The sequence below is a fragment of the Oryza sativa genome, chromosome 2 (assembly GCF_034140825.1).
Source record: "Oryza sativa Japonica Group chromosome 2, ASM3414082v1".
Lineage (NCBI taxonomy): Eukaryota > Viridiplantae > Streptophyta > Magnoliopsida > Poales > Poaceae > Oryza > Oryza sativa.
The window spans coordinates 25,967,466-26,089,678 of NC_089036.1; the positions used below are offsets into that span (position 1 = coordinate 25,967,466).

General features: G+C 43.9%; 19 protein-coding genes, 1 long non-coding RNA gene and 4 other non-coding genes across 30 annotated transcripts; 8 read left to right on the plus strand and 16 right to left on the minus strand.

The window, feature by feature from the left end:
• The first annotated feature begins 6,966 nt into the window (after window positions 1-6,966).
• LOC4330078 (receptor kinase-like protein Xa21) lies at window positions 6,967-10,615 on the plus strand. Of its 3 annotated transcripts, none has more exons than XR_001542845.3 (3): window positions 6,967-9,571; window positions 9,690-9,785; window positions 9,950-10,535. XR_001542845.3 is itself a non-coding variant. In XM_015767642.3 (3 exons), exons 1-3 carry the CDS (start codon window positions 7,034-7,036, stop codon window positions 10,309-10,311), a joined length of 3,000 nt encoding a protein of 999 aa, XP_015623128.1. In that variant the 5' UTR covers window positions 6,967-7,033; the 3' UTR covers window positions 10,312-10,615. The 3 variants fall into 3 exon arrangements, 2 of the variants coding, with proteins under 2 accessions (XP_015623128.1, XP_015623127.1); XM_015767642.3 differs by having other exon boundaries at window positions 6,967-9,575; window positions 9,950-10,615; XM_015767641.3 differs by having other exon boundaries at window positions 6,967-9,785; window positions 9,950-10,615.
• Window positions 10,616-10,836: 221 nt separating this feature from the next.
• On the plus strand, window positions 10,837-12,784 carry LOC4330079 (uncharacterized). Of its 2 annotated transcripts, XM_066307489.1 has the most exons (4): window positions 10,837-10,979; window positions 11,165-11,330; window positions 12,422-12,561; window positions 12,704-12,784. In XM_066307489.1, the coding sequence occupies exons 1-4, from the start codon at window positions 10,898-10,900 to the stop codon at window positions 12,709-12,711; spliced, it is 396 nt and encodes a 131-aa protein (XP_066163586.1). In that variant the 5' UTR covers window positions 10,837-10,897; the 3' UTR covers window positions 12,712-12,784. The 2 variants fall into 2 exon arrangements, with proteins under 2 accessions (XP_066163586.1, XP_015623687.1); XM_015768201.3 differs by having other exon boundaries at window positions 12,422-12,784.
• A 3,422-nt stretch (window positions 12,785-16,206) lies between these two features.
• Window positions 16,207-17,273, plus strand: LOC4330080 (transcription factor TCP7). The gene has a single exon (XM_015769452.3). It carries the CDS (start codon window positions 16,288-16,290, stop codon window positions 16,921-16,923), a length of 636 nt encoding a protein of 211 aa, XP_015624938.1. The 5' UTR covers window positions 16,207-16,287; the 3' UTR covers window positions 16,924-17,273.
• Window positions 17,274-23,525: 6,252 nt separating this feature from the next.
• On the minus strand, window positions 23,526-24,791 carry LOC136355280 (uncharacterized). Its single transcript, XM_066307667.1, has one exon. It carries the CDS (start codon window positions 24,789-24,791, stop codon window positions 23,526-23,528), a length of 1,266 nt encoding a protein of 421 aa, XP_066163764.1.
• A 409-nt stretch (window positions 24,792-25,200) lies between these two features.
• Window positions 25,201-25,273, plus strand: TRNAF-GAA (transfer RNA phenylalanine (anticodon GAA)). Its single transcript has one exon. It is a non-coding gene; the product is annotated as a tRNA-Phe (tRNA).
• Window positions 25,274-27,281: 2,008 nt separating this feature from the next.
• LOC112937916 (protein BOLA1, chloroplastic-like) lies at window positions 27,282-27,971 on the plus strand. The gene is given in 4 exon segments (XM_026023095.1): window positions 27,282-27,297; window positions 27,465-27,736; window positions 27,739-27,800; window positions 27,941-27,971. Coding segments are annotated over 4 exon segments (381 nt in total).
• Window positions 27,972-29,352: 1,381 nt separating this feature from the next.
• TRNAT-UGU (transfer RNA threonine (anticodon UGU)) lies at window positions 29,353-29,424 on the minus strand. The gene has a single exon. It is a non-coding gene; the product is annotated as a tRNA-Thr (tRNA).
• A 316-nt stretch (window positions 29,425-29,740) lies between these two features.
• LOC4330083 (DEAD-box ATP-dependent RNA helicase 47A-like) lies at window positions 29,741-32,466 on the minus strand. 2 transcript variants are annotated; one of them, XM_066307031.1, is made up of 2 exons: window positions 32,338-32,466; window positions 29,741-32,136 (listed from the first exon to the last, which is right to left on the minus strand). In XM_066307031.1, the coding sequence occupies exon 2, from the start codon at window positions 31,735-31,737 to the stop codon at window positions 30,016-30,018; it is 1,722 nt and encodes a 573-aa protein (XP_066163128.1). In that variant the 5' UTR covers window positions 31,738-32,136; window positions 32,338-32,466; the 3' UTR covers window positions 29,741-30,015. The 2 variants fall into 2 exon arrangements, with proteins under 2 accessions (XP_066163128.1, NP_001403690.1); NM_001416761.1 differs by having other exon boundaries at window positions 29,752-31,826.
• Window positions 32,467-33,444: 978 nt separating this feature from the next.
• LOC4330084 (uncharacterized) lies at window positions 33,445-36,190 on the minus strand. The gene is made up of 2 exons (XM_015767499.3): window positions 35,771-36,190; window positions 33,445-34,645 (listed from the first exon to the last, which is right to left on the minus strand). Exons 1-2 carry the CDS (start codon window positions 36,120-36,122, stop codon window positions 33,741-33,743), a joined length of 1,257 nt encoding a protein of 418 aa, XP_015622985.1. The 5' UTR covers window positions 36,123-36,190; the 3' UTR covers window positions 33,445-33,740.
• A 5,853-nt stretch (window positions 36,191-42,043) lies between these two features.
• LOC4330085 (GEM-like protein 4) lies at window positions 42,044-43,390 on the minus strand. The gene is made up of 3 exons (XM_015769258.3): window positions 43,091-43,390; window positions 42,914-42,982; window positions 42,044-42,796 (listed from the first exon to the last, which is right to left on the minus strand). The coding sequence occupies exons 1-3, from the start codon at window positions 43,257-43,259 to the stop codon at window positions 42,345-42,347; spliced, it is 690 nt and encodes a 229-aa protein (XP_015624744.1). The 5' UTR covers window positions 43,260-43,390; the 3' UTR covers window positions 42,044-42,344.
• Window positions 43,391-46,461: 3,071 nt separating this feature from the next.
• LOC4330086 (putative GEM-like protein 8) lies at window positions 46,462-47,932 on the minus strand. Its single transcript, XM_015767559.3, has 3 exons — window positions 47,680-47,932; window positions 47,490-47,585; window positions 46,462-47,385 (listed from the first exon to the last, which is right to left on the minus strand). The coding sequence occupies exons 1-3, from the start codon at window positions 47,825-47,827 to the stop codon at window positions 46,931-46,933; spliced, it is 699 nt and encodes a 232-aa protein (XP_015623045.1). The 5' UTR covers window positions 47,828-47,932; the 3' UTR covers window positions 46,462-46,930.
• A 9,448-nt stretch (window positions 47,933-57,380) lies between these two features.
• On the plus strand, window positions 57,381-57,453 carry TRNAA-UGC (transfer RNA alanine (anticodon UGC)). The gene has a single exon. It is a non-coding gene; the product is annotated as a tRNA-Ala (tRNA).
• An 883-nt stretch (window positions 57,454-58,336) lies between these two features.
• LOC4330088 (putative ripening-related protein 2) lies at window positions 58,337-59,305 on the plus strand. The gene has a single exon (NM_001416762.1). It carries the CDS (start codon window positions 58,361-58,363, stop codon window positions 58,937-58,939), a length of 579 nt encoding a protein of 192 aa, NP_001403691.1. The 5' UTR covers window positions 58,337-58,360; the 3' UTR covers window positions 58,940-59,305.
• A 162-nt stretch (window positions 59,306-59,467) lies between these two features.
• LOC136355354 (uncharacterized) lies at window positions 59,468-61,890 on the minus strand. The gene is made up of 2 exons (XR_010739566.1): window positions 61,522-61,890; window positions 59,468-60,055 (listed from the first exon to the last, which is right to left on the minus strand). It is a non-coding gene; the product is annotated as an uncharacterized lncRNA (long non-coding RNA).
• Window positions 61,891-69,177: 7,287 nt separating this feature from the next.
• LOC4330089 (uncharacterized) lies at window positions 69,178-69,828 on the minus strand. The gene has a single exon (XM_015769289.3). It carries the CDS (start codon window positions 69,695-69,697, stop codon window positions 69,452-69,454), a length of 246 nt encoding a protein of 81 aa, XP_015624775.1. The 5' UTR covers window positions 69,698-69,828; the 3' UTR covers window positions 69,178-69,451.
• Window positions 69,829-84,741: 14,913 nt separating this feature from the next.
• On the minus strand, window positions 84,742-87,765 carry LOC4330090 (alcohol dehydrogenase-like 6). Its single transcript, XM_015770993.3, has 10 exons — window positions 87,636-87,765; window positions 87,400-87,536; window positions 87,268-87,314; window positions 86,842-87,164; window positions 86,581-86,663; window positions 86,421-86,496; window positions 86,280-86,341; window positions 85,782-85,877; window positions 85,537-85,698; window positions 84,742-85,192 (listed from the first exon to the last, which is right to left on the minus strand). Exons 1-10 carry the CDS (start codon window positions 87,676-87,678, stop codon window positions 85,076-85,078), a joined length of 1,146 nt encoding a protein of 381 aa, XP_015626479.1. The 5' UTR covers window positions 87,679-87,765; the 3' UTR covers window positions 84,742-85,075.
• A 408-nt stretch (window positions 87,766-88,173) lies between these two features.
• On the minus strand, window positions 88,174-93,673 carry LOC4330091 (uncharacterized). 2 transcript variants are annotated; one of them, XM_015770992.3, is made up of 10 exons: window positions 93,383-93,673; window positions 91,631-91,871; window positions 91,360-91,446; window positions 91,099-91,268; window positions 90,540-90,682; window positions 90,274-90,451; window positions 89,567-90,164; window positions 89,255-89,367; window positions 88,929-89,172; window positions 88,174-88,637 (listed from the first exon to the last, which is right to left on the minus strand). In XM_015770992.3, exons 1-10 carry the CDS (start codon window positions 93,583-93,585, stop codon window positions 88,410-88,412), a joined length of 2,205 nt encoding a protein of 734 aa, XP_015626478.1. In that variant the 5' UTR covers window positions 93,586-93,673; the 3' UTR covers window positions 88,174-88,409. The 2 variants fall into 2 exon arrangements, with proteins under 2 accessions (XP_015626478.1, XP_025878512.1); XM_026022727.2 differs by having other exon boundaries at window positions 91,631-92,187.
• A 1,977-nt stretch (window positions 93,674-95,650) lies between these two features.
• LOC4330092 (uncharacterized) lies at window positions 95,651-98,053 on the plus strand. 2 transcript variants are annotated; one of them, XM_015772016.3, is made up of 6 exons: window positions 95,651-95,808; window positions 95,912-95,982; window positions 96,880-96,965; window positions 97,047-97,153; window positions 97,405-97,484; window positions 97,561-98,053. In XM_015772016.3, the coding sequence occupies exons 3-6, from the start codon at window positions 96,917-96,919 to the stop codon at window positions 97,850-97,852; spliced, it is 528 nt and encodes a 175-aa protein (XP_015627502.1). In that variant the 5' UTR covers window positions 95,651-95,808; window positions 95,912-95,982; window positions 96,880-96,916; the 3' UTR covers window positions 97,853-98,053. The 2 variants fall into 2 exon arrangements, with proteins under 2 accessions (XP_015627502.1, XP_015627501.1); XM_015772015.2 differs by having other exon boundaries at window positions 96,917-96,965.
• Window positions 98,054-98,261: 208 nt separating this feature from the next.
• On the minus strand, window positions 98,262-100,971 carry LOC4330093 (uncharacterized). The gene is made up of 6 exons (XM_015772012.3): window positions 100,825-100,971; window positions 100,562-100,718; window positions 99,836-100,139; window positions 99,497-99,655; window positions 99,206-99,387; window positions 98,262-98,669 (listed from the first exon to the last, which is right to left on the minus strand). Exons 1-6 carry the CDS (start codon window positions 100,868-100,870, stop codon window positions 98,576-98,578), a joined length of 942 nt encoding a protein of 313 aa, XP_015627498.1. The 5' UTR covers window positions 100,871-100,971; the 3' UTR covers window positions 98,262-98,575.
• Window positions 100,972-101,940: 969 nt separating this feature from the next.
• TRNAT-AGU (transfer RNA threonine (anticodon AGU)) lies at window positions 101,941-102,014 on the minus strand. Its single transcript has one exon. It is a non-coding gene; the product is annotated as a tRNA-Thr (tRNA).
• Window positions 102,015-102,415: 401 nt separating this feature from the next.
• On the minus strand, window positions 102,416-104,624 carry LOC4330095 (uncharacterized protein At1g65710). Its single transcript, XM_015768626.3, has 2 exons — window positions 103,659-104,624; window positions 102,416-103,568 (listed from the first exon to the last, which is right to left on the minus strand). The coding sequence occupies exons 1-2, from the start codon at window positions 104,574-104,576 to the stop codon at window positions 102,654-102,656; spliced, it is 1,833 nt and encodes a 610-aa protein (XP_015624112.1). The 5' UTR covers window positions 104,577-104,624; the 3' UTR covers window positions 102,416-102,653.
• Window positions 104,625-108,804: 4,180 nt separating this feature from the next.
• LOC4330096 (ferredoxin-thioredoxin reductase, variable chain) lies at window positions 108,805-109,657 on the minus strand. Its single transcript, XM_015767986.3, has one exon. It carries the CDS (start codon window positions 109,522-109,524, stop codon window positions 109,075-109,077), a length of 450 nt encoding a protein of 149 aa, XP_015623472.1. The 5' UTR covers window positions 109,525-109,657; the 3' UTR covers window positions 108,805-109,074.
• A 1,203-nt stretch (window positions 109,658-110,860) lies between these two features.
• Window positions 110,861-114,024, minus strand: LOC4330097 (vacuolar-sorting protein BRO1). Its single transcript, XM_015772134.3, has 2 exons — window positions 113,337-114,024; window positions 110,861-111,626 (listed from the first exon to the last, which is right to left on the minus strand). The coding sequence occupies exons 1-2, from the start codon at window positions 113,952-113,954 to the stop codon at window positions 111,183-111,185; spliced, it is 1,062 nt and encodes a 353-aa protein (XP_015627620.1). The 5' UTR covers window positions 113,955-114,024; the 3' UTR covers window positions 110,861-111,182.
• Window positions 114,025-114,250: 226 nt separating this feature from the next.
• On the minus strand, window positions 114,251-116,480 carry LOC9268771 (ethylene-responsive transcription factor ERF054). Its single transcript, XM_015772133.3, has one exon. The coding sequence runs from the start codon at window positions 116,254-116,256 to the stop codon at window positions 114,835-114,837; it is 1,422 nt and encodes a 473-aa protein (XP_015627619.1). The 5' UTR covers window positions 116,257-116,480; the 3' UTR covers window positions 114,251-114,834.
• Window positions 116,481-122,213: the final 5,733 nt, after the last annotated feature.

Below are 122,213 nucleotides of genomic sequence, written 5' to 3' on the forward strand. Positions count from 1 at the left end.
ATCGCAACCAGAACTCCGCCGCCCGGGTCCTGCCGTCGCTGCTCCTTCTCGTCGCAAGCCTCCGCCGCCCCTCCCCGCCAAATTCACCTGCCGTAGCCCAAGCTCCGTCACCAAATCTGCCCCTCGCAGCCCGAGCTTCGCCACCGAGGCCCCCGTCGCCGCCACTCTTCCGTTGCGTGGCTGGTTCTGCACCGTGGGGAAAGCTATGGAAAGAAAGAGGGGAGATCAAGAGGATAAGGAATGAGGGTAGGGTTAATGTGTTTACTCAGGGTTATTTTGGTCCATTAGGACTCATAAATACATTTTTTTTTCTTTTTCTAAATGAAACTCTAACGGCGTAGTTGAAACAGGGTCAGACGGCTACTCTAATTTTGAAAAACATAGTCAAATAAGCAAACTTGAAAAAAATAGGGTCAAATTGTTAATTAGGCTTCAAAACATAGTCAAATAATCAATTCTCCCTTTATAATATGGTAGTAATTTTAAAATAGGGATTAGCTAAAAAAAATGTCGAGTGATTTTTGAGGGGAAAACTTTCAAATCTAACTATAGTATATAATTTCACTAGAACTATACTATAATAATAATAACTTGTACATATGTATTAAAATAATATATGCAACTTTATATCTAACTAGCTGGGTGGTCCGCGCAATTGCGCGGCTAGCACCCACAAAATTATCTAATTTTTCACATGATTCTACTTAAAATTTATTAAATATCTATCTCGTTGTTTTAGGACTTTCAAAGATCAAACATTATCATCCCCAGGTTTATAATTTTATAATTTTTAAAAGTCACACCTGTTGCTACCCTTACTCCTTTGTCACCCATTTATTTGTTGCGCGGCTAGCACCCATCCAGAATTATATATTTTTAAGCATGGTTTTATTTAAATTTGTTAAATAGCCATCTAGCCGATCTTGAAAGATTGAATCTTATTATCATCGGGTTAGTTTTTAAAAGTCAATAAGTCGTCACCCCTTACATTTTTACCACTCATTTATTTGATTGCCCAACCTTTCACAACTTTTATTCATCCTCTTTGAAACTTTCATATTTAGATCTTATAGTTTTTTAGTTCATTGTCTTGTCAATTGACATATTTATATTTTTAGAAGTTACATCAAATGTCGTCATTGTACTGTTCTACAATCCACCCGATGTCTCCTTTTAGTTGTCATTGGAATTTAAAAAGTCAAATATGATATTATGATTATTGTTGTTTTTTTTTCTTTTTAGAAGTCCAGTCAAACGTCACGACTGCGCTCCTTGACGGCTTGCCCGCTGCTGTTTCTCTTAATCGTCATTGAGATTTTTAAAATTGAATCTAATCGTCATTTATTTTTTTATTGTTTTAAAATGTCCCATCAACCGCTACACCCTATTTATCCCTCCCTCTTTATTGATATTTACCATTGTTGTGTTACGGGTTGTTCTTTTAATATTTCTTTTTTTTATTTTGAACTTTTGTTATTCATAAATCGTATTCTTTCTTAAACTTTTGTTTTTATTTTTCTAATTTCATAATTTATTTTTTAAATTTTAATTAATCACATGTTGTGTTGTAGATGGTTTTTTCTTTTCATAGTCTTTATTATTATTATTTCAAATTTAGTTACTTATAAATCATCTGAATTGCTGGATGTATATTTGGTGATTAAAAAGGATCGAATAGAGACAGTCGCTTCATTTTTACTAGCAACAAATATATCAAAGTATGTTCTAAATAGTTTTGAAGTGATTAGACTGAAAAAATAATACTTACATGTGCACACGTATATACACGGCTTTCTGCCTACCTAGTTCCTGTTTTGCTTTTTTTTTCCACTGGAATCAAATAGGTTTAGATAACAGTTTTAGAATTGGATCTCGATTATTCCATCGAGCAGGGCGCTTTGTACTCCTATATTAGCACTACAACTCTAATTCCTATATTTATATATAGGTGTTATATCTCAACCGTTAAATTATGAACGTTAAATTGTGAATCCACTATAATCTAAACGTTTATCTGACTGTCAGTTTATAGCGGCTTGCACTAATTCATCTCCTGTGAAAAATATACACTAATTACAATATGTCGATATCATGTGTACTTTCATGAATATCAAAGAAACTTTTGGTGTTTGATGCATTGCCGGCTGCAAGTATTGATCTGTTTGTTGTAATGTCTATGTAAATATCATGTCTTTTTACTATGGTCGGCTCCCGCTATCATTGGGTTCTGCCGCTCCAGCCCAATCGTTGCTGCTTGAAATCTACAGAATATATAGGTGCAGCAGTGCAAGCTTTGTTTATTTGGCAGCACAACTCTTGCCCGTATAGGTTTGTAATTGAATTAGATTATACGTGTACTGTGTACACCGCCAAAGAAACAGAAAAGGACAAAGACTCCTAGTATGTAACGTACACAGTTCTATAGACTTATCTTTTCTACTGTAAACAGTTAAAATCTAGAATTGCCAAAGGTTTTAATTGATCTTGTATTGGGTTCTTATATGGACTCCTATTTCAGTATTGCTTATTTTTAATTCCGAATTTCAGTTATTTTTTAGTTTGTATTTCTACTTGGACTCTTCTTTTCTTTTTCTTCGATTATTGTGGGAATTTCTAGCCTCCACAGCGAATGTGGTGGCTTCTTTTCGAGCTGTCTTAATAATATAATAGATTTATATAGAGATAACAATGTAGTTATTAGTGTAGTTACAATGTAACTAGCATGTACTTAGAATATAACTTAGATGTAACTTAAACAAATCTGCCATAAACATGCGATGATGAGACTAGCTTGTGAAAAATAGGGTTTAGATCCGATAGCAAAATATCTCAGCACAAATCTTAGCGCGGAATCGACGGCCAAAAAATTCAATAGTTTTCACTCAGGAAAGCTGTCGACAGTTAGCTAGTAGAACCGTTTACAATATTACAACATCTATGGTTTATGTTTCGCCCATAGTTTAGAGTTCCACTAATCTCTCGATCAAATCTCTAATTTAAGGACATAGCTGAAGAATAGGTAATTTTGTGATTTACATAGTGTAAGCGAATTTTTATGACCATATTATATAGTCATGTTAATATAAATATGTGAGCTTGCAATTTAATTTATCCAATATCTTTATCTTTACCTACTTAAAATATTTATAGTGCTTATACCGTCCCACCTCTCTATCTCTACGATTATAAAATTTAAAGGTGTTTCTATAGTTCCACCTCTATATCTCTACTATTATAAAAATTAAAAGTGTTTTTGTTAGGGGCTTGGTACGTCATCCATCTTTCATACGTATCCATCGTTCGTCTTTCACACTAGTCCTATCATATATATCGCATATATGGGTTAGCAGATAGGATGGGATTCGGGAAGGCCCGATTGGTACATCGCGAGTCCATCCATGACTCCTCTTTGTCCATATAAGTGGCTCCGTCGAGCATTGTTCTCCATCACTAATTATATACGTTGGCATACTATCAAAGAGTTCGATTAAATTACATTTCCGTTTGTCATCTAATTTTTGGTTTCATCTATGGCCGGCCACCATCACCATGAGTACCTGCATAATATATATGCATACGAGTTGTAAGTTGAGTCTCCAATTGAAAATAATATACATATACGATGTTGCTATCCAACTTCAGCATACAATCAAAGCAGCGATGAAAGTCTCACACACGATAGATGATTCAGGCCGTAATGAATATTGCTGTGCGCCTGTTAGTTGTGCCCACGCCGTAACACGGCCGGACAGCAATCGGATGATAGCAATGTACGTATTGTAGGTTTGTTTCAAATATATTTGATCACGAGGTGAAACCTTTACAATTGTTTTTTAAATCGACCTCCTGCGAAGGGATAAGTCCTACGTTCCACCGGCCCAGGCAATTGTATCGTTCAGAAAAGCTAACGCGCGCGTGCGCGTTGGCGGCGAGCGTTTCCGATAGTTTAGCCTAATTAATTAAGTGATTAGTAGATAATGACGGTAATTAAGATATGATTTCCTTTTTTCCGGAAGATTTTTTCTGCTAACCGATTGAAAACTTTCAAGTTAGATATCAAAACTTTTGAAGTTAAATTTTAAAAACTTTTAAAACTTAATTTGAAAATTTTCAACTCGAAATTTAAATGTGTAAGACAAATTTTGAAAACTTTCAACTCGAGATTTGAAAACTTTCAAGTATAGATTTGAAAATTTTTTAAGTTAAGATTTGAAAAAAATATGAGAACTTTCGACTCAGATTTAAAAACTTTCAACTTGAGATTTGAAAACTCTTGACTCCGATCCAAAAACTTTCGACTCAGATTCGAAAACTTTCGACTCAGATTCGAAAACTTTCGACTCGAGATTCGAAAACTTTCCACTCAAATTTGAAAACTTTCAACTCAAGATTTGAATACTTTCAAATCAGATTTAAAAATTTTCAACTCAAAACATTTTGAAAAAAATAAGTGTGCTAAAGATTAAAAAAAGTAATCAGAAAAAACGAAAAAAAAACACAAAAGAAAAAATAAAGAAGAAATCGCGAAAAAAAAAGAAAAAAATGGCTGATGGGCTGGGAGGCCCGGGAGTAGCTGGCGCGCGCGCCAACTAGCAATCCCCTGTATTGTCTACGTCGGCGTCGTTCAAGGCTGCATCAGTACATTCAACCTCTTGGATTGCTCTGGTTTGGATGATATATTTGCCTGCCTATTTATCATATGTCTTAGTTAATCTAGTCTTAGTAACTCAATTTAGCTCTATCGGTTGTCTCTCGCTTTAGGGTTTCTGCCAGTATCGGCTAAATTGTTTTACTAGATTAGATTAGCTAAGGCATCTACCACTCTAAAAATCCGTCAAGGGCATGATCGTCTAGATATTATGTTTCTTTTCATACTTAGTGTTGTATTAGTTAAGTTTGATCTACTAAGTTGTGCTTAGAACCATAATCCCTAGCCTACTTGTTGACTGCCAATAAGGGTTTTATCGGGGTTTCAACCGATGAGTTATCTGGATGTTGCATCGGCTTATAAGGACTGCATATATAAGTTGGATTTAGCCGATGATAACAAATATTTCATTGATTTATCTAATGTTGTGGATTTTATGACATCGAACCTCCAGCCGATGTATCATTTAACCTTCAGATCAATACTTGTTCTATCATATCATTGTTAGTCGAATGGTTTCTATTGGATTACATTGTTGCTTTCTTACATTATCATCAGTCGATTGCCTTTATATTGTTATTTACATCAAGCGTCAGAATCTACATCAGAATCATAGCCGATAGCTCAAAACCCTATTGCTATCGGCTAGTATCGGCATCAGCTGGAATTAATCTATCGGCTTGCCAGCCGATCGGCTCATTGATCTGCTATTTGTATATCTTGTCAGTTACAGAATCAAACTGAATGGCACTCCCGCATCTCATCAACATCTTGAACCTGCACTAGAGTTAAGCAGATCTCCCAGGCCAGTGTGTGTTTTTCGCATCAACAGGCCCACAAGCCGAGCAGCAGAGCGCGGCCCACATATGCGGGGACGGTCCGATGCACTTCCGCAACCCATTGGGCGCAGCGTAACCAGCAGCGGTGGTGGCCCAACACTGGGCGAATCTGAGCCGTCCGATCTAATGGATGGATCTCCGATCTAATGGATGGCTCCGATCGTCCCCGTGCCGGATGAAGCGCCGACCAGGAGAGAGGGGCAAAACCCTAGCTCCCAAATCCCTCTCCCAATCCCATTTCTCTCCGGCGACGAGCAAGCGGAACGACAACAAAGGCGGCAATGGCGGTCCGGCGAGCTGGTGCGCGCGTGTGGTGATGACCGCCGAGCAGCTCCTGCTTTGCCGGCTGGGGGCCGCACCCGAGGGCGGCACAAAGCCATGCCACAGTGTCGGCGGTCCGGCTAGGCAGGCGCGCAAATGGCGACGAGCGCCGAGCGGCCTGGACCTCATCGGTGGGAGGGGTGACGCCAAGCCGACGCTTCCCGTCTTCGGCAAGGGACGGTGGAAGGGTGCTCCAGGACAGCGCGCGCACGGGGAACCCGACGCAACTGCGAGGAGGTGAAGGTGCGGCGGTGCCGCTTCCTAGAAAGCTCCGGTGAGCTTAGGGGCTTCAAGTCCGGTAAGTAACCCGAACCCTTAGATTAATTGGTTTGGATTTTGACTCTTAGGGTTCTTACCAGAAATTAGGGTTCTTCGAATTTGGGGAATTTTGTCGGGAAATTTCAATCTATTTTATTCCCTCTTTTTGAGTTACGGGAGTTTCAATATCGTTTATCCTCTTTTAATTTTGGGAACTTCAATCTAGTTTATCCCTTTGCTCAATTTCAGTTTCTTTTTCTTTTGCTTTGGCCGGCGTTTCATCGCGCGGGCGGGGACGGAGTGCGCCGCTCGGTCCCCTCGGAAAGATTGAGATTAAGATAAAATAAGATTTTCACAGACGATTAAAGTAAATTGAATCAGACTTTCTTTTTTTGTTTTAATGTTTTTTCACCCTTTTTCGTTATTACGGACGACAGAAATGTTTTTTATTTTTTAAGTAGAGATAGAGATATATAGTACCGTGTCACGAATAAGAGAATTCAATTTTTTTTACTGCGTCACATAATTTTTTTTTGAATCGGACATATTCTTTTTTTTATTTTTTTCGCCTTTTTTTATCGCGTCGACGGAATCGGATTCTTTTTTTTTCTTTTTTTCACCCAATTTTTTTTCGCCACATTCCTTTTTTTTCAATCGGACAGATTCTTTTTTATTTTTTTTTGCCCGTTTTTTTCGCACGGATGATAGATGATAGGAACATCTCTTATTTTTAAATAGTAGAAATAGAGATATGGTCCGTATAACTCCATTTCCATTTTAGAAAAACAGTTATGGAAATAGTTGAGATTGTTTTCTACTGTTTCCAACCCTTTTCGTCGCTACTCCTACATGCGCTTCTATCTCTATTTATACTGTGAATTCCAAGCAATTTTTCTGCCCGTATACCAATCACCCTTGAGCTCCCACTCACCTTCAGTTCCATTGGCGCTGAAAAACATAAACAGGCATGAATGCTCTAGTGATCTTGCTATGCTCCACGTTGCTTTTGTATTCCCCTGCGGCGGTATGCACGGTAGGGAGCAGCAGCAGCAGCACAAACGCCACCGACAAGCAGGCAGCCGCGCTGCTCTCCTTCAGGTCCATGGTGTCCGACCCATCCGGCGCGCTCACCTGGTGGAACGCCTCCAACCACCCGTGCAGGTGGCGTGGCGTCGCGTGCGGCCGCGGCCGGCACGCGGGCAGCGTCGTCGCGCTAAGCCTCGGCTCCTCGTCGTTGTCCGGGCTCATCTCGCCGTTCTTGGGTAACCTCTCGTTCCTGCGTGTGCTAGACCTTGGGGCGAACCAGCTGGTTGGCCAGATTCCTCCCGAGCTGGGGCGTCTCGGTAGGCTCCGAGAGCTTAACCTTTCTGGCAACTCGCTAGAAGGGGGCATCCCACCGGCGTTGGCGATAGGATGTAGCAAGCTCGAGAGCCTTAGCCTGGACTCCAACCACCTCCGTGGTGAGATCCCGGGTGAGATCGCCGCGTTGAGGAATCTAGCGTACTTGAATCTTCGTGCAAATAATCTGTCGGGAGAGATCCCGCCATCCCTGGGTAACTTGTCATCACTTTACTTCTTGAATCTAGGGTTCAACATGCTATTTGGTGAGATTCCAGCTTCCTTGGGCAATCTTTCCCAGCTCAATGCTCTTGGTATTCAACATAACCAATTATCTGGTGGCATACCTTCTTCTCTTGGTCACTTGAACAACCTTACCAGTCTTCTCCTACAAGCTAACGGTCTGATAGGGTCCATTCCTCCTAATATTTGTAACATATCATTCCTAAAACATTTTTCTGTAGAAAACAATGAGCTCAGTGGGATGCTACCACCGAACGTGTTCAACACACTTCCTATGCTCGAGACTTTCGATGCGGGGGAGAATATGTTTGATGGCCATATCCCATCATCACTGGTTAATGCCTCCAAACTCTCTAGATTTCAGATCGCGGAAAACCACTTCAGTGGTGTAATTCCTCCAGAGTTAGGAGGGTTACAGGGTCTCAAGTGGTTTATTCTCACTGAAAATGATCTTGAAGCCAAAGAATCTAACGACTGGAAGTTTATGAAAGCATTAACAAATTGCTCCCAATTAGAAGTTTTGGAATTGGAAGCCAATAAGTTTAGTGGAACTCTTCCATCCGTAATTTCCAACTTATCCGCATCACTAACAATCCTCACTCTAGCTAGCAACAAAATTGTAGGGAACATGCCTAGAGAAATTGGCAAACTAATCAATTTAGGTGCACTTGTCGCACATAACAATTTTCTGACTGGAAGTCCACCGTCATCATTAGGTATGCTTCAAAACCTAAGAATTTTGTGGCTAGATAACAATTACTTTAGTGGGCCATTCCCTCGTGTTATATGCAATTTAACTCATATGGACTCTTTAGACCTTGGAAGGAATAATTTTAGTGGTAGCATCCCAATAACAGTGGGAAACATGGTTTCACTGTCGAGTCTACGTTTCTCGTTTAATAACTTTATAGGTACCATCCCAACTAGTTTATTCAACATCACAACACTCTCAATATATTTGGATATCTCCTACAATCACTTAGACGGGTCAATACCACCTGAAGTTGGGAATCTACCGAATCTTGTATACCTTGATGCCCGGTATAATCAATTATCAGGGGAAATTCCTATTACTTTCGAAAAATGCCAGCTTCTCCAGATTTTGTATCTGCAAAACAATTCATTTATTGGTAATATCCCATCATCCTTTAGTGAGATGAAGGGTTTAGAAATTCTCGACCTCTCTAGTAACAATTTTTCAGGCCAAATACCAAAGTTCTTTGGACACTTCCTCACACTCTATGATTTAAACCTCTCTTACAATAACTTTGACGGTGAAGTGCCAGTGTTTGGTGTTTTTGCAAATGCTACTGGCATTTCGGTCCAAGGGAACAACAAGCTTTGTGGGGGCATTCCAGATCTTCACTTGCCTACATGTTCTCTTAAGATTTCCAAGAGAAGGCATAGAGTTCCAGGGTTGGCGATTGTTGTTCCCCTTGTTGCTACAACAATATGTATCCTTTCATTGCTCCTTTTCTTCCATGCTTGGTATAAGAACAGATTAACAAAAAGTCCTTCAACAATGTCCATGCGAGCCCATCAACTTGTCTCCTACCAGCAGTTGGTACATGCAACAGATGGCTTCTCGACGACCAATTTGTTGGGTACTGGGAGCTATGGATCAGTCTATAGAGGTAAATTGTTCGATGAAACTGGTGAGAATGAAAATCTTATCGCTGTAAAAGTATTGAAACTTCAGACACCTGGGGCTCTTAAGAGTTTCACGGCGGAATGTGAAGCGATGAAGAACTTAAGACACCGGAACCTTGTTAAGATAGTTACAGCATGCTCAAGCATGGACTTCAATGGAAACGACTTCAAAGCAATTGTGTTCGACTTCATGCCCAATGGTTGCCTAGAAGAGTGGCTCCATCCTCAGATAGATAACCAATTGGAAGAGAGGCACTTGAATCTTGTCCACAGAGTAGGTATACTCTTTGATGTGGCTTGTGCATTGGATTATCTTCATTTCCATGGCACTACACCTGTTGTGCACTGCGATCTTAAACCAAGTAATGTGCTTCTTGATGCTGATATGGTAGCACATGTTGGAGATTTTGGGCTAGCCAAGATACTGTCTTCTCAACCCTCAACGAGCTCGATGGGATTTAGAGGGACAATTGGTTATGCTCCACCTGGTTAGTTTATCATTCTTTTTATTTGCATCTATCGATTTATTTAACACAAGAAATTTACTTGAAAACATTACGACCTTTCAATCGTCAAATCTCTTTCACCATAGACATAGCATTATCATTTACCCAGTTTACTTACTCTCATCATCACTGTTCAATTCAAACAGAATATGGTGCTGGAAATATGGTTTCAACTCACGGAGACATCTATAGCTATGGAATTCTTGTTCTTGAAATGATTACTGGAAGGCGGCCTACAGATAACACATGTGAGCAAGGATTTAGCCTTCGCAAGTGCGTTGAGATGGCCCTGAATAATCGAGCGATGGACATTCTCGATGTAGAGCTGGTAACAGAGCTTGAAAACGCGCCGCCTGCAACATCCATGGATGGTCCGTCAGAAAGGGTGAACTCCCTGATTTCGCTACTTAAACTCGGGCTGCTCTGCTCTGGGGAAATGCCATTGAGTAGAATGTCAACCAAAGATATCATCAAGGAGCTGCTTGTAATCAAAAGGGCACTCGCTTAAGAAAGCTTTTTTTTAAGAGGAAGGTCACAACTTAAGAAGGCTTTTGAGAAGCAAAACATGCCAAATTATGTGCTCTTTTTTATTATTCCTGATGTATGTGCGATTCTCTTTAATTTCTAAGACAAACTCATGAATGCATGGGTTTCAAAGAACAAAAGAATTGTACTGGTGTAATATGCGATATAGATTTTCTGGATCACGGTGAAAAGATGTTGCCGCTGATACTCTCTTTTTCCTGATTGAATATTTGTAAAGCTACAGTACCTGTTTGAGTAAACAAGCTGAACTTCACATGTATCGAAAATGCGGCCTTAATTTTCCTTTTTTTAGATGGTTGATTTTTTTTTCACCATTTTTTACTTCTATATAATACATGGACAAAAAATCGTATCTAATCTAATATTCTGATCTGACAAAAAAAAACAAAAAAAAAAGGGGAAGAACTCAAGTCGGTTTCTCCAATTAGGCCGACACCAAGCTGTCGGTTCGGCCCAAAACCTCGCAGCCACAGGAGAGAGAAGAATCGCGAAGGAAGAAGGCCGGAGAAGCGGAAGCGAGAGCGCACGGCGGAGGCGAGGAGGGTTTCATGGAGCCCGAGAAATCCAAAGAGGCGGCGAGCCAGCCGATGGAAGCGGACGCCGGCGGCCCCGTCGATCCCCGAGAACTAGGTAGCTCTCCCAATCCCCCCCTTGCTTTAGATGGCTAAAATCTTTCATGCGAACCCCTTTTGCTTCCTCCTCCAAGAACCGGAAGTATATATAAATCGTGCAGGAAATGGGAGATGCCTGACGTGTCCTGACTGATGCACCTGATTTCCCCTCTTTTGGTTTTGTGTTACCTCTGAATTTGTTAGTGTCCAGCGACGATGAGATAGATTACTCCGTGGAGCCCGAGTTCTACGATCCCGACCTGGATGATGTCGATGAGCGGTGGGTGAGCAAGCAGAGGAAAGGGAGGACTTCTGACGCCGTGCTCAGCTGCCCCGCGTGCTTCACTACCTTGTGCCTGGATTGCCAGAGGTTGTCTTTCCTTACTGCTTCGAACTCTGTGAGGAGGCTTCTGGATTCCAATATGCATGTTTATTAAGCAGTCACTAGTTCTTTTTAGATTAGTCGATTTACTATTTTTAGTTCTTGGATTGGCACGATGCTTTTCCTGATGATGAAGAAACTATCAGGATTGTGGTGCTGCTGCCTGTATAGGGTAGATGCTATCAATAATTTTGTTTGGAGAAGTTGGTGTATGTTAGACCATGAGGAGTATATCTATACATGTGAGCAAATCTTTTGCATACAATCGACATCCATGCTCACAATGATCAAATTGGTTGATTTAAGTGGCTGGAAGAAATAATGGAACTTCTTAATAAATGGTTTATGCTAGGATTAGTTGTTCCTGAATTTTTAGTTTGATTTTGCTTGTATGGGAGAAACGCTCCTGCAAGTGGAAGACATAGCTATTTGTAAACAAGTCAGGGGTGTTTAATTGCTTATCTCTATGATGAAATGGCGACTCTAGGAATACATTAGTGGTATATCGGAGATTTTTGGTTGGCCCATGGGGACATGCCACAATTATTTGTATTAGAGGTTGGACTTACTTTTCAGAAACTTGCAATACATTAATGAACCATTTCAAAAATTTCTGAAGACACCTGAACCACTGCGACAATCTTGCAACATGCTGGAACATTCATGATGACTTATTTGTAACCTGCTTTGTAAATTGAATTATCCACCTTGAAAGTCTGAAATCTTCATGAAACTTACTTTGGTTTGAAACTAAAATAAAACCTGCTTGGAACTTGTGTTGGTAACCATATATTGTGCTTGATCATTTTCCTCTCCAGAATATGCAATTATATCACTTGATTGTACTGAGCATGTCCAATTTTTTAATACAAAATTGAGAAATCTAGATTTGTGGGAAAAAAAATCTGGAGGCAAGTTTATGTGACCTATTTGCAATTCTTTCAGTAATCATTTTATATCGTGAAACATTATGCTGTTGTTTTCATTTGCACAATGTTCAGAAACTCCTGAAGTTCTTACTTTGAATGCTTCAAATCTTCAGACAATTATTAACTGTAGTGGCTTTCTTTGATGTTCAGGCATGAGACGTATGTAAATCAGTACCGTGCAATGTTCGTTCGCAACTGCAAGGTCAAGACTGATCAGATTCTACGGGAGGGGAAAGGCAAACGGAAAAACCGCAAGGGAAAGGCTGCTGATTCTTCTACTACATCAGAAGGTGAAAAGAAGGGTGCAGTTTATCACCCTGTTTGTTGTGAGGTTTGCTCAACTGAGGTTGGAGTGTTTGATGAAGATGAAGTTTACCACTTCTTTAATGTCATTCCTAGCAACTCCTGAAACTTGTTCTTCTGAATGTGTAGTTTGTTGATCCGTAGCCACTGATGAGATCTGTACTTGCTTTGGCGTTCTACTGTTAAATCAATCTACATTCAATTCAGTCAGGTGCATTTGCCATACTTTTTTTTTTCATTTCTGTTGCTAGGAGTTCTTCAGTCTAAAATTATAATTTATAGCTGTATTCTGGTATGGGGCCTGATGAATTTCACCAAGAATGTTGGCAAGTTCCTGGAATATTGGAATTGCAACATTAATTACTTCAATGTGTGTTTTTTTGTGCTGTGCAGAATTGCTGAATAAATTAATGATTCGTGAGAATTATTCGAGGGTACAAATGAACGAATGAATTATTATAAAGATAAAAATGGATTTAAGACAGTATTATAAGAAATCATAGCATTTAGGAATTCGGGAAAGTGTGCCCATTTATCCATTCATTCGTTAAGCAGAGATGTCCTAGTATGGTAGTGGACCAGAACGACAATGGGTTGTGAATAGCTACAGTCCTGTTTGGACCAGAACACAGGAAATTTTGCTGGGGGTAGAATCGAATTGTTTCTCGTGAAATTCACAGCTCATATCCTGTGCAAGAACATCAAAACTGAGAGGAGCAGAAGAGGTTGTAGCTTCAGTGTAAAGATACGAACAGTGCACAGTGTTTCACTTCCGCGGTGAGAATAGAGAGAGAGAAAAGATTGCGTTAAAATCAGGTGGCGGGAGAGGTCGCCGACATGCTCTTTTTGAGCCAACGAAGCCATGAAGCCTTTGCCGGGTGGGGCTCCAATTATACGCTGAAAGCGAGTAGGCGACCAACGCCATATGCATATCCAAAACTAGGAAGGCTGGTAGCCGGTCCATTCGCCTTCCCTTTCAACACAGGTCATCATCATCGCTTCATCGCCCCTGTACCCCCCCTCGCTTCTCTGCCCTCTCCTCCCTCTCTCGACGTCTTTCTCCAGTCATCTTTTGTTGAAAAAAACGCTCTCACAACCTCCCGCAAAGTCAACTAATCAACGCAGTTTTTGGCATCTTCATGTGCGTATTGCGATTGCTACTTGGTTGTACGGGCTAACTATAGTATTAAAAATCACGGATGGCTAAGTGGTGCTGGTGTGTACCTAGTTCATCAGAGTTCAAGTTTTAGATTTAGTTTAGCTGTCCAATGTTTTTAGGAGTGCTTATGCATGTATGCTAGGTTAATACGTGGTGTCCTCGCTACAGGGGGTGGGTGTTTGATGCCTCCAACATTAACTTAAAACATGTGTACAGGACTTACAAATGTTTGTGCGTGCAAGTGGTGGTATGCAAACACACAACCCAAATTATTGGGAAGTGGCAAATCCTCTAAAGAAAAAAAATAAAAACATGAATAAAATGATTTACTCTTATTGTGGTGGGATTAGCTCATCGGAATTCAAGTTTCTAGACTTACCGCAGATGCTCGTATTTACGATTAATTATTCTTAGTGGTATATGACATCCGTTGACAGCGAGATGTTTATAGTTACGTCGTTAATCTCAATATATGTCATCCAGTTTTTGAAGGTGTTTATTATAGAGTTAATGCGTGCACATGTGAGCGCGTTATAGGGATGATTGTGTACGTGTGTTTTGTGCCTGTTTTTGTAAGGTGTCTTTCAAAAAATGATATTATACTACTTTTTTTTCGAGGAAACGATATTAGGCTCTTGTCTCGTACAACATCCAGTGGAACACATGGTTTTGCATGATCTCACAACAATAATCAGTTCAATCTCCATAGATATCCTCGAAAATTCCTGCTTTTGCAAACAACCAACCCTAAACGCCAAGCCATGGATCGCATCCCCCTCATCCATCTCATTCTCACCGTACGTTTCCTTCGTCCCGGGTGATGATCGATCGATCGATCCAGCTGCCGCCGTCCATCCAAGCTTTGGGCCCCCAGAGCAGCAGCACCCACGCCCCCACAGCTCATGGCTGCAAAAACTGTACGCTACAGCGTTGTACAATGTACATGTCCACGTCCATACAGTCGCAGCTTGGACGACGGAAACCTGTACACAGTCTCGTGCATGACCACATGATAACGATTTTTTAGTAGGCCAAAGACCAAAGTTTTTTTTTTCTTTTTCCTGCACATCCCCAGCAGTAGCCCCCATCATCCAGTGTCCACCGAATCGTCACCGAGCTTTTGGTTCGAAAACGATCGATTTCCTCGCGCGAAACCCCCACGAATCCGTCCGTTTTTGTTGCTGCTGCTGCTGCCGCCGCCGCGAAATTCCGAGATCTCCCTGTCTCGGCAGCCAGCGTCTCTCAGGTCGCTGTGCCTGCACAGTTTGGGTTCTTTCACACGTCCAGTTCAGCACCCACGGGGATAAGATATTGTAATGAGCTCGAGCCGTCGACTATTAAACTAATCCTCGCCGTGATGTGATACGGTGGTAGATTAGGCTTAAGCTATGTAGCGTTTGCTGCTGCTACTATTTGTAAAAGACCCTGCAGATTCCAGCAAAGTGTGAGAGCTACTGGACCCAGATTCCCATGTGCCCTGCCCCCCCTATGGTGGTACAGTACTACTGCTGCGACCACACTGCCTCTTGCCCTCTTCTGCTCCTCCCATTTCTCCTCCTCTCCTTCCCTCCTGATCAAGGTCAGGTCTCTCTGGTGACCCAGATAATTAGCGCTCGCATTTACTACGTTGCACACACGAGTAAAATACCTTGAATAGTATATTCCGTATTGCCATTTCGCTACGAACATGTAGCGTGTAGTGCATGGCTGCATGCATTAGAATCCAGACAAAAATGTGCTGGTATTGTTGTATAGTAGTAATAATGTTGATTACTGTTTCCTCAATCATGAAATAAGTTTATTTAAGCCATCATTTGCATTAGAGGCTGTGAAAATATAAGATAAATACATTAACAATAGATAAAGAGGGAGATAATAATTGCATTAGGATTTGATCAAGTATTGGATATTCTAGTTTTTTCGATTGTATTGGTATATGAAATGAATTACAATTAATTTATTTTGAGACGAAAGTAGCAACATGTACTACTACTAGTACTTCATGAGAAGAAATTTTGTAGAAAAAAGTAAGTGGGGGGGGGGAAGTGAAGTACTATGGTAAAATACGCAGAAAAAGGCCCTGTATAGATGGGACTAAAACTTTTAAGTCCCTATCACATCGGATGTTTGAAAATTAATTATAAATATTAAATATAGACTATTAATAAAACCCATCCATAATCTTGGACTAATTTGCAAGACGAATCTAATGAGCCTAATTAATCCATGATTAGCCTATGTGATGCTACAGTAAACATTCTCTAATTATAGATTAATTAGGCTTAAAAAATTTGTCTCGTGAATTAGCTTTTATTTATGTAATTAGTTTTGTAAGTAGTCTATATTTAATACTCTAAATTAGTGTCTAAAGACAGGGACTAAAGTTAAGTCCCTGGATCTAAACACCACCTAAAGACGAGCAAGTCTACATCAAGTCCATTATAAATCTATCCGGCGTGTCCCTCTCCCCATCACCTCAAAACCTCTCAAACCCCACAGGCACCGGACCACCACCACCATTGGCACCACCTCGCATCACACTCTCTCGCTCGCCATGAGCTCCCGCGACGCCGCCGCCACGTTCCATGTCTACCAGCCCGTGCAGATCCCGACGGCCACGGTGGCGCCCGCTGCGGCAGTGTCGGCGGCGCCGGCAGAGGCCGTCGCCCAGCTGGTCCCGGCGCCGAGCAAGAAGGCGGCCGGCGCGGCGGGTGGGAAGGACCGGCACAGCAAGGTGAACGGGCGCGGGCGGCGCGTGCGGATGCCGATCGTGTGCGCGGCGCGGGTGTTCCAGCTCACGCGGGAGCTGGGGCTCAAGTCCGACGGCCAGACCATCGAGTGGCTGCTCCGCCAGGCCGAGCCGTCCATCCTCGCCGCCACGGGGACCGGCACCACCCCGGCCGCCTTCGTCTCCTCCTCCGCGCCGTCCACCTCCTCCTCGCACCAGCACACCCTCCTCGGCAAGCGCCAGCGCCAGGAGTCCGCCGCCGCCGACGCCGTCTCCGTCGCCGGCGCCGCGTCCGCGTTCTGGGCGGCGCTGCCCGCACCAGGCCGGCCCGACGCCTGGGGCTTCTCCCCGCTGGACGCGCAGCCGACGTACGTGCCGATGGCGCAGGCGCACCACCACCACCTCAACCTCCTCGCCGCGCTCTCCGGCGCCGCCAGGCGCGCCGAGGAGGAGTCCCGGTGAATCACGCACAGCAGCATGCATCTTCCGAGCTCTGACACGTCTTTCGCTCAATTCACCGACGCGTACTGCACTGGCGTCCGTACGCCTTGTTCTTGGGACAGTTCTTGATTGGAGTGTGCTTCTTCTCTCTACCCCGTGGATCGATCGTTTTGCCTTCTTCCTGTGCGGTTCATCAATTGCTCAAGATGAAATTAATTGTTGCTGTGGTGTTTAAGCTCAAAACTGTAAATACGAGTCCTTAGATCTCATCTTACTCCTACAAATTCCAGCGCCGCATGTGTTTGTGTGTTTGCCACTTGTTTCCAGCTCTTGTGCTATGATTCCATGGAACTTGTTTCAGTTTAGCTTCATCTACATCGTTGTCAGACCAAATCATTTGACAGTTACAGAAACATGTTGCATTGAGCTGCTATTCCTTGTGTGCATTTCCTATCTCAGCAGTCTATCCAGGATTATAGCGTGCACATCAATCACAATCTTCCATTGCTTCTTTTTTGAAAAAGAGGAAAAAACAATGTTTCATTCTTTTTTTGTTAAACGAATCGGCGCTTATAGCGTGCTAACTTTATTGAATATAGCAGGAGAAAAACAATCTTTGATTGCTCATGGAAATGTTCTTGAGCTCATTTCGATCGTAAGTAGGAGGAGGGATGTAAAACAAAGCAATTGTTGTTCAACTAGGCGTAGGAGAAGGCATTCGAGCAAGTCTGAGAATTTCCTCGGTTACCCCATCCATGGCTGCAGATTACACCAATGATAACGCTGGCTGGGAAGATGCCCGTTCTCCTGTATACTCCTCTGGTTTCTTTTCTCTCAAAAAATTCGCCTTTTTTTCCCCTGCTCTTCTTCTGCAAGTGCAAGCTATAGCTCCGAGCGGGGGGAAGGAAAAGGAGGAAAGGCTGCGGCGCTGCAGCGGCATGCAGTGCTGCACAGTGCGCGCTGCTGCTGCGGCCGCTGCCGCTGCCTGAAGCTTTTGCCCATGGTGAAAGGTTGAGGCCGTTGTGCATGTATAGGGCTCGTCGTTGCGTGTCAAAGCTGGACGCAACCTCTCGGCCTCTGAACTGTAAAGATGCCCTACCTTTCGTACAACGTCCTGCATGCTGCCATGTCCCGTGCTAGCTACTACTCTCTCTTGCAATTGCAACACAGCGGACTACTCCTACCGGCTAGAGGTTGACTTGGCATGGCAGGCCGGTTACTCTCTTGTTGCACTGTACATATATTGCACATTGCTATATATACTGCCCCTCTAGGGAATGTAATTAAGGAGGCATGGTTGAACGTATCAGGTAAAACAAATGGAGGGTCACAGGGCATGTTACTACATGATACTCCTAGTACTTGACAATCTTATTTTTGGATGATCTATAGTTTGACTGTGTTAGTATAGTGTGAGAACAAGAATTTCCTGCTAGCAGTACTCTACGCAGTATTAGAAGCGCCGGGCGGAAGGATGCAAATTTGGGGTCGCTGTAAATTCCTGGTCAAAATGGTCAGGAGATCCCAATAAGAGAGACGCTAGTACAATGTCGGTTGGTAGTCTGACCTGTCACCACGTACTCCGCCATGCAGCGTGTCAGTAGTATAAACTTGGACAAGGTAGTAGGAGTAGTACGTGCGTGCGTACCATAGCTATCCCAGTACGTACGCGCGTACTAGTACCACACATCCCTACTGCTTTGCTTTTGCAGCGATGCAATACTGGTGTTCCGAGTTCTCTTTGCTCTCAACATTTTGGACCGCTCATTCAGTGATTCAGACTTTCACTGTAGCTAGATAGGAGTATACTAGTAGTACTAATGATCTTGTTATGCATGTAAGCGAACAAAAGTGTGTGTCAAGGCCGGCTTGACCGAGAAAAATTGTCCGTCCAAGCCGTCCTGGCTCATGGCTGTTCGCATGCACGGATCTCTCAGAGGCACGGGGAGCCTGATGTTTCTGATCGGCCGCAGACTGGGACGGTCCGTCCCTTTGCCGCCTGGTTTTGGTTGGTGGCGGCCAGCTGCTGCTGCTGCCGCTGCCGCTGCTGCAGCTCTGCATATTCCTCCTTTGCGATTGGCCGGTACAAAGCACATGTCGCGGCCCGCGGGCGTGGCTGCGCGCGACTGTGTTCGTGACAGTGTGACTACGTACTGTGTCGTAGTCGTCGTCGTCTACTCTGCCGCGCGCTACGTACTCTTACTCCGAGAGGCGAGAGAGTGAGGAGAGGTGTGGTCGCCGACGGCGAGACACTGGCATGCACCACCGAGGCCGGTGGAAGCTCCCCGGCAGATTTGGCTGAAAATGTGACACCATACCTATGACCGGATGATACATCTTGTTTCTATGAATTTCTATCTAGATTTATCTTATCCAGTCTTACACTCTTCATCAAAAAGAAAAAGCTAAAATCCTAATTGCACATTTTCATATTCATAATCAGGATTTAATTTTCTTTTAAAATATATAAAAATATGTTGCTACATTGTGAGATGGAGAGACTACTTTTAAGCAATACCGTACCTGTGGTCCTGACTCTTTGTCCTCTTTGTCTTGCCTCAAGAGCAACACGTAGAGAGGTGGCAGCAGGTAATACTGATAGAGTACTTGTAAGGGCATCAGCAATCAAAGATACTCTATGGGTGTCCTCACTAACCGAAGCTACTCTATGGGACACCCATCTCACAATGGAGGATACTCGTAGCTGGATTCTTTAAAATCTTAGGCAACTTTATAGGGCTACTGCAGCCCACAACGGGTGTCCCGACTCAAAGTAGCCCAGTAAGAAATGAGGATTTTTACGGTACTCTATACTGCAAGTATATACTTATAGTATAAACAATCCAACGGTGTAGATTTATCTGATCTTCCTCTAAATTAATTTGCAGTATAAATTTAAAAGGGTATATTTGTCTTTCCATCTTTTTTACGTGGGGATATTTTTGTATTTTCGCGTTTTCTTTTTGTCCGATCTGGCTCGAGAGAAATCCACTCCAGAGAATTATGTTTGCTTTCCTTCGTCCCATGCTCTATCGACGCCGCCGACAACCAAAACTCTGCAAGCGCCTGAGCCAAACTCGGTGCCATCGGCGACGGCGCGCCCCAGCCTCTCGTTCGCCCAGTCACCAGCCCTAGCACCATTGAGAAATTGCACTGATAGCCAATCGTTGTTTTCATTTTGCATAACTGTCTCCTGGTGCCGCCTCCATGCAGGGATTGATAGATCTGGCAAATCATCCCGTCATAAACTAATTGAACAAGAAATATACTGAGAACTTGATATGTCTGGCAAAAAAAAAAATGAACTAGTCATCTATCAATTTCATGGATCATGCATGGCTATGCATGTCAAAACTTAACAGTGCTGATATATATTTTTAGATGCAAGTGCAACCAAAAAAGTGTCTACTACCGATGGAAAATTACTCCCGATGACAAATCTCAATTTCAAATGACTAAACAGCCATTTTTAGATTTTTTAACAAATACCAAACCTACCCTTCTATATACTGTAAGTATATACTTGCAGTAGAATGTACCGTAAAAATCCTCTAAAAAATTCCACCCATACCCCTCCCACCAGCCCAGTAAACCGTCTAAACTTCTCATCTCTTCCTCTCCTTTCTCGTCTCCTCTGCTCGCGCCCTTCTTTCTTCTCGCCTCCGCCACCTCCCTACGCCGCCACTAGATCTGGTGGCCACCACCAGCTCCTCCACCACCTCTCCGAGTCCGATTCCTCCCCAACGCCGGCCAAGGGTGAAAGGGGAAATTTCTGGTGGGGGAACCGTGTCCACAAGAGACGACATCGTCCAACGCGAAACCTCAAGCGAGTGGCTCAGGAAAAAGGGAGTTGAGGAGGCTGGGGGTGCGTTCCCCTCGTGGGGGTCGCACCTCCCTGTTGAGACACGGCTCATGGACGGGGGGCGAACGGCGTGAGCGAGGCTACGGTCCAGGGGCACCCATTGCTGATGCTCTAAGAGCAGGTATAATAGCTGGCTATAAGCCAGCTATAAAGATGTTTTAAAGAGATAAAGGAAGAGAGAGAAGAGCAGCGGGCTATAGATCTGTAGCCAGCTGCAGTACGGACTCCAAGACGTAATATGTGTATGACATGTCGGATCAGATATTAATGGTATAGTAAGCAATTATTGTATGAATTGACTATTATATTGGCTATAAATGATTTAGTACGTTGGATATATAATATTAAACTTGCTCTAATAAGGTGGTTGCTGGGTCAAAACTTGACTTCGATCGGCGCACGAACGCTTTGAACGGCCCCCGTGCTTCGCTTCGTGAGCGGCCAGTGCGCATATACAGCGGGGTTTCGGGGCTTCTGGCTGGCGCTGATCAACTAGCTCCTTTCTGGCGCGCCGTGCCGTGTGGCCGGCGCATCGCCGCCTGCGCCTGCGCGGCCCTGCGTGCAGCAGTGGATAAGTCTTGGCCATTCCGTGAGGTTCTCTCCGTGTGACAAAACAGGTCGCCCCCGAGAAACACAACGGCACACGTACGGCAAATAACTGTGATCCATACTGTGTAGTACACCTGTAGAGCCTGAATTTTATCTTGTCTGACGAATGGCCGAGTTGCTGCAATTTTATCGTCTGGCAGGACGTGATTTTCTTGTAATCTGTGGAACGGGTTTTGCTTCGGGCACTCCCAGACTCCCAGTAGTAGTAGGAGAGATCCGAGTCTTGCATGGGATCCAGCTTCAACGCGAAACCTAACCAGAAAGACTCCACCGTTTAAAAATAAATTTACTCCCTCCATCTAAAAATATTTGACGCGGTTGACTTTTTAAAAAATGTTTGACCGTTCGTCTTATTCAAAAAATTTAAGTAATTATTAATTCTTTTTCTATCATTTGATTTATTGTTAAATATACTTTTATGTATATATATAGTTTTACACATTTTACAAAATTTTTTGTATAAGACGAACGGTCAAACATATTTAAAAAAAATCAACGGTGTCAAACATTTAGAAAAGGAGGGAGTATATCCTTACCTTCTATCTTCAACTTAACCAATCATACCATCCTTCATTTAATTTTTAACCTACTTTCTCTTCCTAACTACTCCCTTTAGCTTGATAATTCTCGTTGTTTTGGACAAGATAATGGACAAACTTCAAAGGCTTTGATTATAAATAACATCTAAAATAATTATCTTACAAATATGAAAACCATGTGTATAGATAAGTCTTGAAAAGTACTTTAATAAAATCATATATTTAATAATATTTATATACATATTATAATAAAAAAAATAGTGAACAAAGTTGTTTTTTTAAAGACTGTCCTTATTCAAAATAACAAGTATTATCAATATAGAGGGAGTACTTTTTAACGCTCATGCTCAACTAAGGAATCCTTACGTTTTAGGACGGAGAGAGTACCATTTAAGTATTCATATAGTTTCTTAACATTAATTGATTAAAATGGGATTTAGGTAAAATAATTTGAAATTGATTAGATAGATCCAAACACAAACACTGGGCATTTGGTTCTTTCTAGGTGTTTTAGTTGGATATAATATGAACCACTTAGTTCACTTACTATAATACTCCCTCCGTCCCATAATATAAGGGATTTTAAGTTTTTGTTTGCACTGTTTGACCACTCGTCTTATTAAAAAAAATTTAGAATTATTTTTTTTTGACTTACTTTATTATCCAAAGTACTTTAAGCACAACTTTTCGTTTTTTATATTTGCATAAATTTTCTAAATAAGACGATTGGTCAAATAATGCAAATAAAAACTCAAAATCCCTTATATTATGGGACGGAGGACGGAGGGAGTAGTATCTACTTCACTGTCCCAAAATAAATCAATTCCTAAAGTTTAAACTTTATCCTAAAATAAATCAATTTCGACTTTCTTATCTTTTATCGATCCAAGAATTGAAAAGTTTTTTTCCCTTCAATACCCTTACTGATCCACCTATCAATACTACATTCTATTGATGAGGGACAATGTAGTCTTTTTTTTCCTTAGTACTAATTTTGTCTGGGAATGCGAGGGTGCAATTTGGCTTATTTTGAAACGAATGGAGTACTTCAAGTATCTAAAATTAGAATAGGCACGGGAAATGGAGTATTATTTAATTAATGGCATTCTCTTATCCAATGTTTGCAATTTTGGTTCGAAATTCCTAAAATCATTTCACTTGAAAATTCCCATATCATTTTTTAATTTAGCAAAAAAAATTCAAGTCGGTCAAAACTGTTCAAATTAAATTACAAGAAAAAAAATCATGCCGAATATCCTAAATGCGCAGAACGTAATTACCAACCCTGCTCTACCTCGGTCAGCAAAAAGAAATAATGGGATTCATGTACTAATTAAAAAAACACTGTACAACAAGCTGAATAAGGAAAACGAACCACACGAACGTGCACTTGAGCGCTGATCTGTGACTGATCATGGCAGATCGATCAATCGTCGGCATGAATGAATGAATAACCGAAGCTCCTCCGATCGGCACGGCGCACGCAGCAGCGGGTGATCGTATTCGATCGTACGTACGTGCACGGTGCACCCACGTCGGAATAACTTCGAACAATCAACTGAGCAAGTTGCCACATACTCCTACAATTTTTGTTCATGCGCGTACTCTGCCCATCAAGCTTCACGCCATTTTGCACGGACGCCGCGCGTACTACGGTTCGCGGCGCGGTCGCCGGCCGGCGACCTCTCACCCTGCCTGGCACCGTAGCGGGTTCTATCACGCCGGCTTCTTGCCAACTGCACGGCTACGTCCTCCTCCGCCCTCAGACGCAGCAGGATCGCGGCCAACGTGACGTCGACGTGGCCGTCGCCGTCCTCGACCACCGCCGCCCGCATCGTCCTCCAGCCGCCGCCGTACAGCTCGCCGAGGATCTCGTGGCACTCGCGGCCAGGGAAGAGGTCCTCGAGGGCGCCGCGAGGGTGCCGCGTTCTCGCGAGCTCCTCCGCGCGCTTGATCGTGGCGACCAGATTCGAGTACCTGGCGTGGAACTCCAAGATCTTCCTGAACGTGACGGCGGCGGCGTGGGGGTTCCGCTCCGTGACGAGCCAGCACGGGTCGCCCCCCGCCTCGCCGTCGTCGTCGTCGTCGGCGGCGGCGGCGGCGGCGGCGACGGCGGCTTGGCCGATCTGGATGCCTGCGTTGCGGGGCCTCTTGGGCCTACTCGGCTTGACGCCCTTGTCCTTGTCGACGTCGTGGGCGGGCTGGCTGATCTGGAGGAGGTCGGCGGCGCGTGGCTTTACGGTCCTGATCGGCTTGACGGCGTCGGCTGCGAACGTGTTAGCGGCGGCGGCGGCGGCGCGTTTGCGCTTCCACGACGACGGGCCGGGACCTGCACCCGGGTCCTCCGCAAACTCCGGCGGCGGGCCCTTCGGGAGGAACTCGGCGGAGCAGCGGAGCAGGTCTCGGCGTGCCGGACCAAACACTTTCTCGAGCTGTGCGTACACCTGATGAGCGTCCATCCATCTCTTCTTGTGCAAGTCGGAAAGCTTGACGACGACCCTGTCGTAAAGCTTCTCGTCCTCCGCCTTCACCCGCTCCAAGAATCGCTTGGCCTCGAGCGGCGACACGTCTCCCTTGCCTTGGGGCTTTGCCGTTGCCGCAGCGGGAAGGTGATCGGCGGGGAGCTCGATCTTGTACTCCGGACGGACGAAGGTGTTGAACTCCGCGATGAGGTCGGGGTGGTCGCCGAGGAGCACCGCCGCGCCGTCCACCACCAGGGAGGTGGACGCGTTCGCGTACTTGCCGTACTCGGTGAGGATGGTCTCGAGCCCCTTGTAGACGCACGGCTTCAACCAGAAGCGGCTTCTCACCTTCCTCAGGAAGGCGAGAGCCGCGCGGGTCAGCTCTTCTCGGTTCGCCGGCGCCGGCGGCGACGCCATGGCCGGCTTTCTCGGAACAGAGAAGCTAGGCGCGCGGTCGATCTGTCTGCGATTCTGCTGCTTCGCGTGTGTGTGCTCGGTGGATGAGGGTAATTAACTCCCGTGGTTCTGTATTTTTGTGCCGCGGCGGATCGAGGTAAACTCGAGTTTGTTTCGGACGCGGCAATTGGAGATCGTATCGGTCTACTAGACGATCAAGGTCAGTTGAAATCGAGCCATTTTCATGCTCCCGTGCGCGTTCCTGGTTCTTTATTTTTGTCTCTTGGACTCTTGGTGGATGAGGTAACTCGAAGTTGTTTCGGACGCGGCAATCATCATGTGTAACAGTGTAAGTATGTTGAAATTCTGTAACCACCCAGTTGAGAGAGAAATTGGCGAGGGATGAAATATTAAATTTTGTAATATCCAAGCGGGGATAGCTCAGTTGGGAGAGCGTCAGACTGAAGATCTGAAGGTCGCGTGTTCGATCCACGCTCACCGCATGTTTTCATTTTTAATGTATACGAGTTATTTTTTTTTTTGCTCATCGCATGTTTTCATTTTTACTATATATACGAGTTATTTTTCTCCTCACTAGCATATTTTCATTTTTAATATACTAGTTATTTTTCTCCTTACTCGCATATTTTCATTTTTAATATACTACAAAAATGCATGATTTGACAAAAAAAAACTATGTCAATTTAAATGATAAAAAACAAAATAAAGGTCAAAAATCATATATAGCATTGAACCTGGTTACACGAGTTATTTTTCTCCTTACTCGCATATTTTCATTTTTAATAAACTAGAATTTGATTAAAAAAACAATGTCAATTTAAACGACAAAATTAATAACAAAAAAAGTAAAAAAAAACATATATAGCATTTAACCTGATTACACACGTGACGCCGAGTAGAGATGCATGGAATGGTGTTGGTTGTCTGGGTTGGGCTGGGTTGGGATAGGGAGGGGTTGCGTTGGTATAATCGGATAGAAGTGTATGATACTCCCTCCGTCCCATAATATAAAAGATTTTGAGTTTTTGCTTGTAACATTTGACCACTCGTCTTATTCAAAATATTTTAAAATTATTATTTATTTTATTTGTGACTTACTTTATTATCTATGGTACTTTAAGCACAACTTTTCGTTTTTTATATTTGCAAAAAAAATTTAAATAAGACGAGTGGTCAAACGTTGCAAGCAAAAACTCAAAATTCCTTATATTATGGGACGGAGGGAGTAGTTATTAGTCATGTTGAATTGGATACAGACAACATATAACAAACTTAAACATAAATAACGTATCAAAATTCTGGTTGAAACATCTTCAATTTTTATAATAGTGATACGAGTTATTTTTTTTCTCATTTTATTATTTTTACAATTTTAGTATATGAGAGATTTCTTGGTTGCTTTCCTTCTCTTCAGGTTTTTCTCCGCCCCTAGAGCGAGTACAATAGCAGGCTACAAGTCAACTGTATGCACGCATGTTGAGAAGAGAAGAGAAGAGAGAGAAGAAAAGCGGGCTACAGATTTATAGCCAACTGCAGCACAGACTCCCATACGTTGTTTGTGTATGAGAGATGGAACCATATATTAATGGTGTAGTATATATTATAGATAACTATTATATGAATGAGTTATAAGATTGACTATAGATGAATTAGAGCTAGCAGTTAGCTACACTATTAAACTTGCTCTTGGCCGCCGCCGCTCTATAACGTTAAGGTACATACGTACACCGGCGAAAACGTTAAGGTACATACGTACATGTTTTCCCTGTTCACAATCGCATTCCGTTTAGATACACCAGCGAAAACGTTAAGATACAACGGCGCGTGAGAGGAGCTAAGTTTATGGCAGCCGCAGAACTTCCCCTTCCCTTTTTCCGCACTTGTAACTTTGTAAGCTTCTGGTCAGAATGTCAGATCCTCTTGGTTAAGATATTTGAATCGAGCCTTTTCCAGATTTACTTGCGCCTTCTGTAACCTATAAAGCTATCTAATTTCACCATCTTTGCAATCAAATTCTCGATTTTGTCACTGGCGCCTCGCCTACAAGGGTTCGGGATGGTCCCTTGCAAGATATTTATTTTAGAGGAATAGGGGAGGAACCCCCTAACATGGTATAATAATTGATGACCAGAAATGAAAATAGATCAAAGGTTTCCACGCTCCTTCAAAGCGATATTTGGGCTTGTAAAGTCTGAACTCGGTTGTGCTTGCTTATGAAGGTAAGAAAGATGACGCTTGCTTGACCAAACAGGGCATCCGCTGACATAATCACATTGCATTTCATGCTGCTTTCAACTAATTCCATATGGATGTGGATTTCCTAGGTCAATAAAAGATAGCTGCATTTGTTTTCTCAGTAACTCATGAATTGAATCCATAGTTTCATACTAGTTCAGATATTAGAATTTGCACAACATCATGTTTTATGGACCACTAAAGTTTTAGGTATAGTTAAGGCCACTTCACTATTTTCTTTTATGTTATGCAATCATGGCCTTTGGTGTTGGTTCATGATCCCACAGGAAGTGCTTTCAGTATACTTTCTGAGATGCCTGACCTTCTCAGATTAATCTTTAGCAGCATGCAAATTCTGTAAAGGTCCATTGAACTATTTGTCTTGAATATGTGTGCATTACCACTGATCTTGTAATAGTGATTATCTTGCATAACCAGTAAACTTTGCTGCCAGGTATAGTTGCTGTGAGGCAGACTATATCGATGATGGCTCACGAGCCACTGGCGCTGTGCTTTCAAGAGCTGCTCGGATGAGGCAAAAGCTGCAGTCTTCTTTGGAGGCCAGTGCGATCGACATTGAAGATGTTCCTTACAAGCATGCTGGGCATACAGCTGTCAAGGACAATGCGAATGAGACGCATTTTAACATCAGGGTAATTTCGCCCAAGTTTGAGGGCCAGAGCCTTGTGAAGCGTCACAGGATGGTATATTTTTTTAGATAAATGACCTCTTGACTGATGAGTTGAACTCAGGACTTCATGCTATCTCAATTGTTTAAATCTCCCAAAGAGTCCGAATTTCAGATTAGGTTATTTGAGGGGCTAAGTTCCCGATTTAAAAGGCTGCATATATTCGGTTGGATGTAGAGGCTGAGTAAAAAATACCCTTCTCTAAAAAAAATACTATCTCAATTGTTGCAAAACTCCCAAAGAGTCAGGATCCTGAATGTAAAATGCCCACGATTTGTTTTGAAATAAGTTGATTGCAGCAATATCATGTGACCATGAGTCAATGTTCAAAACAATGATATGAAAATTGAAGCCTTATGTTTCACTGAATTGTGCACTACTTTTGTTCTCAATGAATGCCTGTGGCCATGAAAATTTGTGGAAATTATAGTGAGTATCGAATTCACATACCTGTTCAATATTCATCGTCAGGTGAGATTTTCCTATGTGGTACTTTTGTAAGCATATATGGATCTTTTGTGTTGGTGATAGTCTGTTAGGTGTATTTCCTTCTTTTGCCAATTGGTATATTATTTACCAATCATGATATCACTGATAAACAACAATGTTACTAGTTCTGGCAGTTGATTTTGCTCTGATATAATCTCTGGTGAAAACTAGCATAGCTGAATAATATCTATCAATTTGTGTTTGTAGCTAAGATTACTAAAGCTTGCCCAGCTGCATTTTTCTTTGTCATTTTGTGGATACAACATGTTTCTGCTTCCACAGAATCCTCTTGTAGTTCAAAGTAGTGATCTATTTACCATCTAACTTACCATCCTCTGCAATTTTCCAAGAAACATGTGAATATGGTCGAACTCAAAATTTCAGGCCTCATTTGAAACACAGGGATTTGGCCTTGAAAGCAAATATAATTAGCAATTACTTTATTGTGTGGTGCACAATGTTTCACTTGAGGGTATATTTAGCCAGGCTTTGGCAAGGCTGCAAGACTATAGTAAACAGTGTTTTGGTTGCTACGTGCTGGAGAATCCATGAGCATGAGCAGATCTGCTGGTGCTGTTACCGCTGTCTTTGTAACAGTTATTGTCAAGCCTTTTTTATCCACTGTCTACGTGCTGAAATGTCACAGGCTGCAGAGCAAGTTGCACATGCACTAAATGTATGACATGCGACTTCCCTGTGGCATTGGAATATCTGTAACTACTCAAATTGACGAATTGGTGAAGAATTGGTGGACAGTGGAGTCAATCTTTGAGTGTGTTAGTTCACGCTAAAATTGGAAATTTGGTTGAAATTGAAACGATATGATGGAAAGTTGGAAGTTTATGTATGTAGAAAAGTTTTGATGTGATGGAAAAGTTGGAATTTTGAAGAAAAAGTTTGGAACTAAACAAGGCCTTTGTTGTATATTCAACCAACTTTGACAAATTTTGTTAAGTAGAAGAGTAATGCAATGCTGGGACCTCCGGTGGTAAGAGCAATACAGAAACTTGTTCTTTTGTCGAGAGCCTTTCTGTTTTCGTTTGAAGCCAAGACAGTTCCCCTCCACTAGCAAGTAGCTTTTGAAGTTGGACTTGAGCAGGGACTGCCAGACGGATAGAGTGACAAAAATTCTGTAAAAATGTAAAATTTGCCCCCATGCAGGATCGAACTACAGACCTTCAGTTTACAAGACTGACGCTCTACCACTGAGCTATAGGGGCCGCTTATGATCTCATAAGTTAAACTGATTTTTACTGCTAACCATTTACTCCTCCAGAACAATGCAGCTCTTTTTTCTATTATTATTTTTTATTGTTTTGAAGGGGCTGCAAGCCTGCAACACAGCTCTTGAGTGACAGAATATAGAATAGCTCAAGTTACATCCAGAAAATCAACCGTTCATGATGCCAGGCTGCCAGCTACTTATAGTGAAACATACCTCATTTGTTCCATCGATTTTTTTCAGGTGTAAGTCTAGCTGAGCTTTTCAAATACGCGTGCAGCTTGTTTTTTACAATTAAAAAAAATCCTACAGAATAAAGAAAGATGCCAGTATTGTGAAATGCTAGCATATACTGTAATTTCTTGGAGTCATTTTACACATTACAGTACATCTCCATAGGAAGGTGACAACAGAAATATATAATAGATCCGAGGAGTACCAACTCCCCGTGAGGAAAAAGTTTCCAGGATAACAACCATTCCTTCTATCTGAATCTTTGCATCGACCAAAAAACATTAATTGACAACATTTAAAGAAAATACAATCTATGAAAATGCCATTCGATGAATTCATTTGAACAATGCATAGTTTACTCTACATCTTCCTCCTTATGAACAAGAAGCTTCCCTTCGGTGAATTCACATGGCTTGATGGGTACAGCTAATTGCTTGCGCATTTTCCTTACAACAAATGTTTCGGTTTCTTCACATATTGTGACCACAGTTCCTTTCCGCCCTAGACGGCCAGTTCGGCCAGCTCTGTGGGCATAGTGTGTTGAGTCTGTTGGAAGATCCAGATTAATCACAAGGTCACATTCTGGCACATCCAGTCCTCTGGCAGACAACTCATTTGTAACTAGAACTCTGAATTCACCATCCTTGAACTTTTTCAAGACAGTTGACCTTGCAAGCTTTCCAAGATCTCCATGTAGTTCAGTAGCTTTCATCCCACGGGCCTCCAACTTAAATACAACATCCTTCAATGGCTTGGTGTTGTTCATAAATGCAATTACTGTCTGAGCCTCCAGAGCATGGATACATCTCCTTAAAGTGTCCACTTTGTGTTGAGCCTTGGATGTACAATAGTAATGTTCCAAAGATGGTGGTAAGCTGTCAACTGCAGCTTGATTCACTGAATTTGATGGAGAGTTGGAGTTGGCATCTGGCTGGGACAGCACAGGTCTTGGAACAGTAATTGACTCAAGTGGAACAACACTCATAGCTCTAACAAGGACTGGATCGTGACCCCAACTCCTGGCTGCTCGTATAACTGAAAATGGTATCGTTGCGGAAACCAAGATAGTCTGGCGCTCAGACCGCCTTGCAAGAGGGCCAAGAATATCTCTAGATGAAGTACCCGATTTCCTTCCTACATGTTCAAGTATTCTATGCATATCTTCACGATAATTGAAAGACAAAAGCTGGTCAACTTCATCCAGTACAAGAAAGCGGCAACTGTGGGTGTGTAGCTTGCCGGCTGCTGAAATTTCAGAAATACGACCAGGTGTCCCAACAACAATAATTGGCTTGTTCTTCTTCAATGCTTCTTCTTGCCTCGAACGATTAGCACCACCAACAAGTTGTTGGACAAGTCTCTTATCATTAGGGCCCAATATCTTCTCCACTTCTCGCACTATTTGCATTCCTAATTCTCTAGAAGGAGCAACAATAACTGCCTCTACACCTGATCTCTTATCAGAACTGTCTTGTTCTGTAGGCCTCTTCAGAGGGCCTATTTCAGAAAGAATAGGGAGAAGATAAGCAAGTGTCTTCCCTGAGCCAGTATATGATTGGATAACTGCATCGTGCTTTTGTGAAATGATAGGAATAGCAGCAGACTGGACCTCAGTTGGAGCAGTAAGACCTTCCTTGTTCAACCTATCTATAAGCAAAGGTGGCAAACCGAGTTCTTCAAATGATTTTGCAGAAAAAAGAGATTCATCTATCTTCAGAGTCTTCTTCAGTACTGCTGATTTCGGCAAGGCACTCTTTACTGGTTTGGCATTGAATGAAGAAACTTTTGGTTTCATATTAAGAGCTGAAGCCCTTGAAGATGGCTTTATGCCTCCAGTACGTGTTGCTCTTTCTTTCTTAACATATTCAACTTTGTTTTGCACTTCAAGACTAGCTAGAGTTAGCGGACCACTCTTATCTTCCACAGTTTGAATATCATGCCAAGCGGTTTGGTGAAATCTTACCACTCGTGGAAGTGAAAGCATTCTGAATGGAAGGTGATCACCAAGGACGAAGCATGACCGAGAAGATGCCAATGCAAGTACATGTCGATGCACTTGGCCAACAGTTAGCCGCATCTGTGCTCTATTTATCAATACCAGTTTTACCACAGCCAAATATCCTTCCTTCCAACTAATATCACAAATTCCCGAGGGGATGCTCTTGGCTGTGCAAAGAATCAAACAACTGGATCATATAAACTGTAGAATTTCCAACATGCATAGTTAAACAAAGAAAGACACAAGAAGTCTGTCTGTGGTCGCATGGCATCAATCGAGTTGACTCACTTCTAGTTCTAGAGTACACTCTAGTTTGTGGTGGTAACAGATTAACCCAAATAACGAGTTCTACATTCAGTAGTTGCTGGCTTGGTTTAGGCTTCAAATACCTCCAAATTTCCTATATAATACAGCCCAAATAATGAACAGTAACTAAAATTTCCATGTATCAACCCACAAATTCATATGGAGCTTGACCTGGATGGACATCATGGATAGGGATAACAGAAAAAAGAACCAAATCAGTTCAAGAAGTTTGGAATTCACCACCAACAAAAAGAAATCAATCCAGGTCCGTTGGATCTCCGGTCCAAACCAGACAACCAGTGGGAACTGGAAGCATAGAGGACGTAACCGATCAGCAAAGGAGAAGAAGAGAGAGAGAGAGGGAGGCCTCACCTCCGAGCCCCAGCCGGCGAGCTGCACCTGCGCGCGGGGCGGACGGATACTCCGCGCCGGAGACTCGGAGAGGGGGGAGACGCGGGTTTAGGGCTTAGCCTGAAGCCGGCGGCTAGCTGACGTTCGTCTATCCGGTTGAGGAGAAGAGCTCGTAGTCGTATGGTCAGTGTGTCAGGCACACGGGCTTCGCCGAGGACTCAGAGGCCGGCCCGGCCCAGCCCATTAACTGGTGCCGCTAGCCCAGATTGTGGAAGCGGGCAGCAGCAGCACGGAGGTGGCCACGGCCCACGGAGAGAATATCAGGTGCTACGGAACCGTGATGTGTACTGTGCTACCAACATAAAAACAATAAATCTATGACGGAATGTGACATATCCTAATATATTGAATCATATAGTCTATTTAAATTCGTTGTAATAGAATATAAAAGTTCTAAATTTGTTTTTCTGAGTGCAACACCATAACATGTACCTTCGAAAAAAATCATCTCAAAATACGATGTTGTAATATCAGAATATTTTACATTTGTTTACGACTTTTTGATGTACTTCCCGAGGTTTCAAACCTCAAATACGACGTTGCATCTCAAAACTAACTTTTTTCACATTTGTTTACGTGGTTGGTAGCATATTGTTCTGTTCCTTAGCAGCTGAAATTCTTCTCGGTGGCCACGGCACAGGCGGAAACGGGGAACCGAAGCGGACTGTGTGGCGGCGGTGGAGCAGCGCCGGCGACAAAGCACGGAGGAGAGGCGGCGCCGGTCGTCGGAGCGCGTCGATGGCGACCGTCAGGCGTCAGCCTTGCAAGAAGACGATAAAGGCTGAAAAAAAAAACCTCGATGGTTCTCCGTTTTTTTGCAAATTTACTCTGATCTAACAGAGTGTTGACAGCCGAAAAAGCCATGGCACCACAAATCCACAATGTGTACGAATAAATAAATCAGAGTATATATCAACCTCAAGCAGCATTTCCCTATAACGTGCATGTACAGCGCACAACTTATAGGTCTAGTTTGAGAAGCTTCTGCAGTTTCTCATGGAATATTCGGCTCACCCAAAGAAATCCAGATTGTCGCCTAAATTCTAAGAAAATGTAGTTGTAGAATCATGAACTAGAAGCCAGTTTCTCTATATTCTCAAAAGCTAACTACTAAGTACTAACCAACAGATTCCAAGAATCTGTAGTGTGCTACTTTCTACATAGTACAGGACTACAGGTACAGCACATGAGAATTGAACAGTGCACACCTGCACATTTTTTCATCCACGGCATCATCCAGTTCTACCTCAAATTGTGCAACACACGCCCAAAACCAACCACAATATCAGGTACATTTTGACATGATGAGTTCTCAAGTTCTTCGGCGAAATCTAGAAAAGAATTATGGGACGCTATTGATCGTCCTAAAAGAATATAGCAACAGATGGATCAGACTCAGATAAGCTGCCTTCAAAGTTTACCTTGCAGCTACCAGGAAATTGCAGCCCAGCTTGCTCACAGCTCTGCCTTGTGACCTGAGGGCATGACCGAACATCTAGGTGCTCAAGGGCCATACAGGATTCGATCACATTCCTGACTCCTGCAACTGTGATCCTAACACAGCTGCTGATCTTCAGAAGTCTCAGTGCAGATTGAAATCCATTTGCATCCATATCCTGAAATGCTGCATCTGTAATTTGGTCACAGCACCCCACATCAATAGCCACAAGAAGTTTACAGTTAGACAATAGACTTCTCAGTGAGGAGTCTGTTATCTTCAAGCACCAATCCATTCTTAAGCACTTTAGTCTGCTATAGCAGGCAAAAGCCAGTGCTTCTATGGACGCATCAGTAACATCACGACATCCACCAATGACGAGTGTCTCCAGGTTATGGCAGAACTTAGCTAGTGCATGTATGGACTTATCACCCACTTTGTTGCAATCCAACAGTTTTAATGATACCAATGACGATGAAGAGACCTCAGCAAATTTACAGACTCCAGGATCCCCGACTTTATTGCATTTGCTCATGTCTAGTGACTTCATCTTGTGACAACCATCAGCTAGACCTGAGATCCCTGCATCTGTTATGTTGTTACATCCTGCAGCCACAAGATCTTCCAAATGTATGCAACTTTTTGATAGAGCAATCAACAAATTATCAGTTATTAATCTGCAACCAGCAATGACCAGCTGCCTCAAGTTTTGACACCCCAGTAAAACTGCCTTTAGACCTTTGTCACTAAGCTTTCTGCAGTGGGAAACATCTATGGATTGCAGAGAGGGCAGTCTATCTCCTATTTTTGCCATTCCAACATCAGTTACACCTACGAGACACAAGAGCGGTCCAAATATCAGTGGATTTATCATCATATCAAGGGATAATAAAAACAGTAGTTTCAGACCTAAGCAGAGTTTGCTTGTTTTTAATTGGAGTACAAAACAAAGCCACTGGTATGACTAATAGATGGGTAATTTATCAAACATAGTACCAAAATCTCAAATCTTAACTATGCATTACATGTAATTTCGAACATCCATCTAGATTCGAGAAAAGATAAACACCAAAGGCTTCAGTCCATTCTCTAAATTATATGCCTAAAGCCAAAAGAACATTGAGAAGATGTTGATTTCGCTTCTGAGTATCATTGCATTATGCATCAAAACCTAGGACAGCAGCTTCATGCAGCAATCGTACATTCAAGTCATAGAAAACTAGCATATATTAAGTACTATCTCAGCCTCTCAGGGAACATTAGAAAGGATCACATTCTTAGATGAATAATATTGTTATACAAAAACACACCTAGTGGGGAATTATATAGCTCTCAGCTTTCCCTAGTCTCTATTCAAATAGAATGAAAACTAGCAAAACTAGAGATGATCATCAGTGCTGCTTTTAACCTTTTTCAAAAGTTCAGGCTATTTTTTTCCAGAAATGAACCAACGGAGGCTGTAAGGTAGTTAAAGGTGGCGTTCCTCTTCACAATGGGCGGCATGTTCTTCGGCGAACAAAACCAAGGATCATTAGTTCATTACTATCTACATCTGGTCCGGGAGCGAACCATATGCAGCTATGCATCAGATGTGGTTTACAACGTTGCAGAGTTTTTTTTCCCATGTATGCAAACAGTTCTGAATTCACAAAACTGAAATGATACAAGCAAGACATCAGCACAATGCCATGTTGGAAAAGAATGAAAAGCATGAAGGTTGAGAAGAAAGAAGAACAGTCGATCTCGATTCCAACAAGCTTAGCAGAGACAAGAAAAAAAAGGAACAAAAAAAAGTTTTACCTTTCTGCCATCTAGCAGATGGAAAGAACCGGTAAGCCATAAATCCTACTATTCAGTACCCTTTTTCTGATCCGAATTCCCAATTGCTGTTTGTTAATCGAGACGGACAAGCAGCGTTGACAGACGGCTACAGTCGTACAGAGATTAAGGTCGCACCTTTGCAATTCTGCAGAGCGAGGACGCGCAGATTGCGGAAGCCCCCGGCGACGACGTCCAGGTCGTCGTCGATGACGCCGGGGTAGAACGAGCGGGACGGCGACTGGGAGAGGTCCAGCTCGAGGATCCCGGGGAAGCGCGCAGCGAGGCGGCGCAGCATGGCCGGGCCGGCGCGCGCGCGCAGGCGCCGCCGATCGGAGCTCTGGATCCGGAGCCAGCGGCGGCACACGAGCCCGAACGCGTCCCGCTCCGCCTCGGGCACCAGCCGCGCCAGCACCGCGCGGAGCACGTCGTCGGTGAGCACGTCGTTGATGAGGGCGCCGCCGGCGCCGCTCGACGATGCCGCCGACATGGGCAGTGCTAGGAGTAGAGAGCCTCCCTCTCCTCTGCCCCTCCCCTCTTCTCTCTCTCTCCTCCTCCGATTTTTCTCTTTTCGTGAGCAGAAGCAGGATGAGGCCGCGTGACTGAGGAAGTGTGAGGAGTGGATTTTTTTTTTCGGGGAAAAGGCATATATTACTTAGACACGGCGTCTTCACAGACCAACCGTGAAATGAAATTACAGCCATTCCCAGTCCACAGACCGGACAAAGAATCACACCGGACTTTATTCGCTAAACTATGGCCAACCCGGTTTTGGCTACGCAGAGCCTTACAGATCTTGACTTTCTATTACTGCCAAGAAGCTCTTTCACCTCTCTTATAAGATACGCTAATTCAGAGATATCCTTCTCCTTGGACTGGATCATTTGTATTGCCACCAAACAATCCGTTTCGAGCACAAACGGCAGGAAAGTCCATTGTAACGCAAGGACAGCTCCTTCTTTGCAAGCAAGGAGTTCCGCCTCAAGTGCGTTCCGGCAACTGGCCAGCTGCTTACAGGAAGCAGCAATCACATTTCCTTCCGAGTAGGGATGGCAATTGTGCCCGTTTGCCCATTTACCCGCGGGTAAAAACCCTATTAGGGTTGGGTTTGTTCTCTATTTTATACCCATGGATATCTTATTGGGTCAAAAGCTATGCCCGATGGGTAATGGGCATGGGTATGGGTAATCACTACACATGCCCGCTTTGCCCGTTTACCCGCGAAATCTAACTTACATGTAGGCTAGGAGCAAAATCCACTAGAATACATAAGCCACGTTCTTTGTTTTCTACGGTTTCCCTTTTATTTCCCTTATTATTTCTCTCCTCTTACTCTATCGCCGCCAGAGGAGAGACACGACACCGAGGCGGAGAATATTTGATGTTTTAAGTTCGATTCGAACTTAGTAGCTTGTAGACTTTTTGTTCCACTGCTTTTGTTGTGGCGGGTAAACGGGCACGCCCGCGGGCATAAGGCGCCCGCGGGCAATGGGCATGGGCAACCATTCTTACCCGTCATGTAGTAATGGGTATACCCACGGGCACAAATAATCTCACGGGCATGGGTATGGGTAGGCACTACCCGTGCCCGTCGCGCCCGATTGCCATCCCTACTTCCGAGTCCCTAAGCACCACTTCGATACCTCCAGTCCCCGTTTGTGCATCATATGACCCATCAACATTAACCTTCATCCAACCTTGCTGCGGCTTCTCCCAGTCGGTAGTGCTTCCATTGTACAGTCTTTGCTGACTATCCTTCTTCAAACCCCAGTAATTGATCACATGTTTGCCCTTCATCTGATTAACCTGGGGATGCTGTTTGATTTCCAAGAGTATTGACATAACTCAGCAGGAAATTCTTAGACGCTTCAATCGTGGGTGCAGACTTCCCATGCATGATTTCATTACGACTAAACCAGTTCCGCCACAGCACCATCAGGAGCAGAGAACGCCCTGAATCCGCCAGGTTCTCCAGGCAATCAAACAACCAATGGCCATAATCAGTAGGAGCTAAATTGTCGGAAATGAAACAGTGATCCTCCTACAAAGCCTGCAAAAGAGCACGAGCAAGTGGGCACCTGGTGAGCGCATGTCTTGTATCCTCCTTCTCCCTGCCACATATAACACAGATATCTGAAGATTACATCTTCCTTTTCTTTTTATTCTCCATAGTTGCTAAACAGTTAGTAGCTGCCTTCCATGCAAAGATTTTAACCTTCTGAGGGATATTACATTTCCAAATTAGGTTACAAGGGATAGTTGTGGATGCAGCACTTGAACTAGCTCTCTCCTCCATTTGCTCCAACGACTGTGCTAACTTGTATGCGCTTCTAACAGAAAACCTTCCGAATTTATCAGAATGCCAAGCAATGAAATCCTCCTCATCTCTAGAAGAAATCAGCATCTGTAAGATTACCTCAGCATCAATGGGGAGGAAATTTTGGTTCACCTTTATAGCATCCCAAGCGCCATTTTCTGTCAAAAGTTCAGAAACCCACTTAATTCTGCAATTACGTTTCCCAGTGATTGGCCTTCTGGTAAAATTGCGAGGCACCCATGGGTCTCTCCAGACACGGATAGATCGACCATTTCCAATTCTCCAAATAATTCCTTTCTTCAACAATTTAAGGCCATATTCAATTCCCCTCCATCCGGGGGAGGCACTGCTCGCAAAACATGTATCCACCAAAGAGCCATTTGGATAATATTTCGCTTTTAGCACCCGTGCACACAAACTCTCCGGTGACTGAATTAAACGCCAGGCTTGTCTAGCTAAGAGGGCTTGATTGAACAACCGATAGTCTCTGAAACCCAGGCCACCACAAAGTTTAGGTCGGGTTAGATGATCCCAAGCTTTCCAATGGGTCTTTCTTTCTCCTTTCCCAGCTCCCCACCAGAAATTGCGGGTAAGATTTGTCAAGTCGTCGCAGACAGAGTCGGGAAGCTTAAACAAACCCATCACGTAAATAGGAATAGCTTGAATGACCGCTTTAATAAGAATTTCCTTACCTCCCACCGACAAATAATTCTCCCCCCATTGGATTAGTCTCTTCCACAATTTGTCATGCAACGGCTGGAATTTACCTTTATTCATTCGACCTTCCGGAGTTGGGAAACCCAGATATCTGTCCTCAAAAGCATTACTACCGATTTGCAGGATATTCCTGATGTCATCCTTGATCTCTGTCGGAGAGACATCTCCAAACATGATCGAACATTTTGCCGGATTAATCAACTGTCCAGTGGCTGCAGCATAATCACCCAAAATGCCGTGAATCACCCGGGCTTGTAATCTGTTTGCTTTGAAGAAAAGCAATGTATCATCTGCAAACAGCAAATGCGAAATACAAGGAGCTCGGCGGCACACATACACCGGTGATAGCTCACCCTGAGCAACTTTCTCCTCTAGAAGTAGGGACATGCCATCCGCAACAAACAAGAATAGGAACGGTGAAAGCGGGTCGCCCTGACGCAAACCACGCGACTGAGCAAATGTATTCAAAAGGGATCCATTAAATTTGACCGAGTATCTCACCGAGGTTATGCAAGTCATAATCCAACTAACCCATCGGTGAGCAAATCCCAATTTATACATAGCCTGCTCCAAAAATCGCCAGTCCACGCGGTCGTAAGCCTTCGACAAATCCAGTTTGTAAGCACAGGCAGCCTTTCCCTGATTCTTGTTCTTCTGAATAAAGTGGAAGCATTCAAAAGCTAATAAAGCATTATCGGTAATCAGGCGTCCTGGGACAAAAGCACTCTGATTACCAGACACCAGCTCATCTAGAAAGGGTCTCAATCTATTTACCAAGCATTTTGATACCACTTTATAGATTACATTACACAGACCTCGTCTCGGAGCTCCATCGGCTGATCAATCTTTGGTATAAGCACAATAGTTGTATCATTCACACCAGTTGGCATTATGCCTGACCTGAAGAGTGGATTGTACTTGGCCGCTGCTGCCTTTAACTCCTTTTGATTGCTTTCAAATGTTTGTTGTTGGATTTGAAAAGATGAATTTGCTTGCCAAAATTTAAAATATATTAATATATTTTTTTCACAGCCAAAAGCATTGACATACTTGTATATATTTTTCATGATTAGTAATTGAAATTAGAACTTCTAAAGATATTATTCATTGGGAGAATAGCTAATATGGTCCCTAAAGTTTCGCTCATGGGTCATTCTAGTCAGTAATCTTTTATATTGTCCAAACAAGTCCTTTAAATTTGTCATGTGGGCTAATATAGTCCTTGGTCCCACCAAAATGCCACATGGACATGCCATGTCACCTTCCTATGCAAAATCTATATGATTTGTCCAATTTACCCTTACGCACAGAAAAATAAAAAACAAAAGGAAAAAGTTTAAAAAATATATGGTATTTGTAAGAGCAAAAATATACCTCAAAAGGGTGAAAAAAAGAAGTATTTTTTTCCTATGGTTATGTCTAATTCACCCTTATATTTATTTTTCTATGATATACGTAAGGGTAAATTGGACAATTCATCATAGATTTTGCATGAATGATGACATGGCATATCCATATGATGATTTTGGTGGACCCAAGGACTATTCTAGGCCTTATGACAAAGGTTAAGGATTTTTTTGGACCATTTAAAAGGTTAGGGACTAAACTGATCCTATAGAGAAACTTTAGGGACTAAAGTAGCTATTCTCCCTTATTCATTGATAGAATAACAGCTTAAGAGTCACAAAGTTTCAACATTTCGCACATCAAAAGAAATAACAGCTTAAGATTGATCCATCACAAATAGATTATATGGCGCACATTATATAAACTACAAGTACATGCTAGAATATAACATAAGCATAAGCACTTGCATAAATCATGTGTATTCCTTGACGATTTGAACTGCTAATGGCTCGTCCGTTGCCACTAGGAATTTATTATCCCCGAAGACCTGAAACCCTAGATATTTGCAAGGCTTCCCATGGGTAATGCACGTCAATAGCTTGTACGTCATATTGTCATCATCACTGTACCTCTCAATGCGGAACACTTTAGCCGATGATGGGTAGTTAGGCTCTATATTTGTGTTGGCCACGACATATTGCAACTTAGATGTTGACGATGATGGTGGCATTGGTAACAATTTCAGTTGGAAATTAGAGATGTACCATGTCGAGGGGCGGTTGCACAACCAGATGATGTCCACAAAGTCAATCTGGACATCGGTCGACAAGCGGACTGCATCACTGACTGTTGAATTGTGCAATGATGTGAATCTCACTTTTGCGCCCTAGAGAGCCTCATCGGTCCTATGGAACACAAAATGCTCACAATGTGTATTGCCAGCATAGATGATGGAGAGGGCACCCCCACCAGACCTATTATTTACCAGGAAGATGTAGTATTTGTGTTCGCTACTTAGCTCCTCGCCTCCAGCATCATACACCAGTTGGGGTGCATCGCAAGCGATGCATGGGAGGAAGATCATGATAAGCGGCAGAAGGAGGAGGAAAAGATGTTTCATGGCTAGACCCATGGATCAAACGATATGTTTTCGAAGGAGTTGTTGCAAAGGCCTCAATGGCATGGGTTTATATGGACAATGATATAGTTGCTAACATTTATTATGTGTTCTCCACATAAATGCAATGGAACCTTATTCTTGCATGTAGGAACATTTAAAAGGCATATATGTTTGTGGTACATAAATGAAAAATCCATTTGGCGCATAATAAATGAGAAAAACTTTTTGACATGTAATAAATGAAAAAACTTAAGAACAAACAATTAATATGAAATCGATATGTCCACTTATGAGGGTTAACATAATATAATTTTTTTAAGTAATGTACCCTATAATTAATGCAGCAACATCATTCATCATGACCATTCACCCCTCCCCCGGCCCCTCCTCGCACACACATGGTCAGATGCTCCCTCGAATCGCATCGGATTCACGTCCCCAAAAATCGTGTTATGTTCCCACGATCTCCTCTCCCCCTCTAGCATCGTCCTCCAGCTAGAGCCACACCCGAACACACTCGCCCCGACGAACTCTCTCTATTATCTGCCATGCGATCCCTTCCACCCAGTACTCCTCCTTCCGTGACCATAGCTCACACATGAAATGCACTAATGATATTTAAGGAATGCAGGGTATGACGACTGATACAAATGTATACATGAACACCAAATAAGAGAACATAAGAAAGCGATTTTATAATAGTTCGGACCTTAAGGTTGGTAATAGTCGTACTCCAGCTTATATGTTTGATCTAGGGTTCTCTCACATCGAGTATAAATGGGGAGCAAGCTAGCTATTCTAGCTAGCCTATATCAACTAATCTCGATGAGCAAGACAGTGACTTGAATTAGGTAAGTTATTTTTCAAGGCCGAAAATGCAATGTTTCAATTCGTTGTCGATGCTCGTCGAGAGAAGAATTAAGATATTTTTCATTCAGTAAAACCAAGTTCCTTGGTTCATCAATGTTACAAACATAGAGTACTTGTACTTGCAAAGGCCACACGTCGATCTGCCAAATCGCAAGAGGAAGGAACGCGCTCTCATCAAAAATTGGTAGAGCAGTTCAGGTCTACGTACGTACGTTCCAACAAGAGGTTGCCGTGCAGTAGCCCATACACTTTGCTTTTAGTACTATATAGTGCCACCCACAAGGTAGGAGGCCGGCCAGCCAAATACCACATGCGTGCACCGTACTACATATATAAGCATATTACAGCTCTGAGATCACCTGCTGCATGTACTTGCAGCATCTCTGGTAGCTCACGAATCCCATGAACCAGAACTCGAACCCGTCGACGGTGGCCACGTGTATGTACTTCTGCTCCGGCTTGTCGGCGTTCTCGCTCGGCCGCACCCTCTTGATCCTCCTCAGGGGCACCACCACCTTGTAGGGCACCCGGGCGACGACGTCGCCAGCCGGGGAGGTGACGGCGAGTGACCGGTCGCTGCGGAAGGCGATCTTGCGGTTGGAGACGAAGAGCATCCCGGCGATGGGGCCGCCGGTGGTGTAGAGGTAGCACTGGAGGGCCTTCACCAGCCGCTCTCCCTTCTCCGCCGAGAAGGCCTGCCGGAACACGCGCTCCACGCCGCCGGCCTGCAGGATCCTCGCGCCCAGGCTCAGCTTCCCCCTCACCGTCTCCGACAGCTTCGGCCCCAAGGTCACTGCACACACGCATGGCGAAACAGAGCATAGGTTAGCAACGTGCTCACGCACATGTTTTTGATCGCTCAAAGCCTGAAATTTAAACATTCAGGTTGCATGCATGCATGATAACTCACCATGATCCCTGAAACCCTGAGCCCGTCTGCCCAGCTTGTTCACCCAGTGGATCACCTGGAGCTTACTGCCTGCGAAACACAAAATTTGAAACCCGATCGTTAGCAAACATATAGTACATACGTGCAGTCATGACGGTAAACTATAATCTTGAGAGATCAAAGGAGGTAATAACGTACTGTGCTTGTAGCCGAAAGACGTGTACGGGCTCGGGTGCGTCAACGAGACGGCGAGGCGGTCGCCGTCGACCTTCTTGCCACCGTCCCTCGCCGTCGTCGCCTCCTCGATGGCGTACGCCTTGGAGGTGACGGGCACTCCGACCACATGGGCGCAGCTCGACTTCGTCATGGCTAGCTCTCTCTCCGCGGCACCGCGCTTACAGCTAAGCTCGCTTCCTTAGCCCGTAAGCTGTAACGCGGGCGAGAGAGAGAGAGCGGAAGGAGGAGAAGGGGGGAGGGATAGCGGAGGCGCAGCGAGCGGGTTTTATAGCCGGCGAGGTGACGAAATCTTTAGCGGAAAGGGCAGCGGATTCGTCCCCGCGCGGAGTCAGCACCTGCTGATCGGCGCCCGGAAAAGCAAGCGGTCCACGTTCGCCAAAAGTGCCCGAGCTTGAGAGAGCTTGCTCTGCTTTACGTGCGTGGGGCTGTGTCTTCCGCTTCCCGATCGTGCGCGCGACCGATCGACCGGCGCCCAACCGGAGAACCGAACCGCGAGCGAGGCGCAGGATATTCTCTCTTTCGGCAGCCGGGAGGGTAGCCGGTTGATTGAATTTGTCTACGTGGTGATGCATGGTGGTGGTGGTGGATGGCTTGGCATTGCCACTTTGGAAGGGGCAGCCCATGTGCTCGCACAATCTTGTTGCTCCGGGTTATGGGAAAAAAGGAGGTGGGGGCGCCAGGGATCCAGGCCCAGGGATCTTAAACATATTGAGTTTTGGATCGATTGATCGGTCGTTAGTCCTTTTTATTTTTTCTGTAGTCTGTAGAGTACCTGCCAGTAGGCTTTTCCAGGAACCCTTTTTTGGGTCTCAGAAAACTGAAGTAGTTGGTAGTGTTCTTATATGAACATGGCAACGGGTTACATACGGAATGATACAATGATCAATAGATGAATGGACGGTTCTCTTTTTTTCTTTTTATTTTTTACGTAACGTTCGTTTTTTTTCCCTGGAAATAAAAACTAGCTTCAGTATCCAAGTGTAATTGAAGGCGTGTTATCCTATACGATTTATTAGATATCAAAATCGTCTAGTATATGATTTAGATGTCTCGCCTACACAAATCTACTGGACAAGCGCGTATACGATGATTTATGAATTATGATAGTCCAAATATCAACTGCGTCTGTCAAAGAGATCATGTTCAGATCGATCACACAGATTTTAGATTTCTCCCCTGGCCTGCTGCGGATCACACAGTGAGGCCCCGCGGGTGATGTGGACGCAAGATGATCCAACGTGTAAAACAACGACCTTTCCAGCTAGCCCAAAAAAAAAAAAACTGGACAATCTCATCTCAGATTTTTCCAGGGACGCGCGCAACCCCAAGTGCGCAACAGTCATCGTAGACCGGTGCATATGGTCTCCTTTTCCATCCAGTTTTCCCTCCCAATCGAAGTCTCCATCCACTCCCATCGATCGCCTACCATTCCGCCCAACCGTCGCGCGCTAGTCACCGCGCGCGCGCGCATCCGCGTCGAGGCCCGCGCGGCACCGAGTCAGCACGGCCGCTCGCTCTCGCTCTCGCTCGCCCGTCCGCTCCGCTCCGCTTGGCTGCGTGCGCGACTGCGCGCCCGTGCATCTCGCTCTCGGATGGATGCACGCGTGCGATACGGTGTGTGATAGACTGACAGGGCAAGTGATCGAGTGAGTGGCACGGACGCACTGCCGTCCTTGTCCGCGGTCCATCAGTTGCGTTCCTCCTCTTATTTTTCTTTTTCTGCGTTTCGATCGGTTTCGAGAAGTAGCAGGAGTAGTGCATTTTTTTTTCAGTCCTTGTGATACAATTCAGTGCAGTACATGTTCGGAATATCCGGAGTGGAACCATTTCGATACATAAATGGCCGTCCTTTCAACAAAAAGGTGTTAAAATCAAGTGCCATGGCCTTCTCTTCCAGACTGTCAGTAGTACTCTGATGGCACCACAAGACACAAGTTGTTCCAATCATTCATTTTTGATGAATCAGAGCTGAATTTCCATATTTTTTTCCCTGCTCTTTTTTTGTTGCCTGAATTTTCTGTGTCCTGAATATCCAAAGCCTGTATATTTATCTCTGAATTTTCAGTCTGTTCTTCTGAAGTTGTGAAGTGAGTGTTCCTATATCCTATCCCACTGGCGCTGGTGCTCCTCCGGTCCTCACTGTAGTGGTAGCCGAGCCGATAACTTCGGAGGCAAGAGATAAACTGATTCGTCGTAGCTTTTGCCTCATAGTGGGGTGAAAACCATGAAAGGGTGTGAGCTGATCGAAAGCCCATCTGATCCGATAAGCGGTAGCAGTGCGAAGATTCCAAAAGAGGATCGCCCGATGGTCCAATCCGACAGGGCAAAGGAAATGGTTCAGCTAAAGATGGAACGTTGAGATAACTGAAAGAAAAGGGACGGATCAAATGCATCTGTAAAAGCCAAAGTGCATATCCCCCTGCTTGGCCCCGAAACAAGACACTGCCATTGGGCGCTTCGTTGCTAAGCCTTCAAGTATTTGAACGCTGCTGCGGATGTATTGGCATTGCCGGCTTAGCCAAAGTCAGTGCTCCAACTTGACGGATTCAGCTGCCCGTAGTTTATTTCTTGTTCAGAAAGCCCTGAAATATGAATTAATGTATCTAAGTGGAGGAGAATCTCGTCACAAAAGTTTAAAAAAAATCGAGAAGGAGATTTGGTACTGATGATGAAAACTTAGTTTGCAAGTTAGTAATATATTGTGCAGGTCGGCGATGTGTCTGATGATTTGTTTGTATGTCTGACATGAGATTGTCCTACCTGGAAGAATGTTCTCCTATTTTTCTGAATGTTGTCTACAACAATTTAATGACCTGACTCAGGCTAGGTTTTCAAAGAAAGCAGATAATTGAATTTCTCCAATTTTGCAGGCTGGACTGTATATTGTGTACAGCAATTTAATGACCTGAGTCAGGCTAGGTTTGCAAAGAAAGCGGAGAATTGAATTCAATCTCTTTCAGTCAGATATGTACCAACTGTAGAGATGGTGTATAAGTGCTACTTCAACAGTAAATGTCATGAACACACCTGATTCTTTCGGTCAGAATTGAACAGTTCGTCCTACCAAAAGAATGTCGGAATTGGCCGGACATCAAATCAAATCAATAAATAATCTTAAGAAATCACCTCGATATCGTCCTGGATATTCCAGTTTATGTCAGAAACTATGTAATGATGAAATCCTAGCCTTACATGAGTACAGTATATGAAATGCATGTTGATGTCAAAAGATATCTGAATCTTGCCAGCACCTCACTGCACGGTGTGAATTTGGAATTAAGCAGATGAATTGCATATGTATGTCATCACCATCATCACCAGAACAGGGAACATGAACAAGAACACGAAGATTATCGCGAAACTTCCATTTTTGGCATATCTTATCAGAAATTCGCGATGCACTTATGATGGGGCTTTTGCCATTTGCCGATTTGCAGCCGAAACCATTTCTCATCCAACTTCTTCATGAATTTCAATTCCGCACACGCCCCACAAAACATCACATGCCATCGCATGCCCTAATCAAGCCGCCTATATCTAACCTGCTGGATGCAATTGCAAAACTGCATGCCGATCGATCAATCCACCAGCAGGCCAGCCATGGCGACCCAACACACAACGACATGTTGTGATCGATCAACCCTACGCATACACAAATCCTAACCCATCTAAGCATCACCAAGCTAGAGTGACACAGATGCACGCACGCACACACACAAGCGTACGACACGAAGAGACCGATCCGATCGAGAGCGAGCTCCGCCACGACATGGGTGCGCGCGCTTGCGCGCTTCGTGCGTGTCATCGCCGCGCCTGCGCGACGGCCTGCTCCAGGTGGTGCAGCGAGCGGTGGTAGCTGACGAAGCCCATGAACCAGAACTCGAAGCCGTCGTTGGTGACGACCTCGATGTACTTCTGCTCGGGCTTGTGCTTGTTCTCGCTCGGCTTGGCGGCCTTCACCTTCCGCAGCGGGATGGTCACCTTGTACGGGACGCGCACCTTGTCGCCGCCCGGGGCGGACACCGCCAGCGGCCGGTCGCTGCGGAACGCGACCCGCTCCGTCGACACGAACAGCATGCCGGCGATCGGCCCGGCCGTCGTCGACAGGTAGCACTGCGACGCCCTGAGCAGCTTCTCGTTCTTGTCCACGGAGAACCACTGCCGGAACACCTTCTCCACGCCGCCGGCCTGGAGGATCCGGGCGCCCAGCGTGAGCTTCCCCTTGACCGTTTCCGATAGCTTCGGCCCGAGGGTCACTGTAAGCCATTGGAACAACGACGAGTTCATCAGTCTTACTTTTCCAAACACGTCAAAATTTATATTCTTCCGTGTTGAAAAAATCAAAGATGATTGCTCTTACCATGTTCTTTGATGCCCTGTGCAATCTTGTCCCCCTTCCTGCCATATTTGCTCGCCCGATCGGTTGTCGTCGTCGTCGTCGTCGGGCTATTCGCATCTGAAATAACACAGAAACGATAGGATCATCAAAAACATGTTCTGTATTCGTATCAAGTTTCACTTGAACAGATGAAGCAGAAACGAACTCTTACCGTTGTTGAATTGGAAGGAACCAACAACGAAACCGGCATGATCAGGGGTGGTCGTCTCCTCCGCTGCGAAGTCCGGCTCCTCTATGCCATAGGCGGTGTTGCTCACCGGGATCCCAATCACATGGTCTTGACTCGTTGACCCCTCCATTAACGATGCTTGCAAGGAAGGAATACTGAAGACTTCTTGGTTCGCTTCGCTACCTTCTGCTCCGTTCCCTCCAATTTGCGGTGGTTGTCTGTCCCTGGTAGGCTCAGGTTCCAAATGCCAAGAGGGAAAGCTTCTTTTATAGGGTTGGTGCCCATCTTTTCACCCAGAAAGATCCAAGGCGTCTCGGTGGCTATCTCTAATTCCGCACTTTGGAATTTGGAATGGATGGAACAGCCCTCATCTTCTCATCATGATAGAGTGCTTTGCGTTAAAAAAAAGCTCTGGTGGCTACCTAATTTTCGCGAGGGCGTGGGTCCCTCGCATAGCTTTTCGTGTGTCATGCTTTTTTGTATTTGTGTGTGGAGCCTTTTGTGAAAGTCGCTGTATTTATCGAGCTTGTTTAGCGCAAGTGCATATTTATTTTGTGCTCTGCATGCAGAGACGGATTAGGTTTTCGGTGTCCGGCGAAATTCGATCATGAGATGGTACCATAACAGAACGGCTTGACCGCATGAGCAGGAAGAAAATGTGCAAGGGCTGGTACAGCTCTGCTTTGTTGCCTGCAAGCCATTTGGAACGTGGAAGCCGAATTGTTGGTCGAAGGTACTTTATGGCTAAGGCCTAAGACCAAAATGCTAGTAGTATAGTTAGATCAAAATTCAGGCCACTTTTATAACCAAAAAATCTCCATGGACTTCTATACTCTTTCCCTTAGTCCTGAAATATTAGATATACAATTTTATTACACGGCCTTCGACATTGTCCTATACCTATCTTTTGGTCTCTTTAGAAATTACAGTGAGACGGTGGTCGGATGATTGGGAGTCAAACACCTTAGGCACTGTACGGATCTAGGAATTAATCCTGGTAGGGTTTGATGAAGGTTCGGTGTTGTTATCTCTTTTTATTTGTTGTCTCTATTAAGCTCCCTCTGAAAGTAGTACTACCTCCGTTCCAAAATAAGTGCAGTTTTACACTATTCACGTTCAACGTTTGACCGTCCGTCTTATTTGAAAATTTTGTGAAAAAATTAAAAACATTTAGTCACATATAAAGTACTATTCATGTTTTATCATCTAATAGCAATAAAAATACTAATCATAAAAAATTTTCAAATAAGACGGACGGTCAAACGTTAAACATGAATAGTGTAAAACTACAATTATTTTGGGACGGAGGGAGTATATTTATACCTTATGTCTCGTTGTATTCGAGTACTCATAGAGACATTATTGGTAGTCTCCAGTTTAGTAGGAGTAATAGTCTAGATGTTCCGTAGCAGCGTAGGTTTTTCAAATTAGGTATAGATCTTCTTATCGGATCGAAATATGATTCCTAACTTGGAATAATCTTCCAATGGACGTTAAAGGCTGTGTTCTTTTTGAAAAAAAAATTCTATACGAAAATTGTTTTAAAAAATCATATTAATCCATTTTCTTAAAAAAATGTTAATACTTAATTAATCATGCAATAATACGTGCTTTATTTTACGTGCCGGGATCCTCTAGAACGCAGCCTAAGTGTTTTATACGATCGTTTAACATTTTCCAATATCGAAGTTGTCGACGTTTGAGGTTTCAACTACGGTATTTGCATGATATGAAGATCGTCGGTACCAGGGTATATGCGAGATTAAAGAAAAAGAGATGGAGACAAGTATTTTTATACAGGTTTGGATCCCTTATCAAACAGGTAATAGCTCTACTCCTGTTGGCTGAAGCCGGTGTTGCTCTTTATTCACGAGAAAGCTAACTCGCGCGCGCGTAGGCGGCGCGCACACGGAGGGATTAATTTTTTTGGGATTTTTTTGGTGCTGTTTCTTTTTTCTTTTTGGATTTTTTTCGGTGATGCGTACCTAATCCAATTAGTTTTCGATAATAACCATAATTAAGGTAAGATTTGTAGATTTGTCTTTTTTTTAAGATTTTTTTAAGTAGCAAATTGAAAAGAAATCTATACGTGAAATCAAAATTTGAAAACTTTCAACTCAAAATTTGAATTTTTTGAAGTCAAATTTTGAAAACATTAAACTTTTCATCTCAAATTTGAAAAAATTTCAACTCAAATTTAAAACTTTCAATCCGGATTTGAAAACAATCAACCCAGATTTGAAAACATTTAACCTAAATTTGAAAATTTTCAACCTAGATTTAAAAACTCTCAACCCTGAATTGAAAACTTTTAACCTAAATTTGAAAAACTTTCAACCCTGATTTGAAAAAATTTAACCTAAATTTGAAAACTTTCAGCCCAGATTTGAAAACATTCAACCCAGATTTAAAAATTTTCAACACAAAATTTGAAAACTTTCAAGTCAAGATTTGAAATCTTTCACGTCAAAATTTAAAACTTTCAATTCTACATTTATAAAGAGGTGTGTGAAAAATTGAAAAAGAATTGAAAAGAAACGGCGAAATAAAAAACAAAAGCGTGCGCCAACTAAATTGCTGGCGCGTACACGCGCATTAGCACCCCCCTTTATTCATCTAAATTGCACAAGTAAAATATTTGGGATAACATATCTAGCTGTCGTCGACTTTGCGGCATAGATAACTAACACGTAGTCGACGACATGGTAGTCTTCCTCCTCGAGTACGAACTCATCAAGATTAGAGATGGTGCTAGATCTCTCTTGTCGGCCTCCGTAGGCACCATATTGGGTTTGTCTAGGCTTATCTCTGATGTCAATGTTTGGCGGCGTGTGTTGGTGTCTATTCTGTCTTGTGTGTTGATCTGTCTATCCCCCCTCCTCTTATGGGGTCTTGTATATATAAAAGTCCCATTATCCAAGTAGAACTAGGGAGACCAATATGGATACAATCCGAGTAGTACTTATAGTTTCCATATAGAACTCTACTTATCCTTTCTTATCCGGAACTCCTTCTATATACGAGGTATGATTTCGTGTAAGACTTGGTATATGGTGGGTTCCGCCGAACTTATTCGATTACTATTAAATATATGTGGTATCCATAACCATGACAGAAGTGATATGACATATTTTATACTCTGACAACATTATTATCCTTAGTTCCTCACTAACTACATCTCAACTATTACCGGAAGTAGCATTAACTCTAATTAACAAATGTGCATACCCGCATTAATTAAAGGTTGAGATGGAAGATCATCTCTAGAAAAAATAATATGGGACGTGAGAATGATAAATATTTTATTTTTTTAAAAAAATGAATGATAGAATGATAAATAATCTGAAACAAAGGGACGACTAATTATACTGGTTGCGTTCTTTAGCGGGGGGTTCCCAACTCCCCACACTCGTTATCCGCGCGCACGCTTTTTAAACTGCTAAACGGTGTGTTTTTTTTCAAATAGTTTCTATATAAAAGTTGCTTAAAAATCATATTAATCTATTTTTGAAAAAAAAATCAAATACTTAATTAATCACGTGCTAATCGCTGCTTCGTTTTCCGTGCCGGGAGTGCCAACACAACCTTACATTTGGACTGATTGTCATGGACAAAATTCCCAAGCTTATAAACAATACGACTTAGGCTCCCATCGGTTGCCCATTTGGTCAAAATGGCTTATTTGGCTTATTAAAAAATTAAAATTAATTTATAAGTAAAACTTTTGTAGATTTGTTTGTAGCGACTTAAAAGCCAACATTAACAAAAATTACGTTAAAAGCATTTCAAAATCAACTTCCAAATCAAATTCAAAAATTCAAATTTTGGCTTATTCTTTGGCTGTTTAGGTCAAACGATGGGGCTATTATTAAAGCCATGTTTATATAGATTGAGTAGAATATCTTTTATAAATCAATGTTTTGACTTTTAATATAGTTAGTTCATTCGTTTGTAATCTCAAATATCATCACAAAGCATAATATCTGGGACAATCAAACTAGGCCTATCCGCCTATGAGGACGTACATACCCTGTGTTTAGGAGTAGAGGGTGGTAACCTCTTGTGCATGGAAAACATATTACTTGTTAGCACTGAATAATTAAGTTTTAACTTAATAAACTTAAAAATACGTTAATATGATTTTTTTCAGCACATTTCCTATAAATTGTTTTTTTTAAAAAAAACATCTCATTTAATATTTTGGTATTCGTGCGCGTGAAAAGCGAGTGAATGAGGAGGTTGGAAACTTGACTTGCAAACACAGACTAATAAGTACTCTCTCCGTCCCAAAATGTAGCTATTTTTAGCACAGTGTCTTGTCCTAAAATAAGGCTATTTCTTCACCTACCTCCTCCTCTCAACCAATCACAACCATTCTTCTCACATACTTTCTCTTTTCAACCAATCACACACTTCCTCTAATCATTCTCATCTACTTTCTTAATATCCGTGCCAACCTTAAAAATGACTTCATTTTAGAACGGAGGAAGTACTCCTTTTGCATTCCTCCAAATAAACCGGTCGATCGACTGGCCACAGCGAGATCGGCATCGAATCAAAATCTTGGCTCCCAATCCATGTCGTCCCCGCCGTCAGAAAGCCACGGGCCGGAGACGACGACACGTGCCCCTGACGAGGCAGCGGAGCCTACCTGGCACGAACATTTGGAAGGGACACCGTCACCGGTTCGGTCGCTCGTTCCTCTCCGAGCCCCTTTGCTCTATGGCCACGGAGGCCACCGCCACTAGCTCTAGTCAGCGTCGCGTCCGAGTCACCCGCCCATTTGGAAGGTTTTCTATTGACAGCGCTGCGTACGTTGCTCTGGTTGGCTCAACCAACTTGCCTTGCTTCTTTTGTTTGTTTTTTTTTACTTTAATCTCTTTTATTGTCCTTCTCTCAAAGGATGCTTTTTTGTTCTTGTATAAAAGCTCGATGTTTATTGGTGGATGTACTTGCATAGTTGCATTATATATTTTTAAAGTTTCAGGGTATAACTAAGGTAACAATGCAACTTGCCGTGAATGAAATGTGCGTGACTTTTGGATTTGGTTTACTAATTGGGAGAATGCCAAAAATAACATGATGTTCTAGAGTGCTTGATCGGATCTTTTTTTTTTATTTGCTGTTTACTGGTATACTCTAGAGTTACGAACTTATTATATTTATTGGCTTATTGGCTATTGCGTGTTGCGTAGGAAGAATGTAGAGCTACACATCTTTGGCGGTTGAAACTTGAAAGGGTCAACGTGAACTTGTTTTGTTGCTGTACCATGTTGGCCGTAAGCTGAAAGAAATGGGAAAAGAATCGAGGAATGCAGAGCATGGAAGCTTGAGGCACACTCAATAGTTCCTTGCTGCATCTTTCAACCAAGGAATCACATACCAATGGGCAGAAAGATTAACCAACGAAGCCGTGACGGTATGCACTACGATTAAAGGTACATGTAGGAATTTGAAGACATCTGAAAGTCTAAATCATCAGGTTGAACTTTAAAGGAATACAAGTCAACTACGCAAGAAGCTTACACAGAATCAACACATGGTCACGGTCGTGAACAATCCATCCATTGGCCAAGATCAGGGTTCGATCCCCACTACCAGTTCACTGAAGAAGCCTTTTATTCAGAAACTGGTGGCTCAATTTCAGTTCAGAGCTAAGCAATCATTTTTTGGGGCAATATTCTAATATGTAACCAAGTATATAATTCCCAATAACTCATATAAAGCTATATACTACTACTAGCTAGAGATTGGCACTTTCAAGATAAAGTGACCAACTTATCAATCAGCAACCAGTAGTAGTAAGTAATCTAGGAAACACAATGACCCATGGGAACCCCTAGGAACACTGACCATCCTTTTGCACTGTTCTTTCCTTAATCAGGAGGTGCAAGTGATCCATACAAAGCCATTGGTGGCATCAAACCCCTAAACCGGTCGGCCTGGCTGGATGCTTTTCAATTCCCTGCATCCAAATGCTCGTGTACGTGCAGGTGATCGATCTAAAGAAGAAGCTTTTGAAATTGACCTCCACTGACTTCCACGGTTGCAGTCTGATGGCAAAAGGGGCTTGTGCTTGTTGTAAAGCGGCTCAAAGCACGGCAGAAAGCAGGAGAGATACGATCACTTATATAGATTTTAAGTAGAACGGGCTCCACCCCTGCTCCAGATAAGGATGGATTTCTGTACATTGGTGTAGCATAATGGTGTCTGTGATTAACAAAAACGCAAGCTTTTTGGGTAGGTTTGTGCGTTCCAGTGGAAAGGATGTGCGTGCATGGCTGCTCCCTGCTGCCAATTAGCATCGAGACAGTGCAAAAGATTATTGCAAATTGCCGACAGGTCATGGTGGGCTCTGGTCCCGGCTGAACTCCCCCGTTGCCGTTTGTGTCACTGCTGATTCAGCTACAAAACTGAGCTGTGCATTTTTAGTTTAGTTTAGTTATTTTTTGCTTTATGTGTGATCTAGCCTTTGCTGATCGTTCGCTCGCTCATGACTCGTCCACATGCAGCGCACGCTCTAGCAGGTCCAGTGTCTAGATCGCTCTGCCGCTGCTAAGCAAACTGCGTGATTATGTCGGGGGGTGAGACGGCGACCGGCAGTTCCTGCAGTCTTGGCCTTTTCAGTGTGAGAGCTCTGACTGGGCGCCATATACAAATCAGGGACTCAGGGCATAGGCCAATCCAGTAGGGGTTTTGCAACTCTGAATAGGTTGCGAATCTAGTATGGCCCCAAACCTCCGATCTTGGCCAACCACTCAACGAAAACATATCTACATATCTTTTCTGTATCAATCATATATACTTAGACATCGCGTTACTGTCGGATGAAGACAGACTACCATCTACTGGCCGGGACATGAAAAGGGTCCAAAACTAAAACTGAGGTTGGTAGTGTTCGACATAACAAATGGCCAAAACTATTGGTTTAACGCTGTCTTGGGTTGAAAATGACTCGTATACGTTGCAGTAGCAAAATTCTAGCACGGCCTTCCTCGTATTTCGGAGTTTGGAGTGCACGAAAAGTCGCAGGAATCAGCAGATAACTTGTGTGCTAGTTCTGTCAGAGCAAGTAAGTTTAATAGTATAGCCAACTACTAGCTCCAAATTTTCTATAGTCAACGTAATAGTTAATTCATACAATAGTTGCTTACTACATTATTAATATATGGTCCCACCTGTCATACACACATTACGTCTTAAAGTCCGTGCTACAGCTGGCTATAGATCTATAGCCCGCTCTTCTTCTCTCTCTTCTTTTATCTCTTTAAAATATGTTTATAGCTGGCTTATAGTCTACTATTGTACCGGCTCTCAAGGGTGTTTGGTGACATCGTACAGCAGAAATACACCGAGTGCACCAGCAGGCTAGGGAACAAATCAGATCAGGCAGCCAAGTTCGGTTGGAAAAGCTCCCAACTAGACTGTGCTCCCCCAATTGTTCGGGCTGGCGATTCTGGATCTTGCGGTGTTTAGGTGTGCGTTGCCTCGCGTTGTGACACCTGGGATTTTTGCCGTCCAGAATTGGAGTGCAGGTTCCTGCCTTGACCTGCACGAAGAAGAACCGAATTTAACCTGCTTTGCGTGCACGACGTCCAGGTATCAGTGCCAGATGTTTGCCATTCGCATGATCGCTGGTTTTGTTCGACCGCGGGGGCTGCATGGTGTTTCAGTGGTGATGTGGTTCGACATAACGAAACTGACGTGACTCGGGGTGGTGTTTGAACCAGGTTCTAGAAGGAGTACGATCTTAGCGTAGCCACGTAGGATTGTTCCCGATCCCGTCGATCGAATCGCCACCGTTGGTTCTACTGGGCCAGAAGTGGCGGACAGTAGGCTCAGTGATTCTCCGCCTCCAGTAGGCCCAGCCACCATCAATCCCCACGTCGAATTAAAATGGAATAAGTTCATCGAGCATCCCTCAACTTTGCATCTGAGTATGTATGACATGCCTAATCCCCAATACCATAAATCTCCACCCCTAAACTATATAAAACCATACAAATGAGATCCTATAGGAATATAGATATCTGGTTTTACTGACGTGGCATACTAGTCAGCAAAATAAAAAAAATATGGGATCCACATGTAAGTGAGTAATGTGGGGTTCGCATATCTTTCTTCTCTCTTCTCTTCTCCGATTGGATCCCGCCGCCGACCGGTCCGAACCCCAACCGCCTGCCTAGCACCGTCTCCTCCAGTGGGCCTCCCCCTGGATCCTGGGGCATCCCCATCCGCCATTGCTACCGTCAGGGGGATGAGGCCCACGCCGCCCGACGACCTCAAGGCCCGACGCACCGTCCGCCACCGGTCGCCCCCACAACGTCAGCCACCTTCAGCTCCTCTCTGACTGTCATCGACGTCCGCCGGTGCCATCCTTTGCTCTACACCATCGTCCATCGGCACCATCCCGCCACCAGGGGTCTCAACTTCGCCGACACGGCGCCCCACCACCGGGCTCATCCGCTGCGCTCCTCCCTAGGCCACCAGTGCACTCTTCCCCAGCCCCGCCTCCACTAGTCCACTGGCGTCCGCTGTCAAGGCTGCTACCTGCGTCGATCCAGACTCAGATCCGAGTCGACGTCGCCGTGAACCTGGGAGGGAGAGGCGGCTGGCCGTACTGGTGGGAGAGGAGAAAAAGGAGGCCGGCGAGCCTGGGCTTTAGCACATGTGCGTCGTCGGGTGTGGCGGCAGCGGTGAACATGGGCGGCCGCCTCTCCCTTGGTGCCAAGCTCGGCGGACGAGGTAGTAGGCCGTGAACAGGGAGGCCTTGGTGGCTTTGCGAGGAGATGAGGCTCTGACGAGGCCGACGAGCGCACCGCACATGCTGTGGGATTTCAGGATGGCCTCTAGGGCATGGCAGTCGCCGGAGGAGGCAAGCTCGTGGAGCACGACGGCGGCGCTCACGCGCGAAGCCAGGATCTCCACGAGCGCACCGGAGATGATGTTGGCCTACACAGGCTTGAGGCGGCGATGGGGCCTCTCGAGGCGGGCTCGCTGGACGCCTCCCCCTCTCTCGCTCGCCGGCCGCCTCTCCCCCGCCGCCCCTGTCCTCCCAGCTCATTGAAAATGAGAAGAGAAGAGAAGAAAATAGAAGAAAGAAGATATGTAGACCCCACGTTACTCGCTTACATGTGAGTCCCATAATCTAGAAGATATGTTGACTAGAATGCCACGTCAGTAAAATTAGACATCTATACTGTTATAGGATCTTATTTTTATATGATTTTATATAGTTTAGGGATATAGATTTCTAATATTAGAGATTAGGGATATCATACAGACTCGATGTATGTAAAGTGGATTAACGGTTGGTGAACTTATTCCAATTAAAATCATGGACCGGCCGCCAAGTTCGTTGCGGCCGCGAGGACCTAGGAGTCGCATCCGGCTGCTTCGAGGCCGCAAGGAACGACCAGTGCGTCACTCCCCGACGCCGCGGGCGTGGGCGTGTAACGCCGCGGGTCGTTGGTTGCACAGCCTGGACCGACGGAGAGGTGACTAGGTGAATTGTGACGTCAGTTTCGTTATGTCGATGAAACCAAGCAAAGCATTTGCAACTGGATCAAACTTCAGAGTCTACAGAAAATGGTACACGTTCTTTACGTAAAGGCTCATCTGATCCGACCACAGGTACTGGACAATTTTGTAAAGATCATATGATTTTTGGATAAAGTTCAAGTGGGGATGTAGCTCAAATGGTAGAGCGCTCGCTTTGCATGCGAGAGGCACGGGGTTCGATCCCCCGCATCTCCAATTCAGTTTTTCTTTTTCCCTTTCGCATCTGTTTTTATCTCTTATTATCTGTGCTTTCCCGTTTTAATATGCCATGAACAGTTGATGGCTGTACTTTCACTACTTTCCCGTTTCAATAAGGGCATGTACAAAGGTAGAGTCAAATAGAAGCTCTATATCATGTAGACACTAGTATCCTACAATAGTTAGAGATAATATGGTCTCTAATCATTAATGTATCTAAATATTTTTTCTTACTCTTCTTTCCTTTCTTTCACCACCATGCAACAAAATTTGTTCTAATAAATGCTAAGAGTCGACTCTGAGCTGTTGTCATGCATAACAACCATACTCCTTTATCTTTCTTTTATATCATCAAATTTACTTATATGGTAATAGAGAGACCACTAATAAAGATTGTTGTACCTGTGCTAAGGCATGAATAGTTTGAGCCTGAATTAGGGATTGCCGCGTTCCAACAGGCAGAAATCTTCGTCAAACATTGTGACCCGGATCACGTGGATCACATCGCTCGCCCCTGAAAAATACTGTTATCGTCATCGACGCCCTGCGTGCACGGTGCACCCGCTCTAATCGCTAATCCTCGCGGTCCATCTGTACTGTACGCTTATCTTGTCATAACACTGACATCTCTCTCACGAATCGCCTAAACTAATGATCAATCAGTTATCACACAATGTCACCATGTGAATGTGCAGTACAACACGTACGTCCCTCTTCATTCCTTGACTTCTTCTCGTAAGTTAAGATATGCCGCTTCTTTGCGTTCACAAGGACAAGGTGACTATGCTTGCACGACTTTCCATGCCACGGCAACAAGGATCAAACAGTAGTCAGCAAAAATACGGGTCTATAAATACACGACGTCTCTCCGCTGGCTTACACACAACAACATATCGCAAGATCGATGGCGACGACGAATTGCCTCCTCGCGCTCGCAATCGCGGGCCTCGTGCTTGTCTCCCTCCCAGGACTCTCGCGCGGCGACGTCGACGCTCGCCGCGGCCGCGAGCTGGCGGGCGGGTGCAACCCGAGCGGCACGCTCCGCCCGAGCAGGAGCCACTCGTGCCAGGACTGCTGCAAGGCCGGCCGGTCCTACCCGACGTACGCTTGCTCCCCGGCGACCACCGGGAGCACCAAGGCGGTGATGACGCTGAACGACTTCGAAGCCGGCGGCGACGGCGGCGACCCGTCGGAGTGCGACGGCAAGTTCCACAAGAACACGGAGCGCGTGGTGGCGCTGTCCACGGGGTGGTACGCCAACGGCAGGCGCTGCAACAAGAACATCCGGATCAACGCCAACGGCAGGTCCGTGCTCGCCAAGGTCGTCGACGAGTGCGACTCCCTGCACGGCTGCGACAAGGAGCACGCCTACCAGCCGCCGTGCCGCCCCAACGTCGTCGACGCGTCGCAGGCCGTGTGGGACGCGCTCCGCATCACCGGCGAAGACGTCGGCGAGTACGATATCACTTGGTCGGACGCATGAGATCGACCGGTCCGTGATACTGTTCCAAATCCAAACTTTTTCATCATATCATCGACGAAGAGATCGTGTAGCGTACTCGGGTGGATTAAAGTCTTAATAACGAGTACGGTCACATCCGAAAGGAATAAATATTACAACGTTTAATAAAGGACATGGGCATTGCTACAAAAAGAGCCCTACCATGGACTTCCGAGAAGCACCACCGTGCACTAGGGTGTCCACACATTTCAGCCTTAAGATTACTGGATTATTTTTTTTTTACCTTTGAGGTCTTTTTTAAAAATTTATTTACAAGCAAACTCTTGAAAAAACATATTCCATGAATGAAACATTTTCATGATGCCAGCGTCATTGGTGTCATAGTCCAACCTAACAGTGCTAATGATGTTGGCGTTATCCCCCTCGCACCCCTGCAGACCGCACAAGACCAGAAGCTAAGTCACTAACATGAAGGAGGTCGGCACCAATGTCAATGGCGCTAAGGGCCTATCTGTAAAAAAAATTACATTGGCGGTAAGAACCTATAAGTAAAAAAATTAAAAATGATCTAATTTTAATTAAAAATATCTACAAATATATCCTCAATACCAATGACACTAACACTAAGGGTGTGTTTGGTTGGGCTTTTCAACAAACTTTTGCTTTTGCAAAAGCCAAAAATCAACCAAAGGGTCCAAAAGTCACTGCTGCTTTTACCCAAAGCCAGCTTTTGGTGTAGTACAAATCAAAAGCAGCCCTCCCCTTGCTTTCAGCTGCTTTTGAGAGAAAAAATTACCCACCTTTGCCATTACACAAAAACGATTCGCTTGTTTTTTTTTCTTTCTCCCATCGGCATAGCTCCTCCTCCTCCTCACTTCGCCGTCGCCGTCACTCCTCCTCGCCCTGCCGCCGCCGCTCCTCCTCGACGAGACGTCGCCGCCGCCGCCGCCGCTACTCTCGTCCTGCGCTGGCCCAGATCCGCCGACGAGGAGGTGTAGGAGGAGGAGGAAGAGGAGTACGAAGGGGAGGAGGAAATGAAGGACGAGGTGCCGGTGTCCCCGCCGCCGCCTGAGGCCGACTACACCACCGCCCGTGTCAACCTCCCCTCTGCCGCCGCCGAGGACTTCTCCGCCACCGCTGATGTGACCATCAAGCATATGCATGCATCCAAGCATGAGAAATATAAAACATGACCAAAGAATTCATCGAGTGAATGGAGGATCTACAAGATATCAAAATTCAATGAGTTTTGGAATCCAGTTCGGCCTTCGGAGACAGCACTGACTTCAAACGGACCTAGCGCCTTCATGCCAACTCCGATTTGGGTGATCTTAGACTTCGTGGAAAGCTTATCTCGTTACCTTTCAAACGCATCCGGTCTCATGTCCAAATTCATCTTGAGTCAACGGGAATCGCCAAAACAAGACAGTGTTATTACCGAAACCGAACTTGGGCCTTGGGCCTTGTAATAGACTAGGCCCATCTCGGAAGTGTCTCCCTCCACCTCCACGAATTAGCACTTAACCCTAGCTTTATTTTCCTCTATAAATAGCTTTGTACATCCTCAAAAACATTTGGGTTTTGTTTAGTTGAATTTTACCAAGTGCCATTCACCTTGTCTCTAGTCCTCGTTCGATTAGTCGGCGACTATTGATTCAGAGCCCCCAATAGTTGGTGTGTTGATTTGCCGGGTCGATTAGATCTACCACTTCAATCGCAACTATTTCTTTGTGCTAATTACCTATTCGCAATATTTAGATTGCATCTTATCTTGTTCTTGCAATGTTCTCTCGTTTGCATTGCAGGGATCATCACCCGCGCGTCATGGTTGGTACGACATCGTTTGTGGTGTAGCGATTGCATGGCGTCCTGGACTTGTTCTGGTTGGTAGCCACGTCGTAAACGTCGCACTCAATCAAAGCGAGAGTTATCCCCTCACCAGAAGATCGGGCCACAAGAGAGAGCGTCATCAGTTGGTATCAGATGGTATCAGAGTATCGGTTGCCTGGTGAGGATTTTAGTTTTATATATTTATTTTCCCTACCCATTATCTACAAATTGCCACACCACTTTTTCCTTCACCAAACATTAGTTTTGAGCCTTGCAATTGTTATTCAATTTTGCTTTATTGAGTTTTGGTCCACTGTTGTGTCAAGTGCTGGTTTTAGTTCTAGTTTCGTCTTGGTTTGAGTTTTGCATCTTGGTTGTGCATTGCCTGTGCGTTCGAGCAGTGGCGGAACCAGGATCTTCGGACGACTAGGGCCCAAATTAAAGGCTAAAACTTGCCATGACAAATGTGCAACAACCACATTTGGTTCTAGCACAATACGATCTTGCTTATTGTTACTAGCCATGGTTTCTGCTGAATTAGGCATTGGGATGGAGTCATTGGTTTCTTCCGTTTCCTGAGTTGCCGGAGTGGATTCATTTGAGGACTGGACTTGATAGAATGATTTTATTGTCCTACTTCTCTTCATCTATGAATTCAAACCAAATCTAATTGAGTAATGTGATGTACTAAAGCAGTAAAGCTATAGGTTTGAGATTTCAGATTCGAGAACTGAGAAAGGAAGAAGAAAGAGAACAAAAAAAAAACCACTGACCTTCCACTCCCGCACGACCGCAAGCCACCGCCGCACGCCGTTCGCCGCCACCACACGCCCGCACGCCGCCGCCACCACAAGCCCGCACGTCGCCACCCTCCGTTCGCCGCCGCCACCACAAGCCCGCACGCCGCCGCCGCCGCCGCACGACCCGTACGCCTGCAGCCTGCAGGCCGCCACCTCGCGCAGCCACGCCGCACGCCGCCGCCACACGGCCCGCACGCTGCAGCCTGCAGGCCGCCGCCTCGCGCAGCCGCGCCCCCGCCGCCGCACGTCGCCTCGCGCCTCCCCGCCATCCGCCGCCCTATCGAGCGTCGCCGCGCCTCCTGTAGGGAGAGATCGAAGAGAGACCAAGAGACGGAGAGAGGCAAAGAGAGAGAGAGCATGATTCGGATTCAGTCGGCACTCGGCACTGCAGGCTAGGGTTTTCACTGGTTAGTGGGCTAATGGGCTTCGGCGTTTGCTATTTCGTGGGCTGTTCGGTGGAGAAGGCGTTTTTTTTGGAAGGCCGAGTGTAGGGCCGGCCTGCATACGAGTGGGGCTGGGCCAAGAATATATGAAAAAATCGGAAAAATCACAAGGTATAGGTATTAATTTTTTTTTTCACGAGTAGGGCCCGGGCCCAAGTTGCCCTAGGCCCAGCTCCGCCCCTGCGTTCGAGCTCGGTTGAAGGAGAAGAAAACATTAGATCTGATCATTTTTTATCATCCTGTGTTAGTGCATGCATGCCGTGGAATTCTGGTACGTTACCAAGTAAAAAACACGTCAAATCAGGAACCTAATCTTGGTTATCTCGTAGTTAGTTCTTATGTCTCTATCCGAAGTGCATGTGCCAAAAAATAGCAATTCCCAGTATTTCTTTCTTTTGAGCTGCCACGCACAAATAGAAAGTATATAAATTATCATTCCCATATTCCTTGTTCCACAAAAATAGGAGGTATCCATCCTTTTCTCCTCTGACCGAGGCATGCATGCAACACAATCGTGTATATGTGCTTGAGTTAATTACTTTAAAAAAAAGAAGAAGAAGAAGAAAAGAAATAGAGAAAGGGCAGAAGGTGCAAAAAAAAAAAGAGTGCCGCACAAAAAAAATCAGAAAAAAGAAAAAAATGCAGGAAAAGAAAGTGTGGAATTTTTTTTCGAATCTTGGAGAGAGTTGCTTGATATAGCGAGTTGTGTTTTGTCCAAGTATGATCATTTGCTTGCTTAAGCTAGGATTGAGTCTAGGCTACGCCAGCAATTTTGACTAGTACTTTGGACTATTATTCAATTTCGCAAATCTGTTTGATTTTTGCTATTCCTTGTGATATAGTTAAGCCTACCAAGATACACATACTACTAACCTTTACAGGTCCGGCTTTACAATCGCTCCACTCATCAAGCGTGTCATTGTGCCACGAACCAGCCACGGTGATTGACTTGCTTTGCATTCTTTGAGAACATTATAAGAATTTGGTATATGCTTGAGTGTTGAGTGACTTGCAACCCCACAAGCAAAATTTGTTGTTAATAAGAAGTTACATGCATCTGTTTATTTTCCTTGTTTGCTACTGACAATGACAGGTGTGTATAAAGAGAACAGGATTGAGCATATAAAACATTGGCTTTCACATCAAGAACAGGTACATGATGAGGTTTATGAAAATAAGATATTGTTGCCTTCATTTGTTGGTAAGTTTAATCCTAGGGACTATATTGATTGGGAGTTAGAAGTGGAAGATGAACTTGAATATTATGAATTGTCTGAGGAACAAAAAGTTAAGGCAGCAATAAGTTCTTTTACTTCTTTTGCATCTCTTTGGTGGAGTGATATTTGTCTTGTCGGTAATAAACCTTATTCTTGGAATGACTTAAAAACAATGATGAGAGCTAGATTTGTACTTGATTATTATATTCGTGATTTACAAAAGAAAATGCAAAATTTGAAACAAGGGAATAGAACCGTGAGAGAGTACCACCGGGAGTTTAAAATTTGTATGTTGTACGGTGTTATAGAGTAGTCTAGAGGAGATACAATTAAAAGATTTTTACATGGGCTTAATTTAAAAATTCAGCATAGGCTTGAGAATAAAACACATAGCCATCTTTTTCAATTACTTTTGCATGCTTGCGATATTGAAAGTCAGATTGAGAAAGAAACAAAAATGCCTATGATACATGAGAATTTTCTTGCTCCTTCTATTTTATCTAATATCATGCAGGAAGGTAAAAACAATTTTGAAGAGAAGAACAATGAAGCACCTAAATTATGTCAAGAGAGCGTTTCAGGTAATTTAAGTGATGGTCAACTGGACCAAGGTAAGAAAGATTGTGCTATGCTACAATTGTCCACTAATTATGCTATATTAGAGCAACCTCTAGTGGAACAGATTTCTAATTTGCTTTTATCACAAGCTAAAAATTCAGATTGTGTTGATATTGATAATGCTTGTAATGAAGAAGAGTTGCGCACTGCTTCACTTATACACATGCCACAACTAGTGAAAAAACACGTTACTTATATTTTTGAATATTTGGTTACCACTCAAAATAAACGTGTCTTTGTTATTGCTGATGACCAAGAAGAGCTGAAATTATTGTCTTCTTTATGTACTTTGGGTTATATCGAATTTGATGTTCTTTGTGATCTAAATGCCTTAGAGAAGAAAATTTATGATTTTCCATGTTATTCTTGGAACAATTATCATGTCATTGGTAAATATAATAATAGAGGATGTTATATGGTGCATCGTGTTTATATATGTTTAGATATGAATCCTCCTTTAAATATGGAAAAATATGAGAACCAAATGGATCGTACAACGTTGATGCTATTGGGATAAATTTACCTAACCTTGTTTTGAAGATCGATGACAATATTCAAGAAGGGGAGTGCTATGCACCATTAGATTCTATAGTCAAGTCTCACTATCATTTTAAGACATATTCATTCAGTAAGTTGAGTTGGTTTCCTCACTACCGCTCCTCGCCGCCGCTCGAGGCCGAATCCACCGCTGCCGAGGCCGACTCCGCTGCCCAACCTGAGCCAGCGCCGCCAGACGCTGCCTGTTGCCGCCCCTTCGTTCGCCGGCCGTGGAGGTGGGAGACGAAGGTGGTGAGGTGGCCGACGGCGGCGGCGTCACCGCCGCGCGTCCTCCTCCTCGCCGAACCGCAGCCGCTGCCGCCGAGGACTCCTCCGCCGCTGCGCGCACTGCCGCTCCCCGCCGCCGCTCGAGGCCGACTCCGCCACCCAACCCAACGGCGCCGCTCTTGCCCATCCCCGACCGGCGCCGCCAGACACCGCCCGCCGCCACCCCTTCGTTCGCCGGCCGTGGAGGCGGGAGACGAAGGTGGTGAGGTGGTTGACAGCGGCGGCGTCACCGCCGCGTGTCCTCCTCCTCGCCGAACCGCCGTTGTCGCCGCTCCTCCTCGCCAAACCGCCGCCGCTCCTCCTCACCGAGCCGCTGCCGCCGCCGAGGCCGACGACGCCGCCGTTGCCATCTCCATCCCCTTATTTTCTATGTATGACATGCGGGGCCCACTTGTCAGCGGGACTAGTTATTTTAAAAGCCACAGGTGTTAAAGCAAACTAGCTTTTTCAAAAGCCACAGTCCATATTCCATAACTACTTTTCAAAAAGCTACAGCCAACAGCTACTTTTTCAAAAGCCACAGCTCAACCAAACACACCCTAAGTACCTGCCTATAAATATTTTTATTACAAATATGTCATTTTTCAAAAAAATATAAATATATTCCTTCATATTAGTTACTTGGCTTCCGCGGGTAGGGAATGACACCATTATGCTGGACCACGGCATCGATGACATTGACGTCATAAAAAGATTCATTTCTAAATAAGTTTTTTCTAGGAGTTTATTTTATAAAATAAGTTTTGTAAGGGACCAAAAGGTAAATAAATCCAGCTTATGATATCTTGCTCGAGCTGTTGGGCCTAAGGCCTTCTCAAACCAGCCGTTTGTTCATTTGGATCGTCACTAATGCAATCTTTTCACATCAGACTAGCTAACTTTATGGTTATTGTTGTTACACTTTGAAAAAGATTTGGCACTTTTCACGTGAATTTATAGTTGGCTAATCCATAAAGTATAAGCTAACTATAAATTAAATTATGTGAAGGAGAGAGAACGGGATCAAGAATATAAACTTACTATACAAAGTTATTCATACGTATTAAAAAACCACAAAATAAATGGGAAAGAAAAAAACCCGAAAAGAAACGGGGAAAGAAAAAAAGAAATAAGGGAAAAGTGCACCGTCCAGCCCCCCTTTCCACGCATGCCACGTGTCCAGTCGCGCATGCGGGTGTGTGCAGGCCGGGGGGTGGGGGGGAGTATAGATGGCCAAATGGACCGCCCGGCCTGGCATGTTCGGGCGTGGGCCGAAGCTAGTCAGACTAACACGGCCCGACCAACACGCCGGGCTAGGCTGTGCCCCCAGCCCAGACACGGCCCAACAAGACTCGGGTTGTGCCGGGCCTGCACGAAGGCACGATAGCCCATTGTGCTTCTCTATTAAATAAGTCTATTTTTATTCCCTCTATCTTTGGGATGTGTCTTATATGACTGGAATAAGTCTATTTTGTATACCTCCAGTCTTTGGGTTGTACCTCAAATGGCCGAATCAAGTCTTTGATGGATCCCTCAACTTTTTTTTCTTTGGTTGTGCAGGCTCACCGTGCCGAGGGAGTAGCCTAAGGCACGACCGTGATTGGGGCGGGCCAAATTGCCGTGCCTTGGGCCGGGTCATCGGGACTCAGGCCATATAGCCATCTATAGGGGAGAGGGAGGGGTAGCGTGTGTTTGAATTGCCTCCTTTGCACTTGCAATCGTAGGCCTCATGTTTGTCTCCCTCCCTAGCCTGTCTCATGTCGTCGATCAACCCTCGCCGCGGGCACGAGCTGTGGCAGCCGACGAGTGCATGCCGATCGCGTGGCACGGAGGAGCTGAAGCCGAATAAGCCAGACCTACCCAACGTACGACTGCTCACCGCCGAGGTCGACCTCTAGGACCAGTGGCGGATCCAGAAATAAATAGCAGTGGGTCTGAGCAAACTAGATAGAGTTACAGTCCCCCCTCCCATCTACATATGGTAAAAAATTTTAGTGAGGTCTTCGTGGGGTCTCTTATAATCTTAGTATAGTAGGGGCTCGAGACCCCGCCGCCTCCATACTGGATCCGCCACTGTCTAGGACCAAGCGAGTGGTGACACTACACGACTTTGACCGCCTAGCGCCACGATGTACATATTGTGGACATGAGAGAGTGCAACAACAGATTCAATCCCGGGGGTTTCGTGGTTGCGCTCTCAGGGGGAGGGAGTATGACCACTGTGGTGCTTCCACAAGTATATCCAAATCTACAACAACGACAACATTGTGGCAGCCTTGGTCATCGATGAGTGCGACTCTCGGAACGGCTGCAACTTAGGGACCGGCTACCTGCTGCCATGCAGCCCCAACACCATCGCCGCGTCCCCAGGCGTCTAGGATGCGCTCGGCCTCCGCGCCACCGGCAACGAGGACCACGCGAGAACAACGTCACTTGGTCGAACGAACACTGACATTATTTGTTCATGAAGCGAACGCCAACGGACAACCAATATGGTTATTTTGCATATAATCCTAAATAAATTAATTAAGCCGAATCTTAAATACTTTTTTATTCTAAAATATAATCTAAGATTGGATAGTACACATCCTATTATTCCGTAATATAATACTAAGAGATACGATGGGCTTTGCTGAAAGGAGCACTCCTTACCTTTGAGAAGACACTTGCTGGACTCCTTGGGCTCCTCCAGTCGGCCCATTTTCATGATGTCGGACCATTTTCATGATCGCTTTGGTTGTGTTTGAGCTGAATCTGCTGCTCCATGCATGTTCACGAGTGTCCACTGTCCAGAACTGGTATCGTGCATGAGCGTGACAGATCGTCGCCGTTGCACCCCAACAAGATTCGTGAATCATTGCGAACGATAGGCCAATTCAATTGGGCCCGTTTCGGATGGCAGCCTTCATGCCGTCAGGGCATGGCCGAACAAGCAACGTTGCTTTCGCGGTTGACGATGGCAGCGTGCGAGATGCGATGCGAGCAACGTACGTAGGATCACGCCTCATATTCTTACATTACATGGAGATCACCTGTCAGCCTCTCAGTGGCATGGCTGCAATTACTGCCGGGATTTGCTTTCTGCCCGACAAAAACGAGTTCTGCAAAGTTCGAGCCTTTCGGTAAGGAATGGAAAATTTTCTAGGAGGACTCCATTTAGGAATTCTTTACAAAAATATTTAGTCCTAGGAAAAAGGGCATAGAATTAGAGTTGACCTAGCAGTAATGTTTCAGTCCGAGCAGAGTACCGTCAACTTTCTCAGCTGATCAGCTCGATCGTAGCCCTGCCAAGAACGATTGGACTATACTACAGCCGTTGCACATCGGCATTCATGATTTTTGACGTCAGGAAGGTCAGAGCTTACGGAGAGGAATGGATTGATGGGAAGGCAGATTCCTTCGCTTTCTCTGCAGTAACAACCCGGTGGGTTGTGGGTTCATGTCCTCTTCCTGTCTTGCCTTTCGCCCAAAGTGATTTGTGACTTCAGTCGCCGCCCCTATCAACTCCCCTGTGGAAAGGGCCTTCATGCTTTAGCTCGGTTTCAGAATTCAGACCAACTCCGCTTCAACTTTCTTCCAAGCCCGGTAACCGCATTACCATCTTTTCTTCGAGCGCGGTTGGTGTGTTTCCTTCATGATTGAACGATAGGTGTATTTTTTGAAGAATTGAAGTTCTCTCGAACGCAGTAGAAAGAAAAGAAAAAAATGATACCACTGGAGTAGGATTGCAGAGAAAACAGATATACTGACTTCAAAACTTCCATCCCAGCATAAACCAGTGCCTGAAAAAATTACAGTTTCTCGAATTCTTGCAGTGCATCAAGCCAACTAGGTCGACTGTAGCTGGTCGGCATACTCTTTTGTCGGTTTTCTTTTCATCGTGGTATGGAGTAAAAGAGGATGGGAATATTAGAGCAGTTACAATAGCAGGCTATAAGCCAGCTGTAAATATATTTTAAGAAGATAAATAAGGAAAGAGAAGAGCAGCGGGCTACAGATTTATAGTCAGTTGTAGTACGGACTCTAAGACGCAGTGTGTGTATGACAGGTGGGACCAAATATTAATAGTGTACTCCCTCCGTCAAAAAAAGGCAAACGCTGGGTTTCCGTGTCCAACTTTGACTGTCCGTCTTATATGAAATTTTTTTATAATTCGTATTTTTATTGTTGTTAGATGATAAAACATAATTAATATTTTATGCATGACTTGTCTTTTTAATTTTTTTCATAATTTTTTCAAATAAGACGGACGTTCAAACGTTGGACACGGAAATCAGGGTTTGTCTTTTTTTGAGACGGAGGGAGTAGTATATAACTATTGTATGAATAAGCTATTAGATTGGCTATAGATGAATTGGAGCTGGTAGTTGGCTTATACTGTTAAACTTGCTCTTATGTCTCGTAAGCTTTCGATTCAGTACTAACCACTTCACACTAATTCACTAATTTCGCTGCGCATACACTCGACTCGAGTTGCACTTATGACAGGCATCGGCACTCTTTGCCACTCAACGCTGAACGCCAACGAGAGGAAGAACATGAAAGCAAGCACCAAAACGGCAAAGAAGCACTCTTTCCCCCTTGCAAATCGTGGTGTTAGAAATAATAGTACAGAATCTGCCTTCCCATTCACCAAAAATAGTAGTACTAGCTCCTAGTTAAACCAAGAAGAGCAGAGTACGCGGCCACACTAACCACCCAAACACACCGCCAGCTTCCGTTAATTACACGGGCCTCTAAGCAGAAACGCACTAACACGCAGACAAACACACACACCACCTGCATACTGCGCGGCTAAACGCCGGCCATGTCGCGTCGGACTCATACTAGGACGAAGTCCGCGGCGGCGCGGCCGTCGTCGAAGTTGAGGGCGTAGCTGAGCGCGTCGTAGTGGAAGCTGAACCGGGCGTGGTCACGCCTGCCGCCGCGCCACCTCCCGCGCTCCGACTGCATCCGCCGGATCCCGGCTCGGAGCCTCCAGTAGATTCCCCGGAGCAGCCTGCCGCTGCCCCGCCCGCGCGCCACCGCGACCACCCCCGCCTCCACCGCCGCCACCACGGCCGCCATTTTTGTTAGTTATCCCGTCGCCCGCTGCACACGGCTCGCGGAGGGAGAGGGGCTCGATCGCTGTGGCTGCGGGCTGTGGCGGCAGTGTGAAGTGGTAGGTTTGGGCAGGCAGAGTGGGCAGAGGATATGGTGGCCGGGCGGAGCTTGGGAAAGCGTATATAAAAAAACGATGCCTCCTTTACCTTTTTTCAACGCTTTTTCAACGCCTGTGTCTCGCTCGGTTAATGCCGTGGGACAGGAAATGGTGTACTCGTCGTCGTAGTAGTAGTCTCGTAGTAGTACAGTCGTACTAAGCGCTGAACTTCGCTGCCCTAGTGCGAGCTGGCGTTGCACTGTGCGACTAAAAGAAACAGGAATGTTCTAAAATCTACTCCTACTCCCCTGGGATAATACAGTACACTGAACAAACTAAACTAGGGTGTGATCGTTCAGAGTCAAAATTCCGATACAAATTAAGACAAAAATCAAACTTTAAAAATTGATTTTATTTTAAGACAGAATGAGCACTCCGTGTACTACTCCTCACGTCAGTGGAGTACGCCTACGACTACTAGAGTCCGAGAACAAACATCGATCTCGTGAGGTGGTAGTACTTTTGTTGGCGAGTGTAGGCTGCTTCAGCTGCGGTTGTAGCTGGACTGAGCGCAGGAACATGCAGCGGGACCGGGCGTTGGATTCGGGACAACGGGGGATGGACTGTGGCTGCGTGTCACGTGGGTGCGCTGCGACGGTGTAGTGGCGGGTGTGGATTGGCGAGAATTTCTTGGGCTCCCGAGCCGAGAGAGAGCTGCGGCTTGGATTCCTGGGCTATTTTTACGTCGTCCTCAGCAATAGTGGCATCCTGCATTCCTGCCATAGAAGTTGTACTGGTGTTTAGATCGAATGGTGTAAGATTTTAGTGTGTTATATCAGATATTATATAGGGTGTCGTATAGGGTGTTTAAGCACTAATAAATAAAATAATTATAAAATACGTTAGTAAACCATGAGACGAATTTATCAAGCCTAATTAACCCGTTATTAGTAAATGTTTACTGTAGCACCACATTGTCAAATCATGGAGCAATTAGGCTTAACAGATTCATCTCGCTACTTAAGATTAAGATCTTTATGTGGTACTTACTTAAAGGGGTGGTGCTAACTAAGGACAATTTGGCAAGACGGAACTGGAATGGCAGTTTAAGATGTTGTTTCTGTATAAAAAATGAGACCATTCAACATCTTTTTCTTGACTGTCATTATGCAAAATTTGTTTGGAGAATAGTACAGTTTTCTTTTGGTTTAAACCTCCCTATTACCATATCTAAGATATGTTTGATGGTTGGTTTTTGGGGTTGACAAGAAAATGAGTAAACTCATACTTGTTGGAGCATGAGTAGAAATGATATAGTTTTTGACAAATCACCATCTATCTCATATATGCAGGTAATATTGAAGGCAACATATTGGCTCCGATTTTAGGTAAAGCTGCAAAAGCGTGAAGATGATGGAGAGTTTACGAATGTTGCATGCCGTAAACTGGAGACGACGGTTATGCAAATATTTGCGAACCATGGATGGAGATTCACAAATAGACTTGAATAAATGTGTGCTCATTTTCTTAGTTTGGTTTTTTTATTGTTGGGTGTGTTTAATTTTATTTGAACTTCATTCGTTGTTTGTATGATTCCTTGTAATAACTGGCTGTAGCTCTAATGAGTAAAGGCCGGAATATTTATTCCATTATCTAAAAAAACAAATTCGTCTCGCAAACTAGTCGCAATATGTGTAATTAATTAATTTTTAAGCTTATCTTTAATACTTCATACATATGTTCAAATGTTCAATGTGACGAGGTGAAAAATTTTAGGATGAGATTTAAACATGGCCTAAATAAAGACACTCACTCCGTAAAAAAAATAACCTAAAAATATAACCTTTCTAGTTAGGTTGAGTAGGCCACACTAGCTCTAGTAGTGTCCCAGTGGAGGAGTACTGCCACAGTTCTTCCCCTTAATTGCCTAGGACTGGCAGAGCCGGGGACAGCTTACGATTGAAGAACCGGGGGCGCAGTGAAATCGAATTGCATTTGCATGTGCACTTTTGTGTGACGGTGTAGTGTAGTACTCCGTATTGATTAGCAGAGCAGATTGGGAAGTTGATGACGCTCGAGGCGCAGATCACGGTCGCCCGCTCACAGTAAGTACTACTGCTGCTTGAATTCTCTGTTCTCTCCACAGCCACTGGTTGAGATCGCCCGAATCGTACCAAATTTGGTTTTAGCAAGATTAAGGGGATGTTTATATTGATGTCATTTTTTACCGCATCATTTTTTTAAAGTTGTTAAAAAAATATCTACGTTTAGTTTGTTGCTAAATTTGGTAAATACATAAGAAATCCCGTTAAAATTTTAGCAATATTATCAAATTATCAAAATTTTAGCATTACCAAATTTTAGTAAGCTTTATTTTGGCTATAATCTAAACAAGCCCTAAAGAATTGAACCGGCCGTACGGCGTTGCTGCCAGATTATTGTGAGAAGATACTCAAATTAGTGGTAGTGTTGTCTGTTTGCATAGAGTTTTGCTACAGAATGGTGGAGTATTACTTACTGCTGGTAATTTGGACGTATGCCTGCATGCCCAATTAACCCCAGTGCGGCTTTTGTGTTTCTGGGGAGCTACTGTGTTGCATTCACCAATCAGATTGAGGTGTTCATATGTCTTGATCACAGGAAGAGCAACTTAGCAGGTTCCGTGATTTCTGTCACTAAAATAGCCGAGTACGAAATTATTAAACGGAAGCTACCACTAATAGCAGAAGATATACTGATTGTACGACGAACCTGAGCAACAATGTTGCAACCTGTTAGTATCACATAATTCAGGTAAAGATAAGCATAACAGGCAGCCAGCCCAGTCCCAAGTCCCAACACAGAAAAGCGAAAGTGTAGCTCGCTCGCTCCTTCTCTTCTCTCGGATTTAATTCGGCGACAGTTGAAATCAAATAAAGTGAGCACTGTTATTCTGACTTCGAATTGAGGCAAGAATGTTCCTGGCTTCCTGCCTTGACAAGGAGGTGCAAAGAAAGATGATTCCACAACCAAACTCTGGTGACCTTTTTTTTTGTAGTACCAACTAAATATTTGGTTTTCAGGCCATGCCATTCCACGCTCCAAAAGTTCTTAGCTTTCTCTGTCTGATTTTAGCCCGTCTTTTAACATCGGATCGTTTGGAAAAAAGCACGGATCAATTGAGATGCTTTTGGAGAACACATGATAAACGATCTTATCCCTGGCGGCCTTAGTACTCGAACCTTTTTTATGGTGGAAGGATCATGTTCCTGTCCCTCGCTAATGGATAAACGAGTGGCTTGGAAGGGCCAAGAACAAATATATATGCTGCTGCCCGTGCAACTTGAAACAGTCATACTTCTAGGTTGGTAAGCAGGGCAAGATATGGATAGACACGGCATAAGCATAACATTAACTAGTAGTAGATGAATACGTAACTTACTATCAAAATCTATTATTATTATATTATTAAAGGAATAGAAAAAAGAGCCTCCACATTTGCTCTTATGGTCTAGAAATTCCCACATTAATCGGAGAAAAAAAAAACAGAGTTCATATAGAAATACAATTTAGAAATAGCTTAAATTCGGAATTAAAAAATAAGTAATATTAGAAGAGGATACTAAAGTCCATATAGAAATACAATTTAGAAATAACTTAAATTCAGAATTAAAAAATAAGGAATATTAGAAGAGGATACTAGAGTCCACATAGAAATACAATTAGGAAATAACTGAAATTCGGAATTAAAAATAAGGAATATTAGAAGAGGAGACTAGAGTCCATATAGAAATTCTCATATTAATCGGAGAAAAAAAAAAGCAGAGTTCATATAGAAATACAATTTAGAAATAGCTTAAATTCGGAATTAAAAAATAAGTAATATTAGAAGAGGATACTAGAGTCCATATAGAAATACAATTTAGAAATAACTTAAATTCAGAATTAAAAAATAAGGAATATTAGAAGAGGATACTAGAGTCCACATAGAAATACAATTAGGAAATAACTGAAATTCGGAATTAAAAATAAGGAATATTAGAAGAGGAGACTAGAGTCCATATAGAAATACAATTAGGAAATAAAATAAATTAGGAATATTAGAAGAGGATACTAGAGTCCATATAGAAATACAATTTAGAAATAGCTTAAATTCGGAATTAAAAAATAAGGAATATTAGAAGAGGATACTAGAGTCCACATAGAAATACAATTAGGAAATAACTGAAATTCAGAATTAAAAATAAGGAATATTAGAAGAAGAGACTAGAGTCCATATAGAAATACAATAAGGAAATAATATAAATTTGGAATTAAAAATAAGGAATATTAGAAGTAGAGTATAAAGTCCATATAGAAATTCAGAATTAAAAAATAAGAAATATTACAAGTAGAGTATAAAGTCCATATATGAATTTAAAACTAACTAAAATTCAGAATAAACATAATAAAATTAAAAGTAGGGTTTAGAGTTCGTATAAAAATACAATTTACAAATAACTAAAATTCTAAATTAAGAAAAACATGGGAAGAAGTGTTTAAAGTCAATATAGTAATACAATTTAGAAGTAACTGAAATTTTAAATTTTAAATTTAAAATTAAAGAATATTGAAAGATGAGTTTAAAGTCCACATACAAATACAATTAGAAATAATAAAAAATCAGAATTAAAAAAAATATTAAAATACAATTCTAGAGTCCATATAGGAATATATATAATTTACAAATAACAAAAACTGGATATTAAAAATAATTAATAACTAACACTTATATAAAATACAATATGAATATTACACATTAGTAGTTTCGTAATTTAAAATTATATTGTTATTGTAATATATTTTAATAATATAATGAGAAAACATATATGCTATTATATAAGAGAAAATATAATGATGCTAGCAGCGCAATCTGCGCGGACCACCGTGCTAGTTTAATTTAATTATGAAGATAGTTTAACATAGACTATTAAAAAGGGCGTGGCTCCAGGAATGTCCGCTCATTTTTTACGTCACTTAAAAGTAAAAAAAAATATCATAATATCACTATCTGATACGTTACTTTACATATGCAAATTAAAATTTAACTTACACAAGTAAAAAAAATGATAAAATTGTAAAAAAATAAATAAAATAGAACTCATAATTTAGGGTTAAATTTATTATTTGTTTTCTAATTATATAAGTCAAACTTGAATTCGAAATTATATGGACCCCGTCGGTTGGTCTAGTCTTATTATAAGCCATAACGGCTTATTAGCGATTAAAAAAATGATAAGTGAGTAAAACTTTTGTATATATGTTCCTAGTGATTGAAAAGCTAAAGTTTAAAAAAAACTATGTTGAAAGAGAATCAAATTCAAAATTATGTTTTAAAATTCAAATTTTGGCTTTGGCTTATAAGCCATAGAGCAAACGATGAGGCTAGAATACTACTTCCGTCTCAAAATATAAACATTTTTAGCTATGAATCTGGATAATTGTGCGTCCAGATTCATAGCTAAAAATTGTTATATTCTGGATGGAGGTAGTAACAATCATATAATATGATTATTGTATTATTTTTTAAAAAAAATAATTGATTTTGAAATTACATGCACAAGTGGATGCTATACTAAGTTTGTCACAATTCACCGTACTTTTTATGCCACGCTTGCGAGCCACAACTTAGCTAGTAAAATTAAATTGTACCACACTTTGATGAGTTGATGACATGTGGGACCCAAATAGATGAGAAGTAATCTTGCCACAAGTGTGGCTATAAACCAAATAATAGGCTAACTTGGTCAAACTTGACTAACCTAAGATGTGGTAATCTTTGGTAAACTTTAGGAGCAAACCAAACATCTTTTCACTCAAGGAACAAAAACTCATCTCCGTTCGAGATCAAGAGATCAAGTGGCACTTGATTGAGGAGAAGAATTCCAAGAAGTTGAGCAGATCTGCAAGAGCGGCGGCACATGCAAGAATGCAGAAGGCCGGGTCCCCTGTGGAACACATCAAGGCTAGGCAAGGACAGACAGGCACCGGTAAAGGTCAAATCGACGCGAGCGCGCGTTGCCGTGCGGGCTGCGGGCTACGGCCGGAGCCCGGAGCGGATGGCCGTAGGTGGTGACATTGGCTGTCCTGCACTCCTGCTACTGCTAGGGTGAGGGTGGGGGAGCGCTCTGGGACCAACCCCGTTGGTTCAAAAAAAATTTGGTGTGTTTAGTTTTTTTTAAATATATGGACATACATTCGAAGTATTAAACGTAGACTAATAACAAAATAAATTATAGATCATACATGTAAACTGCAAGACAAATTTATTAAGTTTAATTAATTTGTCATTAGCAAATATTTAATGTAGCATCACATTGGTTCAAAAGATTCGTCTCGCAATTTACATATAAATTGTGTAATTGGTTTTTTTCCCCACATTTAATATTTTATTCATGTGTTCAACTATTTGATGTGACGTTTTTAGTCAATTTTTTTTTAATTTAAACAAGGACTCTATTTAGATTCATTTTAGATAGAGTTATATCTTTAAAAATATCTAGCTCTAAAAATAAATTTAGACAACAAAGATACATGTGTGTTTAGATTTATTGTAGATTTAAAATTTTTTGGACAGTAATAATAGACTAGTTATTTTCTTTTTAAACGGAAAGGGTAGAGTTCTAGTACTAGTCTACGAGACGTTTTGGATGCACTTCGGCTCCACCGCCCAAATCCACCCCGAGATCTAGCGCGCCCTTCCATCCAACGACCCGCGCCCCAACCCCAGACATGCCGATGACTCCTCCGTCCAGTCCTCCTCGGCCATGGCCTATGGATTCCAACGGTCCTACTCCTACCAAGCTGTGGACTGTGGAGTGCAGTAGATCAGCTCATCATCAATCATATCCATGGGCCATGGCCCTCGTTGATTGAGCTTCTTTTTCCTTCGCCAGAAAAGGCATGTAAAGAAAATGGGACGCTATCGGTTAGAGCAAGTTCAATAGTATAGCTAAACTAATAGCTCATTTATACAATAGTTACATATTACACTATTAATATCTGGTCTCATCTGTCATACACACTGTATCTTGGAATTCGTGCTACAGCTAGCTACAAATCTGTAGCCCGCTGCCCTTCTCTCTTCTCATTTATCTTCTTAAAATATATTTGCAGCTGGCTTATAGACTGCTATTGTACCTGCTCTTAAGGTCACACGATCCATGCACGCCATACTTATACTCCCATGGTAAACTTGCGTATGTACTGTGTCTGTACTGTACTGTACTAGTGTCTACTAGCATACTTACTATTGTAGAACGGCATGTTATGTATACTCGTGCTTGGAGCCCATCCCTCGTACTCCCTCCGTTTCCTTCCGTTTTGTCGGAGGGTGAACTCCTCAAACGAGGGACCGTGGAGCCCCTTTCCGGTTCGGACCGGGGACACGGGTGAAAGATCGAGGATCAATGAGGAAAAGAGAGGGGGATCGGGCCCCTCAGGAGGATCGGGCCCCTCAGGAGTGATGGAAAATGCAGATGGTTTAGACATATTCGGGCCGTTTCTGTATGTGGTTGATCTTGGTGGAAGGAATACAAGAGTTTTTTGTTTTTTTGGGATTCGTCCCCCACTCCACTGGGCATGGATCTCCTTTTATATCTTAAGGGGTTACCACAAAGACCCAAAACCTAGCTTTAAGAGTAAGGAAAACATTCTTTATAGACAATTAATGCGTAACTTGTCTTCGGACGTGCAGAACCATGCGCGCCTTACCGCAGTATGGGCACGTCCCACCACACCGAACGACACGGGCGGACACCCGCATCATTCCTTCTTTGACTAACGACGACTTCCTCCCGTCCGTTCCCACCGGTCAGCCATGACCACTTTGAATGGACCGGTACGAGGGGATTTGGTCTGGATCCAAACTTAAGACAAAAAGCCCATCATTAATGGCAATTTAGACGGAGCATGGCGCAGGCCATGCTCCCTGACAGCAGTAGGCGCACGCGCGAGGCGCTCTGCCCGCGATCACATCAATCATTCCGACTTTGGGCGGGCGAGTAGTGCGCCTACATGCCGCATTTAATGCGACCTGTCGCGCCAACTCCTCTAATAAATGCAGTGGGTTGGCGTTGGACACGCCCGCCCAAACCATGCACGCGTGGCCGTGCATGGAGGGGGTCGGGGCGGCCCGACCCCTTTCGTGGGGTACAACCAACACACCAGCCCCGGGTGCAACCCTTCTCAGGTCAGAAAGCGCCACGTGGGTTTGAGGCGGCCTTTTTCCCCCGTACGAAGTATCCCGGACCCATATTATCTACACGTTTCATATTATAAATTGTTTTAATTTTTTTTCTAATCGAACTAAGTATGATCAAGTTTATAGAAAATTTTAGTAACTTCTATAACACCAAAGTTTTACTATAACTAAAATTTAATATATTTCGATAGTATATTTTTTTTAAAAAAATATGTTATATTTTATTATAAACTAGGTTAAACTGAAAGAAGTTCTATTAAGAAAAAGTTAAAGCGGTGGTAGTTTTGAACAATTTGGCGTGTTCAGACCCTTCATTCTGTGCATGGTCTTCGTGTTCCTACCAAACAGCACAGCAGGTGAAAAAGGTCAGGGACCAACACGACAGTGCCATAGTGGAATCTTTGCTGTTACTCTTTCTTTCTACAGGGTCACGTACTCACTTCAGTGTTCAGTCTTCAGATGTTGTACAAGAGAAGCATTTGTTTTTCTCAGCAACGTTACAAACGCTCGGGCCTCGGTATTATTGTCCCTCCTCCGAGACGGTTGCTGTATTCATACACACCGTGCCATTTGCTGACTTGCAACCGGAGCTAGAGAAATGGCTTTGCTTGTGCCTACGACGAATGCAAACAGTTGGATCGATCGTTTGATCGCGCAGGATGAGCACGCGCGCGCGAGATGGATCTGCGCATCGTGGGATCGATGGTGATGAGCTTTGGGGGGTGAGGGTCTTCGTGGATGAGGTGAACACCTTCCTCCACTGTGGACCAAGCACCGGTGGTCTCCCTCGCTGTACTCTCGCTTGCCACGGTGAACCCCTCTCTCCTTGTGCTTCTGATCGCACCGAGTGCTAGGCCTCCTCCGTGCTCGCTGCCTGCAATGGGCCCGTTCCTCCTCACTGTCATGCCACCGCCGCCGCTGCGTAGAAGAGGCACGAGCAGGGTACGACTTACCGTACCACGGTTATTAGCCTTACCGCGGGGGTACGGTAATATAAATACCACGGTAACCTCCTTAAATTTAAATAAATTTAAAAAATAATTTGAATTTTTGATAAATTTTGTACGGTTTCGTACGGTTTTTCGCGGTTACCGCGCGGTAACCGTGCTTACCGCCGGAGCGCAATAACCCCGCCCCCGACGGTTTGGGAAACCCTGGGCACGAGAGGCCGGGCCAGCCAGTGAAAAAACATGGGGGAGAGAGAGAGTAGGGTAGAGAAGGAAGAAGAGAGATGGAATTTGATGACTAGCATGCCAAGGGGGCCTAATGGACGATCGATCGCCAGGGCGATCGCCCAGCGATCGGTCCACCCCCCCTGCCCCCGCTCCCTTCTCCTCTTCCTCCTCCCCTTCTTCTCTTCCTATTACAGTACACCAAATTTTTTTTAAAAGAATAAAAAGTTAGAAAAATTTATGTATAAAAAATTTGAATTCAAATTCAAATTTGAATTCAAATTCAAATTTGAATTCAAATTCAAATTTGAATCGGGTAATTTTAGGTGTATAAACTTTAGATGTATAGAAATACTATATATAGAAAATATTTGAATTGTTATATTCTGGATGGAGGTAGTAACAATCATATAATATGATTATTGTATTATTTTTTAAAAAAAATAATTGATTTTGAAATTACATGCACAAGTGGATGCTATACTAAGTTTGTCACAATTCACCGTACTTTTTATGCCACGCTTGCGAGCCACAACTTAGCTAGTAAAATTAAATTGTACCACACTTTGATGAGTTGATGACATGTGGGACCCAAATAGATGAGAAGTAATCTTGCCACAAGTGTGGCTATAAACCAAATAATAGGCTAACTTGGTCAAACTTGACTAACCTAAGATGTGGTAATCTTTGGTAAACTTTAGGAGCAAACCAAACATCTTTTCACTCAAGGAACAAAAACTCATCTCCGTTCGAGATCAAGAGATCAAGTGGCACTTGATTGAGGAGAAGAATTCCAAGAAGTTGAGCAGATCTGCAAGAGCGGCGGCACATGCAAGAATGCAGAAGGCCGGGTCCCCTGTGGAACACATCAAGGCTAGGCAAGGACAGACAGGCACCGGTAAAGGTCAAATCGACGCGAGCGCGCGTTGCCGTGCGGGCTGCGGGCTACGGCCGGAGCCCGGAGCGGATGGCCGTAGGTGGTGACATTGGCTGTCCTGCACTCCTGCTACTGCTAGGGTGAGGGTGGGGGAGCGCTCTGGGACCAACCCCGTTGGTTCAAAAAAAATTTGGTGTGTTTAGTTTTTTTTAAATATATGGACATACATTCGAAGTATTAAACGTAGACTAATAACAAAATAAATTATAGATCATACATGTAAACTGCAAGACAAATTTATTAAGTTTAATTAATTTGTCATTAGCAAATATTTAATGTAGCATCACATTGGTTCAAAAGATTCGTCTCGCAATTTACATATAAATTGTGTAATTGGTTTTTTTCCCCACATTTAATATTTTATTCATGTGTTCAACTATTTGATGTGACGTTTTTAGTCAATTTTTTTTTAATTTAAACAAGGACTCTATTTAGATTCATTTTAGATAGAGTTATATCTTTAAAAATATCTAGCTCTAAAAATAAATTTAGACAACAAAGATACATGTGTGTTTAGATTTATTGTAGATTTAAAATTTTTTGGACAGTAATAATAGACTAGTTATTTTCTTTTTAAACGGAAAGGGTAGAGTTCTAGTACTAGTCTACGAGACGTTTTGGATGCACTTCGGCTCCACCGCCCAAATCCACCCCGAGATCTAGCGCGCCCTTCCATCCAACGACCCGCGCCCCAACCCCAGACATGCCGATGACTCCTCCGTCCAGTCCTCCTCGGCCATGGCCTATGGATTCCAACGGTCCTACTCCTACCAAGCTGTGGACTGTGGAGTGCAGTAGATCAGCTCATCATCAATCATATCCATGGGCCATGGCCCTCGTTGATTGAGCTTCTTTTTCCTTCGCCAGAAAAGGCATGTAAAGAAAATGGGACGCTATCGGTTAGAGCAAGTTCAATAGTATAGCTAAACTAATAGCTCATTTATACAATAGTTACATATTACACTATTAATATCTGGTCTCATCTGTCATACACACTGTATCTTGGAATTCGTGCTACAGCTAGCTACAAATCTGTAGCCCGCTGCCCTTCTCTCTTCTCATTTATCTTCTTAAAATATATTTGCAGCTGGCTTATAGACTGCTATTGTACCTGCTCTTAAGGTCACACGATCCATGCACGCCATACTTATACTCCCATGGTAAACTTGCGTATGTACTGTGTCTGTACTGTACTGTACTAGTGTCTACTAGCATACTTACTATTGTAGAACGGCATGTTATGTATACTCGTGCTTGGAGCCCATCCCTCGTACTCCCTCCGTTTCCTTCCGTTTTGTCGGAGGGTGAACTCCTCAAACGAGGGACCGTGGAGCCCCTTTCCGGTTCGGACCGGGGACACGGGTGAAAGATCGAGGATCAATGAGGAAAAGAGAGGGGGATCGGGCCCCTCAGGAGGATCGGGCCCCTCAGGAGTGATGGAAAATGCAGATGGTTTAGACATATTCGGGCCGTTTCTGTATGTGGTTGATCTTGGTGGAAGGAATACAAGAGTTTTTTGTTTTTTTGGGATTCGTCCCCCACTCCACTGGGCATGGATCTCCTTTTATATCTTAAGGGGTTACCACAAAGACCCAAAACCTAGCTTTAAGAGTAAGGAAAACATTCTTTATAGACAATTAATGCGTAACTTGTCTTCGGACGTGCAGAACCATGCGCGCCTTACCGCAGTATGGGCACGTCCCACCACACCGAACGACACGGGCGGACACCCGCATCATTCCTTCTTTGACTAACGACGACTTCCTCCCGTCCGTTCCCACCGGTCAGCCATGACCACTTTGAATGGACCGGTACGAGGGGATTTGGTCTGGATCCAAACTTAAGACAAAAAGCCCATCATTAATGGCAATTTAGACGGAGCATGGCGCAGGCCATGCTCCCTGACAGCAGTAGGCGCACGCGCGAGGCGCTCTGCCCGCGATCACATCAATCATTCCGACTTTGGGCGGGCGAGTAGTGCGCCTACATGCCGCATTTAATGCGACCTGTCGCGCCAACTCCTCTAATAAATGCAGTGGGTTGGCGTTGGACACGCCCGCCCAAACCATGCACGCGTGGCCGTGCATGGAGGGGGTCGGGGCGGCCCGACCCCTTTCGTGGGGTACAACCAACACACCAGCCCCGGGTGCAACCCTTCTCAGGTCAGAAAGCGCCACGTGGGTTTGAGGCGGCCTTTTTCCCCCGTACGAAGTATCCCGGACCCATATTATCTACACGTTTCATATTATAAATTGTTTTAATTTTTTTTCTAATCGAACTAAGTATGATCAAGTTTATAGAAAATTTTAGTAACTTCTATAACACCAAAGTTTTACTATAACTAAAATTTAATATATTTCGATAGTATATTTTTTTTAAAAAAATATGTTATATTTTATTATAAACTAGGTTAAACTGAAAGAAGTTCTATTAAGAAAAAGTTAAAGCGGTGGTAGTTTTGAACAATTTGGCGTGTTCAGACCCTTCATTCTGTGCATGGTCTTCGTGTTCCTACCAAACAGCACAGCAGGTGAAAAAGGTCAGGGACCAACACGACAGTGCCATAGTGGAATCTTTGCTGTTACTCTTTCTTTCTACAGGGTCACGTACTCACTTCAGTGTTCAGTCTTCAGATGTTGTACAAGAGAAGCATTTGTTTTTCTCAGCAACGTTACAAACGCTCGGGCCTCGGTATTATTGTCCCTCCTCCGAGACGGTTGCTGTATTCATACACACCGTGCCATTTGCTGACTTGCAACCGGAGCTAGAGAAATGGCTTTGCTTGTGCCTACGACGAATGCAAACAGTTGGATCGATCGTTTGATCGCGCAGGATGAGCACGCGCGCGCGAGATGGATCTGCGCATCGTGGGATCGATGGTGATGAGCTTTGGGGGGTGAGGGTCTTCGTGGATGAGGTGAACACCTTCCTCCACTGTGGACCAAGCACCGGTGGTCTCCCTCGCTGTACTCTCGCTTGCCACGGTGAACCCCTCTCTCCTTGTGCTTCTGATCGCACCGAGTGCTAGGCCTCCTCCGTGCTCGCTGCCTGCAATGGGCCCGTTCCTCCTCACTGTCATGCCACCGCCGCCGCTGCGTAGAAGAGGCACGAGCAGGGTACGACTTACCGTACCACGGTTATTAGCCTTACCGCGGGGGTACGGTAATATAAATACCACGGTAACCTCCTTAAATTTAAATAAATTTAAAAAATAATTTGAATTTTTGATAAATTTTGTACGGTTTCGTACGGTTTTTCGCGGTTACCGCGCGGTAACCGTGCTTACCGCCGGAGCGCAATAACCCCGCCCCCGACGGTTTGGGAAACCCTGGGCACGAGAGGCCGGGCCAGCCAGTGAAAAAACATGGGGGAGAGAGAGAGTAGGGTAGAGAAGGAAGAAGAGAGATGGAATTTGATGACTAGCATGCCAAGGGGGCCTAATGGACGATCGATCGCCAGGGCGATCGCCCAGCGATCGGTCCACCCCCCCTGCCCCCGCTCCCTTCTCCTCTTCCTCCTCCCCTTCTTCTCTTCCTATTACAGTACACCAAATTTTTTTTAAAAGAATAAAAAGTTAGAAAAATTTATGTATAAAAAATTTGAATTCAAATTCAAATTTGAATTCAAATTCAAATTTGAATTCAAATTCAAATTTGAATCGGGTAATTTTAGGTGTATAAACTTTAGATGTATAGAAATACTATATATAGAAAATATTTGAATTATTTGAATTCAAATTCAAATTTGAATCGGATATAATTCAAATTCAAATTTGAATCGGGTATATAAACTTTAGGTCTATAAACTTTAGGTGTATAAACTTTAGATGTATAGAAATACTATATATGAAAAATATTTGAATTCAAATTCAAATTTGAATCGGATATTTGAATTCAAATTCAAATTTGAATCAGATATAATTCAAATTTAAATTTGAATCGGATATATAAACTTTAGGTTTATAAACTTTAGGTGTATAAACTTTAGATGTATAGAAATACTATATATAAAAAATATTTGAATTCAAATTCAAATTTGAATCGGGTATATAAACTTTTGACTTATAAACTTTTGGTCTCTAAACTTTAGATGTGTAAACTTGAGGTATATAAACTTTAGGTGCATGAATTTACTAAAATAGGAAAGTAATACGGTGCCAAAAAAGGAAACCAGGTGGAGGGAGGGAGGGGGGAATCGATCGCTCTGGGCAACGCTCAGTAGCATTTCCGGATGCCACATCAGTGAATACCACTATCAATACTGTTTTAGGAGTTAAATTATATTGGTTTTAATAGTTGAGGGGTCAAGATAGTTGGTATTGCAGTTTAGCGGTATGGATCAGATTGGATCTATATTAAGGGAGTAAGAGTGCACTTATTTCCTTGTTATAGTTGGGCTGGTCTTGGTCGCGGATTTATTTGGGCCTAGCCTTTTGCCCCTGTCGAGAGATGCCATTGGGATCAGATAGGCCTTCAGCCGACGCTCAATCTGTGGCCATTTCAGCAACGGCGACAAAATCACATCATAGAGGCAGAAACGGCTTTATTCAGATTGGAGAAAACTTGCACATACGATAATAATTTTCAGAATAAACTTTGTTAAGCATGAGCAAGAAGCAGATACTCAACTAAAAAAAATAACTTGACGGATGAAAATCAGTGAATGTAATTTCATTTCCTTTACGCTGTCCTTCAGTTTTACATGATTCATTTGAAGCAGGAAGCTCTGGAAGAAGATAGATCTTGGCCTATACATGGAACATCAATACAAAATTGCAGTCATTACAAACTAATTTTACAGCAAGATAAATAGCATGAATAATTCTTGAGATAGGTACACAAAGTTAGACAGCATCAAAACTTCCAAGGTGGAAACATAGAATGATGTGATAATCTGATTTGCTGATGAAAACTTCACGACTGAGATAAAGCGAAAAAATTGTAGAGATACGATAACACTTAGTTGTCCAACCCTGTCACTGAGGCATGTGAATCACACATCGCAAACACTTGTTTTCTAGCATCAGTTCAAGTGCCTTGTTGATGTAATCGAATGACAAATCATGTGTAACAAGGTCATCGACTTGGATTTCCTGAGAAGAAGTAACATGATATCAGTCAACATTCTACCCAAACAATATTTGATATCAGAAAAGGTGAAAGACCTATATATTGGAAAAACAAACAAGGTATTTTTTGTATGTATCACATTAACTAAATATATTGCTATGTGATCATTGACCAAACATCAAATATGACATCTTGTACATAAATGCTATTATGTTCGATTGTGATAACCACTTCGCACCACAGTAAAGGATAATCCATTCACACAATTACATATGATGAAGTTCAGCTTCTTAATTTAATATTTTTAACTGAAAATAGAATTCAGTTTTATTAGGATGTTTGCTTCTACAACACATTGTCTCCGTACCTTGTTTGCATACTTGTCCACTAACAAAGGTAGATCAGATTTAGGTCTCCATCCTCCAAACAAAGACCCCTTCAATGTTCTTCCAGACAGAAGTAGTGCATAATGAGCAGAAACCTCTGGCTTTGCTTTTGGCACACCAAGAGTTACAGTCAGCCCCCAACCCTAAGAAGACCAAAACATGAGAAGATAATATATCTGGGCAGAATAGGTGGAATTGTAGTGCAATGGAAAGGAATAAAAATTACATCAGAACATGATTGCAGTGCAGTCGACACTACTCCTGTATCACCCACGCACTCAAAAGAGTAATCTGCACCTCCATTGGTCAGCCGCTTCACCACCTGAAAGTATGAAAACAATGTCTTTATGCTGTGTATATCAGGGATATGATCAAGATTTTAGAAACTACCAATTGGACACCAGTGCAACAGGAGCTGTTGACTTATTTTCCCTCAAAAATTGGGTCATGAAACATGTAATTATAAGAGCGTACTGGCAAAAGCATGTATTCAAAATCTGTCTGTTCAACACAGTGCCATATTCTAATCCTACTATTTAAGGCCTGAACAAATGACTTCTAAGGTCTTGATTTATTTATCACGATTCCATTTCTAGTTCACAATCTATGATTTAGCACAACAGTTTGTGCAAAAGGAATACCAACACCAAATATGCAGTTTAGATAAAATTGTAAACTGCGAGTGATCAGCAGTTCAGTTTTCTCAGCAAACATGATGATGTACCTGCTGAACAGGTTCATTCAATTCTTCTGGATTAATAAAATCTGTGACACCAAAAGCTTTCCCTGTGCCATGAACAAAAGTAAGTATATGGGAAAAAGTCATAATTGAAGTTTAGATTGAAATTGCAAGTTTGCAAAATACCCTTTTCTTGCTTTTCAGGATTAGTATCAACACCGATAATTATAGAAGCCCCGCGCAGCTTAGCACCTTGAGCAACCTAAGTCAGGAAGATATGAGTATAAATATTACATTTCCTAATATGCTTTCATTAACTAATAGCATAGCCTCTGTAGAAACTTACAGAAAGCCCTACAGTTCCAAGGCCAAATATAACCACACTCGACCCCTTCGAGATATCAGCAACCTTCCAGGCTGCACCAAGCCCTAGTGAAATACAGAAATGAACGAAGACATGAATGATCAGAGACACGGTTAAAATGCGCAGAAGTGCAGAACAACATAGCACACCTAATTCTTAGCATCAGTAAACCAAGTATAAGCTACAGAAAGGCGTGGAAGATAAAGTAAAAACACTGATGCCATCTGAGCCCTTAAAATTCACCTGCAGATACACCACAGCTCAGCAGGCATATCCTGTCCATCGGCACGGTTGGGCCGACCTTCACCGCGCAACCGGAGTGCACAACCGTGTACTCGCTGAAGCTTGACACTGCACAGTAATGGTACACAGGTTTCCCCCTGAGCGAGAAGCGGGTCTTCTGATCGCTGTGCATGACACCCCTCCTCTCCAGGCCGAGCTTCTGGCACATGTTGCTCTTCCCTGAAACGCAGTGCTTGCAGCTCATGCACTCTCCGATGAAGACGGTGAGCACATGGTCTCCCACTTCGAACTCGGTCACACCTTCACCAACACTCTCAACCACACTACACATCAGATCGTTCCAATGTCAGTGTTCCGAGCAACTTGCGAGACATGGCGGCAACAGCAAAAGAGACTGCTAGATCAGTATATATAGACTATACAGACCCGGATGCTTCGTGCCCGAAAATTCTGGGGAACAGATCGGTTTGAGCCTGCGTTTCGGAAACAGCAGCAAAATCGATGAGCGCATCAGGAGTATCGGGCTGGATGGAAGCAGAGCTAGAGAGGCCGGCGTACCGTGGATTGCCACTGGGTGACGTCACTGCGGCAGATGGAGGTGGAGACGACCTTGACGCGGATCTCCATGGCCTCCGGCGGCGCCACCTCCACCTCCTCCATCACCAGCGCCTGACCGGGCGCCCACGCCACCGCCGCTGCACGCAACGCAGGCATATCCCATCCACCAAAATCACCACCACAAAACCACGCAACGGAGCAGGGAGTAACTCGGCCGAGGGGGGGCTCGTACGTACCTCGGCAGGTGATGGCCGCCGCCGGAGACGACGCCGCGGCCATTCCGGCAGGCTCGCGCGGCGCCTCGTACCACTGAACAAAGGCTAGAGTAGGTGCGGACGGAGAAGTCAAACCGCCGGATTGCTCCTTGAACCCATGATGCGCACCACCAAATTAGTAGGAAGACAGGGAGGGGTAGGTAGGAACTCCCACTACCTACCACAGTTGCTACCCGCCAGCATTGTGAAGACTCAAAACAGCCTCTGTAACATCATTGTGCAATGGCTTCTCCAGAGCACCTGGAGATCACTTGGAAACCAGCAATTTAGCATCCAGAGTGTTCCCCTATCCAGATGAACCAAAGCAGCACCACTTTTTTATCACTTAAGATTGGATTGTAATATCAATACTGAAGGACGCATCATTAATTCATGATCAATACAATAAGATTAACTTCATTTTTTTTCCTTTTTAAACTGATTATGTCCATGTTTATCACCCAGATTTGTTCACAGAACTCAGGAACTTGCATGCACAGCAAAAAGTTACACAATCAACGAAAGAAAATACAGCATTAATTTGTTTTCGATCATATATTTGTACAGTGTACACTCATAGCAATGGCACTATGCATTGAATTGATTACTAGTTTGGCTAGCTTTGATCAGTAAGAATATCTCTGTAACAATGAGGCAAGAGGGTTTGAGATATGTACAGGTTAGCTGGTCAGGTGAAAAATAGGAATGGGAAACAGGGAAAATTGTGAGCTCTTTGCAACAGCACGGAGCACATTGTCATCTCTTTTTCTTGCTTTCGTTGGGTTTGATCATCTGCACAGGAGCGGCTGGAATGCGGGCCCACCACTCTCTAATCCGCCGGCGGAACTTTTCAGTGTTCTGTTTCCTTAGCGGCATCTCTCTTGTGTACACCTCCAGGACTGCAATCAGGAGCAGATGTCTCCAAGGTACAAAGATAAGAAATGCAGATGCAGCAAGAAATGCCACTGCGACCATTTCAGTTGTCTGCATAAAACAAAAGGAGATTAGCAGTTGGTGGATTAATCTCCTGTAAAATTCAAAACTACTTCATTTACAACGCTGTGGAGTAATCCGTAAAAACGGTTGAGAAGGTACAAATAAATTTCAAAGGTCAGAGCTTCAGGAACAAGTTCTTAAACAGTTCATGTCTGATGAATCAAATGATAGTTCATCATTTGTGTCAAATTGGACAACAAACTATAGGAAGTGCATCTTAGATGTAAAGAAATTTTTGAACCGAAGGAAAGCAAATATACTAAACAACAAAAGAGATACCTTTGGAACAGCTGCAAACAAGACAGCTCTGAACTTTAGAAGAACAATATTTACAGACTGTAGAGTTTCTTCCAACTTGGATATAGCATCCTGCAAGGTCAAGATTTGCTCAACAGGATTTTTACTTGGAGGAGTTCTTACTTCAAGCACTCCCAATAATTGCTCCCTTCCATTGTACTTATGCCAGAGCATAACAACAGCAAATGCCAAAAAAAATGAGGGCAACATGTAAGCAATAAATCCCCTACATAACAAAAAGGAATATGTTAGGCAATGAGATATTTCTAAGCATACTTTCTAAGATCCAAAAGTCACAAAGAAATTACCTTTGAATAACATACAGGGTAAAAGCTAAGAACAGAAATGATTTCAGAGGATCTTCCCACTTGGTCAATGAGTAAGTGAGTTTGACTACTTGAGTGAATGGGAAAAGTAACTCCTGGAATATAAGCGCGATCCATCAGAACTCAAGTCACAACAAAGGTGCATGATATTGTAGTAGACATCTGGGTGACACTAAAGTTCATGAAATTGCACCAAATAACTAGTGAAACGTGCTATCTTTTCTTGCTGCACTCTAGAAACCATTCAATCCCAAACCAATAAGAACAATTTAAGTTGATTTATCACCAAAGTACCTGCATGAGGGCAAGATTTGCATCCACACCTTCCACCTTTACTTGATCTATAGTTGCACGTGCTGCATCTATTCTCTCAGAGTAACAAATTGACTCTTCCAAAGCAGCCTCTAGAGATTTTGTTACACCAAAGCAAACAGCACAAAAGCTTATCTCACTTTGAGCTTCATCTTTTCTCTTCAGTAATATAAATCCCATTCTAGAGAGAGCATATAATGAAAATGGTAATGAATGGTTCTGCAGCCTATTGTCAACGGGTGACTCAGTCACCAAATGACTCAACGAAGTGTCCAACAGTTGAAAGTAGTTAGCATACAAGGCTTTTAAGACCATGTCTCCTTTTGGAAGTTTTTCTGCTAAGCTAAAAGTGAGTGTTGTCTTAAAGTGAGAAGGAGAAATATGAAAAGCTTCTTTCACAGCAGAGTATCTCAAGATGCCCAGGATAGCTTTTGAGAGTGCTTCCGCTCTCTGAACGTTTTCAAGATTGAACTTCCTGATGAATTTATTCACCTGCAATACTTCACGAGCGATTGCTAACCAATAGTCTCTTCGTGAGGGACCTCCTAATTCAGGGAAGTCAAAATAAATTGGCTCTGTTCTGCAAATAATGTATTGTTAGTTCTGATGGCAACCCATAGAAGTATAATCAATACTTAGCAAAACAGAAATTGGTCCTATTGGAGAATCATTCCCCTTTCAATACTTACAAAGTGCTTGATTTGTACATCACAGCCTTATCAAACAGGCGAACACCCAATGGCCCAGTAAAATCACGCTTGATAACCTGATCAGAATCTGTTGCTAAATCATATTTAACAATCTTGTCACCATAACCCACTTTGATACTCTGAAAGTAAAGAGCATGAGTTGTAAGAATCAATCTTCCTGCGAAAAAGAATGAAAACATCAGTAACTTGCCAAAATGAAGCACGGTTGCAAATTGAGAAATCAAATGCAAATTTAACTAATTCACCTGGCCATGCTGATATTCCAATGTGTTGAAAAACAGGATGAATAGGCCTGTCTCCATCCATAGCTAAGATACATTCCCCAGCATCAAGATGAAAACTTGAAGCAAGCGGTGACTGCAATATACCTTTGACAGATCTGAATACCCTGTACGTAAGAATAGCAATAATACTCCTCTCAGTGTCTTTATTGACTCAATCACAACGATAGATTTGAAGCAGAAAGAACTACCAAAAATCTAGAACCCCCTCCCCACGTATTTTGTCACTAATATCCAAGATACATGTGAAACATTCACCAGTTTTGCCCAACCAGCAATTCAATTATCTATAATAAATGACCAGTTATGTTCCGGAAAGAAGATCCATTTTACAACAGAAGACCTACTGCTGTGAAACTCCATATGCAGAGTTAGAACACGGATAGTTCAACTCAACACAATCACTCTTTCAAGTTTTCAACGGTCATTACAAGATAACTATGCACAGATTCAGAAGACATTGACAAACAGAAGTGAAAATGAATTTTGAGAGCGCAATAATCTAATAAGTTGTATTCCTTACTTGTCTAAACTTTTGATATACTTGTCAAACACGAAAAAGTGCAAGCGGCCACCAGATGAACATGTGAGTGCATCGAACAGATTGTGGACAGTAACCAAGTCAGCTATTATAGGGCATGAAGGTGCTATTCGTGCAAAAGCACCTAAGCCAACTGTCTTCTTGTCATTGACCTGAAAATGGACCGCAATTGATCATGTGTGTGCACAGTGAAGAATTATTTCCAGGTTAGAAAAAGCAATGTAGTTTGTAAACAGAACTAACTTGAACCGCCAATCTTGTGGAATTTGCATAAAAAATTGATCCCTCGTCATCATCTTCAATATCCACAGTTGTACGCAAAGCAGAATGCTGACCATCATAGCACAATTAGAATGACTGCTGAACATCGTAGAGTAAACTCATACATTGTGAAAGTTTTACACAAAAAATGCAGATTTGGCAATATTTTTCCCTTTTGCTGAAATATAAACATTTTGATAAAACGAAGAAGTAAGAATATTACAAACAAACTACAGAAAGAAATGTTTCTCACATTTTCTGATAATTCATCCTCAACAACAGCACCTGGGTGTTCCCACGCAAGCATCATATCAAACATTAAACGGCGAAGATTCTTATCAGCCAAATGATCTGGACGTGTAGTTACTTCATGGAGAGCTTTGTGGCAGCAGTACTCTAAAAATTCCTTTGCATATGTATTAGACTCCTTACAACTATCGGGATAGTCAACTTCAAAGTTTTGCTGCAAGGTTTCGGTTGCAAGAGCAAGAACCCTGAAAATGTTAATTTGAGAAGAAACTTGTTAGAAGTTTGTCAGGCATAACAAGAAATTACAACTTAAATCATATAAGAGTGGTCAAACAAAGCAGAAACATGATCATGTCAGTGTATTTAAAAATTAAAGATAACTACAATAGACAATAGTAAGCTATGGAAGTTGATCCAATTGTGGCTAGCATATGATTCTCAGTACTCCCCTTAACAAGTTAGCATGAGTGCTTGATCAGTGATTATTGCATTAATTAACCATCCTGCAACGCTACAGGTTGTTGCCTTTATTTGTTTGTGTTCTGTTGACCTCCTTCAGACCTGTTTGCTTTAGATAAGTAGAGTGTTGGCTGAACAAGATTAATTCAGAGTTTAATAGTAAATAATCTATGGTTGATTCAAAGTTGAAGAATAAATAATCCATGGTTAATTTAGTGTTTAAGAATAAATAATGTAGATAATCATAGTTTCTAGATCTCTTAGGCACGGGTCAGCAATCAAATAAGTTTCTGTCAGGCATAATCATCAAAACTCATGTGAAACTCAGGCATGCAATTTTCTCAGGCACAATACTCAGGTCACCAACCAAACAGGCCCTATATATATATAGGGATCACATGCTCACAATGGCCAAGTGTCCAGAAATAAAGAGTAAATTTCACAAAACTACACGTTTTGTAGTCCAAGTTGCATAAAACCACACACACTTTGATACTTAGCACTTAAGTACATATATTTTGGTAGTGTAGTTTCACAAAACCACACTATCGATGAATGGATTCACCCGCGAGATGACGTGACTGTTTCACCTAGGATGAGGACATGGCATCCTATTACCAGCCATCGCACGAAATTAATAGGATGCCACGTCCTCATCCTTGATGGAACAACCACGTTATCTCATGGGTGAATCCATTCATCGATAGTGTGGTTTTATGAAACTAAACTACCAAAATATATGTACTTAAGTGCCAAGTGTCAAAATGTATGTAGTTTTCTGCAACTTGAACCATAAAATATGTAGTTTTGTGAAATTTACTCAGAAATAAAAAAAGCTAATATTACCCTCACCATTTCCAGGAGTGACAATATTGATCCTATGGAGAGTATGCCAGTACATTGAAATCAAGTCTATCGGCCTTGAGAATATAACTATAGAAGCACGCTACTCTTCTATTGGTAAACCAAATCAATTTACCTAATAAGCAATGATGGATTAGCATACACTGATTTTAGCATCCGCTGAGCAAACCAGCAAATATACGAGTTAAGTTTGGGTCCTATGCAATCTCTGGCAGTTCAGTACTATTTCAGCGTGATCATGCGGGGTAGAGTAATGCAACCCACACCGATCGAGAGCACCCAGATCGGCCGAGCTAAGCGCTGCCGTCGTTGCGGATGAGCAAAAGCAAAACAGTCACTAAATGGATTGGATCAACCTCCATCCCCCAACCCCAAACCCCGAGTGGAGTAGAGAACAACAGATTCGTCGCCCCGGAACCGGATAACGGCGTACCTGGAGCAGCGGGAGACGACGGAGTTGGCGATGGAGGAGAGCTGCGGGATGCTCCGGTCGCCGGGCTCGCCGTCGGCGGACGCCGCGGCGGCGGAGGAGGAAGCGAGCAGGGCCGCGGCCCCCGCCGCCGCCCGGCGGGTGGAGAGCTGGGCGAGGAAGGTGCGGATGGGCTTCTCCCGCATCCACGTCTCCACGATCCCCATGCCCGACGGCGCCCTCGCGCTCTTGCTTTGCTTCAACCGGAAGCCTCTGCTTCGGGGGCTTTTTCAGCCGGGCAGCGGCAAGGAAGCCAGCCAGCCTCCAGCCTCGAGTTGTTTTATTTCCGCCGCCTCGTTCAGTCCGTGCGGTTTCTCTGTTGCCTCTCAGCGGTTTCGAGTCAGTTCTCCGTGAGGAGAGGAGACGGCCATTGGCTAAAACCACCAATCCCCAATAATAAGATGGGCAGTCACCGGTTGACTCTGGTATTTCTGGGATTTACAATTTTTTTTAAAGACGGCTGTTATAAAATGGGATCCCGTTACAACAGACATATTAACTATTCTCTTGCACAAATATTACAGGTATCAGATCCTAGATATCACAGGTACCGGGTAACATGTATCACAGATATCGGGTACCATGCAGCTGGTACCACAACAGGTATCATGTATCAGGTACGGTCTCATAGAAGGGTATCTTGTTCCAACAGGAAACTGTCTAGGTTTTCTGTTTTTAAAAACCTTTTCAATTTTTATTTTTAAAAGTAAAACATCCTAAAACTTATTTTCAAACCTAAAGCATTTTTCAAGCTAAGATAACACTGACAATGTTTATTTTTGGCGCACCTAAAAGGTTTAGATTTTAAAATAAGTTCTAATATTATTTATTTTTAATTAAAAATAAAGAAAAGTTTTACAAAATAAAAAAATAAACATGCACGGTGAGACTACACAAGATATTAAGATATTAGTAGATATGAGTTAACAGGTCAGATTCTCGTGCCTCATTCCCACCTGTACAAACTAAATCTTTCCACTCTAAATCTTGGATGCAAAATTTTTCCCTAACCTGTACCCACGGTCGAATGAGATAGGGATAGGACGAGAGGCAACGATACAACGGAGAGTAGAGGTTTGTCGTGAGCGTGACTCGTTGAACCCTCCTTGTTGTCTCCCTAGATACAAGTGCGGTATGTGTGGCAGTAGAAAATACATCTAGGGTTGAGCATGTCCGAGTAGGATGGTTCTATACTAGGTTTTGGATTTTTAGTGCTAGACTGCTAGTTGCTTAGACCACTTGAACTTTTTGGGGCTAGGGTTAAGGATGTTTTTACCCATGAGTTAACAGGTGGTGACAAACCCAAAACAAATATTACGTGTGGTTCTATTACATGCTAATGATTCAATTACTGAGTAACATAGGCATAAATCAGTTCGAGAAGGACAATCTATTTAGAATCATGTGCACTCAAGAAGATATACATTGGTACACCCCTATATGATGAGTATGGGTGGCCAAAGAACAGACACAGACCCAATCACCCTACGGGTTAGGGTTGGCCTATTTCTTATATAACGTATAATAGAGTAAAAATGCATCGGGATCCAATTCCATAAGTAGATAAGGGTTTGTTTTGCTAACCCAAATCTTCCTCTTGAAGGCCACGAAGACACGTAAAATCCTCTGAAACACATAATTTCATAAGACTTTCAGAGTTCATCTCCCATGAATTCGTTTTGAAGATCCTCCATGTTAGGAAACGATAGGCAAACAAACGATAAAGAACAATAGATCAATCATAGATGACACGATATTTAACGTGGAAAACCCTCCTAAAGAAGGAGAGAAAAAACCATGGGTACCAGCCAGCAAAATATCTTCACTATATCAGGGTAAGGTTACAACGCCGCACGACGATTTACAAGAGGTATATATATGAGGTGGGACCTTAAAAGGGATTACGATACGATCCGGCAGGGCCTCCACTTCGCTCTAGCAGAAGCTGGTTTTTATTAAGTGCAAATGAATTTGGATCACAACTCAACACTCCCTTCCAAAGAAAAACCTAAAGTTTATCTCTAGAAAATGCGTTATAATTAGATTTTCTGCCAAATATGCTGAGATGGGTGGCTTCAAGCTGGGCCATGGCCCATGTGGCCTTCCATAAACAGGCCCAGCCTGAGGCTCTAGCGGATGATTCCGGCCTGCCTAACATCATACCCCCTTCGTCTCGAGCCTGCGTGGATCGCCTCTTCTCTTTATTCCATCGTCACTTCGGACAAGCGAAACGGGAAGCCCAGAGGCATCAGCCAAGCCACACGTCTCGAAGCTTCTTGTAACAGGAGCTAGGGTTAGGTCTCCGAGCCTCCGACCTTCCGATTCCTCTCCGCCGGCAGCCATGTCAGGTCGCGAGGTCCGCGAGTACACGAATCTCAGCGACCCCAAAGGTTTGCGATTCCGGCGCATCCTTCCTTCTTCCCGGTTTATTATTCTCCCCCATTGATGTTCTGTGCGCTTTCGGTTGTTCAATATTGATTTTGGGTTCTGCAGATAGGAAGTGGGGGAAGGGGAAGGACAAGATTGATGATGAGGACATCACCTTCCAGCGCATGGTCGCAAAGGTTAGACCGGATCGTATCGCTAATTTCTGGCGTTATTTAGATAGGCTTGTGTTCTAGCGTTTTCTCGTTTAATATAACTGCAAACGTGTTGGAGATTATGGTATTGTATATCGGTGAAATAGGCTGCTGCATTTGTATTTTGTAGGTACCTTATTATATTTAGGGGGAATTTTTTTTAGTATTTCCGAGCTAATTAGGTGATATTAGCTGGCGCTTTTTTAGTTGAATGCTTAAACCTCATGATTTGGATTTTGAATACGATGGCCTTGCTTGGCTTGGTGCATATGGCGTCAATCTGGCTTTACATATGTTTTGTGCATTTCTGCTCTGGTGGACTATTGCTTAGTTTACACATATTTTTTGTGGAACAGTAATCTCCAGCCTTTTCTTTTGTGCTCAGTTCCTTCAGCTTGATTCAGTTTTCGCTATACCCAACCCTGAATAAGCTAGGTGGATTGTATAAAAGTAACTTTCAAGATCGAAAAATAGTTGTGGTGGAAACCTAGTGCATAAACACCATAACCAGTTGGAAATAAATGGAATCAGTTGTTTTTGAACTTACAAATTGTATTCGTATTATGTTAATTTTTCTCCTGAATTTGAGTTGCTCATGACCCACCTCCATTAGGTACTTTGCTTGCGTTTAATCTGAATTCAAGGGATACTTGGCTGATTCCTATGTGTTGAATTAATAGGACAAAAAATTGCCTTTGCTTGAAGTATCTATGAAGATGAATATATATATTTAACTGTTGAAGCAATAGCGCTTAAATTGGTTAATGGTTATGGGCAATTGTAATGATTTACCTTTTCTTTTTTCCTTTCGAAAGCTTGCTTTCTTATCGGGTGCTTCCCACGGGCATCTATGTGCAATGTTCTGATAACATGCCCTGACAGGGATTTTGGCTCTCTACTTGGCGGTTGATGACGACAGATGCAGGAGGTTGCTGGTGAACGGGGAGGTTACCTTCATGGGCGAGGAGGTATTTCATGCTCTCTGTTTTTTTGTATGAATCTGTGTAGGTTCCTCATTAACTTTGTTTTATGTGTCGATGTTTTTTCAGCATTGGACAGTGATGATTTACTGTACCTAAAAGAACAAATGGAAGCTGAGGAAGACGCAGAGCGTCTTCTTCGCCGTACTGAGAAGCGTGCATTTGCTGCTTTTAAGATATCCTCTTCTTTTAGTCATAGCTTATGTTTTGCATAGTACAGTTTCATGAAAAAAAAAAAGGGACTATTAGCTCAATATAGCTCAAACCAGTCTTATGTCAAATTGCTTTTTTTTTTCCTTTTACATAATTACCTAATTTCCATTCACAGGTCAAAATAGCAGTATAGCATGATAGGAATAGCCACCAACCTGTGTTTTCTATGTTAGTTTCTATCAATCTCTTTGAGTTTCTTTAACTCTGACATCACAAAGCAGCAATTTTAGCTGATTCTACACCTGCTGTTCCTGCGGCTCTTCGAGTCGAGCCTAAACCTAAAAGCGATATCAGGTAAGCTGTGTGTAACAAAGGTTTTACTTCCATCTACAGTCCGTTTGCTTATTATGGGCACATGTTGTCTGGACAGGCAACAAGATCTCTTGAAGAATATTGTCGGGATCAAACCGAAACGGACAAAAGTTAGCAGCCCTTCACAACCAGCAGAGAACGATAAACCTAAGCAGAGCCCAGAAGATTCTGTCAACAAAGTGTCCTCCCCGCAGAGCCAATCAGGATCCAGGAAGGAATCATCTCAGCGGGACGGGGCAGTCAGTTTTGAGAAGCCTTTGTTGAAACCAGTTGAACCGAGAGAGTCCAAGCCACAGAATGCAACTGGAAGCTTGCTCGGTTTAGCTTACGAGAGTTCAGATGAAGAATGATCATTGGTTTAGATGGAAAGCAGAACTAGTGTGTAGATTGTATATTAGGCATTTTGTACTGCTTGCTAGAGCATGTTTTGTACCTGGATTTGTTAAAAGCTGCTTAAAGCTGTTTTTTTTTCTTTTTTACAATTTTTCCTATGTAAACAAACGGTTGAAATTGGACGGAACTCATGGTTTAAAGTTTACATGCGTACTTAACTCCTCCCTTCCCACCCTTCGGAATATTGTTAATCATTGTGGAAACTCGAACATGATTGCCGTATGTAATTGCATGGGATGGAAACAGAACTACTGGCCCTGTCAACAAAAACTAAAATGATCGACCAATGGATACTGGATACACAATGCTCATACTCCTACCTAGCTTAACTCCTCCCGTCCCACCCCCTCAGAATATTGTTAATCATTGTGGAAACTCGAACATGATTGCCGTATGTAATTGCATGGGATGGAAACAGAACTATTGGCCCTGTCACCAAAAACTAAAATGATCGCCCAATGGATACACAATGCTCATACCTAGCTTGTCAGTAACGTGACAGCATGAATTTGACCATTACTTCGGTAGCTTAAAGGCGACTTTACAATTTGCTTCAGGCTCACAAATTTCAAAGGCTGATAACCAATTCTACAGCTTTCAGAAAACGTCATAATTTGCTCCAGCCTCGCAAAGTCGTAGCAGCAAGAGGAATGTGTCATCTTCCAGACATAACAAGAAATTCACAGTTTTCTCCAAAAATTTCTGATCCCAGAAGCAAAAGATTTCAGGCTCCCAAAAAGACCTGTCTTCGGCTCAACCTCCGGGTTCTCTTCTCTGTATGAAAACAAATAAAAAGGGGACACGTTATTAACAAGACATCCAGCATGAAAAAATGACAAAAGAGCAACTGAAATACTTAACAATCAGCATGTTGTATTAAACAAATTGACCCAAGAGTGAAACTCAGAAAAGTGTTCTAACACATAATGATTTTCTATGATTGTTATCAAACTAGTGGAAACAGGCGGTACACTAAGTCAGAAAGTCCCATTTGAGCAATGGAATCAAAAGACAAAATGCATGACTATAATAAAGTAGTCATGCTTAGAACATCCACCAATGGAACTAGAATGTGTTAACTTGTGTAGTGGCCAGAGCTGAACATAAGATTATTAAAGTAGTATTCATTTGATATCATTAATTGATGCAAGCAATAATACTCCATAGTTTAAGTAGTTGATCATACAAAAACACTGAATAATGCAAACATAACCAGTTATTAAATTAAATACTATAATAATGAAACAAATCACTTGATAATACATCGGCTTTAACATGAAAATAAGGATATAGCACGTAATAAGCAATACCTGTCCAGTACATTTGCCTTGACCGTCTTATCACCTTCAATTGGATCTGATACAGGTGGTTCACTGACATTCTTAAACCTTGCTGTACTATTCAGCTCTATCTTGTCAGATTTGCTTTCCCCTAGTTCTAGGTCAGTTGGATCTGATTTAGTATCTAGTCCCAGAGATATGGAATCTTCATTCTGCATACACAATTCTGTGTATTAGAATTTTTGAGAAAAATGGCTACACAATTTTGTATCAGCACAAAATAATGAACTCATGGAAATGTTCAGCTCATAGCATTAGAACCTTTATGCTGTCACTTTCTGTTTGACATGACTTGATTGATTCATTTGCACCCTGTAAACTATCTGCAGTGTGAAGGTCTTGCTTGACAGCTTCTGTTTCTCCAGTGTAATGAGAAGTGCCTGATGTCATCTGTGATTCTTCCAATCTCCATGTTTCAGTCTGAAAAAAACACGTATAAGGCATATGAAATTTATGGCCGCGGTGGCTTGTAAGATTGGAATCAGGTTTTAGATTGCACGCTTGAAGCGCATAAAGAACACAAAAGTTTGTCAAAATGGGTGAACTTTAGACATTTTAACGTACTGTTTGGCAATAAAGGCAAAACAGGGAGAAACACACCTTATCTATGATTTCAGTGCTGGTAGCAGCAACTTTCTGGGAGAGGTGAAGGTCATCTGTATTTTGGTTTCCACTGAAGCTTTCAGAATTAAATTGAGCATTTCCATGGACATCCTTGGGCTTTAAATGCTCAGAATGTTCAGCTGTTTCGGGCAGCTCAGCTGCCTTAGACTGGTCCAGTTGTAACATTCTCTGGTTGTACTCAAGTTCCTGAACTATCTCCCTCACCGTGTAGTGACCCCCTCCAACATGTTGACGAACAGTCGTCATCGTGGGGAATTTACCATCATTCGATGCCTTATACCTGCACTAAGCAAAACCACGAAGAAGCATGAACTATTAGTCATGTTGTCGCTGCATTTGAGCCACCTATTCCGTATCAGTTATGTGCAATCACAACACATAATAGATAAAGTCGCGCTACATTTCACAACATCGGTTTCTAGGTTTGAAGTTCAAGTAGTGAGATGGTCTAAACAGCACACTACTTGCGCCGTGTTTAGTTCCAAAATATTTCTTCAAACTTCCAACTTTTCCATCACATCAAAACTTCCCTACACACATAAACTTCTAACTTTTCCGTCACATCGTTCCAATTTCAACCAAACTTCCAATTTTGGCGTGAACTAAACACAGCCTTAAATGCAAAACCAATAAACCATCCATAAATCTCCTAACTCAAATCAACGCAAGATTCACAAATGCCAACAGGACAAAGCCACCTACTCCTCAACAAATTTCTCTATTTTAACCCTCCTCTCCTGCTTGGTCATCCTCTTTGGCCCTTTGGGCGCCTCCTGAGCGGACAGCGGCGCGGCATGTGACTTCCATCGGCAAGTCCGGTGGCACGAGCGCGAGATCGTGCTAGAGACGCCCGCAATCACTGGGAAACAGAACAAACAAAGATGAACAACGAATCAGCACCGCAGCCACCCCCCCTAAAAAAAACTCAAGCAAAATTACCCATGTGGAGGGCTCCGATTACTCACCCCGCTTGGATGCGGCGGCGGTGTAGAGGCGCGCGGACGCTTGCATCGGGGAGGCAATGGCGGATTGGGCTGGGGGGATTGGGGTTTTAGGGTTTCATGGGTTGTTTTGACTCGATGAGGACGAGGTTTTGTCGTGGTGGGGAAGCCGAAGGGAGAGGAGGGTAGGGGCGGCGGCTGGTTTGATGTCTTCTCGCCGGCTTTTCGGCCGACTAGTTGGGCCGATCTCGGCCCATGTAAATCCAGCAAAATGCCTGTTCTTAAAGCTGGGCCCATCTTGCCACAGGGGTTCGTCTCCGCGAAGGCGGAAACAACTTCCGAGAATCCTAACCAGCGATGAATCGCTCCGGGCGATCAATCCCCCCCCCCCCCCCTCCCTCCACTTTCTTTTTTTTACACCATATTACTTTTCTATTTTAAAAAATTTATGCACTTAAAGTTTACACACCTAAAATTTACACATCTAAAGTTTATACACTTAAATATTACAGACCCAAAGTTTATAAGTCAAAAGTTTATATATCCGATTCAAATTTAAATTTGAATTCAAATATTTTTTATATATATTATTTCTATACATCTAAAGTTTATACACCTAAAGTTTATAGACCCAAAGTTTATAAGTCAAAAGTTTATATACCCGATTCAAGTTTGAATTTGAATTTGAATTCAATTTTTTTATATATAGTATTTCTATACACCTAAAGTTTATACACATAAAGTTTATAGACCCAAAGTTCATAAGTAAAAAGTTTATATATCCGATTCAAATTTAAATTTGAATTTGAATATTTTTTATACATAGTATTTTTATACATAAAATTTTCTAACTTTGTTTTTTTATTATTTTAAAATTTATGGTGTATTAGGAAGAGAAGAAGGGGAGAGGACGTATAGTGGGATGGGGGGGTAATCGCTGGCAGCGATCACCCGCCCATTAGCGTCGCCCCAACACAACAAAAGTGTCTCCCAAATGAAGAGAAAAGGTTGAATTAGAACATTTGAAACATGAAGGTGAAACTTGAATCTGAACAGTATATATGAACAAAAACCCTTGAATTAGAACATTTGGAAGATGAAGAGAAAAAAATGAATTCAAACAATACTACTAAAACAAAATGCTTTCGTTGAGAGTCGAACTCAGGACCTCCCGCTTACTAAACGGGTGCTCTAACCAACTGAGCTACGAAAGCTCTAGTTGTGTTATTTTCAGTGTTTCGTCAATTTTATGTTGTTTTCCCTGCCAAAAGAAATTCATGAACACTGAATAACCATGATATGTTCAGTGACTTGTACTAAGTTTCCATGTTCATTTCATTGAGAAAATTACTCCGATCCTAAGAATTGCAGTTTTGATAGGAGAAACTTGAGAGAGTAATCTGGAATTGTGGTACTGAACCCGGACTACAATGATCAATCTGGAATTGGGTTTTTGAAATGATAGTATATAGAGATTATAAACCAACGTGCTTTGTAACAAAAATAAAATCTTGCATAAATGGAAAATGAATCCATTATATGCTGAGCTAGAACAGAAGAACCTGCCGATAAACTGGAAATGAATATGAAATCAATACACCAGAAGATTCAAGTGTGCAGCCTAAACACTGACGACAAGAGTATACATTGCCAATGTCACACAATGACCTACATCTGAACAATGTATCACTAAACCAAAACAGTGGACCACAATCCACAAACACATCTGTGACTGAAGCAGCAATCCATCTTGCCACTAGAAACCCAATCTACTACGAATGACACTGAGCAGTGATCACAAATTCTACAACCTAACAGCAGCATACATGAGTAACATGGATAATTTTTTCCTTCTATGACATGGCCGAGACGGCCCGAACACCCGACCGGCCGCTGGCCACGCTGCCGCCGCCGCCGCCGCCGCTGCGATGAGCACCGCGTCCACGATGAACGACGTTGTTGCTGTTACCACCAGAGCTGCCGGCGCGCGACCGGACGCTGTGCTCCGGCTGCGCCGCCCTCTGCTTGCTGCTCTGCCGGGAGCGGTTCAGCGGGCTGCGCGCGCCGGCGTGGCTGCTGCTGCCCTGCTCGACCACCTCGTCGCCGTTGTTCGTCGAGCGCGACGCGCTCCACGTCCGGTCCGTGGACTCCACCGAGTTGGGCTCCCACGACGGCGTCCACGGGTTGCCGGAGACGCTGTTGCTCCCGGCGGACTCCTGCGGCTCGGTCTCGCCGCCGCCGCCGCGGATGTCCCCCCGTGGGGCGGTGGCGTGCCTCTTGTGCACGCCCGGCTCCGCGAGGTCGTCCATGCCGCCGCCGAGCGGCGCGTTGACCGATCCCCTGTCGTTGGCGGAGCGGTCGGGCTCGCAGGAGTGGCTGTCCGACGACGAGGAGTTGAGGTCGGCCACGGCGTCGAGGATGGAGCACGCCTTGGAGACGCACGCCGGGAGCGAGAAGCTGGGCAGCGTCGCGGCGGTGGCGGCCACGGAGGTGGTGTTCTGCTGCTGGTGGTAGCTCTGGATGTCCTCGAGGAGCTGGGTGGCGTACGAGTTGGTGTTCTGGTCGAAGTCCCGCGACGCCCGGCGAGACCGGGCCTTCGTGTTGAGGCTCTCGGCCGTGGCACTGGCCGTGCGCGTCGCCGTCGTCTTAGACGCGGGCGGCGCCGCCGCAACGAGGACCGTCTCCTCCACGACCTTCGGCTTCTCCTTTGAACGCTCCGTGGCCTTCTGGGGAGCGGCGGCGATGGCGAGCGCGTTTTCCGAAATTTTCTGGATTCACGCGAGGGATTTGAGATAAGAGGAGGGAATTGCGGCAATAGCTGGCATAAAAAAAACTCGAAATTTGTATAGGTTGTTTACCTTGTGGTGATTGGCACCATTGTTGTTGCGGAGGGAGTTCTCGTCGATCTCCGCCATGGGGCTGCGCCTGTACGGCGACGAGCTCCGGCTCAGCGAAGGCGTCTGCGCCGCCGTCATCTGCCCGCCTCCAGCATTCTCATTCCCTGCAGCCACCATCCTCGCAGGCGAGCTTGATCTCGGAGACGCGCACCTCTTGCCGGACGCGGCCGCGGGCGACGGCGCGCGCGCCTTCTCCCTCGCCGGGACGGACACCATCTTCCCCGGCTGCTGTCTCACCACCCGCTCTCCGCCGCCGCCGCCTCCGCCGGAACCTGCCGGAGCCGGTGCAGGGGACACACCTTCGGCACGCCGCCCAGGCGATCGGCTCGCTCTACGGCTGCCGCCGCCGCTGCTCCTCTCCCGACTACCAGAGCGCTTCCGCTGCGGCGAGCCCCGGTGAGGCGACGGCCTGGACACCGCGCCGCCATGCCTCTCCCAATCGCGCTCCTCATCCCCACCACCACCACACCCGGGTCTCCTCTCCTGATCAAAGTCGTAGCTCCTCTTCGACCTCCGGTGACCGGCCCCCGTCTCGCTCGACGCCGCCCTCCCGGACGAGCTCCGGCTGAGGCGGCCGCACTGGATGAGGATCGCGTCCACCTCCTCCTTGGTGCAGCTCGACGTCCGCACCGGCATGGTGGGCACCACCACCACCGGCCTCCTCTCCTCCACATTCACGGCCCCGGACTTCGTCTTCACGACGAACACCGCCTTCTTGTCTCCCGCCGCCTCCACCGCCCTGCCCGCCCTCGTCTTCTTGCCCTTGTCGTCCGCGGCGATCTTGCCGGACTTCCTCTTCACCTGCGGGGAGGTGGTGGCCTCTGCACCACCGTGCGGTGGCGTCGTCTCCTTCTGCGTCTTGCTGCAGCAGAGACCCATGGTAGAGGAAACCGGAAGAAGATGATGAAGAAGAAGAAGAGGAAGGTTGAGTTGGAGTGCGAGGAGGTGGTATTTATGCAGTGCTTGGGGGGAAGCGGATTAGGGGGAATTAATTATGTGTTGGAATGCGTTGTGTTTTGTGTTAGCGGCTGCGAGCTGCGTGCATGGGCGTGGCTGATGGCTGCTGATGTATGAGATGATGAGAGGGGGGGATTTCAAATCTTCTCTCGCTGATTGCATTCGGGCGCACGGGTGGGGCGAACGTTGAGGAGACCGTAGACCTGGCGTTTGAGGACTGATCTGCTGTGTTTAGACCGTGGCAGTGATGGTCCACGAGTAACGGCTCCACGGCTCACGGAGAGGAAGCTGAGGCTGGGGCCCTGATTATCCATCTCAATTCATCAAAACGGACAGTGATTTAACTGGCATAGGGCATAGTGGTACTAATGTAGGAGTATCTGGCTTTGATTATCGTTTACCAGTACTGCCTGGCTGCCAGCACAGCAGATCAGCGCAGTATTTGCTTACTACCAGTAAGGGCATTCCCAACCCAAGACACTAGACATAGACATAGTTTCCATAAACTCCACATCATCAAGAAACTAGTACTAGACATTACTCTTCCAATACAAACACTACTATTCCATATTTAAATTTAATGCTACTTATCTCACTACTATTCCACTACTATTCTTCTCTTTCCTCATTTATTTACTTGACACATCATTTTTTATTATATGTGGCAGCTTATTTAATGCTATGGACACCATCCTAATTATTGGGTTGGGAATGCCCTAATGCATTGCACGCATAAATCAATAACTGCACCCGGTACATCAGCTGCGGACGGGTTTTTTTTTAAGGAAAAGAAAAGAAACGAAGTACTAGTAGTAATTCTTTGTGGGCAAAATGCTGCTGAGCTGTGAGATTCAGTTCTCACCCTTTCTTGCAGCCTCGAAGCGTCACGGTGGTAAAAGTTGTTCATTTTTGCTCGGCTTCAAGCCTTCAACCATGCGGGGCCCCGTTGTCACTTGTCACAAACAGGCTTACTGTATCTGCACGGCGATTCAAATGGGCGTTGGGCATCCGACGCGAGCGAGCCCGATCCAGATTCACCCAACGGCTTCCTGCCTACGACACGCAGACGCACAAGATTTGCACGCTCGCGGGCGATTCCCTTTGCCCTCCTGTCGCACCAGAATTCGACCGTTGCGTTAAAATACCTCTTCTTTTGAACGCCCGGAGAGAAGCCGACCGTTGCGCCACGCCAGAAAGCCCAAAAAACGCCACCGCGGCATCCGTGGCAAAAACCCCTCCTTTTTGATCGGATCGGCACTTCGGCAGCGCCGCCAGATTCGCGCGGCCGAGAGAGGGAAGTGAACCAAACCACAAGGTTCCAGATTGGTTTTTTTCTTTTTTTTTCACGTGGACGGCGTGAGAGGAAAATGGAGGAGCAGTGGGCAGCAAAGCGGATCAGGCGCAGCCATTGATTGGTAAATTGATTGGCTGATGGATTTCATCAGCTGTTGCAGTTTAGCCATTCAATTACTGGGGCCTGATGACCCCAGGTGGCATCAATGGTTCACGATTTCACGTATGCGTACGACTTGAATCGCTGCCGGCGCATACGAAAGGATAGGTTTTTTATGTACGCTCGGACCACGCTCACATGGACTGAAACACATGGATTGACCAATGGTGCCTTTGGGGGATTCAAATGGAGTAAGAGAATCCAAAGCTAGCTCAGGCATCAGGGAGCTTCCAAGTTGACCGTTCTGATCCGGGCTACGGAGTACTATGCAAAATCGAAGGACGCATTTAAATGGCAGGTAGAATGTCAGCGAACAGACGTATAGCTCCACAAAGGCTGAACATGTAAAGAGGAGTAAAAGGGGGAAGACGTAAAAGAATGCGAAAAAGAAAAATGGATGCGTGCTTTTCTCATCAGACAAACCAAAGAAAGCAGAATCATGGCTCACTGGAGTCACTGTCCATAGCTTTGAGTGGTTTCATCGAAATTCATGCCAAATTTACATCAGGCATACCACTTGCATTATGGGAGCAAACCTCATGAAAGGCACAAGAACGATAGTGGAGTACGGTAAAACAGAGACTTTGATTTATAGCTGAAGGAAACCTGAAATGGATACCAGAAATGTAGAATACAGAAAATGCATCACTCACAGCACAAATCAATAGCGAATACCAATTGATTTTATTTCGGTGCATTCGGTAATAGCAGTGCTAAACATCTAAAGTACGTCAACAAACACAAGTCCTCAGAGTTCACCAGACAATAACACCTCAGGATCACTACTACTATAAACAATGTTTGCGGATGTAAATTCACAATTGAGACTGTGACACCTCAGGGCTCTAAAAGAGAAAAGTGAAGTACAATGTTTTCAGATGTTAAACACATAACTGAGACAGTGTGGCACCTCAGGGTTCTAAAAAGGAAGTGTAGTATAATGCTTGCAGATGTTAAACTTACAAGTCACAACTTGCTGATTCTGTCTAATTTGAGCTTTAACCGAACAGAGCATTAGTCATCATGCATAAACAGAAGAAATTTTACAACAAAATGCTGCAGAGAGTAAAAGGAAATGCCGTCCACATTGAATCCTTGAACCCTTTCTATAGTCTATCTAGCCATAGGGCAGAAGCATCACTTTAAGTTGTCAACTCGACATTGTGCCATGCAAAGATGCACTTTCATGAAGCCATTTCCACTTTTGCAGAAGATTGAGCAAAAAATTGAAATTAACTGCAGTAAACAAATTTACTGGAGAAACTCGCACACACAATCAAATTGCAATATGATCCTTACAACATCGTTCTTTAAAGCCTTAATGTAAGTCTTATTTGATGTTTAGTTGCTACTTGGTGCAGTCTGCATTATGCCTTCAAACATAATCGCATAAGAAACAGAATTATATATTCATAAAAAGAATAAGATTTTTCTGATTAATTCCTTATTTATTAGGCTACCTTGTATCCAATGCATCAACTTCATTTTGCATTCATTTTCTCCTTGTTGATTCAGTCCAAATAAATTCAATCTTTTGAACACATTGGTGATTTCCTAGAAATCGATGAAAATCCCATGAGCAAGTTTCAAACATGGCGTCATGAAATTTTCATAAGTAGTGTTCTCTTCTAATTCAAAGATCACATTTTGGGTAGTTCCCAAAAGGTTAAGCAAATAAAAGAATTTTTGTTTTAGATAAGCTGACATCTTCCCAAAACCTTCAATTAACATAAGTATGCATAGCATTGAATTTATGGTTATGACTAAATTTGGTCAGAATATGTCTCTTTTACGGTTATGAATTGACCCAGTTGGCTGTTTGATGGCTTATAATTTGTGGGTAGGTGATAGATGGTTCCAAATGGTTGGATTAAAATTCTCCGGAAACAATATGCAAAGGCTTGGACCAAAGTGGAAGTTTCTACTTTCATAATACAATGCATTAGAGTCTAACGGGCAGGTTGTTCTGAGACATCTGTATGCAACTAACGGCCCCAAGAAGTCCCAGATATATCGCATTCTGGATCAGAAAAACAACTACATAAAACAAAATAGTACATCTTGCACACTATATACTGAAGAGTACTCGGACTAGTTTACATGTAGCTGCATGTTATGCCACTTTGTGCTATCTGATACCATGTCGTACTACCCAACTGAGGACATAGAGAATGTCACAAACTAAAACATTTAATGCAATCTCTAGTTCTGTTCATATGTTTAGGTTATCTTTCAAATCTTGTAAAATTAACAAATTTTCTTCAGGATAACCTGGAGAATGATTCTTTTTAGAATAAAGGTCCCCGGACCCAGCTTTTCATTGAAAGCAAAAGATAGATAGTGAATTCTCAGTCTTAATGCCACTTTGGATAGGAGGAATTTGGATTGAAATCCTTGTCCACATCATCCAAACACCTTCTTCATAGTTTGTTCTTCTGTAAGCCTATAAGGAGTGTTTTAAGAGAACTTACTTCGTTAGGATGTATGCTCCGTGATCAGATAATTTGACGGTTTCATGGATTGGGCATGATGATTCAAATGTTGCTAGTAATGTATAGCTCTACTTGCCTAGCTGATTCCCACACAACAAACATCAGTCTTGCACTCTTGCTTGCATTCAATAGCACAATAGTGCATTTTCCTAGTTGCCGCACTAGAACTATAATGATAAGAGAATCAGCAAAAGAAAAAAAAACATAGCCAGCAAGACAACAGAATGATCACTATTTATAGCTATCGATCATCATCATCATCCAAACATTTCCCACATCTGAAAAATTAGATGTCGAACTGGAGGAGGAAGAGCATGACAGTAAGCAAACAACTTCCTTGCCATGTTCCCTACTCTCTTCAGTCTCTCTCATCTCTCTCACCACACAACCGAAACAATATACACATGCCACAGCTGCGGTCATTATTGTATAACAAAAGGCGCTAGGCTTACTTGGTCACGGTTACTGATCGATCTCATTCGTCGATGAACTCGAACTCGTCCTCGCGGAGGTGGACGAAGAACCTGACCGGCTTGTCCTGGCCCTCCACGCTGAGATGGAACTCCACCTTGAAGGGGAAATTGGCCGTGATGCGCTTCCCCTTCCAGACGGCCACGTACTGCTTGACGACGCCCTCCATTCCCTTGATGTCCAGGTCGGGCGCCTTCATGACGTGGTACACGCGCACGGGCGCCGTGACTCGCACGCGCTTCCCGATCTTGGGCGCGACGGCGGCCTCCTCCGCGGCCACGTCCTCCGCGGACAAGTCGCGGGGGGTGAGGGCGACGTGGCGCGCGGTCCGGAGGCGCGCGCGGCGGGGCAGCGGCCCGAGGCATCGGGCGGCGGCGGCGGCGGCGGCTGAGGGGAGGAGGACGGAGGACGTCGAGGTGGACGGCGGCGCCAAGGCTGCGGTGGTCGTCGCCATTGCGAGAGGCTAAGCTGCGGCGCGCGCGCGGTGTGGAGAGACGGTTGAGTTCGGTGTCGAACAGGTGGTGGGCGCGGGAGAACCGAGTAAAGAGGATAGGCGTGGGGAACGAAAGGTGGAGGTGCGGGGGGACAGGAGAGGTGTGCGATTCTCCGAGTTGCGTAAAAAATTCTCCGATGCCTTGGATTTGCTGGTTTTGGGCCCTGGAAATGTCGAGAATTTCAAGGATTTTCAGGGATAAAATCCAAGAGGACCAAGAACCCTGTCTCTCTCACCTTGTCTCCAGAAATCTTCCTGCAACTCTGGTTTCCTCGTTTTATCACTAAGGCCATGTTTTGTTCCCATGAAAAACTTTTCATTATGTCACATCGAATATTTGAATACATGCATGGAGTATTAAATATAAAAAAACTAATTACACAGATTACGTGTAAAATTACGAGACGAATCTTTTAAGACTAATTGCTCCATGATCTGATAATGTGGTGCTACACTAAACATTTGATAATAACGGATTAATTATGCTTGATAAATTCGTATTGCAGTTTATAGGCGGAATCTGTAATTTGTTTTGTTATTAGTGTATGCTTAATACTTTAAATGTATATCCGTATATCCGATGTGACACGTTAAAACTTTTTACCTTAAAACTAAACATGGCCCAAATTCTTGTGATTTTTTTAAGAATGCGAGTCTTATAGGACCAAGTCATGTCATATACGCCAAGGTGCACTTTGAAGATGCTTCGGCTGTGTTTAGATCCAAAGTTTAGATCCAACCTTCAGTTATTTTTCATCACATTAACCTGTCATACACACATAACTTTTCAGTCACATCATCTCTAATTTCAATCAAAATTTAAACTTTGTGCTGAAAAGACAGATTCCATTGCCACGACAGGAGGTGAGATGGAACGAACGTAGCAGAATTTGGCAATAATAATGCAAATGCTCACCTGAGTTAATGGATAAGGCCGGGAGCACACACTTGGCTGTGGTTGGCCGTGCGCCCGTGCCAAACCAAAAGGAGCACCTAGCGAGTAGTAGCGACTAGCGAGCACGAGAGGGACCGGACAGCTCGGCTTCTCGTTGGTTTCCTCGGTTCGAGTCGCCGCGCTTGCGACTGTCGCTGGAGACGACGCTTGCTTGCGTTGCGTTCCCCCGCCGTGGAGGAGCCGCCAAGCCGGTACGTTCTGTGGATAAAGAACGTTCTGAAAGCCTTCTGTTCCCGGCCGATATGCCCGAGTATTAGCACAGATCCCAGTTGACAGTTGTAGAGATGGCGTCGGTGCATTCACCAGCACGATCGTTCAGTACATTGCCTTCTTCAGACAAACACTTGAAGAGGGAGACCCATAGTTGCCAAAATGGCTAACAAAATAAGGCACTACCTCATAATATTCTTGCAAAATGTTAAGTGGCATGTAGATGAACCATCCATGTTGTCTACAATAACGAGCCCACAAAGATGGTATGGTAAATCATAGTAACAACCCATGTAATCGCCAGTGCAGGTTCCTGTGGCTATTTACACCCCCAGCAAGTAAACAAACAAATCGTAATCGACCCTGCAATTCACTGCAGCAGACGATCTTTAACATGCAAATGCAGTGGCACTGACACATGTGATTCCTTCCTTTTGCAACGTGAAGGGTTTCCTTACGATGATTGATTACCGGTTTCTGTCTTCACATCTAAGATCTCACTCAGGGAAGCAGACCGGACAAGTGAAGCTGCTGGCAGAGGAGCTAGTAGTTTGGCTGCTGGGACTCGCAGAAGATAGATGCGGTTGTTCTCATTCAGTGCTCTCTCCAAGTTCTGGTTCATATCTTGTTCGAGTCTGGAGGCAGCATCATAAAGGGATCCTGGGGCTCCACGGACAGCTTTCTTTGCATCGACAATTGCATTAATTCCAAACTGTAATCGAGCTATCTCTTCACCGATTTCTGTTTTCTCATGCAGTTCAATAGCATAGTGATAGCTAGCTTCTGCATTGAATAGAGCAGCCTTTAACAGGATGTGTGCTACCCAAGATCTCTCAAAGTGGTTTTGTAGTGGAGGGATAACCAGTGAAGCATAAGCTTCTTCATAATACAAGGCAGCCTGCTTAGAGAAAAACGCACAACGTTAGGTATTTTCTGATGTAGATGCTTTTGGACATGAAACATACAAAAAATGAATACTGTGCAGTCTATAGATAACGCAAGTTAGGGTGCTAACTTCGCTGCTCCAATAACCTGATGGAAACAGTAAATAGCACATCTGTAAACTTTGGCTTTCCTAAGGCTGTGTTTGAGGGAGAGGGGATTGAGAAGATTAGGAAGATACGTAAAACGAGGTGAGCCATTAGCGCATGATTAATTGAGTATTAACTATTTTAAACTTCAAAAATGTATTAATATGATTTTTTAAAGCAACTTTCATATAGAAATTTTTTGCAAAAAACGCACCGTTTAGTAGTTTGGGAAGCGTGCGCGTGGAAAACGAAACAACCAATCTCCCCATGTTCTCCAAACAAATGCAGCCTAAGTCCTGTATTTCTTTTTGAAATGATTGGTCAAACTTTTAAAGCAGTTGGAACGAGTTCAAAATTCATTATTTTCTTAGTGTAAGAATTATGCCACAGTAATTTTTTGGTCACAAAATGCTGGTGTGATATCAGTTTAGGCATAATATACAACAAAACATCCACCTTGCAACAAGTGTTCACTGGTTCTGGAAGTAAATCTGTATTTTAACAATCAGGATTTGAGCATCATAGGTTATCTACGCCAACCGGGAAGCACAGACAGAATGATGTTTGAGGCTTAAGTCTAACATGATCTTCATTCTCATTCAGAAACTACTTCATGGTCCATAGAAGGAAATGAATACATCCACCAATCTGCAGCTAGTATTAGATCTTCTGATTCAATTAGTTCTTTTGACCCAGTTAAAAAGTTAATTTATTAGATTTCATATGTATGATGGAGGATGGTAAGACAAATGATGGACCGAGACATGCAAGGTGATGACATGTTACTAACAGTTGTCCTGATGCTAGTGCCTGTGGGAAGCTGCTCGTGAACTTACTTCAGATATTTCCTCCTGTTGTCTATTCATTAACTGATCTGTTCTTCAAACTTAACTCATAGTTCACATAATGATCTAAAGCTAGAATTGTACTGTATCAGTATTCAGTAAGGTAGATTACAAAGAATGCTCAGCCAGCTCAGTTTACTGAATTCCTAGCACAAAACAGAATTCTTGGAATGGATGTGATAGTAAAAAATGAACATTGTGCAAGTTAGGGGTGCTACATAGTGCATAGTTTACTGCAAGTTTCTGTCACTGTAATTCAGCACAAACAGTATTACAATAAGCTAATATAGCGCCAACCCAGCCTCCCACAAAGGAGGCTTTATAAACTTATAGCTAAAGCTAATATTTCACGAACTAACTGCAAATCATGCCATAGTTCTAAGGGGAATGCAAAGGGGGCTATTTTCGATACTGCAATTGGCAGTTGGCACAAATTTATAGGTTATGAGCTAATGTCTCACAGTCTCAATTGCGTGCCACATAGCAAATATAAATTGGCTGCGTACATCCGGTTTGGATGTATTCTAAAAAGCAAATCTAGAAAATGCATCCTCACAGCACCCCTCATAGATCATAGTATGTCTATCTAAAAGGATTTTTTGTTACAATATTTTCTTTGCATAATTTGCTTCACCCAGTCAGAACCCTAACAGCCAACAGGCAAGGGAGGGGAATTTTTTTCTGATCAATGCAGTGCCACTAGGGAAGATGAGCGAGCAAATCCAATCTCACCTGCTTGGCGACCTTGGAGCAAGCCGCTGACGACGTCCCCGCGGCGAGAGCGCGCTCGAAGCAGCACTCCTGCGCCTGCGCGAGCATGAGCCGCTCCAGCATCGCGGAGGCCTCGGGGCCCATATCCACCGTGTCCTCCGTGTCCTCCTCCTCCCCCTCCATCATCTCCCCCGCCGCTCTGAACGCCCCCGCGGCGCGCTGGAACTCCCCGCACGCAGCCTTGACCCCGCCCACCGCCGCCCGGTCGACGGCCGCCGCGATCCTCGACGAGGCGGCGCCGACGTTGAACACGACGGCGGCCTTCTCGAAGCGGAGGGACGCCGCGGTGCGCCTGAGGTGGGGCCTGAAGGCGTCGTGCCAGGTGAAGGCGAGGTCGTCGTCGAAGTCGCAGGGGTCGTCGCGCGCGGAGGCGAGGAGGCGGTGGTACCGGAGTAGGAGCGCGCGGCGGGAGGCGGCGTCCTGGGTCGTCGCCTGGGAGCTCGGAGCGGAGAGGGAAGCGCGTGCCTCCCGGAGGTCGGTGAAGAAGGCCGAGTTGAAGAAGTGGCGGTCCCGGAAGAGCTCGGTGGCGGCCGTCTTCTTCTCCGGGACGGAGAGCATCGGCGACGGCGGCCGCGACATTGCACGCCTCTTGGCTTTGACGGCGGCGACCGGCGAAGGCGAAGGGGATGCCTGCAAAGGTTGCTACTGCAATTGTAAATGCTTTCCTGGCCCAGCTATTAGTAGATCGGCCCATCTGGGCCATTGGGCTATTACGAGTTTCTGGCCCAATTTCTTCTCAAACAGTTCGAAATTTCGAATCCACATAATAATTCCACCGATCAGACACTCGCGCCATTAATGTTAACATGTCTGTCCATATTTGTGGTCATGAACTCATAACGATGACTTGAAGACGAAAAACAAGACTTTAGGAAGACATGCAACTATCAATTCATTATTATTGACCATAGAGACTACAGTACAAATAAGTACCTTGCCGATGGCACATCTCTTCCAAATCAAGAAGACACACATGAATAAATACATGATAGTACGTGCAAGAAATGAAGAAAACACAAGCATCAAGTAAGAACAGAGGAGAGCATAAAACCCGTCTCCTCTTTCCAAGCCTCTTTCAGGAATCCTTAAACCCTTACATGCTACATTCAACTACAAATCCTGCAGGTGACAGACACTGATACGATCACTAGCTAGTCAAATGTCTAAAAGAATCCATCTTTGAAAAATCATGGAAAGATCGATAAGGATGACGCTTGTAATATTTGGCCATCCTTATCCCAGCCTAAAAAATGCAGCCGGGTTTTTCCTTGTGGTTTTCAGGAGGAGATTGGTCAGAGAGGAAGGTCGGGAATGGGAATGCCCTCGAGGAGTTGAGATATTCCTGCGATGTGATCGCTGATCATACTGTGCGATGCCACAAGCTGTCTCAAAAATTTGCAACCTGTGTGCATCTCACAACCTAGGTGTTCCTGCGTGTAAGAGTGGCGTGTGATGCTGTTTAGTCCTTCCATGCGAAGGTTGGACTGTGGCAAGGAGGGGGAGGACGAGGAGGAAGAGAGGAGGAAGCGGCAGTGGCCATGGCTGTCCCTGCCGCCGGCACCGGTGCCACGAGGACTTCCGGCGCGGTGTAGGCGTAGTCCATGCCGGTCTGCTCACCGGCCAAGCGAGACTGGAGGAGGAGGCCGTGGGCGCTGTCCATGTCGTAGTCCCAGACGGAGCTTCCTGGCCCCCAAGCGCTGAACCACGCCTCGTCGGCCGGACCCCAAATGCCGCCGGACGTCACCGACGGCTGGAACATGGCCGTGTTGCCGTCGCTGCCATGTTGTTCAGCTGTCTGGAGCTGAGGATTCAGCTCGGGTTCTGGAATGCCGTCCTGCTCTGCTACGAAGAGCAGAGGCTTCGGTTCAGTGTTGGATGACTCTTCTGTAGGCTGCTGCGGCTGCGGCTGAGCTTGCTGCGTGTGGCTCTCGTCCGGTGTAGGCGGAGCCGAAGAGGAGGAGGAGGAGCAGGAGGCCGCGGCGCTGGCGCTGGTGCGTCCGCTCCCGCCGGTGCGGCCTTTGCCAAGGAAGAGGTCGGGGAAGTTGAGCCGCGCGTTCTCGCCGCGGAGCTTGAAGGCCTCGCGGTCGTACGCCATGGCTGCGTCCTCGGCGGTGTCGAACGTGCCGAGCCACAGCCTGGTGCGGTTCCGCGGCAGGCGGATCTCCGCCACCCACTTCCCCCAGTGGCGCTGCCGCACGCCGCGGTACAGTTTGGGCGGCCCAGGCGCGCGCAGCAGGTGCTGGTACAGCGACGGCGGCAGGGCGCCGCCGCGCACGCCTGGGGGGCTCAGGTTCAGCGCCTCGCTCCAGTAGCGCAGCAGCAGGCGCTGCTGCTCCTCCGGCGGCAAGAACTGCGGCGGGAACAGAGGAGACGCCGCCCCAAACTGCGGCTGCTGCTGCTGCTGCTGCTGGCTACTGCCGAACGATATCATTTGCTGATTCTGCAAGGGTGATTGCTGCTGCGGCAGCAGAGGCTGCGGGTACAAGCTGGAGTACTGCAGCAGCGGGAGGAGCCTTGGTGCCGCCGCGCCCGGAGACGGATCGTACGCGAACGGAAATATATGTCGCGACGATGGCGGCTGATTCGGCAAGGACATCGCCGGGGGAGACATGGGGTTGGAGACAGAGGACGAGTCGGGGGAAGCAGGGGCCGACGACAGCGAGGAGATGGAGCGCTGGAGGCGACGATCGGGGCTGCGGATCTTCTTCTGGGGACGGAGCAATGCTGCGGCCGCCGGCGCGTCTTCTAAAACTGGCACCGGCTGCTGCGTCTCGGCCGCGGAGGAGGAGATCGCCGCGCTCACTCCCTTCCCCTTCCATCTCCGCCCGTGCCCGCGCGCTCCTCCACCGCCTCCGCCTCCGCCTCTGTCCACCGCGTCCATCCCGCCCGATTCACGAACACACCCAACAACGCCGCGCGCTCTCTTCCTCACACACCACCGGTCGCGATTCCACCGAGTGCAGTAAACCCGGCCGCCCGCTAGAGCAACAACAAAATGCTGCGGTAAAACGAGCGAGACGGCGGGGCGGGAAAGGCTTTGGGCGGGCGACCGGTGTGCGCGTGTGCGCGGTGGAGGCGCCGAGCCAATGGGGCGCGTGGTTCTGATTCGGGGACGAGCGCCTCGGGGCGAAACGGGCTTATAAAGGTGGGTGATCGCGCAATCGAAAGGCGAGGTGGGATTTTTTTTTCGATCCCGTGGAGGGTTCCACAGGGGAGGAGGAGAAAAAAAGCATGCGTCGTTTGTGTGGCGGGAACGGATCGTGGTCGGTGCCCGGGACCCACGCGCATTGACCCGTCTGCCCCTCTCGCCTCGCGACACGGCGGACGTCACGATTCGTGCCGCGGCGGATGGGGCGCCGCACGGATCTCGAGGCGTAAGCTGGGGGCACCACGTAGCTTTCGGCCGCTGTCACGGCTAGACATGGACGGTACTGATCGAGAAAGAAGCCTTAGACTGATCCATCTGTTGCTTTCCTTGCAATCCAGTATTCTTCTTCTAGTCTCAAGTTTCTCTCCGCTTCAAAAAAATCGCGTTGCTCCTCTTCTCTAACTCCAGCAAAGAGACAATATCAGCGAGCGTTTCAACTTCCAACGATCCGATCTTAACTCGAAATAATTTGACGGTTTTGGACGATTTGTGCAACCAATGCAAGCAAGATGAGCATATACTCCTACTTTGCGAAACACATATCAACGTGTTATTGGCCACAGTGTGCATGATTAGGGTTGTGAAAGAGCTGCATGCCGAAAGGGGGTGAACAAACTAATTAACTGAGCTTATCGTCTTAATTGTTTAGTGGAAGATGGAGCTCTAGCCACAGAAGACAGAACTGATTACATAATTTGGTCTTTTGCTGATAACAATAGTAGCCACAGAAGCTAGTAGATTAACACAATGCATCAAGGATAACTATGATCTGCACAAATATTGTTTAGTTTGGCAAATAAAAAAATTCCCTCTTCTCCGTGCACCATGAAGGATTAGCAAGAGATGAGGTCACGGCGCGCATTCCTGCCGGAACAATCAATGCAACAACTCGTACGGAGTAAGCATATAAAACTATTGCGCTGACCATTTCTTTTAGTGACATGTTTATGGGTGAATGGTGATCTCTATCTGTACCGGAAGCATATCAATCTTACCAATGGAGGAGTATTATATAGTCATCCAGTTCTGAAGTGCTTCTGCCTTTTCTTTCCCCTGCTGGATCAGGCCTTATGTTTGTTTCGTACCCTCAAGCAATCAATTAAACCCTATTTTCCCTATTTTTGTCATGATCTCAAGTGTGCTGCTCGGCATGGTATATCCCTCTTATTTTATTCAGTTATCATTTTATTCTGAATGCATAATGCACTGATTTTTCTTTCCTACCCATCAAACTGACAACAATGAGTGCTCGATAAATCACTCATAACTGTTGAGTTACATAAGCAACGTACGATGAGCAGAACCTTCCCATTTGGCAGTTTCCGAATAATCAGTATTATGAGATAGTAACAGCCATGTGCATGCAGCCATATACTCGAGGACAGAACCAAGCTTCCCGACGAATCGTGCAACCTTTTGCCGTTGCAGGCTCGTTCGCGAAATCTCCATTTGCAACATTTTTTTGAAGCCGAAAAATATAATCATAAAATTCACACGCAGTGGTTTTCTTTCCCAACCACACCGCGAATACAAAAGGATTGTCTTCATATGGTTGAGACGCCGGTTAAAGAACTCTGCTGCAGCAGATGCAGAAAATGGGGGAAAAAAAGCTTATTGTGTACATACTCTCTCTGCTCTTGTTTGAGGTAAACTAGTACTCCCTCGTTTTAGGCTACAAGATGTTTTGACATTGATCAAAGTCAAATTGCTTTAAATTTAACTAAATTTATAAAAAATATAATAATATTTACATTACGAGTAAAATCCATAACCGGTCTCTAAACTTGTACCGTTGTGTCATCCCGGTCCCTAAACTCGCAAATCGACCATTCAGGTCCTCAAACTTATTTGATTGTGTCATCCCGATCCCTAAACTTGCAGATCACTCGTTTAGGTCCTCCAACTTGTTCAGTTGCGTCACCCCGGTCCCTAAACAGGACGGTCTAGAGACTTTATATCAAAAAATAATTCATAACTTTTTCATGTGAACTCTAATGAAGACAAACTTTATATCAAAATTGTAGCCCTCGACACGACCTACAACTTTATAGTTGTAAAGTTTTTGAATTAAAACTGTTTAGGGTCCTAAAATATTGTTGCATGTTTATAGATTTTGAAATTTTAATTTTAAAATTACATTTTGGGACAAAAAAATGACTTAGAATAAAAACAATTCAACTACAAAGTTGTAAATCGCATCGAGGGCTATAAGTTTGATATAAAGTTTGTCTTTATTAGAATTCACATGAAAAAGTTATGAATTATTTTTGAATATAAAGTCTTTAGACCGTCCTATTTGACCCAGATAATATTCAAATCCAAGTTTAGAGACCAGAGCGACTTAACTGAATAAGTTGGAGGAACTAAACGAGTGATCTGCAAGTTTAGGGACCAGGATGACACGGTCGAACAAGTTTGAGGACTGAACAGTCGATTTGCGAGTTTAGGGACCGGGATGACATAACGGTACAAGTTTAGGGACCGGTGATGGATTTTACTCTTACATTACCAAATTAGTTTTATTAAATTAATAATTAAATATATTTTTATAATAAATTTATCTTGTGTCAAAAAATATTTAAATATTCCTATTTTTCTATAAACTTAAAGCAGTTTAACTTTAACTAAAGTCTTTTTAAATTTCAAACTAAAGAGGGTGGAGTATTACGCTATCAATTTTCGGCAAAATTTTTTTTCCGAACTTTCGGTAATATCAGCTGATCAATTGACATGTTTCCCGAAAATACGACACAAGCAGGGAGGGGCGCTAGTCGCGGTGACCTTTTTGGCATTTATGCGCGCAGCACGACGCACCGAGAGTCCGTGACAAACCCAGAAACTGTCGTGCGACTGTGGCTTCGGCTGCCGATCGGGGCCCCCTCCCCCAGGCCCTCCTCTCCTCGCTTTCGGCACGCACGACTCCAAAAACTGCACCCCCCGCATTATCAGATATTCAGATTACTCCCATCCTCTCTTCTCCCCCTCCACCACGTATACACGTATTATACGAGAGCAACCCAAAGTCCACGGCGACAAGCCAAGGGTGCCCAGGGCCCCATCTCCACCGCCGGCCGGCGGCGACCACCGCCCTGGCCCCACCCACCAACCAACCAAAACCCCCCTCTCTTCCCGCGAGGCCGCGACTCGCCAACGGCCACTGCCAAGCGTGCAGGCTGACTTGCCTTGCCCCGGACGGGCCGCGCGCGCCGTCGCGGAGGGGGAGGGGGGGGGGGGGTGGTTAAATGGCGGGGAGACTTTTTGCACGGTGGCCGACGGCGACGCCGCGGAGCGCGGGTGGCCACACACGATGGGCACGAGCCAACACGCACGGCGGCCGGCCGGCCGGCGCGTGGACGGTCCGACACGTGCCCGCGAGACGCACCTACGCTACGCGCTAATGATTCTGGGACTCGAACTTCCAAACGTGGCCCAGCGCGCGTGTGTTAATTTTTTCAAAAGTCAGGGGAATTTAGCGACTGCTACTGGCACTTGGACATGCATGGAAAAGGCGCACAAACTAGCTAGTACTAGTACTACTACTCTACGCGACGACTACTTGGACAAGTGCGCGAGCTATCCAGAATCGAGAACCTTCCATGCCACTTATTTAGATGAGATTAAAACTTTTAAGTACCTATCACATCGAATGTTTAGACACTAATTATAAATATTAAACGTAGACTATTAATAAAGTACATCCATAATCTTAAACTAATTCACGAGACGAATCTATTGAGCATAATTAATCCATGATTAGCCTATGTGATGTTACAGTAAACATTATCTAATTATGGATTAATTAGGCTTTAAAAAATTATCTCGTAAATTAGCTTTTATTTATATAATTAGTTTAGTAAGTAGTATATATTTAATACTCTAAATTAGTGTAGACTAAAGTCAAGTTCCTGATACAAACACCACCTTACTGAAAGAGTTGCTAAACAATTCCATGTGTCCTCGTTAGCCCCATACAAATATCTGCGAAGTGCTTCTTCCAGGTGGCACTGTTTACGTAATCAATTTTAGTCTTCCAGAAGTTTGATGGTGAAATATTGTACCACTCCCCCCAGTATTTTGTGTAAAATATTTTTTGTTATAACCTGTCTTGTAGTTTTCCTTAGTAAAATGTTTTCCAAATCCATCTACCTACCATTTTTAGTCAAATCTATTTAACGCTAGAGTACATATGTACTACTAATTATGTGGGTTAATTGTCTCAAAATTTATTTTAATCAATTTATACGTGGAATGTGTGTGTGTATTAGGTTCTTTAAATAAGGTTATTATGGTCATTTATTTATTCTCCTAATGTCTTAAATTAGGTAGAATTTTAATTTTTATGGGACGGAGGAATTATTAAATATTGGACACACTGATAAAAATCCAACTTTAACATGAAAATGTTTACCTTTTAATTAGGTGGATTATATCATGACTGTGTGTTATGACCTTTAATTTGGTGGATTATATCATGGTTGTGTATAATGAACTTTAAGAGTATTTCTATTAAACAAAACATGCTACACAAATTATCATGGACTCTTTGCTTTTCTTTCGAAATAAATATAATGTCATTGAAAATACCATGAACTCTTTTATTAGTTTCATTTTTTCCAAACTTTAATTAGTATTAAATTCAATATACTCTTAGCTTCTGCATCAACTAAAAAGGCACACAACCATAGTTAAAGGCACATGGATTTATGATTTGAATTTTTGTTGAGTATCGGACTTGTTTGGTTTACTACAATGTCAAAATGTTGACAATACCACATCGTATGAAAATTTTACTAGTGCCAATTTTTTTTCTACAATTTATGTGTGTTATTAGCATGTCTTCATAGTAAACCATACACTAGTCAAAACTATTCAAATAACAATAATTTGATAGGGCACATTTTTTTCATCAAACAAAAAATGGCCCATCACCACACCGGTGGTTGTGTTTCCAATCGGGACCATTATCATACTGCTTGAAGTAGCTAGCGAAATTGTTACCAGCTGCACCGCACGTCAGTTTAGCGGCCGTCATATTACCTCAGACCTCAATTTAACTATCCAGATTACGCAATACACAATCATACATATGGCTGTACCTGCGAAGTTGTGATAAGGTCCGCGATGCAGATAAAATACAGCACAATGATTACACCCTAAATATGATAATTACAATCGCTCGATCCATTAATCAATTCCTCACCAAGCTAAGGCACACAAGTACTTAACGACCTTATCAAGACGCCACGCACGGCTGACGTGGCCTGCACGGCAGCTGAGCACGGGGTGCGCATCAAACAGGGGGAGAGCTGTGGCTGTGTATAGGAGCGGCTCATGTGACCGAGTTGATCAAAGGCGCGTTCCGAAACGGATTAGCACGGGTGATTTTGTTTAATGCTCTAAATTAGCAAGTGCTTTCCGGAAGCAATTGCCTTTCATTCGCCTGTGTTGCTAATGATGCCGTGACAGGTCAACCCTTAGTGCGGGGGGTGGCAGAGTTGGCGTCACCATGCTTTAATTTGCACGCATCTCTTTGACTTCTTCCTCCTGGATGCATTAAACCAGTAGCACAAAAAAGATCTTGATTTTGTAAAGCACTCTGCAGTTAATCACTAGTAGGGAGTATTATATTTCAGTTGTGCGTTCTAGGTTAGCTAGATATTTAGTTAGCGATCCGAATATGACATGGCATT

Excerpts from the sequence above, each read along its gene's own strand:
- LOC4330095 (XM_015768626.3), bottom strand. The coding sequence starts at position 104,576 with ATGGGTCTCTGCTGCAGCAAGACGCAGAAGGAGACGACGCCACCGCAC. Across the intron at positions 103,569-103,658 it reads ATGGTGCCAATCACCACAAG|AAAATTTCGGAAAACGCGCT; the intron begins GTAAACAACCTA and ends GCGTGAATCCAG.
- LOC4330093 (XM_015772012.3), bottom strand. The coding sequence starts at position 100,870 with ATGCAAGCGTCCGCGCGCCTCTACACCGCCGCCGCATCCAAGCGGG. Across the intron at positions 99,656-99,835 it reads GCACTGAAATCATAGATAAG|ACTGAAACATGGAGATTGGA; the intron begins GTGTGTTTCTCC and ends TGTTTTTTTCAG. Across the intron at positions 98,670-99,205 it reads AAGGCAAATGTACTGGACAG|AGAAGAGAACCCGGAGGTTG; the intron begins GTATTGCTTATT and ends GTTTTCATACAG.
- LOC136355280 (XM_066307667.1), bottom strand. The coding sequence starts at position 24,791 with ATGGCGTCGCCGCCGGCGCCGGCGAACCGAGAAGAGCTGACCCGCGCG.
- LOC4330096 (XM_015767986.3), bottom strand. The coding sequence starts at position 109,524 with ATGGCGACGACCACCGCAGCCTTGGCGCCGCCGTCCACCTCGACGTCC.
- LOC4330089 (XM_015769289.3), bottom strand. The coding sequence starts at position 69,697 with ATGGCGGCCGTGGTGGCGGCGGTGGAGGCGGGGGTGGTCGCGGTGGCG.
- LOC4330092 (XM_015772015.2), top strand. The coding sequence starts at position 95,760 with ATGTCAGGTCGCGAGGTCCGCGAGTACACGAATCTCAGCGACCCCAAA. Across the intron at positions 95,809-95,911 it reads GAATCTCAGCGACCCCAAAG|ATAGGAAGTGGGGGAAGGGG; the intron begins GTTTGCGATTCC and ends TGGGTTCTGCAG. Across the intron at positions 95,983-96,916 it reads TCCAGCGCATGGTCGCAAAG|ATGCAGGAGGTTGCTGGTGA; the intron begins GTTAGACCGGAT and ends TGATGACGACAG.
- LOC4330078 (XM_015767641.3), top strand. The coding sequence starts at position 7,034 with ATGAATGCTCTAGTGATCTTGCTATGCTCCACGTTGCTTTTGTATTCC. Across the intron at positions 9,786-9,949 it reads AATTGGTTATGCTCCACCTG|AATATGGTGCTGGAAATATG; the intron begins GTTAGTTTATCA and ends CAATTCAAACAG.
- LOC4330086 (XM_015767559.3), bottom strand. The coding sequence starts at position 47,827 with ATGGAGGGGTCAACGAGTCAAGACCATGTGATTGGGATCCCGGTGAGC. Across the intron at positions 47,586-47,679 it reads TTCCTTCCAATTCAACAACG|ATGCGAATAGCCCGACGACG; the intron begins GTAAGAGTTCGT and ends GTGTTATTTCAG. Across the intron at positions 47,386-47,489 it reads ACAGGGCATCAAAGAACATG|TGACCCTCGGGCCGAAGCTA; the intron begins GTAAGAGCAATC and ends AATGGCTTACAG.
- LOC9268771 (XM_015772133.3), bottom strand. The coding sequence starts at position 116,256 with ATGGACGCGGTGGACAGAGGCGGAGGCGGAGGCGGTGGAGGAGCGCGC.
- LOC4330083 (XM_066307031.1), bottom strand. The coding sequence starts at position 31,737 with ATGCGGCTAACTGTTGGCCAAGTGCATCGACATGTACTTGCATTGGCA.
- LOC4330084 (XM_015767499.3), bottom strand. The coding sequence starts at position 36,122 with ATGTCGGCGGCATCGTCGAGCGGCGCCGGCGGCGCCCTCATCAACGAC. Across the intron at positions 34,646-35,770 it reads CGCTCTGCAGAATTGCAAAG|GTGTAACTGATGTTGGAATG; the intron begins GTGCGACCTTAA and ends TGTGTCTCGTAG.
- LOC4330091 (XM_015770992.3), bottom strand. The coding sequence starts at position 93,585 with ATGGGGATCGTGGAGACGTGGATGCGGGAGAAGCCCATCCGCACCTTC. Across the intron at positions 91,872-93,382 it reads GTCGTCTCCCGCTGCTCCAG|GGTTCTTGCTCTTGCAACCG; the intron begins GTACGCCGTTAT and ends TAACATTTTCAG. Across the intron at positions 89,173-89,254 it reads ACCCTGTATGTTATTCAAAG|GGGATTTATTGCTTACATGT; the intron begins GTAATTTCTTTG and ends TTTGTTATGTAG.
- LOC4330079 (XM_015768201.3), top strand. The coding sequence starts at position 10,898 with ATGGAGCCCGAGAAATCCAAAGAGGCGGCGAGCCAGCCGATGGAAGCG. Across the intron at positions 10,980-11,164 it reads CGTCGATCCCCGAGAACTAG|TGTCCAGCGACGATGAGATA; the intron begins GTAGCTCTCCCA and ends TGAATTTGTTAG. Across the intron at positions 11,331-12,421 it reads TTGTGCCTGGATTGCCAGAG|GCATGAGACGTATGTAAATC; the intron begins GTTGTCTTTCCT and ends TTTGATGTTCAG.
- LOC4330090 (XM_015770993.3), bottom strand. The coding sequence starts at position 87,678 with ATGGCCGCGGCGTCGTCTCCGGCGGCGGCCATCACCTGCCGAG. Across the intron at positions 86,664-86,841 it reads GAGCTGTGGTGTATCTGCAG|GGCTTGGTGCAGCCTGGAAG; the intron begins GTGAATTTTAAG and ends GTATTTCACTAG. Across the intron at positions 86,342-86,420 it reads TCCTGAAAAGCAAGAAAAGG|GGAAAGCTTTTGGTGTCACA; the intron begins GTATTTTGCAAA and ends TTCATGGCACAG.
- LOC4330080 (XM_015769452.3), top strand. The coding sequence starts at position 16,288 with ATGAGCTCCCGCGACGCCGCCGCCACGTTCCATGTCTACCAGCCCGTG.
- LOC4330085 (XM_015769258.3), bottom strand. The coding sequence starts at position 43,259 with ATGACGAAGTCGAGCTGCGCCCATGTGGTCGGAGTGCCCGTCACCTCC. Across the intron at positions 42,983-43,090 it reads GTCTTTCGGCTACAAGCACA|GCAGTAAGCTCCAGGTGATC; the intron begins GTACGTTATTAC and ends TGTGTTTCGCAG. Across the intron at positions 42,797-42,913 it reads TCAGGGTTTCAGGGATCATG|TGACCTTGGGGCCGAAGCTG; the intron begins GTGAGTTATCAT and ends GCGTGTGTGCAG.
- LOC4330097 (XM_015772134.3), bottom strand. The coding sequence starts at position 113,954 with ATGTCGCGGCCGCCGTCGCCGATGCTCTCCGTCCCGGAGAAGAAGACG. Across the intron at positions 111,627-113,336 it reads GCTCCAAGGTCGCCAAGCAG|GCTGCCTTGTATTATGAAGA; the intron begins GTGAGATTGGAT and ends TTCTCTAAGCAG.
- LOC4330088 (NM_001416762.1), top strand. The coding sequence starts at position 58,361 with ATGGCGACGACGAATTGCCTCCTCGCGCTCGCAATCGCGGGCCTCGTG.